The 128,365-nt window shown below is 38.8% G+C and overlaps 1 protein-coding gene, 1 long non-coding RNA gene and 1 other non-coding gene across 3 annotated transcripts; 2 read left to right on the top strand and 1 right to left on the bottom strand.

Moving 5' to 3' along the window:
• The first annotated feature begins 11,662 nt into the window (after positions 1-11,662).
• Positions 11,663-40,915, top strand: LOC104366365. Its single transcript, XR_006165393.1, has 2 exons — positions 11,663-11,864; positions 39,844-40,915. It is a non-coding gene; the product is annotated as an uncharacterized LOC104366365 (transcript).
• A 3,821-nt stretch (positions 40,916-44,736) lies between these two features.
• On the bottom strand, positions 44,737-93,022 carry DEUP1 (deuterosome assembly protein 1). Its single transcript, XM_042793341.1, has 14 exons — positions 92,802-93,022; positions 91,706-91,770; positions 83,302-83,473; positions 81,849-81,944; positions 76,383-76,517; positions 73,290-73,403; positions 70,650-70,862; positions 65,677-65,822; positions 64,951-65,056; positions 63,218-63,415; positions 62,123-62,209; positions 59,413-59,612; positions 53,307-53,607; positions 44,737-47,238 (listed from the first exon to the last, which is right to left on the bottom strand). Exons 2-14 carry the CDS (start codon positions 91,759-91,761, stop codon positions 47,068-47,070), a joined length of 1,995 nt encoding a protein of 664 aa, XP_042649275.1. The 5' UTR covers positions 91,762-91,770; positions 92,802-93,022; the 3' UTR covers positions 44,737-47,067.
• A 20,050-nt stretch (positions 93,023-113,072) lies between these two features.
• Positions 113,073-114,910, top strand: LOC116961140. Its single transcript, XR_004406825.2, has 2 exons — positions 113,073-113,213; positions 113,928-114,910. It is a non-coding gene; the product is annotated as an uncharacterized LOC116961140 (long non-coding RNA).
• Positions 114,911-128,365: the final 13,455 nt, after the last annotated feature.

The following is a 128,365-nucleotide window of genomic DNA, read 5'->3' as shown; positions in this document are numbered from 1 at the left end:
CTCCCCACCACCTGCAAATTTTTTTATGTTTAGCCATTTCTCTACTCAGGTGAAATTAATAAAATCCAGTGTTTGTTTCTGTGCTTCATTACCTTTAATTCAGATATTTAGGATGAGATGGATCACACAAAAAGCAATGTGGAGTAGTTATACCACTGGATTGAAAATCAGTTCTTAGGGTGACTTCATGTATTTCTGAAGTCTTTCTTAACAGCTCTGTGAGTAAGACTCCCAAATAAACTTTTGCTGCCTCTTCTTAAATCTTGCTACTCCTCCTATTTTTTCCAGTTAATAATTCTGGACATATCTCTACCTCCTCAAATCAAACACAGCAAAGAGGGAGAGAGTGCCTATGTAGGTATTTCCAAGCTGTTGTCAGACCTAGTAATTAAGCCTGGCTCTCACGTGATTTTAGGACAACAGTAATGCAGTCAGACTCCTTATACTCCAGAGATAATGCCTGGATCTAAAATTCAAGCTTGCACCTAAACAGCTCCCTCGCCTGGCAATAGCAGGCTATTCCCTCTCCACCTAAGGTACTTGTGGCTTTCCACACTCATCTGCCCAGCAACAGTTTGTCCCTTCTTATCTGCAGCAACAATCTAATGTAAGCATCTTGACCCGAGATTAGCAGCAGGAACTTACAGTATGATTTACAAGGAAAAAAAGCTTCTTCTTCAAAGATTAAAACTCCTTTAGATGTCTGACATTGGGCCCCCACACTGACAGCATCACACAGGCTGTAACTTTTAAGCCGTTTAAGCGAGACATGTTTTTGTTTTACAAAGACAGCACACAGTCTATTATTAATCTTTTGCATGAGAGACATGGCAGTTTCCCCACTGTTATGCCAGACAATATGGTTTGATTGCTTCTGCCTCCTGTCAAGTCTCCAACTGGAAATGTGTAATATGAAAGGAAGTGCGGCAAAACAGATAAGGATGTGCTGAGGCAGTTAAAACAATACTGGGGTAATTAAGGATCGGTATCTATACTAGAAACAAAATAAGCCCACTGTTTGTATGGTTTGATTAACACTGCAGGATTGTAAGGCTACCGATGACACATACTCTGTACAAGGTGGAAGGAGAAAAATAATCTTAAAATAGGGAAGTTTGACACTAAATGGTGCATACTGGGAATAATTTATTCATTTAAAGGTTTTCATGAAAGATTCTCCCCCAAGCAGAACCAGGAATAGAAAATGGTTCTTGCAGCAGCTACAGCAGCAAGTTACATAGTGAGAGGCCACTCTGATCGTCTTGCTAACATGTACTGCATTGTTATTACACACTTAGACCTGTGGCAAATGTAGCAATAACGAAGAAGACTGAATGCCAGTGGCAGAAAAAATAAGCAGCAACTGACTACATAAAACATGAGGAATTTCTCCTGTGCATGCCACATTTTTTTAAAAAAAAGCCAAGAGCTCCTTCCTTCCTTCCCTGCACCAAAAAATGAAGTACTGCCTAGAAAAGCAGTGCTGAACCATGAATTGCTCTTATTAATGCTATACCATGCAATTTCAAAACACAACCTGCTTTTCTCCAGAAGGCACCAGAATTCAAGCAATAGAGCAAAGCTTACTGCTAGGTATCTGATCCATAGCTCCTGTTTTTCTGAATCTCTTTTACAGATTCCATTTGCCCTTGGTACCCCATAACCTTACAAGGATCGGTCCCCTCCTGTGCCCAGCTGCACTTTTTTGGGTATCAGAGTCATTAATTCCTGAGTATATTTACGAATTAATGATCCCTCTTTGTTGAAGAAATACAGCCTGTGCACAACTGTTAAGTTACACTCATAGCTGTGCAGCGTATGCATCGTATGTAGAAAAAGGGGAAAGGGTGAAAGCATCCATTCACATTGGCTTCGAATGGGATATATAACCAATAAAGGAAACAAAATATCCTTCAGAAAGATCAAGGAAAAATGAATGAAACAGTTCCCTCCAAAAGATATACTGACTATTTCTTTTCCCTCCTGCTAATCATGCCTTGTCTTGTACACAGTCATCATCTCTCTTTTTGATGAGGAGGATATTACTGCAGTGTAGCCTCACTCAAACTGAGAATATTCTTATTTTATTTCCCAAAGTGAATGTATCAATTGAACCAACTCGTCAACTGGAAATTGCTGTGCGTGAGCCAGCCCCAGCTTTCTGTGTTGTCAACTGAATGATGCACATTGCTGACAAACTCGACAAAACAGGCCATTTCACAGTTGTGAGCTGCAGCGTGATTGAGCCGATGCAGATTTCCAGCAGTATGCTTTCCTAAAGAGCTACTGCTTCGCATTCCTCTCGTGACACAGCAAGCATTGGGGACACTCTACCCTCATTCCTTCTGTGTGAAAAAAAGATACTGCAGCAATTACTTCTAAATAACAATTAACACCAGAAGAAGCAGTGGTCTTGTTAGTAGTGTATTGCTAGGAGGCTGCTTAGATTAGGTTCAAGGCTAAGCTCTGCTGGGCCTGCTGGATGCTTCTGGTAAGTGTTTTACCTAACAGCTTGCTAATAAGGATCCGAGTTTGAATGAAGCCCAGGACACAAGGGCCCCAGTTACTTCTCTTGCCATAAAGGTTTGAGCTTGTTTTCCCATAGAAGTGCCATAATGTCCAAGTTATAAAACACTGAGTGTCTCTCTTGGACACCTTTGCTGAAGGTGTTCCACTCTGCATAGAGTAATTAATATTCACAGGGACATGAGAGAGTATGGCTTGTAACTTATTGATTAAGGTAGGCATCTGGAGAGGAGATGGGTTTTTTGTCTGTTCTCCAGGGAGTATATGAGTTTTAATTTACTAAGTATGTGACTGAAAATTTAAGATGAATGCTAGGCAGGCAATGCAAAATGACACAGACTTACATATGGTCACATGTGGTAAAGGAGCATCTTTACCACTCAATTCCCTGATGTGGATCAGAAATGGATTCTGGTGCTTTCTGAAATGACTTCAAACTGTGACCAGTACAAAACTCCAGGGTAATCCACATTTTTGTAGGATCAAATGCAACCGCACAGGTGTAGTGCAGTGGAGTAACTTTCTCTTAACTACAACTAAAGGAGAAGAACCAGGCAGCTACATGCTCCTTGCATGCACGGAGGGTTGTTCAATCATTTAAGTCACCTCTCGTTACATTGCTGGGCAACTAAGTCAGGATATGGCAAGCTTCAGTAGGTCTCTAAGATGAAGTGAAACCTAATTCCAGTTGTTGGGTTTTTTTTGCAATGACCTTGACCCATAACACTTAGAAAAAAATTATTGATTCAATCTTCAGAAAATAGTAGAAGATTCCCATTGATTTCAGACAGTCACAGAAATTACTCACCGCAGACCAGCAGTCCTCACCTTTAAGAATCAGTGATAAACTAGACCAGTCACACTTTTTAATCTAAATAGCTTTCTTTGGAAAGTGGCATGTCTACAGAAGTGGGGGTTTTATGTGAAATTATCAATGTCAAAACAATTTCTGTTAGGAAATAGTGAAAATCTTCCTCTATCAGTATTCTCCAACAGAGAAATGTTTAACTTCAGTGCTGTTGACCATTTAGTGATGAAGCTCATAAAAAAGAAATTTAAATTGAAACAAAATATTTGGTACAGATTAAACATAGGAGCTCATCTAAATTTAATTTATTTTTATTTAATAATTTAAGAGAGACAATTCTCATCCCACTCATCTTCCTGCCCCTCAAAAAAAGGAGAAGCAGCTTTTGCCCCAATTGGAATAAGAAAAACTTCTGTCCCATTGGGAATAAGAAGAGCTTATTTCAAGATTTTCACAGATTGAAAAAATTATTTCCCAGCCAAATCTACCAAATAGACTACTGTGTCTCAGAGCTGTAAATACAGTTTGCAGATCTTGCATCTGGTTTTTGTTTACAGTGATGGTAAGATATCTGTATAGGTAAGTCAGGTTTTCCATGACAACAGTGTGTACTTTTACATTTCTAGCTAGTGGTGGTTCTTGAAAACACAAGAATAAGAGAATACAGAAAAAGAACCTTACAGAAAAAACAGCAAGAATCTAAAGAGGCAGAATTAGGTAATGCATAGAGTTGCTGAGCTTGTTCAAGTAGGTAATTATATTAGTATTGACTCAGTGTAACCATCTCTCTTTCATAAACGAATGTTTTGCACGACTGCTTTTCTGTGAGTATAAATGCATTGGATTTTTTCTTGTTATTGAATTTTATAGAAAAAATCCCAACTACATAGATGGAGGTGAAGAGAACTAATCCCTAATATTTTATTTAAGAAGTATGAAACATACATAGCAGTGAATCCAGATGTAACTAGAGATTATTTGAACTGCTAGGGTACATGATCATGCTTACCTCCACTGGAAAAAGATCCAAAACCAGAACTCCAAATCTGAAGTCATCAGGAACGTACTATTTCAAGTACCCCCCACCACTGACTGTGAGCTTCCATGTGGGTCCAGTCTCAAAACAGAAGTTCATGCCCACCGCACCTTTGTCAGATTGGTCCTGTAGTCCCTTCTCATGCTGAGTAGCACCTACTCATGCAAGTTATTAGACTGAAGGAGAAGGGGTAAGAGTAACTCCCTCCTTCACTTCTCGCAACACTTCAAAAAAAGTGCAATATATATCTTTGCATTATAAATATAAAATCTTGGGAAAAAAAAAAGAAAAGAAAGGTTATGAAGCTGGCCTCTGGGATCCACAGGACTGAATCAATAAGAACATCCACAGATATAATATTAGATATTATATCCAGGGATATGATGTGGAGAAAGGCTTTGGAACTGAGCCCAGAAAGAACTGCTGATACAAGACAGAATTCCTTATGCTTCTCCTAAAATCTCAAAGCCTGATATTAATAAATAAAAAGGGTTTTAGGCTGGAATTACACTTGCCTTGTTTTATGAGGGCCAGTTCTTTACTACATAGATCAATCTGCGTGACCCTCAGACTCTGCCCAAGCTTTTGAGAAATGTGGTAGTTGGGAAGGTCTTTACAGTCAAGTTACAAACTTATTTTCAGTAGCAGGTAAGCAGGAACCAAACATTCTCTTTTTATGATGTTATATATGAAGTTGTCTTATAGTGAAATCATTAGTGATATTACTGGAACCAGACAACATACAGCCAGAATCTACTTCACTCCTCCACCCAACTCTTAAGTATAATCCTCCCTTCTGACATAAGAACATACGTCTACCTTACGGTCCAAGCCTGACAGATCTCTCTTCCTAGGCCCAAAGCTGGCTTGTGAACAAGACATTCCAGCCTGCCAGTCTGAAATCTTCATCCTCTCTGGCTTCCAGTCCACGCAATCAAGCATCTCACTTTTGATGGTTTTGGTGGAGGAAAAAATAACTAAAAGTCCATCTGTCCAGTTCTGCCCAGGCAAGTAAGGGGGCGAGGAAAAGAAAATTTCCTAATCACTTCAGGAAATCACCTGAAGTCCTGAGAGACAAAATTTAGTTACAGATATTGGCCCGATACAGAACTGCAAGTACTATGAGCAAAGCAAGGACTATGGGCACAATTCTGCTCCCTATGCCATGACCCACGAAGAAAGGAAATGCTTCACAGGTTCATAGTTACTGAGACCAAAAGGAACTGCAGTGTCTCCAGCCCTCAGCACACGGGCTGTAAATTTCTTCCAGATGATTAATGAATATTTTGTAAAAAAGATATTAACTCTTACTTTTAAAAAATACTAAGTTATAATGACCTACTGCTTCTTCGTTAAGGCACCCCACTGTTTAATTATTCTCACAGATTGCATTTTATTTCAAGGTTGAATCTATCCCACTCGGATTTAAAGCTTTTGGATTTTGCAATGCCAGCAAATGCCAACAAAGATTACAGTGACATCTATGTCAGAAAAGCACAGGACCCATCTCTCTGCTAAACATGCTAAGCACAAGGCTGGATAATACTCCTATGTGATTTTTCTAATGTTATCTGAAGATACCTACACTACCTTTAATTAGATTATTTTACTTCCCCAGTCACTATAAGTCATCAGGGAAGCAGGAGGAAGCAGAAGGCTCTGTCATGTGCCAGAAAGAATAAAGTACATGCTGTAAACAGTATATATGTGCAAAATGCTACTTGATCTTTCAACAGATCATTGAGCAGTTAACAGCTCTGGTCTGGAATTAGTCTGATTGTTCAGAGAACAGTCTAGCCATTTGGATATCTGGCTGCTATTATTTAGGAAAAATACAAAAGAACTCAGAGCATTACTATGTTTAGGTACGTAAGAGAGGCAAAATATCTGCTGAAAGTCATGGAACTGCGGAACTGCACATTAACTTTTAAAACTAAAAGCTTTTTACACTTGTTTCTCCAAAATATTTTGTCCTCTAACACTGAAGATAACTTCAACAGCAACAGAAGTTGATGGCTGGTGTGAGAATCTTAAAGGAAGTGACAGTAGGTGTTTGCCAGTTAAGTATATTTTTATGTCAAGAAGAAAAAATAGAAAATGTCAAACTGTACCTAAAAGTAACTACAAATGTGTAAGCTAATAGAATTAATTTGCACTTGATTCTTAAAAGTCTCAGCTCTTCCTGTAAATAGTCAACCTCCTTCAATTCCTAAAAGATCAATAGGAGTTGAAAGCATTTAGTAACTTGCAGGAAGTTGCTCAGCACTACACCATGGTGTTTATACTGCAGATTTTGAAAGTCTGGCTGGTATGACAGGTTCCTCAGAGAGAAAGACATCTTGAAGCAAAGAAAATCTTTTCTCAAGTGTATGTCTTCAGGGATTCATCATAAGTCACATAACTGTTAATATATTTATGATGATAGAATGTGAAAATGTTATAGGTAGACATCAACTTCCAAAATGGCTGTGATTTAGAGCTGCAGGTGTTGCTTTTGTAAATTTAATACAGTTCAGTGCCGAAAGAGGAGACAGTGTGAAAAATTATAAGCAGATCTACTAAAGCATTTATGTCAATAGTCTGTACTGAAGAAAGCTTTGTCAACGTCCGTGACTTATCTTTCCACTTCTGTAAAACATGGTACAGATGTAACTGTCTAATCTGACTTTTAGTCACAATATTTAGCTACCTGAAAGATAAAATATAATGTAATGGTATACATTTCCCCTTTTTCAGTCTTTCTCAGCTTTGGAACAGTGAGCCTTTGAAAGCAGATGACATACTCAATTATTATCAAGTAATTTTTTTATCTGTCATTTGATCACTTGTGACAGCAAATGAAATGTAAAATGACTAAACGTGCACTACAGAATTAGCCTGCAAAGTTTAATAGTTATTGTAGTGTATCCAACAAACAAAATGTAAATTATCTGTCAGAGGATTCTGAATAATGTTTTTATGCTTTTCAGATAAGATCAGCCAAAGTTCTGCTCATGTCACATTTCTATAATATCTTTCAGAATATTATACATCATGTCGTGCTGAAATAGGAATTCTGAACTCCAAGTCCTGCTGTAAATTGGAGTTCTAGGGGAAAAGGGTAATGTCTTAGTGTGTTTTAGTCATAGCTTCAAATGTTCGCAGATCAGAATTTCTCCTTTTGTAAATCAATATAATTTCACTAACTTCAATGGAGCTATGCCAAGTTAATAGCAGCAGATGAATCCAGTCTTTTTTTTCTATCACAATTCACATTTTCCTCTAAAGATTATTTTGGGCTCTACACTGAGCAAACTGTTGTGATTGTGAAACTGTTATCCAGAGTTCAGAAAAGAAGAGTTCTGCAGGATGGCGACAGCGAAAACCAGTTCTTTTACCTTGTCAATTTGTACTGGCTTTCTGTTTGAAGAACTTATCCCATAGTTTCCCAAGTCAGAAGAAAACAGTGATAATTTACTCTGACTTTCTATATACAGAGAGGTCATCACAATTTCTGGGCTCAATTCTTGTGTGAACTACAGCAATTTTTAAAGGAAATCATCCTGTCTCAATTAGACATTAAAAGTACTGACACTTCTCAAGTCATACTGGATGAATGTTACTCTCCCTTTTTATCTGCTTGCATGTTTTTAATCTCATTTTTAGTGTGAATATGTTGAGCTTTAATCTGGGACCCTGAAGAGTCTGTTCCTGAAATCTTGTTCCTCACATAGGTACTTCCAGTTAACAGCTGATTCACCCCTTAAAGCATCTCTTTGATACACTTGTTCTACCACAGTTAGATTGAGCTCCAAAAATCTCCTCTCCAGAAGAGTAATATAGTCACTGGGGCAGTCCAGTGAGTGACATCTATCATGAAGTCATCTCTGAGAATACAGATTAAGAGCCAGGTGGCTTCCATATTTTTCAGAGAATACCAAACTACTTTTAGACAGTAGTAACTAATGGTCACTTGTGTTCCGAGGTAGCTGCTGAGCTAGAAAAGAAGGCATTTGTTATCTGTCACCTCAGGTACCATCGTTACCAGGGCAAAAAATTTCTGGGCCTTCTTTCAGTAGTGAAATTATTATGAGTTTATCTTTGACATCACTGGCAACAGAGAAGTCTCATAAGATGGAATTCATCTCATCTTGCTTTAAATGTCTAAATCTGATCTAATACTTACGTACTTTTTATAGTCAGTAAAAGATAAATAGGCACTTCTATGGCACATCACTCCCATCCAAAACTTGACAGATAAATGTCACCTAGCTTGAGTGTTTCAGGTAACTGTAGGGGAGATTTCCATGTTAAATCTCCCTATTTAACATGAGACAAAGAAGACTGATGATGCAATTCAGTGGAGGTCCCACAGGAGTATGATATGAACAGAGAATGAGGAAAACAAGAGCCCAGAGTAAATCTGAAGAAAGTGCGAAACCATAAAGAAATCAAAGAAAGACAAAGAAGTTCTTGAGAGATAAAGACATCTGCAAAACCCAGAGGTGGAACTATACAGGGTTGGGAAGTATTTGCTGTAAGAGTGCCGTGGCTCCGGCACCCTTTGGAGAAAAGTAAGTCCAGAACTGCTGGAGTCTGTGAAAATCACAAACCCAAAAAGCCTTGGCAAGCAACATTTGTTTCTTATTATCGGGAAATATTTTGCAGTTGGGAAAGATATTGTCTGGATGGTTTTGCCACTTTAAGTTCTCAGAGGAGGAAAAAATACTTCAGGGAAAGGCCCTGCCCTTGCGCTGTATATGTATATTCACCCATATAACTACATTTTGTATTTGAACTTGTAACTACTACCACAGCTACTGCACTTCAATTACTCTTTATGTGGGATTTTTTTCTTTCACTCCATACACACACATATGTAAAAACATACGTATTTATTAAAAGACAAAGCTGCTATTGTCACAGAAGTAGGATACAACAAAAGGAAAAAATACTGAATTCAGTAATAGCATTTCCCATCCTTTTACAGTACTACATAAAAAAATCCATAAATTCTGAGCAGGTTTAAAGGGAGATTACTGCCCACTGATAGCTCAGTCTCAAAAGATATTTTTTCTAGATTAAAAATAAAACAATAAAGATTATAATATAATCCTGGTAGCAGATTTTTACATCTACATCCAAAGGACGTGCAGGTTTATTAAAGAACAGTGCAATGTCTTAAAATGTGAACCAAACCTTTTACTGAGCTGTACTGCCGACTCCACTGCTGCAATCAATACTCCAAACAGACCTATTTTTCTTGGACAAAAACCATACATATATCTGACATTTGTGGAAGCCAGGTGAATAAATCAATAGCTAAACAAAAATGCACTTAATCATATCTATTCTGGACAGATGCAGATTGGAAAATCCTATATGGTCCATGTATTGCCTTCTGCTTAATGCTGAGAAAAGAATCCATGCTTCCTAAATGGCAATGTCCTGTTGCTAGAGCACTGGAAGCTGGAGTGATTACAGGAGCAATTAACTCTGTGCCAGCCAGCATTAGACAGATCTATTGCTCAAACTTAAGTTCAGGTATAGTTTGTTGTTAGACTACTTTAGCTTAAATACATAACTTAATAACCAACAACTATGTACTTTTTAAGTGTAACAGCTTTACTGGAATATATAGCAAAGATTCACACATTCACTTTAACCTTAAATCTACTGGGCTGCATTTTCTTACCTTGAGTTATCCCAAGGAGGAATTTAATATATATACATACTTTATCTTTCCTTAACAGTTTTAAGCAGCAACCATTATTGGACATTTCTCATGGAGTTGCAGGTGATCATTAACCATACATAATAGCCCTCCTAAATGAGTATAGAGAGCTTTAATGCCAAAAATTTCTATGTTCGGAGGTACATTTGTGCACAGAACGGCTGCTATGCTTAAAGGTGCTCCTTTACTTGACATTACTTCATAAAGCCCTTTGAGATAACCACAGTGTGAAAGATGTTTTAGAAAAATAGTTTTATTTCTTCTCTGCTTTAGCCCTAAGCGGTTCAGTGTTATTTGAACATCAGCAACACCACTTCTTTACAACTTCAAAGTCCGACTCTAACCTCAAATTGGCAGTGCACCTCAAGATTAAAAATCTGCCTGGCACTGGAAGAAATGGATGTTTTCAGCAGAAAGAAGAGCAATAGGAGGTAACAACACGACAGTATAATATCACTCAATTAGAAGGTGTATTAAGGTTGCACTAAGGTGCCTGACATGAATGCTCTTACAGGAAACACTTTAAGAAAGGCGTGAGGAAAAGGATGACACTATTAAGCGTGGGAAGAGTTTTGTAGCTGTTATTAACCTGGAAGAAGGGTGAGATCCCTCCCAACTGACCTTTTCAGAGAAAAACCTCCATGTCAGGCGCTCTGCAACCATGAGGCCCATGCAATGTCTTTTATTTTCAAAACGTGTAATCCTGAAAAGAAGAAAATGCAAATAGATGTCTGAGGTATTTTATTTTACACCAGTTACAGCTGCTGTTAAGGAACACTTCTCCTCAGTAAGAAAGAAGAGTGTCTCTGCATTGGAGCCAGCCTAAGACACGGAAACTGGGAAGCAGCTACTGGTGTTTTGGGCTCCTGCTCGTATAACAGCAGTTGGGGCTGGGTGCGACAGGGCTGCTCAGCAAATTTAGTCCTCCTGCTGTCCCCCCACAGTCAGCCCCTGTTCCCGGAGGAAGTGGAGACTGCTCTCCATTTTTATTTTAGGCTCGTTATCGCAGAGTTCGATCAACTCAACAAGCGCCTCCATCCTGCTGACATGCAAGAAACTGCTGTTGTGATTTCACCTGTTTTGACGTTCTCCTTTTGAATTCTCCAATAAATGCAACACTGCGTGACTCGGCGCAGCGCATTCCGTGCGGCACCGTACGGGATGCGCACCTGGGCTGCTCGTCATCTCCACACTCGCCCCTCTCTGTGGCGACCTGCGCCACGCAGCCGGTGGGACGACATCCGAGGGGCCCGCAGGCGAGAAAGGGGAGGGTCGGGTGTAACTCACCCAACTTCACAGCCGGCCGGCGGTTCCCGTCAGGCGGGCACCGCTCGCCCGGCTGCGGGGTCGCCGACTCCCGCCCGCCGCCGCGGGGGCTGAAGGGCGGCGGCGATTCCTCGTGCCTCGCCCCTCAGCTTCCCGCCCTGGCCTCCGGACTCCCCTCAGCCGCGCGCCGCCAGGGGCGGGGCGGGGGGGGCCGCGTCCCCTCCCCGGCGGCAGCGCAGCCGCGGCCGCGGGGACCGGGGCGAGGCTCGGGGGCAGCGGGTCCCTCGGCGGGCGGCAGAGGGCGCCCCGCGTTCCGCCAGAGCGGGGCCGGGAGGAGCCTCCGGCGCGGCGCGGCGCGGCGCGGCCGGGAAAGGGAGGGAGGGACGGAGGGAGCTGCCACGTCCTCCACGCCGAGCGAAGCCAGCCCGCGCCTCAGCCCCACGTGTGGCGGAGCGGGGAAGTTGCCGGCGGCCAGTTCGGGCTCCGTCCCTCTCCCGCCGCTGCCCGTCCCTTCGGTAAGCGCAACTCCAAGTAAGGGTACGCGGCGGCCCGCTCCCGCCCGCTGTCCCGGGGGGGCGGGGGGAGAGTGAGGAAGGCCGGCGGGGCGGGCGGCGGCGTGCGGGGGGGCGTTGGGAAGGAGGCGGCGGGGAGCGCTGAGGGGGCGCGGGGCGATGCCGCGGGGCAGCGGGCTCGGCTCCCGGGCGGGCCAACTTCCTGCGGACTTTGGCTCCGAGCGCTCCTTCCCGGGGCAGCGGCCGCGGTTAAAACCGGAAAGTTTTAAAAGCCGGTGTGCGGGCCGGGCGCCGCGGCGGAGAGCCGGGAGGCGAGCGAGAGCCGCCGCCTCAGCGCCTGTGGCGAAAAGGGAGGGGGGGGGGGGCGGCTTGGGGCGCCCTCCCGGCGTCTCGGCGGGGCGGCCCCGCTGCCGGCTGGTCCCCGGCCCCGGAGCGGAACCGCGGCGGGCGGGGGGCGGCGGCGGCGGGTCCCGCCGCGGCGGGCGGGGAGCTCAGGTGTGCCGCCGGGGTGTCGGAGCGGGGAGCCCCGCCGGCGGTCTCGGGTCGCAGCCCCTGAGAAGCACTGCTGAGCGATTAATGAAGAAAATAACTCCTAAAAAGACTCGCAGAAGACTTTCAGGGTTTGTGGGTTTGCCTTCCCCCCCCCCCCCCCCCCCCCCCCAATTTCGGCTCCCCGGTCGCTCGCACAATTGTGCTGAGAAACGACCGAGACCTGTGTTTAATCACCCTTTTGAAAAAAAATCTCAAGAAAGCATTAAAAGGTGACCCAGGAAAAAAATTAAGATAATCCCTTCTGAATGTAAAATTGTGGCTTTTGTCTGTTTTTTTTTTTTTTTTTTTTTTTTTTAAGCACTGTGCCTTCATTTGTGTGTGTTTTGTCCATGCGATGTGCTGACGTGAGTTCGGTTCATAGCTTTTTGGTTCTCCTTATTGTTGGTTATCTAAAAAAAAAAAATTATTTTCTGTTATGTTTCTAAACTGGTTATGGTTCAAGCCTTCTTCTAAAGCAGTAGAGAAAATAAATGTTCTCATGTCACAGAGATTTCTGTTCCGAGGTCTTAATCCTGCCTGAAATTTCTATAAGCTTTTTAACCGGTCTGTGTGGTACCACCCTGGGCTGGGACCTCCTGGGGTATCCATGTTTCTCTCAATTTTGAAAGTGTGATTGTCAGTTATTTTTAGCTTTGTTAAAAATTTCCTCCTTTAAATGAACCAGGAGTCTTGTAGGAATTCCCTGATGCCCTGTTAAAAAAAAAAAAAAAAAAAGTGAAATGAGTTTCTCATTAGTACATTTTTAATAACTTTTTTGCTTTCCCTCTCTCTCTTAACTGCCTTTTAGTAGCCTATTTATAACATACAGATCTCCTAGACTGAATTTAAGAAAAAATCTGATTGTAGACCCTTCTCAACCTTTGTAGGTAGAAATTTCACTGATCTTTGTCAGATAAATGAACAGCTCCTTGTCACAGCAATTTTAGCTGCTGCTTTCCCTCGTGCTTTGTGGGAAACATAGAAGGGACATCTACCAACAGGAATTTTGGGTGCAGCTGTCAAATACCCCTTACTGCATGGGAGACTCTAGGAACTACGTTTTTCTTTAGTGCTTTTTCCATCATGGACTTGCATAGGTTTGCTTTTCTGCTGAAGAGGGTTTTGGCGGAGCTGTTAACTACAGATGCAGGGTGATACAGAAGAGGATGGACAGCACTGGCAGACATACAGAGATAAAGACAAGCTATTTACAGAGTAGGACATCTTCGGATGCTGCCAGGGTGGACATCAAAAAGCCCTCCTTCTAGGGAGTCCTTAACAGATATAACACCCTTTTGGGATGTGACTGGTGTTCACAGACTGATGGGACTGCTTTGTGTGAAACATAAGATATTTAGCAGTGGCCGCATGCCCTCATCTTCTGTCTGTGGAGCTTTGAGGCTACCGCAGAGCATCAGACCTGTGTGGAAGTTGCCTTGTGTGAGGGGACAACCCTCAGTCACACTCTTTAGCTGACCACTGTTTTTTTGCTGCTTATTTGGAGGTGTGGACAGTAAAAGTGGACTGTTTTCTCACTGGTTGCTGCTATATTGCTAGCAAAATAATCTCGATTTTTTTTTTTTTTTTTTTTTTTTAAATCTAATCATGTTTTTCCATGCATTAAATAGACAGTGAAATGCTTTTGAGTATATGTAAGTTATACATTCTGATTAGGCGATACCAACTGGCTTATGGGACAGTAGATAGACCATACACTAAATCTTTTGGCCATGGCACTTAATGTGTAATATAATGCAGTTTCCTTGTTCATTTTTGTTACAAATTTTCCTTCTCCATCATCATTCTCCCTTGCCTGTTACTTTGAAGTCCAACAAGGCTTGTCCTAATGGCACGTGCACTGCCAAGAAGCAGTGCTGTGGAGCAGCTGAAAGAATTTCTTTAGGAAGAGTCACCGGAGGCCTGCCCGGTTTCATCAGGTAGCACTGCTGCCAGGAGGGCTGCACTCAGAGGAAGATACATTGATCTTTTACAGTAGCATCAGGATTTGAGGGAATTGAGCACTAACTCTTTCCGCTGAATTGGGCTGTGTTTTGCTTTTACTGTCACAGCTGTGCCCCAGCTACTCCCAAAGCCATCTGAGCCCGCTGAGGATGGATCTGGCATCGCTTCATTCAACTACTTTGGTTCAGGTGCTCCAGAATGAAACGATCTCTGTCTCTGTACTAGTCTTTCCATCATTCACTGCAAGAAGCATCTATGGGTGGATTGATGTCCATGATGTCCAGTAGCAGTTTTGCCAATCTGGATTTCTCTTTTTTTTGACTGATGATGGAAATCCTATCATGCTTGGAGAAATGTCCTGGAGAGATTTTGGCTGCTGTCTTCTCTGGAGATCCCCTAAGGTTGATTGCTGTACAGGGCCACCAGACCACAAGTAAGACCACAAGTTCTGTAACCAGGTAGCATTTTTTTTCTCACAAGGTAGGAGATCCTGAGGGGTCTCCATGATTGTGCTGTTCTTTGTTGTGCCCTTTTTTTTTTTTTTTTTTTTTTTTTTTTCTTTTTAATTATTGCAGTATCAGCTTTCCAGTAAGTGCTCCGTAAAGCTGAGAAGTTACCTTCCTTTCTGCCCATTATGGGAAAGAGTTACGTTGACAGATGTGGGCTCTGTGAGGATTTGCTGAGCTCTTATTCCTGTTTGTGGCTAATAGGCCATGCTAATGTGGAAGGGCATCTCTTTCAGTATATAAAGGTCTTAACTGCTTGCTACCTTAGGGAAATGTGCTGTTAAAATGCAGTAATTGTCTTAACAGTAGTGGAAGGCCATGAAGTTGTCAACAGTGCAGGCTTCCTCCCTCAACTTTTTTTTTTTTTTTTTTTTTCTGGAGAGAGAGACTTTCACTTGTTAGGACAAACTCTAAAATAATTGCTGTAGGCAATAGAGGAAGCAGGCTTTGTATTTTGAATGTGGCAAACAGCCAGAGATCAGGTATTTGTGAGCCCTTTAGGCACACCTATATCTTGAAGGGATGAGAATGTGTGATATTCTCTTTGTTGTCTTTTGTCCTTCTGCTAGTTTAGTTTCTGGTTTGGTTGTTTTTTTTTTGTCTTCTCCATCCTGCTTCGTTTGATTTCTTGTACTGTTTTTAGTTGCAAGGAAGTTAGTAATTTTTTTCTCTCTTTAAAATGCAAGCTCTCTGCTTCTAGATGTCAGTGTGCCTAGGAGCTTCTGACCACTTTTGTCATTGGAAATCTCATAGTGTTTCTAGGAGCATAGGGCATCCCCCAATTCTGTATTAAAGTTCTGAAAGTATAAGCATAATTTTAAGTATATTAGCAGCTTGGCAGAGATTTCTCTGTCTAGTCCATCAGTATACTGGTATACTGGTCAAAACAATCTAAATAAACAGTGACAAGACTTTCCTGTGCAGTTTCATGCGAGTGTAGGAAAAGCCACTTTCCACCCTGTTGTAATTAATGTAAGTAGATAGTCTATGACACAACTTACCTAATTAAAGTTATTTAAGCAGCTGCTTTGTTGAAGATGGGGGCTACGTTTTTGGGATCAAAGGAGTTATGTTGTATAGTTTGCTGGTGAGATTCTTCAGGGCTAAAAAGCTTCTGAGCAAAGTAACTGCTTGCCTTCCTGTTTTCTAATATACAATATTAAGGGCATGTGCAAGACAAGAACCCTAGTTCCATGTTAACCAAACATTTGGTGGAGGATGTTGATAAAACCAGAAACTGGGGCTGGCTTTGTAGATGGAAGACGGAGGGTAAGTGATTTGTGACACTGACTTGCAGTATGCAAGGCACTTTATTTTTAGGTTTCTCTTGAGCAAAGGTCTCTAACAGTGTCAAAGTGCCTGTATTTGCCCCTTTATGGCCCATAGACTAAGGGAATGGTATCTGTGTGTATACATCAAGAAACAGGAAAAGGGTTGTTGATGAATTAGGATGTATTGGAAAACATGGAATCTGAGCATAATGTAAGTGGTATGGAATAAGAGGTGGATACTGTCCTGGTTTCAGCTGGGATAGAGCTAATTTTCCTTTTTAGTAGCTAGAGTAGTGCTGTGTTTTGATTCAGTATGGCATTTGATATGAGAAGAATGTTGATAATACACTGATGTTCTCAGTTGTTGCTAAGAAATCAAGGACTTTTCAACTTCCCATATCCTGCTAGTGTGCAGGTGCACAAGAAGCTGGGAGGGAGCAGAGCCAGAGCAACAGACCCCACTTGGCCAATGAGATATTCTATAGCATGTAACGTCATGCTCAGTATATAGAGGAGGGTTGGTGGGGAAGCTGGCTCTCTCGCTCTTCTGGGATCACGGTTTTGAGATTGTCTCTTTGGGATCGGTAGCCGGGAACAGGCTGGGCATGGGTTGTCGGGTGGTGAGCAATCGTGTTGTGCATCACTTGTTTGTATATTCTGTTATTACTATAATTATTATTTTAGTTTCAACTATTAAATTGTTTTTATCGCAGCCTGTGAATCTCCTTACCTTTACCCCTCCAATTCTTTCCCCCATCCCCTGGGCAGGGGATGGTGAGTGAGCGACCGTGTAGTGTTTGGCTGCCGGCTGGCTTTAAACCACAATATCGAGTACTATCTACAAGAGCTGCAAAGGAAGGCTGCTTCTGTGACCATAATGTATTCTCTCTTGAATTGGCCTATAAAAATCAGATGCAATAATAAGGAAATTCAGTGAAAATGTTGGTCATGAGGAATTATTTTTTTCCTTTAAACAGGTGGTAATAATAATGCTGGGCTTTTCAGTCCTTTGCAGGTGCCTGTGGACTTCCTGAGGTGAAGGGACATAGAAAAGGAGTCTGACTGCATGCAGAGTGGGTGGGTTCTGGCCCACTCAGGTGGGTATTGACTTTCTGCATTATGGCAGAAGGTCAGAAGAGATAAGTGTGCAAGGTTTTGTGAGATGGCCAGATGCGTGGTAGCAGGAATGCTGAAACTCATTATTGGACTTAGCAATGCCTGCAAACCAGTCTAGAATGTGAACTTCTGACTGGTGCCTTAAGCCATAGTGCCAGCTAACCTCTTATCTGCTCTCTTTCATGATTTTTATTTTATCTTGTTTGGATTGCACATGTTTTCCATTAGACTTTTTCTAATGATCCTTTTCTTTGTGCTATAGTTATCTCTATTTTTCTTTCCTTTTTACCTCCAGCTGTTCTTTGTCAGTTTGTCTGATTTTTTTTTTAATTGCATCATTAGATTTTTCTCCTTCTGTTCATCCCCCCCCATGTTGTTTACATTTGTTCTTCCTTTATTCATCTTCTTATATTTTTCCCCTTTTAACTCTTATCCTTAGAGGAGCGAGTTTTACTCTTGGAGACCAGCCCTTTCTTATTGATTGCCAGCTGCTTTTATTGAAACTAATTTGCATTCTCTGCTCTTATTGTGCTAGACAGAGGACTAGTGATTTTGAGTAAAGCTCTTTCCCCAAAGGCTTTGCTCAGAAATTGTCTCTGTATTTCACAAAAAGAGTGGAAAATAAAGAGCAGCATCAGTGCAAAAGCTGCTTCTGCCTAAACCAATGTGTTTGTGTCTTTGTCACATGAAGAGTAGAAATGTGGCCTGTCCTCCTGCAGGCACAAATGACTTCTCCAGGCTGAAATGAGCTGGTGGAGTGGGGGGAGAGCAGAATGATGTGGCTTTATATTTACTTATATGGGCACCCCTTAGACTCTGGCAGTAATAAATCCAATCCATTTTGATTGGGACTCTGTATTGCCTTGGTACTTTTGTTTACAAGCACTTGTGTAGCTGTGATTTTTTTTTTTTTTTTTTTTTTTAAGCCATAGGCAGCTCTAAAGAAATTTATTAACAGTAAGGATATATCACAGTTAAAGAGTTGAAGAGCTGTGGCTGCATGATGGTAAACTTGGAAAAAAAATAAATCCGAGTGGGTGGCTGGGGGGGGGGGCTTTAATGCTTGAAGTACTATCTGCCTTCAGATAGGCTCTTCAATAGGGGTCTTTAATAAGGCTCAAGGAGCCTTATTAATTGCTACATATAAAAATCTTGTGTTCAGGCCATGTTGATTTTGGGCTTTGTATCATGCTAGAGGTATGGATAATCATGATTTGGATGTACCAAACCTCAGGGTATATATCCATCTCCTTCTCAGACTGCTTTCTGTTTATAAATTGGTCTCACTGCTTTTTCACCGAATGTCAGTTTGGTTTTGTTTGACACCTTGGCTTTGCTCATATATTTGGAAAGGAGTTCTCTGACCATGGTACAGTGCTTAGTGTTAGGTCTGGAGGGGAAGTGTGCTGTATAAATCTGTTATTAAAACTCCACTGAAGTGCTTTGCCTCTAAAATGTTTGTTCCTAGCATAGCTGCTTACTGGTAGTGAGATGTCAGTAGCATCTTATATAGCGTCATTGCGTCATGAAAGATCTTGTGCTTGTCTTTGTCACCCAGCTAGAAAGATAACAAAAATAAGGAATTGTTCAGGTGAAGCTGCAGGATACAGCTTTTAGTTATAAAAGCGCACCCTCAGACATATCTTAAGTATATGGCTGTTGTGATATAAGTAAGATGCAAGATTTCAGAGCTTTTTATTAGACCTTACTGGTACCAGTATAAAATATAGTTCTAAGCCTGCAGCTGTGCCACAAAAAGACTCAGGGAATTCACCAGTAGTTGTTTGTTTGCAAATTTAGGTCTGCTTAGAAACCAACACACTGGTCTTGCCGTCAACCCACCAGACCCACCTTCACGGTGCAGCCCACTTTGGATGGGAGAGCATAAAGTTAAACTGTAGCATAGGTTAGGACAGACACTGAAGGATAAACGTGTCTTAAGTGGCTTGAGGGCTTTAGTTGGTGATGCTGCATAGCATCAGAAAAACTGAAGTTTACTGAATAGATAACTGTTTAAAGGACTGGCTTGTAGTTATGCTGTCATAATCCATGAAGTACGTTTGAAGGCTTGCAGACTTGGAGGAACTTGTGGTGAAGGATTTTAGCATGGAGGATAGGCGTGCTGTCAACTTCTTGTCAAAGTGTTTGACTTTGATACTGTTATTCAGAAGGTTTGATGCTGGTTCTTGCTGCTGAATTGCAGTTATTTCAGGCTGCAGAGCAAACCTTAGCCAGTTTCCTTCCATTGTTTAAGTCTTTCCCACAGTGGTAAGAGAAATATTTAGCAGGATAGAAAACAGTGTCTGTAAAAGTAAGATTTGCTCTGAAATCTGATTGCCTGAACTATTTCTAAGTCTTTTACATTTCTAAAAGTTGAAGCTGTCTTGCTTTTTTCTGTTGATAATTTATTTAGCATGTTAACTGATTGTACAATAATCTCCAATAAACACATTTTTGCTTTTTTTTTTTTTTAATGACATTATAAATTGTGGAAGAGAAATGGAAATATTTGTATACCAACATTTTATTAATTTTCCGTGTCTTCCAGCTAGAGCACTGCCTTCCTGAGTAGGAGAAAGTGAGACCTTTCTGTTCTGTGTCCAAACAGAACAAAATGCAGAAGCCAACAGTAGGAGTGAGAATCCAAATGGCTTTTTAAATTCTTGCTTTTATTAATAACAGGATGGATTGTTACTACTGAAATTACGATTTTTTAAAAAAGAAAGTTATTAAATTTAGCGTGTGCTTAAGGGGGAGGCAGGGGAGTTCCAGGCACCCAAACAAGCCTGTAGGAATAGATCTTTGGAGCAAATTCAGTAACAAGCAGAAATATTCACGTTGGTCTGTATGTCTTAATATTGATCTCCTACTGGACTAATTAAGCCCCTCCTAACACAGACAGGGTGTAGCAGGACAGCGCCTTGCAGACTGACCCACCCTTCTCTGCCCACACCCTCACGTAATTAGACAGGAGTTGGATCTTCTCGGTAAGCGTTCTAGCTTTGTTATTTCAGTGCTGTGCTCAATTTAAAATGCGGTGCTGAGAGACTGGCCTTTTTTAGCTTAGGCACAGCACCAGTCTAACCAATCACTGCAGCTTTTGAACTGGAGCTGGTTTGCATCTGATCTTCCTCACTCCTGTTCAGAGAAGATTGGGTCTGCCTGTGGTGTGTCACCCCATCATGCCCCGTGACTGGTTCTGGTAAATCAAAGCTGTTGACAGATGTCTTAGCTGTTTTTTCATGTTCCCTTTCTCATTCTCTGTACGTGTTCATGAGATGCCCAACTGCCAGTGGGAGGTTAGTTGCAGCTGTCCTTTGTGGCTTTGAAAAAGTTCTGGTTTTGTGTTTTGTTTTGTTTCTTTTTTTTTGTTGTTTTTTTGTTTGTTTGTTTGTTTGGGTTTTTTTGAGTGGTGGTGGTAGGGTTTTTTGGGTGTTTTTTTTGGGGTGTCGTTTTTTTTTTTTTTTTTTTTGTTGATTTGGTTTGGGATTTTTGGAAGAAGGTACCTGTGCACTTGGTGGTTAAATTTTTAATATCTGGATGTGTTTTCTTGGCAAAGATTAGTTTTCCAATGTCTCTTGCAACAGTGAAGAGAACCCACTGGCCCCTAAAGCTTTTCAGCCTAATGTACTACCTTGACCTTTTCAACCACATCCTGCTTTTGCAAGGATATAAACCTGGATATTTTACATATCCCATGTTGCTGAACTAAATGACAATTCTGGGATTTTGAGAGGTACGAGCTTTGATGATAAATGAATATTTTTTTCTTTGTATAAGTTTACGCTCAGTGCTAGGCACTCCTGAAGTTGGAATGCTGTGTGGAGAGAGGTCTTGTGACAGTTTTGGCCTTAACAGCCCTTAGAAGCACAGGAGAAGAAGAATTAAAGGAAGGAGCTGCAATATGCAGAGTCTGAAGAATTAACATCAGTCCATTTGTCATATAATGTAAGGAAAGAGGTGACTGGAGGAAGAAATCTTTCCCGTGGTACTAGCAGAGACAGTATTTGAGAGCCAGGTAAGGCCCCACAAGCAGCAGAAGCATATTACACTGCAGAAGCCTTCTGGGCTGTGATCGGTGTTCTAAAACACAGGTTAAGAAACTGTCAACAAAGTATGTTTTCCAGGGGTTGGAAAGACTTCCAGTTAGTAATTCTTCTTTTGCAAGCTTCAAATGTATTTGATAATCCCCATATAATGCAATTCAGAAATATTTGTAAGCTTAACCTTATTTCAATTAAAAAGAGGCATCATGGCAGGATATTCCACATTGCATGTTTGTTGAACAACATATATTATCTGGATAAATGACTGGAAACTTTGCTATATGGTGCTTATTTGTTGCTGTCTTTGTTCCAAATTTTAGTTGTTGCTAGGTTTTTTTTTTTTTGGTGAAACAAGTATCAACTTTCCTCTGAATATTTTCATTCTGTGAATGTTTTTATTCATTGTGTGAAAATAATATGATGCTGTGTCACTAAAACCAAAATTTAGGTTGTAGACATATATTGTAATGTCATTGGCTTTTTCTTTCCCCTGTAACAATTACTGTAGATGCTGAAGGTTTTTTAAGCTTGAGGAGGGATATAGTTGCTTTCCAAAATAAATACTATTTATGAAAGTTTATTTCAAGTTATCTACAGGAGAGTGAACATGCAAGGAGGGGGTATGTAATGTTTTCTTTGGAACATACCTTTGCTAAATATATTTTTAAAGGTTGCTAATCTGTTTCCTGCGTAGGAAACCAAGGAAGTCAAAGAGAGAAGGAGATTATGGACATATCTGTTACTTCAGTGCTGTGGCGTTTCTATGACTTCCATCTCCTACGCAGTTACAAGCTCTGCAGGAAAGGGATATGCGACTTGTGTTGAAAACTTTCAGGTTTCCTGTTTCTCTGGGCAAGCTGGTTGCTGGCAGAGCCAGTTAACTTTTGCTGCTGGGCCATGTTTCTGTATTTTGTGTTGCCCTGGAAAATCTGTGGTCTCCACTGTTCCTCACCACCCTGGACGGTTAGTGATCTCTTCCCTCCAGACTCACAGTACCAGCAGTGTACTGGCATCAGCTATTTGCAAGTCCCTCTGAATTCTGCTGTCAGTTTTATTTCTTGTGAATAAAGTGTTGCTGTTACAGAATTCCAGGGAGCCCTGAATATAAACGTATCAATTACATGTCAACACAACAGCATCTGTCGTTGAAATTGGGTATCATTTATTTGGCATCAGCATAGCAAAAATTTGGCTGACAGCCAGAGTAAAATATTCCAGCAGAAACTACTGCAACAGGAGCCATCTCTGAAGTAATTCTCTGAAATTCAGGTGCTCTAACATCATCTTTTAATAAATTCTTAAGACATTAGGGACCTTATGCAAAAAGCCTTTCAGGTTTCACGTTCTCATCTACTTTTATTTCTTGTCCAGTTTTTTTTTTTGTTGTTATTCCTGCTCATCAGAGAGATACATACAAGGTTCTGGGATGTATATATGCCATGATTTAATACCCTTTTCTGGCTTTCCATTTCATATTCCAACACTTGTTTACATAAAAATTCCAAATGAATGCAGTCAGTGATGGCTTCTTTGGGGAAACTTTGCTTAACCATGAAAGAGGCAAGGCTTTCGAAGTAGGAGAGTAAGAAATTCTATCCCTTTTCTTGTAAAAGATATGTAGTTGCTTGTTTGTTTGGTTTTGTGTTTGTGTTTTTGTTTTTTTTTTTTTTTTTTTCTTTCTGGTTAACTTAGTCTCTCTAATTTTCCTCGCTTTTTCTTAGATCTTATCTAAGGAAGTTTCATGTTCCCAGCGATGTGAGTGAGTCAAAACAGTCATTTCAGAAAGTTAGGAAACCCCGAGTCCATAAGACACTCCATTTGTCACAGACATAATTGCCATGGTTCAGTAAATATTTTGGAGTACCTGTGGGAAATTGGAAACTCAGATCACTTTGCTTTATGGATGATCCCTATCATGCTCGAAGGAGGTAAAGAAGTAACTACTGAGCTTAATGGTATAGCTTGTAGTAGTCAGCTGGTTGATTCTTTTTAAAAATTAAAAGAGGAATATCAGAGTTGGAGGAAAAAAAAAAAATGACAGAAAGACTTGGGGTCATGTACTGTATCCAAACGTTTACCTCATGTCTCTTGACTGACTAGGCTACAAAGAGTCCCTGTGCCTTCATCAAATTGACGTTTCTAATTTGGTTGCTAAAGAAACTCCTTTCTAGGGAAGGGTTAAGAACAATACAGAGATAAAAGTAGTCGGGAGAAAATATACATTGGATTTTCAGTACTGGAAGAAAAGCTTGTAGAAGATGAACGTTTTTTTAAGGGTTTTGGTTTTGTTTGTGTTTTGTTTTTTTGTTTTTTTTTTTTTTTTCCCTGAGGTTTGAAGTCCTGTGAAGTTCAGTTTCTCTTGGACAGGAGAGAACAATGAAAGGGAGGGAGGTCTATCATATTGTCTGCATTTTAAAGAGATTGGTTTCTGTTTGGGTAGAAAAGAAGTAGTGAATTTGGATTAACTCTTACATTCATACTCTCAAATGAAATAACAAATCTAGAGTTAAGTAATGAAACCACTTTAGGAAAATCAATGCTACCTTTATCCAAGCTCAATTTACTCAAGCAGTCAGCTTTGTTGCTGCCCTGCCATAGCTTTAATTTAATGATTAACCTCTTAGTGGCTGTTCATGTAACTTCTGGCCTTCCATCTGGTACTTTATATATGTGCTATTTGGGGAAAAATCTCTTTCCAACTCCTGTATGCAGTATGCATCAGCCCCAGTGAAACGGAGAGAAGCCCATTAAGAAATCTGATTAGCTGTCTACTCTCTAGATGAGTTAAAATCTCTGTCCAGTGTGGTAATCAGTGATGTCTAACTGGTAGCTTATCTGGTAATAGTGCTGTCGCCTTTTATAGAGGCGCCTCCTCTTGCAGTTCTGCCAGGCATGTGTATTCATTTCAGCCACGTATAACACTGAGCGTCGAAGTGATACCCTGTAATAAATTTTAAAATCCTCTTCAGTGCTGAACCTGGCACTGTCTTGTTCTGTTGTGTTGCCCTTCCATTCAGCAGATTTTCTTGTGAGATCTGAAAGTGTCATGTAAGCAGTAGCATACAAGAGGAGAGAGTATGCTTTGTGTGAAAACAGCACTGAAAAGTGCAGCATTAGGTTCAGGGTTCAAAGCAAAGTATTGTCAAGTACTAGACAGTGTGCTTGCTTCAGCGGTAATCATCTCTGCAATTTTCTGCAGGTTAAAAAAGAAAATCCATATAATTTCAGGAAGTAAATATGAAAAAGATTTCAAAAGTAGCTTTAGTTAATGTAATAGCCTGTAAGGTCTAAATTGTTTTCCTGTTAAAATGGAGAAGGTGAGGAAGAGCAATTCTAATGCCAGCAGTCTTCAATGTATTTATCTCCGTAAAATACAGATCTGTTCCATACCCACAGATGCTTGTGTCCATGGAGAGGCCTGACTGAAACCTGTGGAGCCCAGGTAGTAACAACTGAGACAAGTTGCCAGATGGGAACTGAACTTAGGTCTTCCCACGTGTACATAGTCCTGTATCTTTGGAAGGTGTCTTCTGTGGGTAGCTGTTGCTTCTCATCAGTGTTTGTTCATCTTTCCTTTCACTTGAAGGAGGTGAATTTTGACTGCAGCAGTCCTGATTGTTTTTTTTTTTAAGCACTGTACACTTTTTGCTCTTGGGTTCCATCAAGTTACTGTGATCTTAGCCAGCACTTTCTACCTTACTTTGTATTTAGTTCTAAACTTTCTATTCTGAAATATATTAATATTGTGTCATTTTTCTCTAGAGGTTTATGAACAATTTTGACCTGTTGCTAGTATCTCCAGTCGATTGAAACTTTAGCATGCCCTCAAGGAATGTGAGAGGATATGTATAATACAGTATAGTAGATAAAAGGCTATGCTTCTCCCTTCCCCTTCTCACAAATCTGCTTTGTGGTTGTAGTTCTAGTTTCAAGGCTCAGTCAATTCGTGAAGAAAAATCTCACTTCTCTGTTGGACAGAGGGATAAGCAATGGTTGATGGCCTGCATCATAGGAAGAATACATAGATCTAGATATTTTCTGATATCTCTAGCCCTTTGTAGGTTAAAGATGGTTTTCAGGGTCCGGCTGAAGGTTGGTTTTATTCTCCTCTCCTCCAAATGAATAGAATGTGCTTGTTGATTCTCTTGGATTTTGGAAAGCCTAGGCTCAAGAATATGGGTGCATCACACTCTGCTTTATTTAGAATATTCAGGTCTGGACTGGTTAGTAAGAGACTCTGTTAAAGCACTGTCTGGTCTTCTGTCCAGATACTTGGTTTATTTGACTCTCTCTGAACCTCCATCACTCTTCTTAGTGTTTCCTCTTCTTCCCAGTTAAAACTAGTGGCAGTTTCTGGGGAAAATAACATTTTCCTTTTCCTCTACACTTGCATCAGAAATTCAAAGGACAGAATGCCCTGCTTCACTCTGAGGAGGGTAGTGCTATTTTATAGTACCCTCAGATTAAATATTGGGGTCACTGAATCTACTTTTGGCACCACAGCTCTTGTATTGAGGAACAGTCTGTTTGAACAGTGTTTGCAAAACCATTTTAGTACATCTCACTATTACCAAGTGAGTCCTGCAACCTTACATAAGCCAGTCTCCATCCACTTAACTCCAGGACAACTTCGATTATTAGTATTTATATAAAAGCTTTCATGTTTCCACAGTGAAATTGTCTGTCAAAAGAAAAGGTGGCTTTTTCCCTGTTGACTCAGTGTGAAAAAGCTTGCAAAGGCTTTCAGCAGCACTGCATCTGAGACAGGAATCAGCAGAAAAAGTAGGGTCGTCTTTAATTCGCTATTTCATTTTGTGAAATTGCCTACTCTGAGAGAAATAAAACATTTACATGTATATTAACCAATGTTTGCCAGCTCTTGGAATAAAGCCAGTTCTCTCAGGGCCAAACAAATGCTCTGAGTGAATGAGTAATAATCTGCTATTGTCACTCCTAATTTATGGATGGGTAGATAGAGCAGTTTGCCATTTTAAGTTGTCCTATTCGCTTGAAAGACTAAAAATCACGATTAGCTATCAGCATGGAGTATCTATAGCATGTCTGTTTATAGCTGATTTACTCTATATAGCTGTTGCAAAAGTTCAAAACCTCCCCATGTGATAAGAAGTAATTGTGGAAGAGGATGGGAACGCATGAAGGTTACAGATGTTCTGGGACAGTAATTTGGAAGCTGCAGCTAGAGGCTGAAAAGATATATGGCATTTCCTCTTTTTAAATGACATGCAAGGTCCCTGTGCCTCATTTATTTTCTGAGGAAATCTGTATTGTCATCTCTCGTGTTAATAGAAAGTTAAAAATCTATGGATTCCCAAGATAATGGCTGTATTGCGCTTTTGTTGTTCATAGATGAATAAGAGGAGGACATAATACCGAGTGCCTTACAATGATGTTTTACGGTGTCTCTGAGCTTTTTCATTTGCTTAATTTTTCAGCAAATGCAGTTAAAAACAGTTTTGAAAACTGAGTTTTGTGCATTTATGGACATGCTTTTCTTATGAAGTTAACAGCAATCTCTTCGAGATTGGGGTAAATAAAAACAGCAACAAGACTTTTCTTTTGTTGAGAAAGATGCGTGTTTTTAATGTGAGCACTTAAAATCCTGCCCCTGTAAGGCCCTTATTAAATACTGCAGAGAGGCAAATAGCACAGCATCCCTCTGGAGTAGGAGTTTGAGGCATTGAGAGTCCCTCTTGAGATTAAATTGTTCTCAGAATGTCTTGTGAAGTCTTCCATGAGATCTCTTGGCTGGTTGTGGAGAAGTGTGCTATATCACACCTAAATACATACGTAGGAGATTGATGAGAAGTACAGACCTCACTTGTCAGCCACAAACAGTAAATAAACACAATGCAAAGGTGAGACTGGTAATTGATGTCTGTCTTCCCTGATGGATTGATTGACTCTTCCTTCCACTTCTTTCAGTCTTTATTTCACTTCGTTGCAGCTTTTCTTCCATGCTCAGGCTTCTCTTTCCCTTTGTTTTGCTTCTTTTCTTGCACACTGAGGGGTCTTTTGCTCTTTCTGTCTGGGCTTCATTATCTCACTCACCTACTTCTGCTGCATCACATTTTTTTTTTTCTCCTTTTCCCCCACTGCATTAAACTTGCTATCTGTGGTCTTAAGTGAAATAAGAGCACGAGCGGTTGGTGTTGATGTTGTAGATACCAGGATGTCCACAGCCCAGGGTGCAGCCATTAATATTCTGTCCATAAGCTGTAGCAGACGGACTGAAGAGATGCCCAAGGACATGATTCCTCAGCCTCTCTGAAAGGTCAGACGTAGGACTTAACTTCTGTACTGTGCAGCCTTAGCTGTCACTTGGTGTTCAGAGGTACTTTAATAAGATTAAAAACTAATATATCCCCATTTTGAGAAAAGGTCAAATAATACATGATCCAAATGCTACGTCTACTGGGTCATGGGCAGGCGCCTTTGAACACCCATTCCCTGCACACCCACAGCTCCCAAAACCGTCCGTGGGCCCCAGAGCTGACTTGACTTGTGCTCTTTTGGGTGCAGGGGTACAACTTGAAGGGGTTTGATTATTGAGTGCCTGCTGTTGCATTGATAAGAAGGATCTGCTGAATACGCCAGAAGACGTACTATTGAATGTGGCTGATGTGAACAATGAAGCAAAATGAGTTGTATTTTTACGAGCTGGTCAGCAGCATCTTAATAAAAATGGGTGGTGCAGAACCAACTGCACCACAAATCCAACAAAGAAAAACCCCTAAAGACAAAAAAACCCCCACAAAGACAAAAAAACCCCAGCCAACTCACTTAACAGCTTGCAGCAATGTTATTTGAAATTGCTCTAAAATATGAAAGTATTAAGATTAATCTGAATTAATCTATACAAAGTAAGAAAGATACCTGCTTAGATCTCAGCAACAGCAGGTTCTTACAGTATTATAAATAGAAAGCAATACAAATTGAGGTGCTTATTAAATTTGCTTTTATGATGCTTTGAAGAATTGCAGTGGAACAGAAAAGAAAAATTACCAGAGGCTCTGGATTAGAAGGGTGACTTAAATAGCTGTGCTGCCAAAGGAAATGGAACATAAACTAGAATAAGTGATAGACTTGTTCAAAAAAGGTTATCTCACAATGATTTGTCTCTAGCATGGAGAGGCTGGCCGAGAGCTTTGGAAGGATGTGATTGAACAGGGAAGGGCTTCATTTTCTTTGGTCAGTTTTAATATGGTATTGAATTTTAATATATTTTCCAGGAGATTGCACTGTAATCCTTTTTAGCACTTATGTTTCTCAAGTTTTTCCTTCTTATCATTTTCCCCTTCCCCCATCTGACAAATACTAATTCTGCAGGAAATGTTAGTGTTTGGGAAATGGACTTGTTCAGAATTTTTGCTGCCTTTTTGGATAAGGCTCTGGTGAAGATCCTATATGTCGTTCAGCATTTTCTAAAATTCTTGAAACACTGTAGGGCCTCTGCAGAGGGGCGGCTGAGCAGACCAGCTAACAAATCATCAAGTAAACCAGATCAGAGCAGCAGGCTCAACTGGCAGAGTGACGATTAAAAATGAATCAAAATCTGCGATGTTTTTTTATTTAATGAGATACTCAAATTGATTAAATTTGGCAGGGAGCATACCAGGAAATCATAGTGTGGAAAAAGCGGTGCTTTGGGGAGCAGTGAATTGCCCTGTGTGAGTTCTGAGACCCTACTTTTTAATGTAGTGAAGCACAAGGTGGCACAGTGTCACTCCAGCACCCTTCTCATCTCAATTGCTCTCCTGGAGAATGCCTGGAATACAAACAGTGAACGTGTCTAGGTTAGAAATGGTGATAATGTGCACATGCAGAACAGATATGAGTCATTATTACAGAGCAGAAGGGGAAAGGGAACGCTTGCGGACGACAGGACTCTTGGCATCCATCCCCGCATCTCCTGGCACTGCACACGGGGGCTTACACGAGCTGAAGTGGCTTGTGTGCCATACTGAGCATTAGATCCATTTCACCTGTGGTTAGGAATTCAGTTGCACCCATATGCTTACGAGCTGCACGAAAAAGTCGACTTAGGCAGTACACTAGCATGACTACCCTTAGAAAAGTTGGCATCTGTTCAGCAGGGGCTGAGGCTGGTATCTTGTGCTAAACTTGCTGGGGTTAATGCACAATTGTGTATCATCAGTGACTCTCTGAGAGCACTGCGAATGTACTAGATTACTTTAAAAACAACCCAAGTGGGAGTGGAGGCTGTACAGGAATAAATGAGAAGGGAGAATTTGAATAGTTACATGAGGGGATGTAATGTTTTGGTCTTGGTAAGTGCTTTAAACTTGTACTTTACAGTGGTTGAGCTCTGGTACTGATTGATAGCTGTTTGCTGAATGTTGTAGAGGAACTTCCGAGACATCCTTCTCTGACTGCCTGGGCTTGCTCGCAGTGGACTTCATTACACACATGGCTCCATAGCATTTGCTTTCTTTTCTGAGTGTTGGAGCTGGTGGAGAGTCCTGGCAGTAGGACTGTAAATAGGAGTACAGAAATAGGTGGTGCAAGAAGCAGCTATGCAGAACTGATTAGGCAAAACAGGCTTGTGTTTAGAGGGTGGCTCTGTTGGGAAACTCCCTTTGGTTAGACTGTTCAAAACTTTTTTCTTTCTGTCTGTGTAATTTTATTAAGTCTTAATTAAACTTTCTGCATTTAAATTAGTTTACATTAATGTCACACTGTCTTATTTTGTGTATATTGACAGACACTAACAGGGATTTGATCAACCTAATCCAGCTGTATGTAATTATGTGCCTTCTCCTTTAATTGCAAACAGAGTCTATCAATCATGGCAGGAAAACCTGCTGCTTTATTATAATGTGGGATTGTTTAGTGAAACATAATAAGACTTCAGGTTTAAGCTGGGGAGTAAACAGAATGAGATTTTAATGAGACCAGTGATAGGAAAAAAAACTCCCCACCCATCCTGTGTCTCAAGTCTCAGTTCTTATTTTCCCTTCCCCTCCAAAAAAGGTGTTCTGATTGCATTGTTGTCACACTGATGTTAAGAACTTTTCTGTAATTTGAAAAGAATTTAGGAAAGGTGCAGGTTTCTGGCTGCTGGATGAAGAGCTCTAGCCTAAACCTTTGGTGCTGTTCCAATGTAAGGTGGAGGTTTCTATTACATTCATTGATAACTTGATTACCCAGATCAAACGAGAGCGTGTAGATGGCAACAGAGGTGCGAATGAAATCTGCCAAGTGGCAGCATTGCATAAGTTCTAAAACACCTGTGCTGCTTGGAAAATGAGTAGCACAGGCACCCAGTGCAACAATTGTATTTGGATTTATTTCTGTGTGGTTTAGTTACTCTCCAGTGTCAGGCAGTCCTCCCCTGGCACGTGTACAAGCAGGGAGATACAGGCATGGTGCCAGCAGTCTTTCCTCAACCTCCTACTGGAAAACCATCCGTGCCAAGAAAAGCTTGAAAAACCAGAACTTCAGACAAGCCCTGAAGGGGGGCGAGTTTGAGATGTGAACCCCTCGTTCAGCATGCTCTGGCATTGCACTCAGCTTGCTTTAAATCTGTGAATACCTCCAAGTTACTTCATAAAATGGTAAGTGGTGCTGTCGGTGCAGAGCTGTCCATTTCCCCCTGCAGAACTGTCTTGGGAGGGTTTCAGGAGTCCAGGTACACATCCGTTTTGCTTTCTCCTATGTCAGATAGTTCTGTATCTTGATCTAGAAAAGCGAGATTTCCCTTTGTGCCTTCTGAAGAAACAAACTGTTTCACAGATAGCTTGAGTCCAGCATATGCAGATTGTCTTGTGGTCAGGAAGTACACGTGTTGTTTCTAGATGTTGTTCTGATACCTTGGGAGCTGTTCTTTCAGCTTTTCTCTTCTGTTTGTCACTCTCCGTCGTTCCCCTCTCTGCTGCAAACTCTACGCACGCACCCCTGCCGCCCCAGGCTCATCCCTTGCCTTGGCTTTTTTTGTGGGTTTAGATTTAACAATCTGTTCTTGCTGTGGGCATGGACTTCTTTGCCTGCCAAGCTTTAGCCTGGACTGAATTTTCAGTGCCAAAGTTTTAATGATAGTAGAATTATAATGAAAAGCAGTGGCAGTCCCTCAACTCTCCTGTTTGCATTACAAAACCGTAACATCAGGCTTCGGACTTGCTGGCGATCTGCCTGGAGCGTGTCTCGGGGATCTGTTTCAAACACGTCCATAGTGATGCTGTCTCACGAAGGAACTGTGTCAGGAACCTGGTAGTTTGAATGGGAGAAGTAACGCCCAGACGGCGTGCTGGATGGCAGGATAAGGGTGTTTTCCATCGAGGTCATGATCAGCTCCGAGGATGAGCGCTGCTACCCTCTGGTGACTGCGCAGCCTGTGCCGGGAGTTCGCAGCAACAGTCCAGGTCTCGGTGGGCTTGTGACCCTAACGCAGCTGCACTGGAAAATAGAAATGTTTTTTTCACACCAGATTGCCATTGCTGCACCTTCTTGCAGATGCTGAATGCTTGGGGTTGGTCTGGGAAAGCGGCACCTAAATTTTGAGGAGCTCTGACACTGGTGACTTGTTTATTTTTATTTATTTATTTAGCGCTGCTTTTTAGAAACTGACTGAATTTCTTTAAATACACCAGAAAGATAAATGTTTTGTATCCAAAGGATTCTTGTCAGGAACAGCTGAGAAAATTACTTTTTAAGAAAACAGCTGAGCAAACACCTAATACCAAGTCATATCCTAGGTGTTGTGGTTTACTGCATTTATGCGCAAGATCATCTGTAGCTGTATAGATGGAGAATGGCACGTTCTTCTTTTACAGCCTCCCCTAGGAATTGAATTCATGCAGTGACAGAAATGATGTGTTTGTTTTTCTTGTGTTTTCAGTAAACATTAGTTGTATTTCTTCATTGGACTGCCTATTGCAAAAGTTGTCTTGATGCTGGTTTGTTATCTACAAAGAAAAATTTGGGTTATGTATCCACCTGTTCATGGAGCAAAAGGACTTTTTATATATTTTTTTTAGTTGAATTGATGCATTCGGGGCAGAAAGGATTGCACAGCAATGCCGTATGCACCAAAAATACCATCACCTCGTCTCTGTTTAACACTGCCTTCCCAGATGCAGAGATCCATGGCTTTTTGTTTCTAATACAGATTACTGGCTATATACCCAAGTCCTTAGAATTGTGAAAGTCATATTGAAACAGCTTTCTGCTTTGATGGCCTTGCTTTCTCTGACTTTCTGCCATCATTTAGTGCTGGCTTTCATTTTCCAAATGCTGTGAGTAGTTTGGAGACTCTCAAAGCTACATTTACAGTAAATGTGATGTTGTAGTAATGATGGGTCAATTCAGATTTAGGTCTGTAATTTGGAAAAAAAAAAGCCACCACCCCTCATTAAAAAATAATGTTAAACTAACTTCAAACAGCATCTTAATAGTTTCGTATTGTTATGTGTGCAATTAAAAGCTTTCACCCTTGATAACAGGGTGGTTTTGATTTGCTAATCATAATTCCAGTCAAATAGACTGAGGTAAATTTTTATTATATTAAGAATTGGCCACATGCTGTAACGTGAAAATCCATTTTTCACAGAGCAAACAATTTTCTCTTAATGCTTTTCTTCATTTCTAGCACACTCTGGAGTCATTACAGATAGTGTCACTGAAACGCGAAGATCTCCAATTTAGCATTTCAAGCATTATCTTCAACTATGCATCAATTCTGCTGTGCAACTTGTGTTTAAAAGTAACGAGCTGGGTGACCCAGAGCATTTGACAGTGCAGAAGCCAGAGTTATTTGTGTAGCTGTTCATGGAGAGTCCTTGTGTGCTTAGGTTGCTTGTGTTTTGTTAGGGGGATGGCTCGTGCAAATTAAAAGTTTCTTTTTTAAACAGGTGATAATCATTTCCCCTTGTTAGTGGTCACACATGAGCTGTGTTTCAATACTGAAAGGAACTGTTTTGCAACTGGAATATCTGCTTTATCATAGTGCCGCTTTTGTGTTGCTGACAGTGGGTTGGTGAGGGAGGTTTGGGGGGAGAGAGAGGGGATGTGACTGGGATTAAAATGTTTTGCTAATCCTCTGGGCAGGCTTGCTCTTTAGGGTTCAGCTTTCTTAGTCAAATTGGCAAATCTCTGCTCTATCCATCTTTGTCACCCACACAAGTGATTACACAGAACATTTTGCTCCTGTAGAGCTTGTCAAATAATGAAGATTTTTTTTTAAAACTATCATTTTACATTTAGTGTATAAAATGGAGTGTAATAATTGTGCTTGAATGTGATGGAAATGATGCTGGACAATCACTACTGCAGTTGCATAAAAACTGTTACAATCAGTCTTATTTTTTTTTTTTTAAAAAGCTCCTTCCTCGGATCCAGGTTTGCAAGGCATTAGGTGCCTAATGTGTCTGGCACAAACCTGGGAGCGGGTTTAGCTTCTGTCTGGGTGGGGGAGTTGGGTGCGAACTCGTTTATGTGTTCCTGCAAAGCCTACCCAGATAGCAGCCACCCGAAGTGACGAAGAGGTTCTTTAGAGAAGGTCTAAGGATTGTGATTTTTCTCTCTGACACCTGCTAAAACTGAAACACAGGGAAAAAAAAACAAGGGATGGAGTTGAACCTGGGTGGATGGAAAGGCTGCCTGCAGAGCTGAGGTCTCTGGAGACCCCATCTGGAGCTCTGTACACAAGTGTTCCTGTTTGTTAATCTGTCCCAAGCTCCTACTGAAGCACTTTCAGAATTCCCTTTTAGCTGCATTTCTAAGCTGGCCAAATCACCTTAGAAATCAGTGACCTTGCTGATGCTATTCTAGCAATGGCCAGACCTTAGAGCTGCAGGAAAGAAAATTCCCTGTCCAAAGTGTGCTATTTCACCTTGAGGTAAAATCAGTTATGGGGTAATGGTAGAAAAAATAAATCTGTGTTTCACGGGCTAGCCTGAAACAAGTCTTGTCCTTTAAATAGTACCCAGAGTTTGTATATAACAGTATTACATGCAGTTCAATCATTTAAAAAAAAAAAAAAAAACAAAAAAAAACCCCAAAAAAAACCCCACCAAAAACAACAAAAAAAAAACCTAAAACGTTTGCACTGTTTCAAAGGCAGGAAATAACGTGTATCTGCTGATTAGACCGCGCTTTAAGGGTAGACGGAAGAATGACATTCCTTCAGCCAACTGAGTGCTGAGCTGCCGGCTGGGGCAGCACGTCAAGTTCCCTTCAGCTCTGCCAGGAGCTGCCATCTCCCCGCGGAGCCCAGCGGCCGGGCCGCGGGCGGGCTGACGCGGGGTGAGGGGAGGGAGGCGGGAGGCGGGAGGCCGCGCCGGGGGCTCCCGCCCGCCGGGGCCGCGCGAGCCGCGCGCTCTGGGCCCGGGGCCGGCGGCTGAGGCAGCGCCGCAAGGAGCTCTGTGCCCGGGACCGGGTGGTCTTGCTCCGGAGCCCAGGGTGCGCTCCTCTGCTGGTGCCGCTCGGGGCCGAGCAGCGGCTCCCCGCCGACAGGGCTTCCCCTTGCCCCCCCCCGGACCCCCCCACCGCCGCCTCTCCCCGTCTTTTGGACTCGACTCTGCCCGCCTCCGTACGGCAGCTCCGGCTGCAGTACCCTGAAGTAATCAGCCCAGTAGCAAAAATAAGTAACGAGCTGATAAGCTTGCTGGTTTTAGTTCTTCTTGACTGATGCTGGTGTGTCCTGGTGATTGGGAACTACTGGTTTTGGGGCTTTTTAACGGTCAGATAATATGAAGAGTATCGTCTGCTTGGGTGTCTGGTGTCCTCTTTCCCTACTGCTGGCAGGCAATTTAAATACAGTGTGTCCTGATTGTCTACTGGTTTGTTGTTTGGTTTTATTTTTAATGTCTCAGTAACATCCATGGCCCTAGGGGAAAATTTAAATTATAAGAATTAATTCTTGTCAGATTGTTTGTTTGAATTTCAAGATGTTTTGCTGTTCCAGAAATGTTACAGTGTTGGTAGCAGGATCATGAGGCCAGGTTAATCCAAATTGGCTTGCAAACACTTGTAATTTTGGATTTGGAGAAAAATTATTCAGCCTAACATAACTAATACATTCATGCTGTAAGGTTGGTGATAATAAGTTCTTTAGACGTCTAGACATGTGATTACACTAAGTGCAGATAAACAAAATCATTTGTGCATGTGTTGCATGTAGAAGATGATGCAGAACTGCAGTACTCCGCAAGCACTGGTGGAGCCGGAGTCAAGGGTGGTCATTCTTGGCTCACAAGAATAGCCATGTGTGGTGTGAGAAGCTTTTAATTGCAGATTACTAATGGTCAGGGTTAATTTTACAAAAAAAAAAATGAGACAGTAGATTGCCATAAATTCTGGTTGGAAGATTTTTGATACGTTTTGAAGGATACCATTCCTCACAAGTTCCACTACAGCCTTCTGGTACAACATTATCCCTGCTTAACCATAGTTGACTTGATTTAGGATGCTGAACAAATGCTTCAGCATTGGCATGAGTGACTTCAGCAAGTCCATGGATTTATGCTTTTAGGTTTTGAGGTTAGCTCTGCAAAAACAGTCGGAGTAACTTAACCCAGAAGGTATAATAAAAAGCACTTTTATATATAAAGAGCAATTTGAATGATGGGCAAGGAAGAATATAATTGCTTTAGATGTCAAGCCAGGGTACTAAATTTGTGAATTTTTATGATGTTGAAGAATGACGTCTTTAGGTTTGTCTTCAGTAGCTTGAACTTTTTAATGTTTTGTTCTGCTTGAAACCTTAGCTTTTCAGTGTCAAGTTGGAGCGCTGCCAGTGTCAGAGAGAAGAGGTAGGCGCTGTGAAATGGATGTTTCAAACCAATATATGAAGTCAACACTAATTTTCTTGACTTGGAAGTTAAGATAGTTTCTTTCTAGCCAGCAGGTTTCTGGTTTTGGGGGAGACTTGGCTATAGTGAATTTAAAAATAATCTCATCACCCCATGCAATTTTATTATCAAATTTTAAATTGCAAAATTCTTAAAGGGAAGGTGAGTTACAATCCGGCTACTGCCAGGCTCCTGTCACACTGTTGTGTACTATGGATATTCCCCTTTTGCTAGAGTCTGTTAATTCCTCCTGTTGCTATTCCTACACATGTCCCAGTTACATTACACCCATCCCAAGGCTATATTATTTCCTTCCTCTCTTTGCTTGAGTTCAGCCTTCCAGTGCACAAGCAGGGTGATACTGGCTGAAGGAGGACACAGCTCAGTAACATGAGATAATTTGTTCTCATGGGCTGTCTACGGCACCAGGAACAAGACCCTAGTGTTGCAATCCCAGCCCTGGCACTGACTTGCCGTACTTTCTGTATCTGTTTCTTCCTTTCCATAATTGCCAGTAGTCGCCTGCCTTCCACTGAGGGCCACGGGTGGCCAGCAAGAGGCTTGTCAGGGGAAGGAGATAGCTGTGGCGCTCTTACTCTGCACAACACGGGCCATAGAATTTCATCTTAAGCAGCTGAGCACTACTTTTTAAGCACTGTTTCATAGCAACATGAACACAGCAGCATGTACAGCATCCCGGACCCTTCCTGGGGGCAGTGCTGTCTCTTGCAGCAACTGGCTAATGCTGGCAGGCGCGTCCGGGCTCGGGGTGGCAGCAGGAGCCTGGCACTGACCTGCAGAGCTTCACTGCTTCCATTTTTATGGTTCAGTTAAGATGAACCCTAAGGCTTATCTCTGTGAAAACTGTGGGCCAGTTTCTGTGCAAGTCCATCTCTGCCAGTAGCAAAGCCAAATAACCCAATCTATTGGAAATGTGTTTGGAGATTGATGCCAGATTCCCAAACTGGAGAGCATCAGCTTGCAATTCAAGTGGTGCTGACATTTGCGAGAAGGCTTTCTGTACTAAGCCGTCAGATGTTAGCTAGTGTATGTAATTAACTTGGTATAATTTTGCTTCAGAATGAAATATTCATTCAAAAGAGACTTCAAAAAAAACATCCTGATGTTTTAATGTCTGGGTAGCAAGTGATGCTGCGTAGACTGAGGCATACATTTATTGTTGGAGAGGCTGGTTTCATGGCAACTCCTGTTTGTTACTATGGTACACAGAAAGTCCCGAAGGCTTTTACTGTCCGTCACTTCTTGGGTCTTGTGAGTAATCTGGATACAAAACCCACTGGTGTATGTTAACAGTGGAGATGGAAAACAATAGGAAAATACTGCAGCCTGAAGTGCTCTGGTTGTGTAATTATCCCAAAGGGCAAATGTAGAACTTTATCTTGCATAGTAGTTTTTCTAGAGTTTGGTAGTAAAGCTTGTGACCGGAGCAGCAGGAGAGGGAACAGAAATGGAAGGGGTAAAACAGATTTCTTTTGCCCCAGAGGCAACTCAGGAGTGAGTTAGGGAAGCGATAAACAACAAAACCAAACCAGAAACTCATAGCTTGCAGCAGGTGGAATACCAAAGAGACTGCCCTGAATCTGTAAGAGAGTCAAGGATTTGCTGAGAAGAAACAGTTATGAAAGTTTAGAAATTAAGTAGTGCCATTTGAGTAAAAGGCTGGCACAGGGTGTTGTGTGGAGTTGCTCCATCCAATTCCTATTTGCCTTTCCATTATGAAGTTCACTGGCCACTTCTGGTCTCTCTAAATGTGTTACATATTTAAGTTTTCATGCTGCAGCTTGCAGAAGGAATTGGTTCTTTCTTGGACTTAAACCTTATTGTTTCTGCTTTTGAAAATTATCCCAAGCACCAAAATTGCCCTTTTTTGCATAATCAAAACCAAAATGAAGTGTTTGTCTCAGAGCGCAGGTTGAATTTGCAAAGTTTATGATCAGAAGAAACAGCTGCTTGAAAAATGTGTGTGCATGGGATGCAGAATCAGTGAATTCAGGTGAACACAGAGATCCTGTCACACTTAATGGTTTGGGTTTTGTTTTCAGATTCTGTGCAGGAAGGACCATGTAAAGACTGAAATACCAACACATTGATTTGCTGTTGGTTTCCCATTACCACATGGTTGCTCTGACACTTCCATAAGTTCAAGTTCGTAGAGTTATTCTACATTTTACCCTAATTGATGCAGTATCTCACCAGTGTAATTGGCTGGATGAGAATCAGAGCAGGCGGGTTGCTGCTGTTACGAGAAGGGATGAATACTACTTTGCAGTTGCACATAACCTATAGGTGAGGATTCTCATTTTGTACCTGAGTATTTTAGTTTGGTTTTGCTTTTGTGCTTAGGCTGACAAATAAGGTTGAGTGCTAACTCCAACAGAAAGCATCCCACTTTCAGTGAAAACCTCTTCTTTTTTTAAAAAAGTAGTCATAAGACAACGTGTAGCATTGACCAGAGATGACACATCAAGAGGAAATTGTGTCTGTGGAGAACTGAGAGAGCTTTGCAGCTTTGCTTGTTGACACATGCTCCTCACCTACAGCAGCATGCTAAAATCATCTTTATATTTTGATACAAAGAGGGAAAGAAAAGAGGCAGTTATATTAACCCACCACTTTCTACATACGTTTTATTCTGAGGATGTTAGTGATGGAAAAACATCATAGTTTACTTTCAATTCAGTTCAATATTTGACACCAGTAATTGTTACCCTCCAAATCTCTGCTGACTTACATCTGGCCTGTATCCAGCTGTTGTGCTGCTGCAGAAATGGGGGCTGTGGCAAAGAGGAATACAGCGAAACACTTGGCATCCTCCCTCCCACGGCACACAGTCAGTGAATTACACAGCTGTAGGAGTTCAGGGGCAAAAAAACTTAGGGTGTGGCAATATTAAGCACCAACTAATTCTCCTTATTCAGAGAGGCTTTCATGTCTTGCAGTGCTTTTGTTAATCTCACTTTATAGATACTTCTGCTTTTACAAATTGGTCTAGTAGATGCTTCAGTGCAGCTACCTTATTAATGACTGCTTATCTACACCAGTGATTTGTAAGCAGGCTGGTTATCACTTGGGATCTTTTTCTTAGAAAAATGACAGCTGTAATAAGAGTGACAGCCCTGAGTCATGTTATGATTTAGACTTTGTTCTATGGCAGCAGAACTGGAAGTTTAAGCAGCTCTTTCCCCACATTCTTTCCTGTTAGAATGCCCTTTATTCTGATAAATACCTGGCGTGGACGATAAGTACCTAATGCTTTTCCTTACAGCAGGGTGTGTGCTTGCCCTTCCTCGTTGTGCAGGTTTGTGGGGAGCTGCTGGGAGCCTGGTGCTGTTACACACAGGGGCAGCTGGTACTCTGACGCAAGACTAATTCATGCGATTTTCATTAAGTCTTTAGCTGTGTTACCTTCTTCTTTGCCGTGGAGGATAAAATCTACGGTGCTGGGCTTCGTTTCTGGCACAGAGTGCAAGTTCAGTGCTCTTGGACAAATGCACACACTGTGATGAACTGCTGCAGTTTTTATGGGGAAAGAGTTATTGATGAGCTGAGCGAGCTCACTGTGATTCCGCCTCCTTGAAAGAAGCTGCATAGATATTGGCGCCAGTTGGATAAAACATTTACCAAGTGAAGCTGCAAATGGTTTTAATAACTAGAATATGTGTAGATTGCCCTCAAAAGAATTGCTTTTTTTCTTCTTTTAGTTTCTTGCACAGCCAACCACGTGAAGGAGGAGTTCTTCAACCCCTTGTTTCAAAAGACCTCGGGCTGCTTTCTGCTGTTCAGCTCCCTTCGCTCCCCCGTTTCCGCAGACGAGGAGGATGAGGCAGCTAAGAGGAAAACCCAAAAAAGAGACCTCCAAAGATAAAAAGGAGAGAAAACAGGCAATGCAAGAGGCCCGGCAACAAATCACCACCGTGGTGCTTCCCACCCTGGCTGTCGTAGTACTGTTGATTGTTGTATTTGTTTATGTAGCGACTCGTCCAAATACAACTGAATGATACAGCTTTTCAGACTTTCTAGCTTCGGGGTATTAATAATTCTATCAAGAGCCAAAAGGAACTCTCTGCCACCCTTTTACTACTTTACAAAGGAACTTCGTGGTATTTTCAGTCTTTCTATTGGTTAGGGTCCCACAGATTCTATTTAGGAATGTAACATAAAACGTATTAGTGAATGTGCCAGTACGTTTTATGGTCCAGTTCATGTGCCTTTCAGACTTTTAAAATGGTGTTTTTCTTAAATCTGTTTGAAGCTCTATATTGTAAAAGGAAATTGTGTTCTGCTATAAATTTGTAAAAAATCAGCTTTCAGCTTTTATCACTGTTATGGATAACGTTGCTCCCATGAGCTCTTGTATGTCTATTTCAGAACTTCCAAAGAGGTAAATTTCTTCTTTGTACTTAATGTCATATGAAGTGCTTTGATTCAGAAAGGATATATTTATTTTTTGCATAAAAGAGAGAAGTCTTACTTGGAATCTTCAAATTATTTTGCAAAAAATGTGACTTATTGTGAAAGCCTACATTATGTAATAATTTTTTCATTAAACACTATATAGTTCACTCAGAATTTCTTTTTGCTATGAGATACCAACTTGCAATGTGAATATTTCAGGATCTGCCAGAAGGAATCTTCCAGAAGTTGGAAAGGGAGATTCTACCAGTTTATGGTGAAGTAACTAATAACAAACTACGTAAACACAGATAATTGTTTATCTAAATGTTAAATATTTAGATCTGTATAAGTGGCAATTAAAAAGTGGGTTTGGATACAGCCCTTGAGATTTTTTTTTTTTTTTTTTTAAGGAAGGAAAAGTAACATTAGTGTAATTTAGGTCTCTAATCTCTTTGCTGAAGTGAGCTGCTGTCCTGTGACATGCCCCTCTCCCCCTCATTTAAAGGAGGCTGTGAGCACAGCTTGGCCAGTTTGATTCTAGGAAAGCAAGCTATAAATTCTGATCAAAATGCTTCAATAATCCTGTATTCTTCTACAGCTCTTTCTCATCCAAATATTTTAAGGCACTTGGTAAGCATTAACCTTCAGAAGACTTTGGGGGAGGGAATTGGAGAACTCTTGACTGCTGCTTAAATACAGGCCAAGCAAGAAAGAATGTGATGCTACAGTGCACTGAAGCGTAGCAGGAAATATTTCGGTGCTGAAAGTCAAAGACCCCTTGAATTTTTACTTCACATGCTGTCTTTGGCACAGCACAGTCCCAGTGAAGTCGCAGAACCATAGAATGGTTTGGGCTGGAAGGGACCTTAGAGACCACTTAGTCCCACCCCCTGCCCCGGGCAGGGCCCCCTTCCCCCAGCCCAGGGTGCTCCCAGCCCCGTCCAGCCTGGCCTTGAACCCTTCCAGGGAGGGGGCAGCCACAGCTGCTCTGGGCACCCTGGGCCAGCGCCTCAACACCCTCACAGGGAAGAATTTCTCCCTTGCATCTAATCTAAATCTACCCTCTTCCAGTTTAACACCGTTACCCCTTGTCCTATCTCTACCTGCCTTTGTTAAAAAGTCCCTCTCCAGCTTTCATTGTGTATTTCAATTCCCCAAAATGTGCAATTTTACTGAGTGCTAATTGAGAGAAAAATAGTGTTACACATTCTGAACTGTTCCTTGTGCAGAAGCTAGAATTGATTTCACAGTTTGACTCTTTAAAAAAAAATATATATATATTTTTGTCTAGTAAACAGTGAAGTTGGATTCTGACATTTTCTACCAAATTCCCTTTTGCTAGTATTGGATGTGAGAATGCGCATTTGGAAAAATGGTATGAAGCTGCTGTAGACAGAAACTGTCAAAAATCACTGGGAAATAATCAGGAGGTAAATTAGTGGCAGATGCCCAAATGTCAACTCCTGTGAACTTCTCAGCCAAAGAGGTGTGTCTGGTTTTTAGACTGTATGTATTACACCAACTGTCAGTTGCCTTCAAAAACGTTTTAGAAACAGGGTTTCAAACCTTTTCCCAGAATACAGTAGCTTCTGGACAAAACTGAATGATTTATTGCAAGCATTTTACCAGAAAACTCATGCTGAGATACTTCTTCAGCAGCGTCTTATGATATGGCTTCCAAGAGTGCTCATTATCAGGTGAAGTAATTAAAAACCTGCCATTTCCTTCTGATAAATCAGGTTGTGGAAGCAATTTTTTAAAACCAATTTTTCAAAGCATAAATCAAATCTGAGTCAAATACTTCAAATTGCTAAAAAAATAAAGGGATCTTGTCCATCTGTGTTATACGTGGCCCCGGCTTCCCAAACCCAATGAGGGAAGCCAACGACGGTGCCCATGGTCTGAAGGAAGAACTACGCGTATTTTCAGAACTCAGAGAAATTGTCTTCTGTTTCAGTCCATCTACAAGAAAATGATAACTTATTCATATCCTGATGTCCAGAAAACGGTGTTTTTAAAAAAATACAGCAGAGAAAATGCACTATTCTATTTTCAAGACTAGTGTTTGGTGCCCGGATGGTACCCGTACGGGTTTGAATGCTCCTGGAGCTCTGGAAGATGTCAGCGATAGCCTGCACTTTGATTCTCTGGTTTGGTCCCACATCACAGAGATGTTTCTTACCAGAAGTTTCTTGCCAGGGCAGGTAGTTCCAGTTCACAGTCCACGAAACATCAAAGCCACGTCCTGCCATCCACGTCCCAGCCAAGTGTCTTCGTCACCGCTACGGGTGAAGATGTGAACTGATGTTGTCTTCTGTGCACCACCTTTATTTGGTTGAAAAGTTTCAACCAAAAAAATTCTTCTTACAGCGGTTACATGGGATGCTGAGGAGCAGGACTTGTGTAGGATTTCTTGCTCCATCTGGGATTGTACAAGGGTTCACGGCCAGTAAAGTAAATCCTACATCTGTTCCAGGAAGTTCAGCGACAGGATAGTTTAAGACTGTTCTTTGCATGCAAACATGTTCCCGTAAGGTAACTGGGCACACACATTCTTGACAAATCTGTTCTGAAGCCCCTAGAGGTTTGGTTTAGGGGAACAAACCGACTGGTTTGTTGATTTAGGAGGGGACACTGGAGCGCAGTGTATCAGCATCTCGGGGGCGTTGCTCAACCTACTAGCGGAAATTTAGGTGCAGTACGTACCTTACAGCCTATTTATGGATGTGTGGGTGTCCGTCTGACTAAATAGTAACTTGGACACTGAACTTTGAGCTCTGAACCCTGCGGTGAGAAAGAAAACAACACACAGTTCCCACATTGGTTTGGCCAATTCAGACGAGCTCTGCTATGAACAGTCTTTAACCCAGCATTTTCTCAGCAGACAGCTGTGGCTGAGAAGAAAAAACTTCCCTAGCACAAGGCAGTTGGTGTAAAATCTAGCTATTTTGCACAGAGTTAAATGGGAAAAACTGATTGTGAATGATACAATTGGCTGTTGTAGGTTGTAAAGGCGGAGAGGAACATCATCCCATCCTCCCTATGATACTGGAGAAGGAGCTGCCCCCGCTCCCCCCCCCCCCCCCCCCCCCCCCCCCCCCCCCGCCCTCCAGCCGTTTGGTCTCTGGGAGACCCCCAGGCAAAATGCTGCAGGACTGTCTGGAGCTCAGCACATGCCTGAGCTGGCTGTGTACATAAAACTTTTGATGACTGGCATGACATACCATGGATGTAAAATCACCTGGGGCTCATCTCATTAGACAGCTCTGTTGATGACTTCTCGTTCCCACTGGTGGTGGTCAGTGTAGTTTTGAATTCCTAAGCAGTGATGGGCTTGGTTTGGTTCTGTGCAGTGTTGTACCACTGTTAACTCAGGAATTATAACCAGTTACACTACCGTAAGGCCAGAACAGTGAGACTGGGGGGTGAGGCGCCTTCTGTCACATCTCTGGTCGCAGCACAGATTTATTAGTCTTTGAACAAGTAAGCTAAAATCATTGTCTACTCATCGGAAAAGCAAGAAAGCTGTGCCTGTAATTTTTCATGTTTGTTCATTTTTGTGTTCCTTTGGCACTGAGTTTTGATGCTGTTACTTGCATTCCTCTCTGCATGGTTCATAATACCCACCGTCTGACACTCTCATACTCCTAAATTTCCCATACAGAAAAGAAGAGAGTAAGAAATCATAGGAAGAAAATGCACTGAATACCCAACTTCCACGTGAGCCACTTTGAAATGTTTCTGCTCAGTCACTGTCGTTTCACTGACAGCCCCATCAGAGTAAGTTTTGGGAAGTTTGTTGGACAGCAATGGTCTGGCAGCTCTTAAACCACCAACTATTTCAAAATTGTATCTTGATGAAATGTGTTGGCAACAGTCTGTACATGACCTCTGCTTTTCCTTCAACAAAAAAAGCTGGTGGCAGCCTGAACCATTGTTCTTTTTATTTAAAACAAGTCTTTCAACTGGGAGCCCAAAAAATGCTTTTCAGTAGAGCTTTGAAAAATCATAAAAGAAGTCCAGCAGCTTACAAGAATTTGCCATTGCCTGGCTATTCACAAAGTGGAAGAGAAATCTTCAGTGTATTTTGGGTAATCCACAGCTCCTGAACATTGCACCTTGTCCTGTCAAATGGATTTGTGACTGATAATTATTTTTTTTTTAATTTTTATTGTTGTTTTCAGACATTTATAGCCTTGTACCCTTCTGATTATTCCTTTATTGACAATATACATACAGCTCCAATCCCCGTTCATAAGCTGTATCATTTCTCAGGCTTTATTATTTCTGCTGTCGATAGTCTTTAAAAAGTTTTCCAAGTAAGTTGAAATGTGGTACATGTTGTGCTAACTACTTTTGGCATGATAACATCAGGAATATGTATCCTTCAGAAACCTCTCACCAGTTCAATTAAGTTTCTACCTTTTAATACAATTAAAGTATTCAGAACCAGCAGTCTGGCTCCATCTATACCCTGGCAGCAGTGAGCTCGTTTAAACTGGGGATTGTCAGATGAACGACTTTTGCTGATTTTGGCTAGCAAAGAGAAGGGTGACCTTTCAGGTAAGTATGTGTTAAGCAAATGGCACTCTGATCCATACTGTCTTGGCACATTTGTGGCATAATATGCTCGGAGCAGGAAATAACAGTAAACAAGTAGGCCGTTCCGATGCAGTTACTTTGCAGTTTTCAGTGCTTTTCATGGGGAGCTTATTATATGGTATTACATAAAAGCCAGGCTGAAACTAGCTCTGTTATTTCATTAGTCAAAGTTAGCTTGGCCAGATCTTCAAATGCTTTATCAAAAAACCTTGCTCGTTTTTTGGTAATTTCATTCATTCATTCTGTATCGTCACACACACCTGTATCACAGGAGGGATCCGCAGGCCTGGACTGGACTCGGACACGTACGTTTCTTTGAAGATCTGGAACATACTGCCTTGTATGTTTAAATCTTGGAGCAGCAAAAGAATCTGGATAACTGGCTAATATCCCTCCCTTTTTTTTCTCTTGCCCTGCTGAAAGACAGTATTTTGCTGTCTTACTGCTTCTACAGACCTTTCCCAGCTTAAAATTTAGCTTCATTTTCAGAAGTTCCTAATTTTCTTCATTAGTTCTTTTAAAACTCCCAGATGCATCTCCCTTTAAGTTGAGGACACATATATATTTAGTTTGTTCAGATGTCCTTCCATCATCTTTTTATTCAGTCCTCGTTTGTCCAGCTGAGTCTAGTAATTTTCCTGAATTTTCCTGTAAAAGGTTCTTTAATGTCCTCATTTTCATTACTCATTTTATTGCAAACTGAGACAAACTGGTATTTAAAATCTTGGTAGTTTGTGTGTGATGTAGTATATTTTGTCTTAATGGAAATATAGCTTCCAAAAACAATTTACATTTTTTCTGTGGTCTTGAATATTAATGAGACTTCTTTTACTCACAAACTGGAGCTGTTTGACAGTCTGGTATTATTTTTATCCAGATTTTTCCAGGAAGTTGGCAACATTATATGCTGGAAAGCAGTTCTTCAGTATCTCTTTCACTGAAATTGGTGGTTCATCAACACTGTCTGTAATTTCTGTTTCGCTTGCACAGCAATAGAATTCAGTATGAATTGCAAATAAAAGGAATCTCAACATTATGCAGTTTTTCGGCACATGGAGTTGAAATTAACTCTGCTCAGTTTTACATTGTTTTCCTATGTTGTAGAAAAATAGAAAGAATTTAGGCCTTTACCTAAGGCTGATCACAAGTTGTCTGAAGCTAAAGGTTTTTTCCCTGTTCCAATGTAGTTAAACAATGAGCCAACATAGTATCAAAATATCAATACCAAAACCTGTGCATTGGAAGACAGGATTTAAAAACTCTGAAGTGTTAATGTAAAGCACATAAAGCACTTGAGATGAGGCTCTGCCCCAGGTGAAGTCTATAGGTCTGGTGAAAGGGGCAATATGGGTGGCTTCAAAGTCTGTGCTTTGTCTATTCATGTTCCTCTCATGGACCTGCATGGCTTAGAGCGTAAGAAAGAGCAAGCTCAAACTTCTCTTTTCAAGACTCCCGAGGGCTATTTTTATAGCCAAGAATAACCAAAGCATAGATAAGCTCTTTATGCTAGGAGCTAGGACATGGCTAAAGGCCCCTATTATTCTTGTTCTGTGCAATCTAGAGAATTTCTCTTGGCTGATTATAGTTTCAAGGGAATAATTCCACTTATTATCCCTCTGTACATCACAGAATTGAAAGTATCTTACTTAATTTACAGTGCTGCAACAGAGTCGCCGCTGCACACAATTTAACTGTGCAAAACTAACCTGTCTATTTTAGAATATGTTTAGAGCACGGTATTTTGTAATATAATCAAGTTATAATATACCTAAATCCACAGGATAATGATTATCTTATCGAAACTTCAGTGTTAAAAATACATGCTATTGGCAATGCGCCTAAATACATTAAGCAGCTAGCTGCAGATTTTAGTTCTAAGAAACTCATGGGTAATTACTTGGTTTTATTTTCTTAATTGTGTCACTGCCTTAAGTATGCCTGCTTTGCTGTATCCTGGCATATTTTTTTAAAGTATTTTCAGAATGTCTTTGCAGTTCTTCAAGGTGTGAATTTAAACGTTCTTCAAACTCCCTTGTATGTTTCTCTTCCTCTTGAAGGAATTTTTCAGTTGTTGCAAGGAAGGACATCTCAGGGGGAGACTGAGCAATGAATAGAAAATCGTAGTTAGTAAAATCCAGCAAGTACTACAACAGGTTTGCATTATCAAATTTTAGATTTGAAAAACATCTTGACCTATAGCAGCTCATAACACTATAATGCCTTATAACTCTCCAAGAAAACACGGATTTGGGCATACATTTTTAAAGGCATTCGGCTGTCTAAACAACATCATGTGAACATGGTGTTTGAATACCTGTGATATTCACAGCATTAGGATGGAGATTTACCATTAAAAATTTAAATATCCCATTAGACAGAATTAAGCTGCTTCAGAATCTCTAAAATCTTTGGATCAGCTACAGGTTATGTTCATCTCTTGTATAATTTAGACCAGGACTGAGAGTAATAATCTGTTTTTTGGCATGACAAAATATAGCTAGTGCTGGGTACTGCTGACTGCCTCCTGTAATTTTAGATCTCTGCTTCTGTGATGTGATGCCTTCTGAGGAGAGGAAAAAAAACCTATGGTCATTTCAGTACTATCAACTTCAAGCCCTGGTATTTTGGGGAATGCACTGAATTTTATTTGCTGTGAGTAGTTCACTGAAAAATCTCCATTTAATGAGCATTTAGTAAACTGAGACATAAACCATAATAAAATTGGTCTTAAAATGGTTGTCATGGGATGCAGAATTGTATAAAGCAAAGGACATGAGTGAGTCTTTGCTGGAACAAGTCCTACATTTTTAAGCAGCAATTTTTGTTAATTATTTTTGGTAATATTTAAGATACATTCATTGGAATGTCTTAATCAAAAGAAACATGAAATAATTTTTCTTTGCCTAAAGATATTATGCTTGTTTAAATAAATTCAATGTTTATTTGTATAGATACATACAGTTTTATGATACGAATTTTTGACAGTTGACTGAGAAAAAACTTAGTATAGGAGCTGTAATACTGAGTCAGAGAAAGATAATCTTCTGTTTTTATATGATCATATATTGAAAAATATGATTGACATTTATTATCTTAATTAAACCATATGTTAAATAAATTTAATAACTGATGGAGTTGTTAATCTAGAATCTCTGTTTTTTCCTAAACTGTAAAAAGGAGAGTTTATCTGTCAGCACATCAAATAAGAATGGCTTCAAATGTTTTAAATAGTCAAATGTTTTGTAGAAAATGCTAATCCTATTACACCTGTAAATTTTTATTCTAAGCTTCATTGTATCAGAATGGGGTATTCCCTATTTCCACAGCAACTAGAGGCAGATTTGGTCTTTGCTTCCAGCCTGGCTTAAAACTGCCCTTTAGCGGCTTTTCAGTCCAAAAGATCCTAACTAGAGAAATGCTTTAAAGTGCTTTTCTATTCAAACTCTTTGTAGCACACCTTGAGATGAAATTTAGAGATTTCCTATAGGAAACCCCTTTTCTTTTCAAAGGACAGCAAGTAAGCGATAGTGGGAAATAAATTCTGACAAGAAAGAATGTTGGTTTTCCAATGTTTGAGAAACTTTGGAGGGACATCACCTGCCTTCTGGTTTTCCTCAGAAATGAACACATGCATGATTTCCCATCCACAAATCATAATTGTTTTCATATGAAGAGCTGTTCCTAAGATTTTGAATGCCATGGCTACATGCGCATTTATTCCTTTATGGGCTAGATCACAGATATATCTCCTTGTGACATTTGGATTGAGTGACAGAGTGGGCAGTACTATTTTGAAGTATTTGAAGATGGCTTTTCTATTATAAAAAAAAACATTGGATTTGGAGGCTTTACTTAAAGAATCACCATGTGTTTCGCTTACTGAATACCAGCTCTGAAATCACTGATTCAATACTGCGCAATTAAAATACTTCCAGTGAGAAGCACAAGAAACTGGGAAAATGTAAATCTGAAATAGGAATTTAATAGGTGTCATCACGTAGAGAAAAAAAGCCATGTCAGGCTTTTCCATATGGACAACAGATTTACACAAGTGCTAGTCTTCAGAAATGTTATATCAAGTTATGAGAGATTCTCAGAGATTCATTCTAACAATGTTTACAATTGCTGAGTTGTCATTGGAAACATCTTGGCCTTATGATCAAGCTATCTTCCTGAAATGCTAGTGTCCTTTGCTTCAACTGGTACTTACTTTGATGTGTTATTTTCTTGAAATACACTAAACTCCAAACGAGACACTTCTGAATTTCTGCAGAGTTGAGAGAAGAATGTTTATCACCTAGAATAAGCAGATCATGGTTCCCTACAGTTCCTTACCCAAGGGTCAGACATCACTAGCATTTCAGATAGGTCCCTAATGCACTGTTTTTTATGCACTTGAAGAGAAGGTTCTATCTAAACAGGTCTAAAAGGCAACATTTCTTGTTAGCAACTAAGCTTTGCTTTCCAAGCCTCTGGTCTGTTCTTTCACTATATTCTTTATTGTCTGTACTTTCAGTGCCTGAGGAAGAAAAACCATAAAGCAACTGCTTTAATCCTGTCTCAGATCAGATTCATAGTCCCTAGTTTTGAATTTCTTTTCCTCAGATAACACTTCCATGTCTTTCGGTTTTCTAACTGGAGCTGGATAGAAACGGGTTCATTGGTAAGCTTTCAACCTAACTTGTTTGGGTTGTTAGGCAACAAAGACTCTACTTTTTCATTTCCACAATTTCTTTGGTGTATACCAGTAATGGGAATCACCTTTTTGTCCCATCATTTGCTGGAAATGAAGGAGTGCACCTGATAGAGATGCATATTTCCACATATGAAATATGTGCTAAATATGTATTTTCCTTAAGCAAGAACAACCCAAAGTGCTTATGAATTAACTCTGGATTGCTGGGAAGAAGCACTTCAGGAAGCTAGGTCCATTCTCTCTGACAGACTGCCTAGTTAATTTGCCTAGCGTTAATCTCCTTCTTGCCCCACGAGTTGTCCCAGCGCTCCTGGATGCACATTCAGCAGGACAGCAAGAAAGCTTTAACACTTGGGATATTCTAACATTTAGTAGTCAGATCATGAGTGATTAAATCCCAGAGTGTTAAAGTCTTCTCATGTTTAGCCCTTTCTGCTTTCCAGGAAAGTTCTTGTAACACCAAGACCAGAAATCAGTCTGGCTGATTTTAGTCTCACTGTGACTAAATCTGAGGGCTTTTGGTAGTACTTTCCTCTAACCATACACTGCAATACATTGTAGATAGCAGGTATAGATGCTTGTCTTCAACATGCTTCTGCTCATGTATGAAAATCAAAACTGAGATGCCGAGGAAAATGCCAAGTGTCATAGGAAGGTTTTTAGAGGGCCTAAGTACCTCATCAGCTAGGTAATAGTAATACCTAAGCATGAGAGGCATGGACCACAGCATGCCTCAGGGCAGGATCAAGACTGTCAAAATCATTCTTCATAATGTCCAGTGGTAGCATTTCCACAGCTCTCCACTGCAATCTATTTATTAAGCAATTTTCCATCCTTAATGTTAGAAAATTTCCTAATGCCTAATCTAAATATTCCTTGCTGCCACTTAAGTCTTTTATTTCCAAGTCTTGAAAGCAAGAACAGACAACGTCTGTCCATCATCTAAAGAGAAACATCAGAAGGTATTTGTGACTAAAAGTTAAAGATCCAGATTGGGAAGCACAATGGACGTAACTGCTTGCTCCAGCTAAAAGGGAGAAATTGTGTAGAAACTGACTCTTCTGAAGCTGAAAATAATCTTATTGGCTATTTTATTTGTTTGTTTATTTATTTTCTGAAGCTGGACATTGAACTGCTCTATGGAACAGTCTTCCCAGAGACTGGGAAAGGATCAGGTAACCATTTTCTGAAGTTCTTCATTTCATAAAGAGAGCACAGCCCAAAGTAATGTTCAGAGAAAAAGTATTTCCCTAGATTTGGAAAGCCTTGAAACAAGAATTTTTGGGGTTATGGGAATTTCCACTGAATCCCAGCTCAGCTTTCTAGTTTACTCTAAGGCAAGAGTTACTTTCTCTATACATAAAACCTCTAAGTAAGAATGTGAAGGGTCAAGTCCTAGAGACTATTTTCTCTCTTCCCTAAACAGAGTAATTTTGGTAGGTGTCAGGACATCATCTGCAATTCTGATGTTTTCAATTGGTGCTACAAATATTCTTCAGGAAAATGGTCCCTTATAATATCTTCAGAAGTTTTGAAAATACTGGAGATTTCACTTACGTGAAATATCAGTCCTGAAAACTCTGTCCAAGAACTGTGGTTTACAATATATTGTATGTTTATTTCCTTCTCCTTGATGCAATGGTTTTCAATTTGTACACAGAACTCTAGAGTAACAAACTGTTGAATCATCTCTCCTCTAAAGCTGTGATATCCAATGCCAGTCTGAATGATGATCTAATTTTGGTGATCTTCTGAACTTGTACCTGCCTCAGTGCCACTGATTTGGACTTAGTCTATGTATGAGAAATATCCCTTGCTTAATAGTTTCATTATGTACTTTGCCCACACACCAGCTGGAAAGTGTTTTCCTTATAATCTAGTCAACTGCCTTGGCATCGACCCTGTCCTGAATGCCAGCTGGGAAATAGTTTCCCTGCAGCTTGAAAAAGTACCTCAGAATGGGAATTTTCCCTGGGCTGGCTGGAAACGGAATCTTTGTGGTCTGCTGTCTCTGTCGGATGCTTGTGACAGAAAAGAGGAGGAGAACTGGTGTTATCTGACTCTCCTGAAAAAGTCCAGACAGTTCTTTTCACGATTAGCAGTTTAAAGAGGAAACCTCCCAAGACATGAGAAGCCAAAAGCCATTTACTTAAAATTCCTGTGAAGCGTAAGAATATGAAAATGGAAGTGAGGTCAAACACCCAGGACTATGTGGTTCTCACTGTTGTCTGACTACTGGGACACAGCTGCCGGGACGACGGGCAGTGAAGGGCGGCACTGCAAGCCCAGCTTCCCAGGCAGGCCATCACTGCGGTGCTCCCTACCCACCCCGGGTTCTGGAACATGGAGACAGTCTTCCAGCAGCCACCTCTCCGATAGGAAAAGATGTGCATCCATTTCTGAAGAGGACAGCAGAACTGGGGTACAACAACCACAAACCGCTTGAAGATGACTGTTGGTGTCATGATGACTCTTCGCTCCTACTTAAGGTGATGAGTGGCAAGAAAATTGCCTATTGACTCCCCCCTCCAGTAAATGCTGAGGTCTTCCCTCTTCCCTCTCTGCCGGCTCAGCCGCACGCCTGCAGTTCAGGAGCTGCTGGGTACAAAGCTGCGTGCATCACAGCTGGGCAGAGATGGCTACAGTCCACTCCTTGCTAATCTGTTAGTTCCCTGATTTAATGGTGGTGTGGTTGCATGGTTTGAGGTCTGGAAAGTAAGTACTGTTTTCAAGTGGAAAAAATAGTGGCCTGTAGTGGAGGCCCAAGGAAGAATGAAAGATACTAAGGAAGAGGATAAAGCTCAAATTTAAAGAGAGATCTAAAGTCAAAGAATTATGGGAAGTTTTTCCTAAGAAGTTGCCCTAGGCAAAGTGGGATTTATCCCACTTGTCATGGAGGTTGGTAATCTCCAGCCTATGGAGATTGGAAGAAAGAATGCTGCACTATTACTCTCTCACTTCAAGAAAAATAAGGATTTCAGCAGTTATAATTTCTGTTCCTTTTCAAATACAATAGCTAAGACTGAAAATAGTTGCTGCAATTCCTCTAATTTCATCCATCAATTGAATGCTGTAGAAACTTGATTTGTCTAACAGCACTTAAGGCAGTAAGTTTGCAGGCATTATGGAAATACACTTAAAGCAGAGTGCCCTTACAGAAGGCAATATGAAGCAGAGTGCCCCAATATAGAAGGCAATGAGCTAAAATGTAGAAATCTCTCTCACAATCACATAATGGCAGGTAATTATCACCATCGTTATTAGAACCGAGGTATGGCCCAGTAGGGGATGTTTAATCTCCAGAAAAAAATGCATTTATGTTAGGATAAGGTATTTCCATTTTTGCTGGGCTGGCACTGTATAAATAATAATGACAACAGGGGTGATCTAATTTTTGGCTCCTCCAAGGCTGCATTTGGTCCACAGATGGATTTTTGAGAATATATGTGTTACAGGAAAATAGTTACTTACTGATAATTTGATTTCTTCTGCATTGTAAGCAGGGCTCAGAAAGCTGCCTGTTCTGCCCTTTTCAGGAAACAGTCCACCAAAGCCCAAAGGATACCCCATTGATGGTGATGGAGATTTATAAACTATTTTCTTTTCACGACCTCTTAGAAGTGTATGAGAGGGTAAAGCACTATCACTTTTTGAACCCATGATATTGCCTTGGCCGTATAAAGCAGGATCACAGTTTCTGTGGTATCCACTGGCGGTGCACATAGCAGTCTGTTGCTGTTCCATTTCCCATGCATCCTTCTTTTGGAAAGTTCTAAAAGAGAAAAAAAAATGAAGTATGAAAACCTGTTAAAATTCTAAGCTATCACAGCAAAGCCAAGGTTTTTTAGTTTTATTTGTTTGTGCAGTTTTGCTTACTTATCTGTTCAAACTGCTTCATGCATGACATTATGGGCATGAGATTAAGCATTACCGACTTGCAGCAATGTAGCAACTTTCCACCCAAGTTCCCATCAGTGTCTGAGCGTGCATTCTCTGTCTCCTTCAGCTGTGACTTAAATCACACTAATTTAAACCCTTTCACTGGATCTTGAGTAACCTCGCAATATAATAGTGGCAGGACAAGAGCTAAAATGCAAACTCCCTTCAGGAATTGAAGATACCAATACTCCTCGAGTGTTTGTTACCCACCCTTCACCAACGGTTATCATCCCTGAAGCTTTTCAGTGGAAGAAGCTACATAAGCACTCTTCAGCCACGTTGTGATAACTCAGCTTATCATATGATAGGAACTAGAGTGAATTTAGCCACACAAATAGAGGAAATGGAATATGAAAGTGTAAGTGAGATGGGAAACAAAACTTGTTATTAGTGGTTGGACAATGAATCAATTCTGATCTAATATCACCTTAAACAACTATGTTCAAATAGCTAGAATTTAGAATAAATAAGCTAAATAAAAAAATAGTACAGGAATCTTTGATCCTGCACTTTTACTGTAATAGTAGTTTCGCCACTGACGTAATGATAACACATTGAAGATTAATATGATAAAAAATTTTTTTAAATACACTTTTTAAAGAATTGTACAAGAACATGCTTTTGTAACAATAAGTGAAATCCTCAAGCTTACAAAAGAATTTTTAAGTATTTTATTATGATGTTCCATAACTCTTGTATCCCACTTACAGTGATCAGAATGGTTGTGAAAGCATGTATTTGTATTCATTTGTAGTTCCGTAAAGCAAAAACTATTATGGTTAACAGCAACTTTTTTTTTTTTTTTTTAAAAAAAAGACATTTTATTCCCATTCAAAATACCTTCTTTTCCTGACAGTTAACTGAACAATTCTGAAACCATACTGATAAGAGCAGAGAATTTAGAGACTAGCTTGCCCAGATGTCTGCTGAATCAGACTAATTTTCCATTGTACCTTTACTTGTATTATATACCAAAACATGAAAAAAAAATATTTCAGCTTTTATTACATTTCTATTGCAATATTTCTGACTGAGGTAAAAATTTCCATTGTACTGAGGTCTGTGCTTATGGTAAAATTGAAATTTTAGTCTCGGGAGGTAACTACTATACTTAAACATGATAGCTGTTTGCAAAGATCCTATCACTGCAAATATCCTAAAACACTTTACTAATTTGAAATGCAGCTATAAAAGCTTTTAAAGATCAAGTTCTCTGTCATGAAAATGTAATTATTATAAATATTCAAGAGTATGCAGTGATGCTCAGATCCAAGGAAAACAGCTTCTTTTTTTCTTCTTTTTTTTAAATAAAAAATAATTTGCCAAGCTAGAGGAAAGGACAGTGTTTTCTGCAGAATGATCATTCCATAATTTTCTAATCTTAGTTTAAATATTTGGTGGTGGGAGAGGGTGGCTGTGCAGTCTTAATGGACCCTCCTTGTACATAAGCCCTGAAACATGAAACTGAGTACTCCATAAATGGACTGTGCAGAACAACTCAGAGAACTAATGAAGAACATATTTTGTTTGCTTATAAAAGAAGTAGTGATTAAGATACTCTGAATGCTACGACAAAGGAAATTGTAAGTAAGATGCTATATTATTATTACTACATTATTATTATACATTCCAACATAAAACTCAGAATATTCACCAAACCTTCCAGTTTTCTAAATCACCTAAAATGTTTACCTTTATGGGGCAGAGTTTTCTCCTTTCTTTCATGCTTTTCTTTAAATAAGTACACTCTGCTCTTTGGGCACAGGTGAGTACCTTTTTTATTTTTTTTTCCCCCTATTTTAAAGTCCATTCCATCTATTGTTTGTATGAAGGGTACAGTGAAAAAAACCTGCCACAATTGAAGCTAGATGACATGAATAAGAAAATCACAGATTTTTTTTTTTTTTCTTATCTTGTGTTCTGACCTTTTTGGAAGTAATTTCCTCTGTAAACCCACAGTAAAGTCTATGTGATCTGTGTTCTTTTTTTTCCTTTAGCACTACTTCTCTATGTATCTAATAACAGTTATTACTGTTATGTTATAGCTTACTTCACTAAGACCAGAATTTTCAGACTTGGGTGCCTACATTTATGGTAGCTTTAGATAGTAAAACCAGATACCCTGCCCCCCTCCCCCCCCCCAAAAAAAAAACCCTGATTTTTTAAAGGAACCCCACTTCCTACTGTAGTCCACATGACTGCTGGGGCTGTTTGCTATCTTGGAAAAACATGACACCTACATTTAGGTACTTTGGTATGGATAGTATGCCTTCACTTCAGACAGATTTCACAGTTGAGTTTTAAATTTCTGCCAGTTCAGTGCAAAATAATATCTAAGAACAGAGTTCTCTTTTGAATACAAATGTAGAGGTAGGCAAATACCTGCAGATCTGTAAAAAACTGTCCATTTGTTAACACTGGCAATGCAAATACATTGTAACTGCAGTTGAGTAACTTCTGCTTTCACCAGGTTTACTGTCATAGAGTATTTAACATATACACATACTTCACAAAAATAATATCACTGTTGACATGGCGACATATGGGACAAGAAGTGAAAGAACAGTGTCCTCACAAAAGGAATTTATATAGACAGGATTGATTTTTCCAGACTCATATATAAAATCAGCCTGGTCCCTATGTGATCAATGACTTCAGTGGTGCAAAACAAATTCCTTAGCTTGTGCTGCTTGACATACCTAGTCTTGAGAAAGAAAACAACAGATCTTTAATGACCAGAATATCTTCAGAATTCGTGTTGTTCCTTTTATCTTACAAGTATAACTGCTAGCTTGATTTTTAAAATCTTTAACAGGTATTTTCCTGCAGAGATTGTTTTCACTGCTTCCAGTACAACCAAGAGTGTATGACCTCCAAAGGGCACTGACAGCCTCCATCAGACAGATACGCCACTGCCAACACAGATCCTTTAAGAGATCCCCAGCTACCTTAGTAGGCATTCAGTCCCAGCCTCTTTTGCCACATGATAAAAGTGCACTTTGGCTTGACCTATTTTTACCTCTTTTGTGTATATTTTTATGTTAGGTAAGTAGCCTTTCATTTGGGAACTCACATGTATGTTTTAATTTTGGAAGGAACAGGCTAAACACATCAGCTTCACCAGAGAAAGCCCTCTTCAACCACGCCAAAATTTAAATCAGCTGTATGTGGCCAAGGTCTAAATAGATTGAAATCTTGATGGTGGGGAAAGCTTACGTAAACAGCAATTAGAAATCAATTATCATATATGAGAACAGTAATTAATTAAAGTGGTTATTCTTAGGATGTGGCCACAGTCTTTTTTTAGCAAAAAGATGCCACTCCTGCATATTTTACTTTGCAATATTTAGAACTATACTGCATACTGCAAGAAAGAAGAAATCATGTGTCTTTCTAAATCTTCCTGCAATTTCCTGCTTTTTCTCTAGAGGTCTCCTATCTAACTAATGACTGTGCCCATGCCTAGTATTCTAGTACTTATCGTGAGACATGTCTGAAAAATAGAGAATATACTTGGTTGAAGACATTTTTTACTCATTGTGCAAGCCTTTCTGGGTTTCTGAATGGCTATAAGAAAAAGTACAGCCTCTGAAAATTACTATTTAAAACACAAACATCCCCCCTCTTGCACAAACACCATGTTTTCTATTTTTCTACTATGTAAAAGAAGTCTTTTTGCCCTTTCTCCAGTGCCATAATTACCATGGAAACAGAACTGCAAATTAAAACAGAAATAACATGGTTTATGCTCACAATAAAATAAAACATACTCCAGAGTTTAACTCAACCAACATCAATTGCCTGGTTTATCTACATACATTTGACGGTTGAAAATTTAGTTTTCTGAGAAAATCTTGAGGTAGTTTCCTGTTTGAGAATATAGAACTGTCAGTATAGAAAGGGCCCCAAATTAAAAAGACTGTCTAGTTGATGTGTATATGCAGTACACGTGGAATTTCCACATTTTTTGAAATCTGAGTAGGTATTTATTTAGCTAAATAACTTTTCACTTAGGAAATCAAGTGCATGTTTTAGATCCTGAAAACCAGGCTTGATAGATGTTTCATCTGATTAATTAGAATATTATTTTAAATTGTGTTCAGCAGTGTGGCTGAGATTTCTGTTGTGAGAAAGGTTAGCTTTCCCAAGATTCTCTCTCCCAGTTTTGGTTTAACATTGGTCCTCAATGGTTACGAAATCAAAATCCTGCAAATTACCTGCATAGTTCTATTGTCTCATACACTTAAATTCTCATAAATGAAATTTCACTGTTCCTCATGTTCAGCAACTGTAATTCCTGAGAAAATGGAAAAAAAAAAATCTTACTTTTTCCTCACTTAAGAGAGGAAGTGTGAGCAAAAACTGCACTGACCAATTTTTTGCAGAAATTTTGAGACAGGTGCAGAATAGTCTGTATCTTGGTTTGTAAATATTTGCTTCAACAAAATCTTCAACGTAATTTGAAACTTAATAAGAAAACAGCCATACCTGCCACTTTTATATATATATGTATGTGTGTGTATATTATGTGTATGCATACATATGTACATACATACATTTGTACATACATATAATATATATATCTCTACATACATATAAATACTATTTCCAGCACTAAACATCATACTTAAAAGGAAATTTTAGGTGAGAATGTAGCTACATACAACAGGATGCCTTTCTATTTTGCAGAAAGAAAATCACTTTAAATTTTGCCAAAGACTGAATGTATCAGTTTGAAATTGTAACATGTACAGTTTTGGTTCCAATTGTTTAAACTTTGCTTCACAGAACTGTTTTACATTAGTGCTATCATGTAAGTTCTTTATTACCAATTATCAAAATATTTAGCTTCCTATTAATTTTTACTCTCCCGTACTGTGAAATATTGTTTAGCAGGGAGTTTAATTTTCTTTTTATTACAGCAACGCCATGATTGTAACATGCTTGAAGGTAATTCAGTGCCTCACTGAATACAGGGAAATAAGAAGGAAGTCATCACTACAATGTGTAGTATGAGTTTGAGTGTTCTTAAGTTTCATTATTTTTCCCTAACAAGGAGTTTATTGTAGTAATGATTTATTCGGGGCATCTGAAATTATGTTTCTTTTAAAAATCAGGTCACCCAAGAACACCAGAACTAGACAAGTCATTAAAATACATTTAATGAAACTTGCACCAAATGAAACTGGTGGGACACAAAGCTTTTCAGCAGGGGTTGTAGTTCAAACTGCTTATTAAGATAACCTCCTGTGGAGCAGTTTACACCTCATGTTGGTTTTTATATCCTTTCCTTGTCTTGTTTTTATTTGGCAGTAAAAATACATTCTGTCCTGTTTTGCAAAACCTGGAACTAAGAATATCTTAAGCAGCACATAAAAAGCTTTTAAAGTTGTTTCATGTAACAAATATTAAAATAATGATCAAACATTTCTGGGACTTCATTTATTGCCAAATTCAGTTAGCCACCCAGAAAAATGTAGGAAATTCTTAGAAATATGCTAACTAGGTCTGATATTTATATTGGTGAGGGTTCTGAATGAACAGAAACAGAAAAAAAAAGCAGCTGAACAGTTTGGCCCAGTTAGATGCTTCCAAAAAAATTACAAAGTTTCATATATGTATACAGTCTAAATATTACCTCTCTTCCTCTTCTTGCATCTCTGAATGGGTTTGGTACCTGTGTTCTGTTTCTCCATATGTAACCATGCCACCCAGTGTTGACGTTTCTGTGTCATTTTGTAGTTTAACAAGACTATTTCGTAATCTTACGTTCTCATGTTCTAGTTTGTGAACGCTAGCTGTGAAATTTCCATGTTCTTTGTTAGATAAACCTATATTCTGTTAAAGGAGATAAAACCATCATTAAATAGTTATTTCTTCCATAATAAAAGGATGTTAGTATTTTTAACAAGAAAACACAAAACAATGTTCTATGCTAAAGAAAGACCTAGCTGCCATATGTAATCATGCAGCACTTATAGCAAACCAAGAGAATAGCCTCCAGAAAAAACAACAGTGTAGATAAATGGAAAAGAAGGGATAAAAGCCTCTATAACACAATAAAACAAATTAAAATTTCTCAACAAACATGCATTCAAAATATTATTGTTGTAAATTCATTGCTTGGTTTGTAAAACTTATGACATAAACCCAACCATTACAGCTCTAGCTGCAGACTGTATTGTTCCCTCCAGTAACAATTCCACCAAAAATAACACAAAAAATATAGTTCATTACTGTACTAGATACAGGGTATGTCTACAGGCACAATTTAATATCTGTGTCGAGATACAGTCACCTTCAGTTTCAGAAGCAGTAAAGCCACATTAGCACACTGTTCTCTGTCTGTGTAACTAAACCCTGCTTCTCAGCTGGGTTACCCCACATGGCATACAAGCCAAAATACTGGAAATGCAACCCACACACCCGCTGCGACCAGGGGCGCAAGAGGCCCATCCACTTGGATATCAAGAGGGGAAGATGGAGATTAGCCCTGGAAGTTGACTAGTCAAGATAGCCCATTCCTTTCTTTGTCCTATCACTTATTCCATAAAGCCTGTGCTACACACCTGAGGTAGCTAATTTAGAACCACCTCTCTGCAGAATACTGCACTGCACTGCGTAAATATATTTGCAATATATTGACAGTATACTGTCATCAACAGAAAATTCTCAAAAGATTTATCAGATTACACATAAAAGACTAAAAATACATAAATTTTATTAAGTTGTGCTTTCATATATTTCTAGATTTACCTTATTCTTTTGGAACCCAGTTACTTATGAGTATTAAAGATGTGGTTCTTAGTATACTGCTAGCACAACGGGGCTCCTGCACCTGAAAGCTTGTCTATTCCTTGCACTAACTGGTCTGATGTCACCTCTCCCTATAAGCTTTGCCTTGCTTAGCTAGTTGTGGAGGAAATTTATGAGCCAAGCTGGCATGAAAGTGCCAGAAAGTGTAAGAAACTTTAATATTTTGTGCAAGGATGGGGGGCAGGGGCTTAGCTATGTCTCCAAGTGGAGAGGAGTGGCAGAACAGAGGAAGAAGGAGAACAGTTCTAATGGCATGAACCCCAAAACTGAGCTGGCACAGCTACATTGCTTTTGAAATCTAAACACGTAACCCTGCCTGACGATGTGTTACACCATACTGACTTAGGCTGGCACTGGTTTGAGGGGTCTGTGTAGTGCTCTACTGTACTGCGCAAACACATCCATAAAAATTTCTCTAGTCTCTGCAATCTTAGTATCACATGTCTCAGAATCTTTAATGTTTAAATCCTCACAATACACTAGTAAAGTAGGAAAGAATTATTAAGTCCACAAACGCATTTATACGTGTAGTGACCTTGGTATATCTAGTAACTGGATTTTACTGTTAAAATTTAACAAACACATGGTATCTACAAGAATTCTTGTCAGATAGCTCTTCTCAATCTTCAAGAGGAATATCACTGTAGAGAAGAGCTAGACATGCATACACACATCCATCTATGTTTCCGCAATAATATATCATATATACACAATCATCCATAATAGTGTATATGTATGTATAGGTAATACATCACTGATAGACATATATGCTATTTTAAGGGTGTGGAAAAATGTGACATTCTTTCATGTATTTGTCAATCTACAATGAGACAATTAATAGGCTACAAATCCCCCAAAGATGCATTTACAGCAATATTTACAAGCAACATTCTGTGTTTTTTCTAGTGATGGATACAATAACTGCAGATGTTCTGTAAGCAGGGGATGTTTTGAAGCTTTTTGTGGAAGGCAGAACATATAATATTTATTATATCCATTTAAACTATAGTTCTACATGGTGTTACGGCATACATGGTATGAATTAATCTTTAAATATTCCCTGGCTGGAGAAAAATAAATACTAAACTCTGAAAATAAGCTGGGTGGAGGCAAAATATGTCAGTTTTTTACACTGTTATTGAAATATCATATGAACAAAGGTGTAAAATAGTAAAGGGACATATTTTGTATCTGTGACAATGATGACTTGATGACTATTTAAAAATGAGTATTTTCTGAAATAGGTGACGTCACTTACAGAAAACAGGCTCCCAGAAACTGTTTAGTGTCTAGACAGTTACTGAAAAATTTAGCTTACTTCTAGTTTACTTCAATTAAGGTCAAAATTATTCCTAGCTATGCTCAGCTTCAGGCTGTGTGTGAATACCACTCGGTTTGATTGTTACACACCTTATTTTTATTTATTTATTTTGACACAAGCCAGAAATCTCTATATCTGACATGATCTCAATCTACATTTACAATAAATATAAGTAATTGCTCTGCATATTGCATAGGTTAAAAAAAATTACCGTGCAACTTTTATACTCCTGGTTTTCCACCATCTCTTTTAGATGTGTGTTTTCAGATTTGATAACTTGGTATTGGAAATCCAACAACTAGGAAAAGATTCAATTCTTAGTCAAATACAAGAATATTACTGTTAACTTGAAATAAAAATAAGTATAGATATGTGTAAGTTTAAGTTTACAAAATATACATAAAGATTTATGAAACTAACTCTAAAAATTTTTTTAAATACAGCACTACTAAAGCAGAAAGAAGTCTTAAACCATCTATAAAAGATATACAAATGCAATACCTCTGATTGTATTTACTTTTTTGAAAGAAATAATCACTTGGGAAAATAAGGGAGTTCATTTGCAGTTACAAGATACAAAGAGGGACAGATTTTGTGGGCTACTGAAACTGCATGAAATCCTAGTCATGAAGCCTAGGAACAATATCTGCTCTTTTAGTGATACAGTAGGGAATATGGCCTGGTAAAGAGTGCTGCAGAGTAGAAATTGTCTCTCATTTTCCCAAACACTAACTTTTCTGAAGTCCAAAGTAAAGTATTACACTTTTCAGTATGCAGTGAGCCTCTCAGAAAACCCAAAGATACCCCAAAACCTCTAAATATTTCGGTTTACAAAACTAAGTAATGAAGATAACATATTTGTTTTTAAAAATTAGTAATCAAAACACTAGTATCTTACAGTTTTCAGCTTTAAAACTACCACAGTTTTCTAAACAGACTTGTAACATTTTTCAAAAAGCTTTTAAAAAAGCTGAAAAAATTAGGAAACATTCTAGATAATCTAATAAATGGTTCTAATGGCAAAGCACATATAATAATAACAAACCAGAAGTTTCTGAGACCTTTTGTATGTTGAAATGGTAACTACATTTGATGATCAGAATGAATTGCAATTTAGATGTACAGCTGACATTTACTGGTGCTTTCTTGTTCCAGTATCAATTTGGCTGCTTAAGTAATACTTCACAGATATTACGGCACTGCTGATGAAAACCACTGCAAGAAATGTCTTTTTTCACACATAATGTATGTCATTATCAATAGTGTGGAGTAAAATGATCCGGGCTGGTTTTGTCTACTTGCATACCTGTTGTTTTGCTAACAATTTGTCTTTTATCTCTAACTCCATTTTTAACTGTCTTTCCAGAAGACTAGCTTTCTCCATGATAGTTGCTATAGTGATCTCCTTCTGATGAAGCTCTTCTGTCAGGTCAGAGATTTCTGTCTTCATTCTTTCCTGCTCAGAGCAATGGGACTGCTCCTCTTGATAAACATGGTTTCTTATCTGTAGAAAATATGTTTCAAAAAGAAAAAATGTTGTGCAGTAAATATGACTGCATCACTTGCTACCTATCAGTGACTTTTTTCGCTGTTGCTTCCAAGACACCAACTTCTCTAACCGAATCAGAGATTTTTGAGATTGTATAATAAAATGTCTTCATGAGTCAGTGCACATAGCTTTATTTATTTTTATGTCTTTTTTCAACCCTTCTCTTGTGCTTTCTATTTAGTATTAGAAATGAACAAAGTACAAGGCATTTAAATTAACATTCAAAAAGAATGTGATAAAAATAATTTTAATTTCAAGAATTGGAATTTATGAATATCCAAGGAAATATCCATTCAATAAAGCTAAGTATGATTTATTTATATTGCTCCAAATTTAATTTAGGTTTAAAATAAGTTTAATGCAGCCTAAATTAACTTTGGAACCATATAAATAAATCAATCTTGAGACTCTTTAATAAGAAACTATGTTAGAAATAAAGAGTATATATGGTAAATCGCTTTATGAAAATTATTCCTGCCATCATATGTAACATTTAATGTCAAACTTTCTGCACTATCTCCTGTGCAGAGTTCTTCAAAGAATCAACACAAAGGTTGTTTTCATAATCTTTCTACTATAGCCAACAATTTAGTACTGATAGATTTTTTTATTATGTAAGAAACAAAACTACAAAAACCAGCATAAAAACCTTTGAACCCATTTTAATCATTCCTCACAATACTGTACACTATCAGTAACAGATGGCATTTCATTTTTATTTATGCAAACTACACAGAAATACTAGAATTGTAAACAAATAGATGTAGATGCAAAAAACCTAAGAGCTAGATCATGACTATCATGCCAAACTTGCTGCATCCAAGTCAGCTGCATCCAATTAGAGATATTCCTGCCTACACTGCTACTCAGCAAAACCACAACATGCCGGTAAGAGGAGTTCTGAGCATCCTCTACTCCCGAAGTGTTTTGGCCTGCCAAGCCATATGCCATTCCACAGTGCCATGCCACTACTGCCTGCACACAGCACTTCTGAAATGCACAACGCAAAGGGATGCACAGTTCAGACAAAAGAGCACTGCCCTAGGCTGCGCAGCAGGGGACTGATTAAGCTCATCCTGTGGGGGTACCTGCCACAGTGACCTGTAGCAGTTATCTGTTAGCCCATCTTACGTCTGCAACCACCTGCAACTACTTACCTCTTATAGCCTATTAATTACTTATAGCCTTGGAGGGTTTATTACTTGCAAGGCATGATCTGAATCACAGCGATGCTTAGGCATGGTCTCTTCCATTATTTCAATGAAGTAGCTAGCTCTTTTGTTAGTGCATAGAAACACAATGTCAATTCTACAGCTATGTAACTGCATCCAGAAATACAACCATATATGAAAACTTCATACTCTCTTAAAGCCACAATTTATCCTCCTGCTCTCTTCTGCATATGCACATTCCCAAGGTCAGTACTCTGCTCTCTTTTTAAAATCCCATATTGCAGTTAAAATCTGGAAATACTTAACAATATGAAATACCTTGTTTAGCTCTTCTCGTTGGTGTTCTTGACTTTGTGCCAATAGTAGCAACTCAGCATTTTTATTTTCTAGTTGCTCAGTATGTTGTGCACAATATGATGGATGCCTTTAAATAAGAAATAAACAAAACCTGAAACAGGCAGAACATTCAATAACTGTTACTTTACAGTATCTGCTCCTCAGTGTAAAACTGTGAAAGATCTGATCACCAATGAAAAAAAAACAAACACTCAAAAGATTTGGCCTACACCAGGTTTGAAATTGAAAGATATCTAGATATTAAGGGCAATGTAAGTGCGTGCAGAAATAATCCTGAAATGTCTTGTATATTAGTATTTCACATAATCTCAAATAGCTATGGTAAATTAGATAAACCATAAAAAGATGAACATTTTACTCGAAGTTAGGGAGAATCTTAACTGCATTACTTTCGAAGTGTTCTAATGCTGAGAAAAGGAAAGGCGCAAACATATAAATAGAAATAAATGAAATGCATTGATTTGTAAAAATCTATGCAGCATTAAAGCCTTTTTACAGAGCCTGCATCTACTGCCTACAATCTTGTCATATATAATTGCTAATGAAAATGTTTATACAAAAATTGTTTAGAATTTGATATTTGAATCCAGAGTAACTTTTTAATCAGACTTAATTTAAATCAAATGTGAGAAAAGTTATTAGCTCAGAAATACTTGTTAATTTAAATATTGTCTTCAACATACATACTTTATTTTAATTTCCTGCGTATCTTTATACTCTCTGAGTTTCAATAATTCTACATGCAACTGTTGGCATTCCAGTTGTATCCTTCTCCAGAGAGTATCCTGTGATTGCAGCTCATTTCTCATTTCTGAAAAGCCTGCCTCCATGTTCTAAAGAAATAAGCAAATACATAGTTAAACAAAATAAGACAGTAGTAACCCAAAATGGTGTATTAAATAATTTTTGATACTTGTGTAATTTGTATGAAAGAGTATACAAGCTTTTGAGTTTCATTTCTGAAAAAGGCATTGCTTTCATCTCAGTTCCTTTCTCCAGAAATGTCATCTCAAAAATCAGATGCTGAATATTCTTTAGCTCTGCAATATTCCAATGCATCTGTCTAAAACTATCACATGAAACATCATTCAGAAGTTCTTTATTGTAGTAAATGAATCTAAAATACATAGTCTGCTTATTTCAGCAGGTTGCACACCCTAGAACGTGTTCACATGCAAGGAATTAGTGTCATAAGTAACTTGCATTTTCTGTTTTCCTAACAGCACTTCCAAATTTATAAGTTTGAAAAGTACAAGGCTATAAAAAGGCAGGATTAGGTGTATATCTTCATAGAATACTGCCTGGAAGCTTGGAGATACATCTAGACTTATGTACTTAGATAAGGTGTGTGCTCAGTCATCTCCAAATCCAGTTCCATCTGAATGGAGCTAATTGCTTATTTAAATGAACATCGCAAAATTTTAAACAGTCACAAAAAGATTTTTCTTAGGGACTCCACAAATCTTGTCTCTATTTTAATTTCTGACTGATAATGTGATAGACAACCTGAAGATTCAGGTTCTATTTGGCATCATAAAATCTGAATTCCCCAAAAAATCGGGATTCACCAAAAATATACTGAAAACATACTAAAGATAAGAACTTGGAAACATAACCCAGAAATGAAAAAAAAAAGTAGCAACAATAATCAGATTCTTGCAGTAATACCCAGAGAATATTTATTTCTTCTCACCCAAGATCCAAAAGCATGTTCCAAAAAAAAAAAAAAAATTTCCAAGGATGTTAATCCTTTGCCTTTAAAACTATTACACTAAAAACACTAATATTTTTCATAATTTCTTAATTTTATTTTAATATAGTTTCCATATTTAAAAGCAAAAATAAAGCCTTTAAACTTTCAAAAGACAACTGGAAACCAGAAATGCCACTGCAAGCAAGGAGCTTCAAAGGTTTATTTCCCTTAGAGCCTCATATGAGAATGACCTTCCTTCCAAGAAGCCTGTGGTTTTCCTCTGGCTGAAAGGGCTGCTGAAGACAGATATGAAGCACTTTTGCGTTTTTATAGGGGCTGCATATATAGATTCATTCATCTTATCCTTTGTTAAATTAAGGCTGAGAGAGATTTTTTTAAACTCTGAAATGCAAGTCTGGGCATATTCAAGTAAAATAAAGCTTAATGAACTGTTAAAATTGCCTGCAAGACTTGCTTATGATCATCTTCATGACTTCAACATTCAAGAAATAGCCACAATTATTTTATAATATATGAATTTGGAGGAGGGTTACACCTCTGATTTCATTCTGGGATGGATAAGGGGAATGAATGATGCACAATTGTGCGGTAGAAGTTACATCATCTGTGGCAGACTGCAGTCATCCTACATATTTACATAAATTGTATTTTCTTCTCTGAATTACAATAATAGCAGGAACAACAGCAGTCACAGCAGCTGCCGCAGTAATAATTGAAACAGAACTTCAGGTCAAGACTTTCACACATCACTTCGAAAAAATCATTTAGATATGTACCACTTATTATTTTAGGAAGTACTTATTGCATCTAGTTACAACACCAAAATGAAAATTAGTTTTGAACCAGAAAACTTTGAGTTTTGTTTAGAAAATAGCTAATGAAATACAACTTTTTTAACAATCTCTTTCAAGTTGAAAAATTTACCAAATGTTCTTTTATTCTGTGAAAAGATTTGCTTCAGCTAGCTTGCCATGTCTGGTCTCAAAAGGAAGTCTCAAACATTTCCTGAGCAGTGCCTGTTCTAATTCTACTCAAAGCTGTTTGTGGTGGGTTGACCCTGGCTATGTGCCAGGCACCCACCAAAGCCCCTCAATTGCTCACCTCCTCAGCTGGACAGGGGAGACAAAAATGTGAACGGCTTATGGGTCAGATAAGGACAGGGAAAGATCACTCACCAACTTCCATCACAGGCAAAACAGACTTGAGTCTGGGTAATTTTAATTTATTACCAATCAAATCAGAGTGGGAAAATGAGAAATAAAAACTAAATCTTAAAACACCTTCCCCCTACACTCAACTTCACTCCCAATTTATCTACTCTGCCCGAGCAGTGCAAGGCGATGGGGAATGGGAGTTCAGGTTAGTTTATCACGTGTTGTTTCTGCCACTCCCTTCTCCCCACACCTTTCCCCTGCTCCAGCGTGGGGTTTCTCCCACAGGAGACACTCCTCCATAAAGTTCTCCAACGTGAGCCCTTCCCACAGGCTGCAGTTCTTCACAAACTGCTCCAGCGTGGGTCCCTCCCACGGGGTGCAGTCCTTCAGGAACAGGCTGCTCCAGCGTGGGCTCCCCACAGGGTCACAGCCTCCTCTGGGCACCCACCTGCTCTGCCGTGGGGTCCTCCCCAGGCTGCAGGTGGGGATCTGCTCCGCCACGGCCCTCCCTGGGCTGCAGGGCACAGCCTGCCTCGCCATGGGCTGCCCCACGGGCTGCCGGGGAATCTCTGCTCCGGTGCCTGCAGCACCACCTGCCCCTCCTTCTTCACTGACCCTGGGGGATGCAGCATCATTGCTCTCATATTCTCACTCCTCTCTCCAGCTGTAATTGCTCTCCCACAGTTTTTTTTTTTCCCCCTTCTTAAATACATTATCCCAGAGGCGCTACCACCGTCACTGATGGGCTCGGCCTTGGCCGGTGGCAGGCCTGTCCTGCAGCCAGCTGGCATTGGCTCTGTTGGACATGGGGGAAGCTTCTGGCAGCTTCTCACAGAAGCCACCCCTGTAGCCCCCCTACTACCAAAACCTTGCCACACATACCCAGTACGTTGTTCAACCTTTTAAATACAAATATATGTTATGTTTCTATGTAAATTAGCATCCAGCAGCTGACTTCATTAAGAGTTTCTAAGAACCAATCCTCCTGTGTGATGTTTTCAGGCTGCCTCTCACGTATGACTGCAATTAAGTTTGTCAGACAAATCAGAAAGTAGAGAAATAGACTGCTGTCTCCATTTGGATCTTCTAAAGTTCCTATTTTCTGTACAGTCAACAAACTGGTCTTCCATACATTTTACTTTATCACTGTTTCCTTGCTAATTAATAGTATGAGAGAAATATTTAGAAGTAGACATGAAGTGGTCATAGGCATAGAAGATGTATGAGGCACAATGCTAGGCTTGCTGACATTTCCATCAGCCTTCTCCTCACAAAGATTCCTATCTATTCTTTCCTCCTTTACCCACATCAGATCCAACTATTCCCATCCTCCACACAGAACTCCTTCAAGCAAACCTGCTTACTTCTTCTGGCTGACGACAGGTCTTTTACCTCCTTCTTTCTCATACAGACATTCTTAAAAAAAATATTTTTTCCGAGTGATATGTTTTCACCATACATTTTTACCTCGGTGTTTCCCTTCTGCAGCTATTTGCAAATGTGGTTTTCTAACTAAAACAGCAACGTTCTACACCACTAGCACAGTTATTGTGCAACTTTCTGTACTTTAGCTGATAATGTTATATACATCTAGCTCCACTTCTACTTAAAATGTCTTCAGTGCTTCCTACAGCTCCTATATTCTATTCACACAATTCCAAAAATCCTCTTGCTTGAAGATTTTCTTAAAGGCTACAGCACAATAACATCTACTCTCTCCATCATACAGCATCTATGCACCTGCTCCAATCGCTGTGATTTGTTCCACTCCGTATTCTAGTCATACTACTCTTGATGACAGCCTTTTTAACAGGCTCCAAAAATGAGGTTTTTGCTTGCATACTGATAACTGTATACAGGCAAACAACTCAGTGGACTAACGTGCAAATTAAGTGTATAAACATCACACATGCTAAACTTGCCTGTTCTGACAACACCTGAAATTAACCTCCACCACATATATGCTAATTCCTATAAAGCATATTGCCTATGAAGTTATAACTCTGCAAGGTTGTTTATAAACAGAAATATATTATCCTTCTCCAGAGTTGAAGTTACTATAGGCCACTCAATATATCACCAAACCTTGAAGTGCTTAAATAAATAAACAAAAGCATAATTTATGTATGTTACCAGAAAAAAAATAGCTATGAGAATCTCATTCCTTATCTGTTTCAAACATAGCTAATAAAAAAGGCTGTAAAGATCTTGTATTATCTCAATCGTGTCATAAATCATATATCACAACCAAAAGAAGGGACCTGAATGACTGTCTTCATAGATCAGTGCTATGTTGAAAAAAGGTAAACTAGGGATAAGATAAAAACTGACGGTTCTTCACATGCCTGGCAACTTAATAAAGCATTGACTGCAAAATCTTCTCTCAACAATAATAAAGTATACCATACACTTTTCTATATACTTATTTACTAGCTATATTGCACAGTGTACAACAAGATGTAAATCAGATAAAGATTCCATAGAAGTCATTTATATACAACTGACCTAGGCGAAGTTCCTGTAGATGCTATGGATATAGGAAAACTAAAAAACCCTAGATAAACTGACAAGAATAAAATATACTACTACATATCAAATATATTTCTGTTTTCTAAGTGTTACTCAAACAATTGCATGGTTCACAGCTCATTCTGTGTTTCTGCAAATAATATACCAAAAGTACAGGTCTTTTATACAAGCATCTCAGTACAGCTTTTTAAAGTGTACTCCTAAGTGATTAATTCCCCAACATTAATTCCACAGTCATCATGAAAAACAAAAACTATTACTACCTGGCACTGGTTTTGGTACATTTTTAGATCCTCCCGGAGTTTCAGATTTTCCTCTTCTAGTTTATTCTTGTTTATTACTATTTCATTCACAGTTGCCTTCAGCTTTTCAATAATCAGATCATCCTTTTCACCTGCAGGCCGGCCATAGGTAATTACCTCTTCTTGGTTTTGTTTCTTATTGCATATTTCTAATTGATAATTCTGGGTCTGCTTCTATAAAACAAGAAAACCTTTTAAATGAAATTCAGTAATTATATGTAAATTGTTAGGACCAAACCATTACTACTAAAATCATAAAGCTATTTCTATCTTCACCAGGATTTGCTTAGAAAAGATGGCACAATTGCAACAGTTTGCATTACTTCTCTAAAGGATACTTCCTTTATTTTAGTCTTCTGTTCCTTGTCCTTAATAAAAAAAAAGTTTCAGAAACTGTCAAAGGCACGGAATTTTTTCAGGGATTTTTCTCCTCTGCTATGTATTTCCCTAGCACTTAATGTTAATTAGCCTCAAATGTGAAAAAGGTGATTATGATGACCTACTCAAAGCAGTTACCTATAAAAAATAATTTGAGAGAAATGTTCTTCTTTGATTCACTGAACTCAGTAGGAGTTGTGTGTGTGTGTGCCTCGGTATAGATATTACCCTTTGACTAGAGGGCTAGCATTACATAGTTCATGTAAAAACAGCTCAGTTACTACAGGAACTGTATTTCTTTGATATCATTATCCTCAAACTCGAGGAAGAATCATTTGCACATGCTGCAGAGCCCCACACTCCATTCAGTGTCTTGTACTAATTAAAATCCTAAACCCAAAACTTCAGAAAATTGGTATTGCCAGTAGTTGTGAATTCACAGGCATCATGAAGAAGCATAATTACTATGGTAACTGGTTTTGCTGTTTAAAATACTATCCACATGGATCCCTCTACTGGGAGATTAACAAGCAGCAGTAATCTTTCAGAAGACTAAGAATTAGCTGAAAAATTACAACATAATGTAACCTGGAAGCCATATATCATGTGCAGAGATCAAGTTGAGCAAGAAAATATTAAAAATAGGTTGGGTTACAAATACCATATTTCATTAACAAGGACTGCAAAAAAGGCATGCTTTAGACAGCTTTTGATGCCATTGACTGTGTTACCATAATTTGTGTTGGCTGAATACCTAAGCAGAATTGACCACTGGCTGCATATCAAATAAAAAGCCCAAAGAAATTTGCAAGTAAGTTTCATTTCTATAGATAACAAATTAAGGTCCTCATGACATCTATGTTATGGAGTCTGGCATACCAAAACATCGAAGCATCCTGTGAAAAATATAGTGCACGACTCCATCTGGAAGTCAAAGACCTCATAAAAGAGGAATCTGAGACAAAAACAGAAGACCAATTAACGCTTTTGAAACAGTTAAGGGGTAACAGTCCATCAGAATTTTATTTAATAAAATTGTCAGTGTTATGTTACATTTGTGAAGAAAATTGTCTTCAAAGAAAGTTCTCTGATGGCAGTGAAAGCCTCAAGAGAAAAATGTGGATGATCACCCTGAGTATTTGGACTTGTCTAACTAAGTGATCAACAGCTATTAGTAGTTTTGTCTAGTCAAAGCCTTCCTTTTTAACACATTTCTATGGAAGTTCAATTGTTGTAATAGAATGCTTTCAACATCTAAACCCAAAATTTAACTGTCATCCTTGGAAACTCTGCATATGGAAAAGAGTCTCACAGGAATTGTTAAAAAAGTGTTTCACTGGGTTAAGATCCAATGAGCCTAGTAACAATGGAAAAGGGGATTATCCGTCAGTAACATAATTGGCTTCCCCTTAATTTTCAAGCTGTTTTGTGGCCCAGTTAATTTCTAAGTTATTTTTCTCATTTTTTTTAGAGCAGCATAGGTCATCAAGACATCATTAAATATTTTGTTCTGGATTGGAAGGAAATAAAAAAATAAAAATATGCTAGATCAATAGGCTATATGAAAAAGTAGTAAGCAAATTGGCAAGTAAAAAGAATCACAAAGTCAACCAAGGACTGAATGGTAACTTGAAAGCTGAAAAATATGATAAAAAAGGGATAAGTGATCCAACAAACAACTCCACGTGTGATTCTGGAGTAGCATATAGAAACTGATTTTTCTGCGTAAATTATATTAATGCATATTTATGATCTTCAAAAAAATTAGGGCTATCTTAGATTTGAGGGAACTTTATATTTGAGTCAACACAGTAATGGCGTGTACTACTTACTTGCTAAGGTACTTTTCAATAACTTGTCATCAAAATTAATTGCATATTAGTAAATAGCATAGAAGATAAAAGTATCTCCACACTATACTTAAAAAGAGGAACATGCACTGCTTTTTGCAGTTTTTCTAAATCAGAAATACTGTAATTTTCATCATGATACTTGTTTTCTCATTTTAATGAGAAATATAAAATTAAAATACCTGTATATATCATTAGATCTTTCAGTATGGGTCTGCCTTGCTGAAAGCAATGTATTCACTACCAATATATCCATGTATTGTCAGTTTCAGTATGAGCTTAGTGGTGTTCAGATTTTTAAAATTAAATTAAAATAACTCTAGCTGAGCTAACAGCTAATTTTCTTCATAAAGCAGGAAGGTAGGAATTTTACCTGAAATAAATTAAATTTCTCAGACAATAACTTCTGTTGAGTATCTAAATAAACAAGATAGTTTTGGCAGATTGTCCCCATCTTATCCAAATCTCTTGATTTTGCCTTAAATTCCTGAAAGACAGCAAAGCAAGGCTAGTAAACACAGGGAAATTAACTTTTTTCCTTAATCTAAATAACTTTGTAATTTGTATAGTTCTAAGAAAAATCTGGTTTTTTAGTTAACACATAATCTTTCCATAATTTTGGAAATAAAAAAAAAAAGAACAGCGATGTAAACCAGACATCCAGTCGCTCCCACAGAAAAACTCCAGTCTTAAGGGCTGCTAATCTGAAAAAAATGGGTGATAAACATAATCATTGAATAAAAATTATAAAATATTTTAAATCACTTCCATTGCTGAAGGTCTTAAGAGTTATGACTGTAATACACCTATTTTATTGGAGCATAGTTCCTATGACTTTAAAGCTGCATCAGTGTCAAGTAGAGTAATCAGCAGGGAATCAAACCCTTAATATTCAGACAAATGTTTTGAGTGCTTTTTTCTTTTTTTTTTTCCTTTCTTTTTCACAAATGAGACAGCAGCTACTGTTAATAAATTTTACTTCTTGCTCTCTTTACAATTGCTGCTTCTAGTTCTGAGTTCAACTAATTTAAACAAAAACTTCTTTATCAAATTCTATTGTATCAGATTTGTCTGGTTTTGTATTTGTACTTGTATTTCCATTTATAGTGTGAGTTTGCTCTTAAATCATACCAGATCTTGTATGTTCACAACTAGACTTTAAAGGCAGTATCCCACAAAATAAGTAGGAGAATTTGTTACTACAACTGTTGCTCTTTTAGTTTGAGGAATTAATAAAATAACAGTATATGTATTATATATAAATAATAGTGTATATTCTACACAGTGAAAAATGTAACACTTATAAGCTGTTATGAGAATTTCCTTTTTCACAATGGAAATGTTGGTTCCAAAAAGATAAATGCTTTTTCTAATTATCCTAAGCTGGCGTATAACCCAAATTCTAAAAAAAATCAGATTTTATTTGCTACTGAAACAAAATCGAATACTTTCCAACATAGATTTAATACAAATCTTCTCTTATAGCTTTCCTAATATCTGCTTTGGCATTTTAAACCAATAAACATCTTCTCATTTTACAAAATGCAGTACAAATGGAGTTTCAGACTACTTAATGAGGACTGCAGGTTCAAGGCCTTACTAAAGCATTGCTGAGCTTAGTAGATTTTCAACACAGTAATTATTTCCTGAATACTCGGATTTGTTGAATATATTCCAAGCACTCATTTTTCATGCTGCATAATTAATCAAATTATAGCATTGTGTTACATTATTTTCACATTTTAATCTTGAATAAGGTCATTCTCATATTAGCTGGATCAGACGGTTTCACAGTAGTGATATATTTAGTCAAAGATAGATGTATAACCCATTTATTATTCTCACAGTAGCAGATGTTGGTAGCTATGCTGCAGTTCAAAGCATAGTAGCTTTACTGATAGCAAGGACTCTTTCACGTGGAAGAGACAGCGACATTATGTAGAGCTAGGATGTGTCCTGTTATGTAGGTATAGTCACCTGAAGGTCGCAGAAGTTAGTCCTATATGTTATAGGATAACATAGAAGATAGGCAAGACCAAAATAAAGATCCTAAAACCCTGTTTAATTGCAGCTTAAGTATGAAACTACTGAAAATCTACTAGATCTTAATTTTTTGTTTGTAAAGTTCTCAAAGTGTCTAAATCGTCTATATCATAAAGCTACATAAATCGAGATCATAAGCCTGTAAATCTTCACAATGCTTAGCAGCTAGGTAACTACCTCACACTTTCCACTGGTATTCCTCTGCTTATTTTCCCTACAGGACCCAGTTTAGTAAATGCTTGAAGCACACACTACTTTATTATACTCTTTACAAAGAATGGCCACAGAAAATGTAAATTTTTTTTTGTCATTCTGCTATGCTTCATCAGACTATTAGTTAGACTATTCTCCCCATATGTGGAAGGCTCAGTTTAATAATCTTCCTTCTGGACAGAATCTGAACCAGAATCTTCCCATGTTAATTTCCTACCTAACAAACAAATGTTATTTTTCAACAGGCTCTGGAATTCTTCCTTTTGAAGTTGTGTCACTTTGCACAGGATACCAGCAAATTTATTGAATAAGTAAAAAAGCAGCAGCTAAAATTAGCACAGCTAGAGATTATATTGCTCAGTTATAAGAAGTGAGACTGGGTATCAGTTTCTGCACCAGAGAATGTAGCCAGGAGAGTATTTGGGGAGAAGCCACCGCTTGCTGGCATGCTTTCTATGTACCAGTTCTGTTGGCCCAACAAATATTTGATTATTCCACAGATCATAAAGTAACTTCTAACTCTGAGAAATCAAGGCCATGAATTATGATCAGAAATCAGCATCTTCCTGTATCCAAGCATAAGTCAGCTAAAAAGAATTCTGTGTCCAGATGGATAGGGAATATGACCAAATCCTGTCCTCAGCATCTTGTATGGTAGATTCTGTAGAATGTATTTTTAAGTGCCTAATGCTTCCTCATGAGTTACCAATCGAAGCTAGGCACTGAGGTCAAGGTTGTGGATTGCCTCAGGCACATGGGTGCTCACAAGATATGTGTGTAACAAGCAGTTTTCCAGTCCCAAACCCTTTTTTTTATCTAGTCCTACATGGTCAAAATTGTCCTGAGGTCTATAAAACTTGAATTAATGGTAGGTATCATGTGACAGTATCCTACATATGTAAAAGGTTTCATGCCTCAAGATATCATATTATCCAGTACAAATATATTAATCAGGAAAAAAGTAAAATTTATGTATAGTTACACTTATGAAGAAAATTATCTACATTAACTCATAAAACTACTAAAAACATTAATAAAACTTGGATAAAAGAACAAAACCTGAATATTAAACTATGTACCTTTTCTTCCCAGATCAAGGAAATTATATAATTTTTGTAGTATTATCAAGAAATTAAAGTTCACAACTGTAAACCACCAATTAGTTCTAAAGGCACATTAAAATTAGAATATAATAACAAAGTATTGTTACCTTCAGTTTCTTGTATAAATTGCTCAGTTCAGATGGTATCTCTAGGCTTTCCCCACATTCTTGTCTGCTTTCAACCTTCCTTTGTTTTAACTGACGCGACTGTAGCTTTTCATAAATACGTGTCAACTTTGAAAACTAAAAATGAAAGCAGAGCTGAAAATGCAGAATCTATCAAAGATGACCATATGACCAAAGTTTCTTCAGAACTAAAATCGCCAACTGTAGCTTCAGCATTCTAAATGTTTAATCAATGTAACAAAGAATCAATGAATAAAGTTAATTTATTAGAGATGAACAAAACTAAGCTCACAGATAAATATTAACTAGCTATTCAGATGGGTTCATTTGACAGCCACTTAATTCTGCTGAAGTTCTTTATGGCACCCTTACCCATAGTGTCATTTCCTGTAAAATGTTTATGTGAAATATTCTATACTTGTTTACTGCCATCTTGTGTTGACATTTTTAAAGGGTGCTTCACTGGCCAGAATGAAGGATTATCATTAATGTATTTTAAACTTGCATGCTTCTTTTTTATCGTGAAAACTATGGAAATGATATGTGTGTAATGGTTGTGTTCTTCTAGAATCATTAAGTACCAAAGAGTGTCTATGACAACGGGACACTAAATACAGTTCTGCCAATTGATCTTACCATGAAAACATGGCTTAGGAGTCAGAGGCAGAGAAGGGAAGGTATCAGTGGAAGTACTAGCCTCTTCAGAAGGTAGCAGCTTCTTCAGAAAGAAGGCCACTCTGATCAACAATTAGCTATACTACACAAGAAAAGGGACTAGTGGCCATTAACAGGTTTGACACAGCAAACTGACATTGTCTGGTAGAGATATGTACATCTGGTTTTGAAAAAAATGGAAAACCAAGGATATTGACAAAGGTAACACTAAAAATATGGTATTGGGGGAAGCTGAGTGAAAGAACTTTGTGAAGAATGTTGAGTAGAAAAGGAGCTTACAACTGTGAATACTGATCATGTCTCTTGTTTTGTTCCTTTAAAGTCAGGTATATATGACTTTAAAAATTCTGACTCAAACATAAAGTCCTTTGTCTAACTAAACAAAATCCATAAAATTTCCTATTTTTGCTAACTGCTCAAGCGAACTAATGTGTAGAAAAGAAATTACTTCCACAGAAATAATTAGAAATAAAGTGGAATCCTATTGAACCTATTGAATTGCTGGAATGAGCAACTGAGGTCTGTGCAGATAACAACGATGGCCAAAGAATCCAGAAAGATACAGAACAGGTACCAGAGTTAAAAAAATCATCTGGAAACTTCCTAGGGACATCTGAGATGATTATGGAAACTCATAATATGGAACACCAAAACATAATTGAAAATATAGGTTGTTCTAGACTAGAAAATTTCATGAAATGGGGAGGTCCACGGATAGACTGGAATTTCTGAATAGAAATCCTGTAACATGGACTTACAGAGCTGAGATACCACCTTCAAAACCAAACCAAACCAAACCAGAGAAGCTGCCTGTATTAGAAACTGATCTTGCCAGTGAGCACAGTTAAGATATTTAAATGGATCAGAGTATCCAGGCTCAAACAACATGGAACTCATTGCCTTTGAAAGAAAGACATTCCTTTTCAACTAACAGGAGTTTTGCTCTTGAATATCTTATGGCATATGTGAACTGCCTGGGAAGGGCAAACTTAGATGAAGAGAGGTATTAGACTGTTCATGCTAAACCGGCTAGGAAATATGGGATCCAACACTTCAACAAATCAGTCTAAAATGGAACAAAATGGCCAAAATGAGAAAATTTAGTTTGAATATTGTATTTATTTAATGAAACTAGGATATTTCAGACTGATCATAGTCTGGATGTTATCACAACTAGAAGCTAGATAAAAAGCCCCAAATCCTTCCATTTAATTGTAGATATTTCCTTTAAAAATAAGGTTCAAGTTATGCTATTTGCATGTTGTACAAGTAAAAAAAATAAATAAAAAAATGATGAGGCATTATTAATAAGTTCTGGGGTAGAATTCATCTAAATTTATCTTTTAAAAGTTAGACATCCAAGCCTGAGCTAGTCTGCATTAGAAAAAGCTGCCTCCAAATGCTTAGTCATTTCAGCTATCTTAAATTGTCGTCATAGACTGACATGAATTATATTCTAGGGGTGTCCATTTCCCTCCATTGATTCTAAAGGGAGCCTGAGGTAGCTCAGATGTAGTCATCTAGCTTTTAAATGTCTAAGTGAAGCAATTAGTTGCTAAAGTGCTTAGAGCAAGAATGGATACTTGTTCTTTTGCTGAGGAATTTCTGTCATTTTCAAAATCAAAATAACTACTAACATTAATATAGGAAAAATGAAGGAAAAAAGTAATGAAGATCAACCTCTAAAGTTTTTGCTATTTAATTATGACAAAATGTTGTACATTTGAATGAATGCAGCAGTGTGGCCTAAGAGTTTCAAGTTACATATCATGAATTATTTCCCTAATACAAGAAAAACACAGGTTTTACAGCATTCAACAGGCACACAATCAATTCAGTGGGAATGTTGCTCATTAGACAGCTGCTTTTATCAGTAGCAAGGGTAAAAAGCATGGAGGACCACAGAAGCGGTATATCAGAGAGAAATTTGCTCTGAATAGCCCAGCACTGAGAGCTAGAAAAATCGTTCCTTTCTATTTCTACCAAGATTAGGAAGGAAAAAAAAATTGGGAGGGATTTTAAGAATATATCTGCAGACAAAGATACAATGCTATGGGTAAATACTAACACTCGCACCATTTGTGCAAAACTCAATTGTAGTTCTTAAGATTATACACTGTAGAAGGAGGCATAACTCGCAAGTCAGGGTAAGAACCAAAAGAAGGGAGACAAAGGAGAGAAGGCAACGATTAACATTGTCAAGGAAGCTCTGTATTTTAGATATGAGTTTGTGCAGCTAAGAATTGGGGACATTAAAGTCATGCTGTTGCAGACACTGCAGCACAGTAATTTCAGAAAGAAACTCAGTAAGGAGATGTGGTAAAAGGAGCAGAGTAGAATAGTCTTACTGTCTAGTATAGGTGCTTGGAATTGTTCTGACAGGCAAATTTTCTGTTTATCACACAGAGAATCTAAGCAGGCCTCCTAACTTAGGCATTCATCAGTTTACTTCATTGGTCACTGTGTACTGGATGGATATTTCATTAAGAAATATGGTTTGGTGAAAGGAGAGGAATAGGAATCGTAAAATAAAATGCAAATGGCAACAGTGCTGGAACCTTTGGTAAAATAAATAGGATGACTGAGAGAGAAGGAAATGCTCGGAGGCATAGATTGGGAAAGTGATATATATTCTTAAGAGCTAGAAATTCAATCTTCTTGAATAAAGATGCAAGAAAGAAGCAATCAGGAAGCTCAAAAAAAGGTTAGGTGGTCTGAGTGGTAACTAAAATGAAGAATCCTGACAAGAAGTATAACCTGGTTTACAGAGAGAAGATTGTAGGTTAGGAAGTGTCAGATTCTTTAAAAAAACACAAAGAGAAAACACATTGTATTTGCCCATGGAAAGGAGTTGTAGGGCAATTAACAATTTAAAAATCAAAATCTTTACGAAAAATGACCTGGAGTTTCAATTTCAGAAAGTTCAGTTTCAGTGAAGATCTTAGCAACAACATGTAACATCAACCCAGTCATTTTTAGCATGTGATAAAAAAAAAATTAAGACGAGAAAAATATTGCAGCAATTGTGAAAAAGGATGAGAAAAGAGATCTGCTATATTTTGGGGGATAGTGGTGCATTGCTAAAGGCACCTTCCAACTTATACATAAAAAGTCACACCATTTTTCATTATATGACATTTATCTTCTCAGTAATTATGCTAAGATATTGTTCCTTTTTCTGTAATTTGTGTAAATTATAAGATAGCTTGTTTCTAGTTATTTTCCCAAATGATTAAAAGTGTTAATTACATAACAACTAAAACATTCTCTACTTACTCACAGAACTGTTTGCCAGATCAATTTCCATATATAAAAGAAAAAATAAAGACAACATAACCTTAAAAATAAGTTATACATTTATTTGTTCAATGGATGTGGGTGGTGTTATTACCTCTAAATGAAAATAATGATATCCAATTTATGCAATCCAATACGATTCTATGATATGTGATGATTGGAAATTCTTAATTGTAACACTAAATCTCTGGTAGGAGAATCCAGTGAAGGAAACAGTAGAATAGCAGGAAAAACAATGCAGAATTGTGTACGTTAAAATCTGAGAAACAGAATAGACTGAAGTTTGCTAAGAAATTAGATGAATGACTGAAGTGGAAAATAATGAAGAAACAAAAACACAGTCACAGAGCAAACACAGCAAAACAGAACAAAGAATCACAGAACCACAGAATGGTTTGGATTGGAAGGGGCCTTTAAAGATCATCTATTCCAACCCCTCTGCCATGGGCAGGGACATCTTACTAGACCAGGTTGCTCAGAGCCCCGACCTACCTGAACGCTTCCAGGGAGGGGGCAGCCACAGCTTCTCTGGGAAACCTGTGCCAGTGCCTTACCACCCTCACAGAAAAAAACCTTACTTATGTCCAATATAAATCTACTCTCAGCTTAAAACCCTTGCCACTTCTCCCATTATTACAGGCCCTGGTAAAAAGTCCCTCCCCATCTTTATTATGAGTCTGCTTTATGGACTGAAAGGCTGCAATAAGGTCTCTCAGAAGCTTCTTCTCCAAGAACAACCCCAACTCTCTCAGTCCTTCTTTATAGGACAGGTGTTCCAATCCTCTGACCATTTCTGTTGCCCTCCTCTGGTCCTGCTCCAACAGGTCCATGTTTTTCTTGTACTGGGGACCCCAGAGCTGGACACAGTACTCCTGATGGGGTCTCACCAGAGCAGAGCAGAAGAGGTGAGTCACCTCTCTTGACCTGCTGGCCATGTTTCTTTTTATGCAGTCTGGGATATGACTGGCTTTCTGGGCTGTAAGTGCATTCTGAAATAAAGCCAAAACAAATTCCCAGTGTCAATAACCCAGGTTACTCTAGTTTTGATACTATGTTCCCTTATGGAAAGCTATCAGACCACTTTAATAATCCCTGTAAATCAGGCAAACTAAACCCAGAAAAAATCATAGCAAAGACATGATAAGAACAGTTTAAGGCTTAAAATTCCTCATGTGCATTGGAGTCTTATTAGCATGAATCTAATTGTCTATTTTATTAATTCACCAAAGTTTTAGTTTAATTGGGAAATTGATTATCTGTCTTCATAACAGATGTCACGGTCACATCAAAATCCATCCAAAAAGTTTGGACATGTCAGTAAAGAAATGATAATGGAGCCTAGTAGGAAGCTGTAGTCATCATCATTTGTATGGCACAATTCATCTTTCCCAAATCCATAAAGGTACATCTATACCATTAGGCATGTGTAAGCTCTTTATACAGCAATCATAATAATGAAACTGACATTTTTCTTACTTGAGATTGCAGTTCTTGAAGCTGAGTTTCATAACTCTGAGCCATTTCATATTTATTTTTCTGTAAGTCTTCCAGTTTCTGTTGAAGTAGTCCCACCTACAGTTAGAATAAGCATTCAAGTTTACCTTATCTGAAGTGTTGCAAAATAGGCCATTTTTGGAACAGTCATTTGAAGCTTTGAAAGAAGACTGTTGCTTAAAAGATATATATTAAAAACATATATTAATTCAGTAACTTAATAATAAAACTAGATACCACCAACCTAGATTGCATCAATATTAAGTTAGGGATTTTATAGTAAAAATTCTTATTGTATGCTTATGTTATGATTTAATGATAATACTGTATGTGTCTGTCATGAAAGACCATTTAATGAAAGCTTTTCTGACCCAACTATACTAATGGACTGCTGTGCCCAGTTGTGAAAATTTTGCTTGAATGGTTTATGTAATCATATAAATGACTTTCAACTACCTATGTACAAATTATCAGGAGACACTGTGGACCCATTTCACCTCCTTAAGTACAGTGCCTTTTGAGGTATATGAAGTTATCTGAGTTTCACAGAGAAATGAGAAATATGACAAAGAGCATACACGATGCCTATGTTTTTCTGGAGGGGCAGATGAAGCTAGGTAGAATATGGTAAAATATTTCAGGTAACATCTCTGTACAGGCAAATAAATTGATGCTTTAAGGACAGGCCAGCTGAATTATTCTCTTGGCTCCTTGAACTGCAGTGACTAAGAGCAAGTTCCTAATTGCTAATTAGGGAGAGTTATTTAATTTTCAAAACTCCCACTGGCAGTTTATACACCTAGCTCACACAGGGATGCCCGTGTGTAAACACCTAACTCTGGATGTCTTGAACTAGAACTGAATGCTGTGCTAGGATTTACTGATGCTTCTGAATGAATATTCAGCAGACAAGACTGTGAAGTACAGACATCAGGTACAATGGGGCTTTCAGTTTGATAAGCAAGTCTAAGTGGTAATAGAATTTGAATCTTCGCTAATAATAATAAAATTATCATACAAAGACAATATAACATGTAAAATAATAAAAATCAGGTATAAACAGGAATTACAAAGACATAATTTTGTGAAACTTTTTGAACTGTCCGTTTCCATTTAAAATTTCTGACGAAACTAGAAGTATTGACATTTAGAAAAAACATCAAATTATCTTTTTACAGCTAAACTGCGAATATTTGATTTAGACTTTAGGGAAATAGAAGAAATATGAGACTTTCAATGACATTTTTACAATCACTTTTCAGAACAGAAGCACACTTTAAAACAAAACACTAAGGACAATTAGTGACCTTTAAAGAGTGTTTGGTATTTTTACATGATAGAACAAACATGTCTCCTTATAGAGCATTTAGAGCATACAATTAACTCACTACCAGAATAAATACTTTTTTTTACAGAACATGATTTTCTTAAATACCTCTTGACCTTTTTGATCCAGTTTGCTTTGGGCACTTGCTAATTCTTGATCCTGGAGATCCATCTTTGCTTCTAAAGCTTTCATCTTCCTTTCCCATTCCACTTTCTTGCTGTTTACCATGATGTCAATTTGATGCACTAATTCCTGAAGTTCAGCTTCACATGGAGAAGCTCTAACAGTATAAAAAAAAAAGAGATTTATTTTTTCAAATAAAGAATAAAGGAGAAAATAATTTTTTATTTACATTGCTAAGATTTTATTTTAATTCTTATGGAAATAACCACTTTTCAACACCAGAAAGAAATGGGAAAACTAAATGATGCCTTCAAATGTAGGTGGAATCTCACTTCATCTATCTTAGGTTTGCCTGAAATCAGAATATTTAGCTTATTCTGGACTATATGTCTAGTTTAAATGCTGTTTGATATCCTCTCACACTTTTAGGGTTGAACTGTCAAATGAGTTTAAGTTGAATTGGAAGTAGCCAGGCCCAAGCCTCAGTGGACAAGAATAGGAGAAGCTGAGTATTAAGTTGCTTATGAGCAGAGGACTTCCCACTAAAGGGACATAAAGATGAAGGCAGAGTTTGTTGGATGAATTTATTAAACAGCTGTCATGAAAGCAAGGCACAATTCTTAATTGCTAGTTCAACTTTTACACCCCATTTTCCCATTCACTTTGTGGAAAATGGACTTAAATAACAAGGCGACTTGCATAATAATAAGTCCTGGGTTTAGCTGGGATAGAGTTAATTTTCCTCCTAGTAGCTGGTACAGTGCTGTGCTTTGGATTTAGTGGGAGAACAATGCTGATAACACTGATGTTTCAGTTGTTGCTAAGTAGCGCTTATCCTAAGTTAAGGATTTTTCAGTTTCCTGTGCTCTGCCAGTGAGGAGGTGCACAAGAAGCTGGGAGGGAGCATGGCCAGGACAGCTGACCTGAACTAGCCAAAGGGATATTCCATACCGCAGAACATCATGCTTAGTGTATAAACTGGGGAGAGCTGGCTGGAGAATGGATCGCTGCTTGGGCATCAGTCAGCAGGTGGTGAGCAACTGCACTGTGCATTACTTGTCTTTCTTTGGGTTTTATTTTTGTCTCTTTTATTATATTCATTTTCCACAATTATTATTATTATTTTATTATTATGCTTGTTGTTATTATTATATTTTATTTTATTTTATTTATTAAACTGTTTTTATCTCAACCCACAAGTTTTACTTTTTTTTTTCTCATTCTCCTCCCCCATCCCACTGGGAGAGGGGTGACCAAGCAGCTGTGTGGTGCTTAGTTGCCAGCTGGGGTCAAACCACGACATAATAGTAAGTTTTAATTCTACTAGGAAGCACAGAAGTGAGCAAGTTCTGAAAAATAACTTGTCTCTGAGGGACCATGTGCTGGATTTCATAGAGATTTGTACAATATCTGCACATAAACATTAGAATTTTTCCCAAACTTCTGAGATTAAATTTAGAATACATCCCTTACACGGCAACTTCACAGTCAGTAATAGACAATGTTTTACACTGTTCCTTTAGAGACATGATGTGTCCTATGTAAAAAAATAACAATATATGATTAACGTATGGTATATTAGAAGGTCCATCAGAAACTGAAAGCAGTCAAAGTTGTCCTCTTAGCTGCACTCTTATACTGCCCTTATATAGGAGCAGTATGTTTATTTTAAAAAATGAAACTGTCTGGACAGTGTCAAACAGTGTTTAAATCAACTGGTGTACACCATTTAGTAGATATGTGCAAAGAATCTGAATTTTAGTATGGAGTTTTCTTTATTCCATATCCATTGTATTTGATGATGAATATAAGAAAGATATAAATTATAGAAAATTTGGCTCTGGATAGTTTTTTATGCACAAAATTGTATAATTCTTTTTACAGTGTAAAAGTTTGTATTTGTAGAAATGACAATTTCACATCAAAATTATACCAACCTTCTAGGTTATATGAGATTTTTTTCCTGAAGTATTTTGGACAGTTTATTGCCCAGTTAACCTGCATTGTTTTATGAACTGATATCTCCTCTCAATCTGAAAATTTACAGCTGGCATTTCAGATTTGCAATAATTTATTTAATGACCTATTCAATATTCAGTGAAACATTCCAGTTAGAAAAAAAAATCATAAATAAATAAAACTGTTTATTGAAATGTTCCTGAACATTTTATTTTCCTGACTTACTGCTTCTTATCCATATAACCTAGGATCTTAGGCTTTGGAACAAAAGATAAAGGAGACAATGTACACTCATGATAACTCCTCCCCATAAAATAAAGTGAATTTTATTCCATTAACACTCAGATCTGCTTTAGACTGTTAGAAAGAAGAATTAGCTATTGAACAAATTGCTTAACTATGTATATGAGCCCATAAATTTTTTATAAAAACTTTTCATTGAGTCAGACAGAAAAAAAATTAGACTGTTTTCTATCCCTGTGATTCATTATACAGCATCAAAAAAAAATGTGTTGTTTATCAATCATTACAGACTTCAATTTGATGTTTACTTGACATACAAGATCAGAATTAGTTAAGACAGTAGTTTTTGATAAAAGTCTTTAGCAGACTTGCTCACCACTGTAATGCTTCCTTCATGTCATTTACTGAAATAAAATTAATTTTATCAATTTCATTTTTTTTAAAATACCACAACTTCTAAGCATTTTCGGTCTGTTCAGAGCTCATAGAATGTTGGATATAGATATTTTTATACTAAGTACCAAAAGGGGCATATATTTCTCACTGAATTGAAGGAAAACTGTTCACTGACTGTTTTTAGCCAGTGGAATAATGTGCTGAATTTTTTAAATTTTGAGGAGTAGAATCTCTTTCATTTCACTTTCTGTAAATATTTACTTTCTACACATTTTTTAGTGGCATCTGTTATCTGCATATCCTGTTCTCATACGAGTTAACTGCTGATAAACTTTTCTACTTCTTTTCCACTTCTTTTTAGAGCTTTTTTAATACCTTCCTTGTTTGCTTTCCTATTTTTAATTACTTGTTTTTTCCTAAATAAGAGATTCTATCTATACATTACTCTAATATACAGCTTTCTTACTTTATTTAGAATACATACTTTCATCTTCGCTTTATAACATATTGGAATGTATCAAAATGTGTCATCTTTAGTCATTGCAACCTTATATTGGCATGAAAAAAATATCTGCATTTAAAAGCTTCAGATTACTCTTTTCAATGGTATGATCTGATCATCGTGAAAATTTCTGCATTTTTCTCTCTGCAAGGATTTAGAGATCAGTGTATCCAGTTACTGTCATATCTAAATGAAGGTACAAATAAAACTAATATTGTTTCTCCAGTCAACTCTCTCTCCCCTATCTCAGCCAGTTATACTATTAGTAAACGGTTAGTGGTTCACCTGCTTTCTCTTTGCTTTTTTCATCTCTCATAGTGACTATTCCTCGTACAACTGAAGTTTAATCTGCATTTAATTTCCATTTCCTCATACTGTTGCATAATTTTCAACTCTCTTCTTTCTTTTTTTTTGGTTTTGATTAGAACTCTATATTGAATTTCCTGTTGATAAAACCAGAAATTGTATTCTTTCATATATTTGTTAACTATCCCTTCTGATAGCTAAACTGATGTAAAAAATGTATTGTAACCTATTATTTTTATGATAATAAATTTATCCTTATGATAAACAAGTTTCTTCACTTAAAATAATCTAAGAATGCTGGGACATTGTTTTGAGTTATGACATGTTCCATTTTCCTTTTAATAATATTATTTATCTCACTGACATTTTCCCCAAAAGTAGAAGTGAAAGCCACTGGTTATAATTTATTTGGTTCTTTAATTTATAAAAATCTAAAAGCTACGTATTCTCTTGACTGCTGCTGGTATACACCTCTGTGTGCAACTCTGTATTGAACATAAAGTGCCTTTATGATCGCTAATAATTTTGCAGCCATTCTAATATCTCTACGGCATGATGGTTTGTTAAAATGAGTATAGCTGTTTCATCAAAATGAGCATAGCTATTATTTTATGAAATAATTGCCATAGAGACAGTCACACTGAGACAAAGGATGGTGCAGCATCTGAATACTGTAGCTGCAACCTACAAAAGGGTTAATGATAAAATGGACAGCAGCATGCCCATAACTGCACCATCCTAGGAAGTGTTGGAGAGAATTTCAGTACCCCAAATTAGCACAGAAAGCCATTTTGTGTCACCAACCTTACAATCTGGTGTATGTTTTTGGGGGACATTGCAACCGAGAATGTGTCAAGCAATTAGGAACTCTACTCTAGCAGAGCCGCACTTAACCAAACGCAAATTGAGCCATGAACTCAGAGGTAATATCCCTATTGCCAGCGAGCCTTCAGCAGCTGAGCGTGCTGCCAGCACATCGCTGAAGAACTGGAAGCTAACAAACATGCTTCTCTACTGCAAATGACTCTGAAAACTAAGCCTTAATATAAGCAGATGCTTTTTCTCCTGGTAGTTGTTACCACCATTGTGTGTGAATGCTCGCATGAAAAGGCTTCCTTTCTTTCCTGGGAATCCTTCCCATCCCGGCCGTTCAGCCGACTCTCCAAACGCCTGCCCTCCCCGTGTCCATGCGGACCCACTGAAGTCCGCTGCCTGTAGGTTGTGCTCTAGGTCAACTGCTGGTCCAACACGCTCGGCGTTTCATATCCTGCGTGCTCAACTTCTGATTGAACTACACTAAAAATATAGTTCCTGAACATAGCATCACAGAACAGTTTAGGTTGCAAGGGACCTTTAAAGGCCATCTATTGGATGGATGGATTTGAGTTTATTGAGTATCTTCTTTTTGGTGCTTAAATGGTGCATACCCCTTGTTTGGTAATTATTACAGGAAACTGGAGCAAATTTGTTAGATTTACAATCATAATTAAAATTCAACATTATTTTTTTAAAGTGAAATTCTTTAAAATTTTTTTATATCAAGTGTTTGAAACTTTAACATTATCAATGTTAAGCTTGGAAAGGCTTTTAAATACACACATAAATCTTAATGCCTTTTTAATGTTAAAACTGTTAGCAATGCCATTTTAAAATTTAATATGAGTCACAGAATGATAATAACCGAAGTGCAAGCAAGTAGTACATTGCAATGTTCATATCACAAAATAAAAATAGCCCCCTCCCAAGTGCCTGAAACTCATCTCAAAATAGCATTAATGATGCAGTAAACTTTGATTCCCTCTGGGTGGAATATAAAATGGAATTTTAAAAACAGAAGATGAAGCAATACTGCATCAGAACTACCTTTTCTTCAGTACTGCTATAAGGACCTGTCTCTCCAGCCTCATGTAATGTCAGGTGACAACACTTGGGTGAACCACCAGCAACGACTCAGCTATCTGATTTTAGCTTTCAAAAATAGGTACTTTATTTCTTGTGTGTCACATGGATCACCTAAATATTGTTACGTAAGTGCAAATGCCATCTCTATCCTGGATCATCAGGTTATCCTTTCAGATGTACCATGGCTGACATTCTTCCCTCTTAAGTTTCACCTTTCTCTTTCAGGTCATCCGGCACAAAGCAAGTTCTGCAGCTGTTGCTAGAAAATCTTCTCTCAACAGTTCTTGCATGCTTCTTGAACCCAGAACCACCTATATATAAAAGGGAGCTGTTGAAGGAAAAATCCCTTCTGAAACAGCTTCTCAGTCTATCTTCACCTTCTCTGCCTAACTCCTTACCTACATCCTCTAGGTACACCTGCAGCTGAAAAAGGAAAGCTGTACCTGAAGCTGTAGACTACTGCCGCTGTGCTACCAGAACTACCCTGTATCATGGCTGTGGTATTACAAACAGATCTGCATAAAGGTGTATTTGGCAGTTATCTCCACCTACTAGCATAGAGGTACTACTAGCTGCTGTAACTATTATTTTAGTCTGTTCGGTGTTCTGAAAAGTGTGCTAACGATCCCCCTCAAAATATGGCCAGTCACGATCATGAGAATTTATTTTGATCACTGGATGTGAAATGCAGAAAACTCTGGTATCTTTTGTTTAATACTCCATTAGGTAAACAAATACATGAAGAACAAGTTTTACCATAGTGAGAAAGTATGCACATGGGTAAAAACCATTCCCACTTCACTGAATGCATACATCAAATGGATTCTTCATACATGGAAGTAACAACTTGCACTTAAGCAAGTGGCAGCTGGGTTTTTTCACTATATTTACTTTGAAACAGCTCAAAACACTCAAAGGTATCTCATTTTTAAAGTGATGTAGACAAGCTCTTATTTTCTTATTTTTCTTATATTCTATCTCCATATTGGTGAAAATAGAGATGATTCATATTCTGCTGTCTTTAATAACTATTTTTCTTCATTCAAAATCTAGATGTTTCCAAATTTAGACAATTCAAAATCCAGATAATAGGTTTTAATAACTTCAGGCCTTTATCACAAAATATATTTGCACTAGTTAGACCTTTCTAGCTCTATTTACCTGTCTTTTTCTTTGGAGTTCTGCACAGATCTGTATTTTTCTGATTGTTTTCTGAGACATAGAATATTATTGTCCATACACTTTAAAATAAAGTTGCAATTTAGAAACTGACATTTTAAGAAATGTTTGGTTCATACTGCCAGTCTCTACTTCATGCCTTCTTCCCTTGTTACTCAGGTTTGTTGACAAATAGGAAAATACGTATGACCATATTCACACAAACACAAGCAAAACCTATGCAGAACGATGTTAACAAAGATTTCCATCTTACATAGTACATTCATTAGTTTTTGACCCTTAACCTAGTTTCTAGAGCCAATATTAATTAATTTTATCTTCTTAAAACTTTCTTTAAAAATAGCAAATATATAAACCATTGTGATACACTGTGATACAACAGTCCCTTAGATTCTTCTATCCCAAAGCTCCATTGCATGAACTACTACTAATTTATTTAACAATTTTCAGCCATACAGAATCATACACATCTGTGGATGGATAATTTGTGATTTATGAGTTCTTGCAGCTGGGATGTAACTGTCATGATTTCCACCACCATTACTCAGCCATCTTCCCAAATTTTAAAGGTATCTATATTATCTCTGGAATACTGTCAGCATAGGCTGGAATGAATGTCTCTTGTCATTGGATGTGTATTCTAAACTACTCTTCCAGATTCTTTGTATAGTTAATGGAAATAAATAGCTACCAAAAATACCTGGTTCATGATGGGACAAATCGCTCTCTAGATTCATCTGCAGTGGCCTTAAATTTCACATAGGTCAATTACAACAAAGGCCACGCAGTATGTGAACTCTTGAAATAGGCTTCTGATTTGTTAAAATAGTATCCAAAGAATAGCAATATTTTGATTTTTTTTTTTAAATTCAAGTTTTCTATGACTATATTTACCAATCATATCACTAACAAAAAGCCAAAAAAGGGCCACATTTTTCAAAATATAGTATTTTACCGCAGCATTTTTTTTCTATCATGAAAAGTGCACATATTATTCTTCAGTACAACAGAGCACACTTTCAAATCCTATTAAAACTTTCTTGGGCCAGAATAAGTTGTGATAGAACATGAGTGTTTCTGTTATTTTAAGAAATACTTTTAAACTTAATAAGCTCCTATTACCTTGCACTGTTTCTTGCTAATGATAGAAAAAACTGTTCTATGAAAAATAGGTAATGTTTTTTATATTATGATAAATAAACATTCTGTTTAGCTCATTATATGTGGAAGTATTTTTCATATTGCTGTGTTCCTTGAACAGGATGGATGGGATGAGGTCCTACATCAAATCTCACCTATGTTTACACTTATTTAGAAAGCTTTTGTGCTGTACTTCTATTTTTTTTTTTTTTTAGATTAACACTAAAAGAACTAAACTTGCATTATGTCAAAAAAAGATGATTATGTTGTGATGAAAAGTGCACTTAATACTTGGGAAGAACAATTGTGGTTATTACCTGTGCAAAATAAGACTAGGGCTTTGGCAATTAATTGCCTTTTTTTAAAGATTTGTGAATGTTTTAAGAGCTGAGATATGCAAGTTTATACTGCTGTAGCCTAGCAACCTCAACTATTTTTTAAAACAGTTTAAGATAACATCTCTTAACATCTTAATAAAACCCCACATAGCTTTCTTTTTTTCCCTTTTTGTTCAGATATGAAGATTTTAAAAATGTAAATAATTAACAGAAACAGTCGCTAGGTTATTAGATAGAGCAGTAAGATGTGATGTTGTGATGTCTTAATTATCAGTAACCTTTCCAGTTTGCATAGAAGCAGCAGCAGACATTAAGAATCACGTTTGCTTCTAAAATCATTAATATTTTGTTTCACATTTTTAATAAACCCACATAATTAAATTCCATTATATATTCAACACCTAGACAATAAGTCATTACTTACTTAGTGACAGCTTGTTCCTGAAATACTTCTAAGTCCTGCTCCATATTACTGGTCATTGTTTTAACCTGTTGAAACAACAAAAAATTCGGATTCTTAAATGCGTGCATTTACACAGCCAAGTAGTGCATACTGGGTAGTTTTCTGTGTTCCTTTCAATTTCTGTCATTCTCCCATTGCAAACAACAGGGGCAGGGGAATGTAGCTCTAATTACAGGCTGAAATGGGCAAGACGAAAACATCTGAGGTAAACTCAGCTCAGTGTCAGCAGGTCCTGGCCTTGGCGCAGAACTGAGATACTACAGGTGGTGCTAGCTTGAGGACAGCCCAGGATTTCCAAGAAGTGTGTTTTGGATCGTGCCCCATTGTGTGATGTCAATGATTTGCCAAGACACTTTAAAACACATAAATTTGTCATGGATCCATGGCTGCATTCATCAACCATTTCTCTTACTTTCATACACCCTAATTAACTTATACCCAGGCAATAATTACTCTCAAACACAATTTTGGACTCCTATTCACTCCCTTGCTGAGCAGATGCGGCACTGTGACACACAGCCCTCAAGCACCTTGGCAGAACAGAACAAGAACAAGACCACCGCTGGGATCAGTCTGGTTGTGTGGGTCCAGCAGGACACAAGGATGTGAGGCAAGCCTGGCTGCATGCAAGAACGGGAACCAGCCACATGACGGGGGACAGGGTGGCACGAACAGCACCAATTCCTCATGGGGAGTGAGCAGGGGGGCCCCTCACGGGCACGGGTACCCGCACACAATGTGCAGACACTGCAACGTGGCACTGCAGCCCCGGCTCCACAGGGATCTGGCACCTGAGGTGACACTGCCACAAGACCATCTCCCTCGGCTCCACGAGTGACCAGCACCTGAGGTGACATTGCCACAAGACCATCTCCCTCGGCTCCACGAGTGACCGGAACCTGAAGTGACAGTGCCACAGGGGCACCGGCTCCACGGGAGACCGGCACCTGCGGTGACACTGGCTCCGGGGCACCACGCCTGTGCCGGGCACCCGAGGAGACCGGGGCACCCACGGCGCCCCCCGGGTCCCCGCGGCCGCCGCCTCCCCGACCGTTACCTGCCGCGCTCCCCGAGTCTCTCCTTTCGCACCCGATGTCGCCACGGCCGCGCCGCGAGCTCTGCAGCCCGCTTCCCCCCCGCTCCCCCGGCCCGTCCCGCCCCAGCTCCCGCCTGTCCCGCCGCTCCCAGCCGCCGGTGCGGACACAGCCCCGGGCGGCTTCTCCCGTCGCCGCGGTAACGCGTAGGGCGGCTGGGCGAGGCGGGAGGGCGGGCGGCCGGCTGGGCGAGGCAAGGCCCCGGGGCCGGGGGAGAGGGCGGCCGGCGGCTCTGGCTGGGGGCTGGGGCGGGCAGCGGGGAGCAGCCGGCGAGCTGAGGGGGAGGGCGGCGGGGCAGGGCCCGGGCCCGGCGGGCTCGGGCGTGGCAGGGCTCTGGGTGCTTTCGGCGGAGGGAAGGAGGGCGCGAAGGGCCCCCGCGGGGAGGTGGCGTGGCGTGGCGTGGCGTGGCGTGGGGGCAGCGGCGCTCGCGTCGTTGGCAGGGCCCTGCGTCCTTCCAGTAGCCGCCCAGCGATTTGAAGGGAGCTGGAGTGAATGTCACCTCAGGAAGTATCACCCGTAGTAAATAACATGTACTTTTGCTTTAACATAATTTAAGGAATCAGTAGGCAGGGTGGTGGTGTGGGTTTTGTTGTTGTTGTTTGCTTTGTTTTGTTTTTCTGTATTTATTTTTTTTTTCCCTTTAAAGCGCTGTTATTACTAGATAATGAAAAGGCTGAACATCACCCTTTTCTTTCTGACTAGCTATGCTTTTGTAAAACATTTTCAAATGATTTTCAGATTATTGTGCAAACGACTTAGGTTTGGATGCCACTTTTTGTGGACTTCAGACTGTCTTAACAAAACACTTTTAAGAATCATAGCTATTTCAACTTTTTACAGTAATAATATGTGCTTCCAAACTTAGGGTTTCTAGAGCTCTTCAATTACCAGGGAATTTTTCTGCCAGGACAGTACAATTCACGTTGTACTTACTGTCTTGAAATTGCATGGAGCATTTTCGGGAGCTGCTAGTCTGTTTGTGTACACTAAATTTCGAGCTTTTGGTTTGTTTTGCATGGACTGTTTACGTAAATCAGCCAAGTGAACTGCATTTTTAATATCGGTTCTAAGGAATAATCTATTTGGTTCCTACCTGCTGTGCTAAGGCACGTGGTTTACGTGTCAGCAGAAATACTGTTTCAAGCTATGAATTATGGAAAATATTTTTTAAAGTGAAAGATTGAAGTTATATGCAGAGTTTCAGGAAAGTTCTCATAAAGTTTGCTTACTCACTCTAGAAAATAACAAAGTTTTCCTTTGTGGTTTCCTTAAAGATTACTAAAAATGTTTTTATTTTTGCTTTATACTTTTTTTTTTTTTTTATGGCTGTATTTCATCTCAGGAATACTTTAGATCTTTATTTGTCAGGCAGCAGCAGGAGCAGCTGCTGGGCAAGGGCAGGCAAGCCCAGAGCTGAGGGTAATAGTGTGGGGTGGGGTGATGGTGAGGTGTAGGATAACGGTGAAGTAGTGGCGCAGTGTAGGGTGATGGTGAGATAATGGCGAGGTGTAGGGCAGCGCTCTCCCCAGGACAGCGCAGTCCCACAGCACCCAGCCAGAAGTGCAGAGCGGGGACGAGGACGGTGACCACAGGCAAGGGATGGCCAGACCAGCCCGTGGCGATGGGCAGATCTGAGGTGATGCGAGAAGGCAAGTCAGCAAAATTAGGAGCGGCAAGGTGCGGTGCTGAGCTACAGCTATGGCTTTGCTCAGACAGGGCCCAGGGGCACAGCCCTGAGCTGAAATGCTGCTCCTGAGCTGAGGGCCTAGGGCCCCCGCACCACATCTCATGGCTCTGTTTTCAGCAGCCTTGACCCTGGGTATGGCTGCCCCATGTCAGAGCTGGCCTTGAGGACAGGCGGCCAAACCCGTAGGGATGAGGTGAGAACGTTGAGGGACCTGTTGCTGCACTGGGTGCCCTGAAAATATTTTTGTCATTACACTTTTCTTCATTATTTACTTACTGTAATAGAATTACTGTGAAGAAATCAGAAACATTTTATTTTTGATACCTGAAATGTTTCAAATACAATTTTTTCTAACTGAAGTACTGGTTTAGGATTTTATTTTTTTGCAATAGCAAAATTTAAGATGATTTATTTTAAATACTTTAATTAAGGATGATTTAAAGTATTATGTACTAGAAATAGTTTTTAATGTAACTGACAGCAAATTTCCATTTGTTCATCTGCAGCATCTGAAGTGAACTTTTCAGCCATATTCCCGGTGCATATATTTTAATTTTCTCCCCATCTCATCCTCTCTCAGTGGTAATCAGTTATTCAGAAATTTAACTTCCATCTGTCATAGGGGGGCAGCTTAAAAAAATACAGAAAAATAATTTCAAAATTACATATCAACATTTTAAAAGCTTTTTAGGAGGACAATTCCACTGCCATCAGCCCGAGTTCTGTTTCTAACTCCCTGATGCACATTTAAATATCTCATTCACTATATTAAAAAAATCGCATATCAAACTGTTGACATTTTCTATTTGCTTTTGCTCATCTGCATTGTCTCTTGACTGAGCTTGTCTTATGAAATGCAGAACTTGTTGACTTTAAAGAACATGCTTACACATGCTTTACAAATTAGTACAGCCAGCAAAGAAAAAAAAAAAAAAAAAAAAAGGAAACTACTTTCAAATCGGTTTATAGATTAAAATTAATGGAAAGCTATAAGCATATTTCTGCAGAAAAAAAGGAGGTAGTTGGGGTCAGGAAACAGCAGATTGTGACCAGTGTCAAACAGGACAAGATAGAACCTTGATATTTGTACAAAAACAAGGAGAATTAGTTAGGAAAATACCTTGCAAAGGGATCTCGATAGATTGGAGCACTGGACAATGATTAATGGGATGAAATTTAACAAGACAGAATGCTGGATCCTGCACCTAGGATGGAGTAACACCAGACACAAGTATAAATTGGGAGAGGAGTGGCTGGAGAGCAGCCCTGCAGAAAGGGATCAGGGGGTGCTGCTGGCAGCAGGTTCAATACGGGTCAGCAGTGTGCCTGGGGAGAGGGCAAACCACATCCTGGGGTGCATCAAACACGGCATAACCAGCCGGGCAAAAGATGTGATTATCCTGCTGTACTCAGCATTGGTGAGGCCTCACCTTGAATACTCTGTGCAGTTCTGGGCCCCACAATTTAAGAAGGATGTGAAGGTCCTTGAGTGTGTCCAGAGGAGGGCAACAAAGGTGGTGAAAAGGCTGGAAGGCATGTCCTGTGAGGAGCGGCTGAAGGCTTTGTGCTTGTCTAGTCTGGAGAAAAGGAGGCTGAGGGGTGACCTTGTTGCTCTCTACAGCTTCTTGGGGAGGAGAAGGGGAGAGGGAGGTGCTGAGCTCTTCTCCCTGGTATCCAGTGATAGGACATGTGGGAATGGTTCAAAGCTACTACAGGGGAGATTTATACTGAACATTAGGAATCATTTCTGTACTGAGAGGATGATAAAACACTGGAACAGGCTTCCTAGAGAGGTGGTTGATGCCCCAAACCTGTCAGTGTTTAAAAGGCACTTGGACAATGTCCTTAATAACATACTTTAACTCTTGGTCAGCCCTGAATTGGTCAGGCAGTTGGACTAGATGATCATTGTAGGTTCCTTCCAACTGAAATTTCTCCTTTCTCTCCTCTCCCTCTCCCCCTCTCCTCCCCTTCTCTTCCCTCCCCTATTCAGTGTCACAACTAGCTGGTAACAAGAGAGTATAGGGAAATCCAGGTAATGATCCAGGGGGTATAATGTTCTGTACCTTCAAAAGCATGCCCCTTGCTCAGCCTGGTCCTGGGATGCACGCACCAAGGTGAGATTAACAGCTCCAGTAGAAAAACTGGAAGAAGCAGTGTAAATGTTGGTCTTTCAATATCTTCAACTCTGAATTTATTTTCCGCTTCTTTATGTTGCATTGCAACATACTATTGACAAGTACCCTGTCACCAACAGAGTATATACCACAGACATTCCAGTTTTGGCGAGAACAATGGGAAGTGAGTCTTGTTGTACAAAGTATCTTTTGTCGCTGGTGTGGGCATTACATGAAGTTGTCAAGCTCTTGTTGATCATACTTGCGAAGCACATAGTTATTTTAGCAGACTGCTTGAGAGGAAACATTAATTCTGTTAACAAATCTATGCCACCACCAAATTATAATATGAGATTTTAAAGAAGTCCTAAGTAAAGCAAAATTCTTTTAGTCTAATAATAATTCTGAGAGTTGGGAACATGTCTAATAATAAATCAATAATATACAATTCAATATAGCATATTTCCAGAGCAGAATAAAAGAAGTGGTATTAAGGGAGTAGCATAATTGAGATGTAATTTAAGTGATAAGTTATTATATACCTACTGGTTATCCTTCCTGGATATTTGTCACGTGAATTCTTCAAGATGTGTTATTTTTGTAGGGTAATATGTAATGGTAGTTGAAAGCTAAGTGCATTTGTGTATTTAACTTTAAATACAGTTTTTATTTACAGGATGTATTCACACTTTGCCTTGCAATCTCAGATGACAAATTTGATTGAACGTTTTGTTGTAGTAGACTCAGTGTAGTTCTCATGAGAAACACTAATTTCTTTAGCATAGAAATGACATGGGTTTAGTGATATTTATGTGATGGATTCATAGCAGCTCTATAATAGTTTAATAATTACATTCTGTATGTTAGTTTGGATGTTTATGAACATACCAACTTAATTTACATAAGCTCTGTTAGAAGTGACAGATAGAAAGGAAAGGGAACAGCGCCGTATAAGCTATCCATCAACAAATATGCAGAAGTCACTGAGAGACAATAAAGCCTACAAAAAAATCCCTAAGACATAAGCAATAAGAGAAGAATGACATTTTAAAAAGAACCTTTGCAAGAGGGATTTCTGTTTGTGAAAATTAGACAGGCATAAAATCTGCCTGAGGATTCTGAAGGTGCCTAACTAATTCACTGGCAGAAGGTGTTAAATCCTGACATAATACAGACATAGAGGCAGAGTGCTGTTTCTAAATATTTTGTTTCTAGTTTAAACTGAAAACTACTCTTTTCTTAAGCAGCATATGAGATCACTGAGGGGAAGAACAGAAGGAACTTGGATTTAGTTGGATTTTCTAGGTAAACCTGTTGATAAATCACACTGTAGGCTGGGACCTGGTCTAAAAGTAGAGAACTGGAAGAATTTATCCTGTTACAGGAAATGTGAAAATTAAGGGTAGTGCTCTGAGAGAATATAGAAGGGGGATAAAGGTGCTATTAGGTGTGATGTTGTGATGACTACAAGTTAATCATTCTGTGTCAATATTTCATGATGACAAAAAAATAATCATGGAATCATTTAGGTTGGAAAAGACCCTTAAGATAATCATATCAAATCATTAGCCTGTCACTGCCAAGTCCACCACTAAACCTCGTTCCTAAGCATCATATCCACATCTTTTCAATATCTCCAGGGATGGTGACTCAACCACTTCCCTGGGCAACCTGTTCCAATGCTTGACAACCGTTTCAGTGAAGACATTTTTCCTAATATCCAGTCTAAACCTCCCCTGGCACAACTGGAGGCCATTTCCTCTTGTCCTACTGTTTGTTACTTGGGAGAAGAGACTTTTAGGTGGTTGTAGAGAGTGATACGGTCTGCCCTGAGCCTCCTTTTCTCCAGGCTAAACACCCCCAGTTCCCTCAGCCGCTCCTCACGAGGCTTGTGCTCTGGACCCTTCACCAGCTCCATTGTTCTTCTCTGGACATGCTCCAACACCTCAGTGTCTTTCTTGTAGTGAGGGGCCCAAAACTGAACACAGGATTTGAGGTGTGGCCTCACCAGTGCTGAGTACAGGGGGACGATCACTTCCTTAGTCCTGCTGGTCACACTATCTCTGGTACAAGCCAGGATGCTCTTGGCCACCTTGGCCACCTGGGCACACTGCTGGCTCATATTCAGTTGGCCATTGACCAACAACCCCAGGTCCTTTTCTGCCAGGCAGCTTTCCAGCCACTCTTCCCCAAGCTAGTAGTCTTGCATGGGATTGTTGTGTCCCAGGTGCAGGATCTAGTACTGTGCCTTGTTGAACCTCATCTATCTAATGATAGATAATGTAAGCACAAAAGAAAAATCTCCTTTTAAAAGCTTTCTGCTTATATTTTTTTGGAAACTCCTAATAATGTTTAGCATTACTGCAACATCTTTTAGCATGGCGTAGTCTCCTTTGTAGCTATTGCTGCTGCAGCATAAAAATAATACTTCATGGGTTAGCAGCATGGGAATGGTTTCTAATGCTCTGTAGACAAGAATATTTCTTGGTTGTTTTTACTTATAAAATAGTCTCTTGTCTGTGATCTTGTCTGTAATTAAAAAAAAGAGAAGACTGTCTTAAATTTCATACCGTGTATTTCATCTGTTGCTATATATCATGCCACAGGTGCTTCAGTTGCTATATTGTGCCACACTGACATAAAGGTTTATTAAACATTCTAGTTAAAATAGGGAAGTTACAGAAAAATACAAGCTCTCTAAAGCATCAATTTGAGTTTGTACTGTCTGAAGGGACTACAGGAAGCAAATCATGCATTTTGTTGAATCTTAAATTATTTTATGATATCTCTACAATTTAATTTTCAGTGGCATGAAATGTGATAAGGATTGTAGAAGCTGCTTTTGGTCACATTTAAGTTTGAAAACTGAAGGGTGGATAATTGGAACTTTCGTAATCTTGCATAGATTTAAGATTTACTTTTTTGACTCAAGCACATTAAGTGAATATTCTCTTGAAATAACTTGTAGAGGAATAATTAACAGTGCTGACATTTAAGTTGTCATTCAGGGTTTCAGAGTTAGCAATTGAGGAGATGACATGGGAGTTCACATTACTCACTTGCATAAGAATGTATTCATATAGAATGCAGCACTATATTGTCTATATTAAGATGATATTTTCAGGTTATGCTTGGATGATCATGCAGTCTGCCCTAACTAACTTTATTTCTTTTATCTTTAGGTTCACAGTTTAGTTTTCTAATGATCTGAATGTTGTTATTTTTAGAATTATTATTGGGGTACAGTGGTAGAACAATTAAAATGTATCACTATGCTGCCTTCTACAGAAGTTCGTTATGAGGCCTGAGCAATTTGGCTTGTCTGGCAAAATTAAGCCCCCATTTGACTTGACTGTAGAGGGGTATTTGATCAGTCAGGTTAGGGACTTAGAGGTAGGCAGATAAGACACTGGCTATGCCACTCTCGCTTTTGTCTAGAAACAGAAAACTGCTTTTTAACAATCTAACTTCTAAACTCAACCTTCTGACCTTGAGAGTTACCCTTCTGTTTAGAGTGCAAATAACAGTAACACAAAATTTGCTTATTTTCTTTGCCTTCTGCAGGCTCATGATAGTTGACATGCTCAAGGCAGAGTTTGATCTGAACAAATACTGCACCTGCTTTAACATCAAGTTCTGCTTAACAGTTGTCAGTTCACAGTGAAACTTCAGTTAGTATGAGTGCTCCTTGTAGGGTCAACTGCATTCAGATATATAACAGCAACAGCAGCAGTGGAAACTGCTTCAGCTTGCTGGAAAAAGCAAAAGCAAGCAAGGCTTTCTATAGAATTTGAGGTAACAGAAATACTCCACATTTTCTAAAAGCTGAAAATAGGGGTTGGAGTGCTCTCTCACTCTTCAGCAGAAGAACCACGTGACTTCTAAGGGTGGAGCCTTAATCCTTGACTTTCCCTCCCAACCCGGTCACCATCACCTTGTAAGACCACATTCCAACTTTATTGCAGGAATCACTAATTATTATACTGTAAGCATTATGCCGTTATCAAAAAGAATAACTGATCAGATATAAGCCATAGTCAATTTAGTTTTTAGCGAGAGTAGCTGATCAAATTAGTGGGGAAAAATCTGCAGGACCCATGAGGAAACACGCAAACACACGTATGCAAACACAGACAAACACAAATGTGCACTCTGTATCTTACACCTGCTCTGAGTGATTGACTGGCCAGGGCAAAAGATTCTTGGAGAAGCGTGGCTCTTGAAGCATCCGATCTCCCAACTTAGTAGGTGTGACAAGAAGAATACTACTGCTGACTCTGACCTCTGCCCTTTCATTGCTTTGGTGTTGCTTGGCAAAGTTGCTGCTGGTCATTTCTGGGACATTAGGCAGAGTTCTCCTCAAAGCAGCTGCTCTTGCTGACCTCCCTGGCCAAACTTGGATGAACCCTCTTAGGTTGGGGTCTGTGTTTTTCCTCACTGATACCTTCAAACCTGCTGCCTTCTGCTACTTACTGGTTGCAACCTGACCTTGACCAGGTCTCAAGGCAAAGCAGCGGAGATACCAACAGCAAAGATGGTATATATCCAAGGAATGGTTTTCTGATGCTACTGATATCAAAGGATGTTTTTACCTGGACATTATCCAATTTTATGTTTTTCTCATGAATAACTGGCCAGGGTTTGAGTCAGTTTTTCAGTAGCATGAGAAGGAGTATCACTGTTGAGTTTCAAGAACTTCAACCTCTGATTAGTCACCTTTCCCACTGCCCTTCCTAGAAAGCAGCAGTTAGATCTGTTTTTTTGTGTGCATACTTTAGAAGCTGATACCATTATTGTAAAGTGGCGACAAGAAAGTAGGAAAGTCAGCCCTAGTTGTATTTCTGTATCTGGCCTTTGAGCAAAGGGATTTATTTTCTGCTTCCTTCTTTCTATCTGAAACACAAGACTTGAGAAAGAAGATGGTCCTGTAGCAGCCCTCACAGACATTAGCATGGTGTGTGAAAAACACCAGGATTAAGGGAAGAGCTGAGAAAGACCGAGGAAGGACTAGGTTGATGAAGGAACAATGGGAATGGGAACAGCGCTGGTGCAGACAGAGGTAGCTACAGAGCACCTGTGTGAAGGGAGTTGGGAGAACAGTGATTTGCTGTAAAGTAAGAGGAATGAGATTCTGCCGTACGGACCATAAGCACCTTTGTATATCTGGGGCTGTTTGGGATGCTAGTTCCTAGCTATACACCCTGGTGCTGGGCAAAGAAGCTTTCAAAAGACAAATTGTATCCATAAGGCAGCGTATATGCTTTTTGGTCCAATTTTATGATGCACCTCTGTTATGTAATTGTCTGGTCTCTCATGTATGCAAGCACACCGCCTTTCATGGCTCCATTGCTGCTGGAGCAGGAAAGGATTACAAGTCAGCTGAAACAGAGGACTGGACAAATACGAAATGGAGAATCAATCCTCCTTTCAAACTTTTGAAACAGGTACAAAGGAGCAAGTTTGATGAATATAGCTTTATTTCCAGAATTTCATTAGCTACTCTCATAACATTCTCTTAAAACTAGAGATACTGTGGACATAGGTCTTCAGAGAAGATCTTGATTCAGTAAGAACTTAATTGTTTTCTAAATAACTAAATAACACGCTTACTTAATAGCATGAGAGCTACTCTGGAATTGTTCTGTAGCAATCCTTTCACAATCTTGATTATTCCTCTTCCTTAAAACAATTCCATTTCCATCTCCTTAAAATCTTCCTTATCAATCCTTCAGAGCTGTTTTGTACATTCTTGTTGTTTAACATTCAGATAAAAAATTACCTTTGATTAGAAATGCTATATTCTGCATCCTCTACCATCTCAGAAAGGGTTCCACTTTTGTTCCCTTTCTGCTGTCACTTACTTTTCAAATCCAAATGTAGAATAATTATGTTATTGACTTTAAGGGTTGCCTAATCATATGCGGTAAGCACAGGGGTTTGTATATGGGTTCAGTGCCCAAAATGTCCTTGTTTAGTCTCTTGTTCTTACTGGTTTTGTATTCCTGACTAATATCTGATTGCTGCAATCTATGATTGAGTGAATATACTTTTCTTTATGAATAGCTTGTCGGTGTCTTAGAATCCTCAGGGACAAAGGCAGCTGCATACGTATAAGGTGTTATTAGTATTTTCCATCTTATCAGAAAAAGTCCACAGCTGGGGAGATATTAAAGCAATATTTTCAGCTCTCCACATTCCCAGTAGTTTAAATTGAAAAACCAAATATAAAATTGCTGTCTGAAAATAGCTTTCCCCCCCCCCCCAATTCATAGTATTATAAAGAACCTCCTGCATTACCTAGTCTCTCTAGGCCTTAATGATCTTTAAAGGCCAATTCTAATGATCTTTATATCCAGGCTAGATTTTATTGAATGAAGCAGTGGCACTCTTCTGTAGATTTTCTTCAACAGGCAGATAAAGCTCACTGGTATTTTTGGAGTCTTTCTCCAAGATTTTCTTTTATTAATTTCACTTTTCCCACCCCAAAAATTCCTCTTCCCACGTAATGTATAGACCAGTGAGATGGGGTCAGCTACACCTACATATCAGCAATTTTCCTGAGGCATTTCATGCTTCATTCTGAAACCATGTACTTATGTCAGTGGAACTATTCAGTAGGATAACTGATCACCTGAAGTATCAGAAGATGCTTGAAAGCAGTCAGTCAGTGTGGATTTTCAGATTTCTTATATCTGGTTACTGCAAAAAAAGAAACTATGAAGGCCAAATTGATACATTCATAACCTTTAGCAAATAGAGGAGAAGGGTGGTTCTGTGAACTCATGAGTTCTGGACTCAATTCTGAACTTTGTCATAGGCTTCATAAGCTTTACAGCAAATCATTTGAATTCATTTACAGAAATGGAAAATTGATATAATATTAATTATATTCTCACTTTTCCATCTGTCCTTTATCTTTGGCTGTTGCAGCAATGACCATTTCCTAATTTCTGTACATGCAGTATTTAGGAAACAGAGTCCTGGCTTGGTTAGCAGGTCCTCCCATTGCATCCAATAATTCTCTTGGTTGGGATTCAGTAACTCAGTGGCCATGATATTAATTATTCATATACATTCTTCATTCACAGATTGTTCCGCTTACTCACTTCAGCAAAAGTAGTTTAATGAAATTTCCTCTTGCCTGATAGATATATCTAAGCCAAACTAACGTTTCTGTTAATATGCTGGAATGAAAGGCATTCTGCATTCTCATCCTGTTTTCCAGTGTGGTTCAACACATTTCATTGATCATTTTACCAAATGACTGTTAGAGGTGTATTGAAATCAGAGGGATTGCATTCAGATTATCAGAATCAGTGGGATATTGAAAATTTTTATATGGCCTTTAAGCATTACCACATCTGGAAATTAGGTTTTTAATATGCTTTCCAATTGATTTGTTTAAATAATAGTTTATTTGTGTAGAAACATTGCAAATGTCTTTGTTGTGGTTTAGCATCTTTGTGCTAAAAAGCAGACAGTTTCGACCATTTAAGATTAATCTGCTTTGATGGTTCTTGTTATAGTGTAAAGGGTTTTTCCCACAGAGTTTTCTGCTGGAAAAATTCCACAAATCAAAGCATCAACAGACACGCTGATAAAGATTTTTTTGTGTTCTTCTTGCATCTTTTCAACCCTTGGGAAAAAAAGCTTGCATTCTTTTGAGGTATTGAATTCTTTATCGGTGCATAGAGAGTAACCATATTTGCGAATTTACAGAGTGCTTTCCAGAAAGATTCACAACATTGCTCTTCTCTCCTTAAGGTTTGGGAAGTGAATGTTACTCTTTTTTTAAGAGCACTCCAAAGCCACATGGCTAGTCATCTGTTACTGCCACATGGAGCCAAATCTGCGAATATTTCTGTTTCTGCCTCCTGCATCTTTTCAGGGTCTAGTAGGTTATTTTTCATAGTTATAAAACTTGACATGTGTTGTTGTGCAAATGGTGGATTTGGAGATATCTTCTATCACTTTTATTGTGTACTCAGGTTTATAATTCTGCATCCTTCTCACTGTCTGGAAAGATAGTTATTGTTGGTGTATGTTTGGTATGTGCATAGTTTGTGTAAAGTATAGTGTGCATAGTTGGTGTAATGCAGAGTGAAGCGGCCTAAGGTGAAATCTTTGAATCAAGAAGAGGATTTTACTCAACTATATTTGAAAAAATGCCTAAAGGAATCACTGGTAAATTGACAATATGTTATTTCCTTATTAAGCGATTCCCTGTTACAACACCCTTTTATTTTGCACAGGTAACCCCTGTACTATTAGCTTCAGTAAAGACAGATTGTCCATTGCTACTAAGGATTTTTCCCAGGCCTTATCATCCTTTGTACCTCAATAATCCTTTTCAATGATATACATGAAAAAATAATTTTGTAGCTGTTTAACTTACACAAGGCCAAACATAGATTTAAAAACTATTTTATAGTTCTTTTGAGACAACTGTGAGAATTTTTATTTTAGTCAGGTCAGGTTCAATTGCATTATTTATATTTCATTAAATATTATCATGGTTTGAGCCTGGTTGGAAGCCAAACACCCCGCAGCTGCCCACCCATCCTCAACCTGGAAATGGGGGAGGGAATTGGAGGGGTAAAGGGAGACTCGCAGGTTGAGATAGAAACAGTTTAATAATGGTAATAAAATGGAAACAATGACAGCAATAGAAAATATAACCAGGCAATGCACAATGGAATTGCTCACCACCTGCTGACCAATACCCAGCCCATTCCTAGCTAGCGATCCCAAAGGACCAAGTTCCTGCAATCGCAATCCCAGAAGTGAGAAAGAGACCCTCTTCCCTATCACCCCTTTTCTGTATAGTGAGCATGACATTACATGATATGGAATATTTCACTGGCCAGTTTGGGTCTGGTGCTCTGGCCGTGCTCCCTCCCTGCTTCTTCTGCACTTGTGCACAGGCAGGACATGGGGAGTTGGAGAGTCCTTGAAATCTCAGCAGCAGCCAAAAACATCAGTGTGTTGTCAGCATTCTTCTCATACCAAACCCAGTCCTGAATCCAAAACACAGCACTAGTCTAGTTACCAAAAAGAAACCTTAACTCTATTCCAGCCCAAACCAGGACAAATATCTTTCTATAGCAGTAGGTTCTGGGTGCCAAGTTGTGTTCTAGGCATTTTAAAAAGTTACTGTCTAGCAGCTGGTTCATAGTATAGCAGCCGTTTCACAGTGATTTCACATTTTTGTGTTCTTGATACACAACAAGTGGGAAATAATTTAAGCTGGTTTAGCTCTCAGGGAAGCTTCTGGTAAGAGATTCCTCCCATAGAAATTTTGTAATTTAGGAAGACAAACCATAGAGTCATAGAATAGTTTGCTTTGGAAGGGACCTTTAATGATCATCTAGTCCAACACCCCTGCAGTGAGCAGGGACATCTTCGACTGGATGAAGATGAAGAACAAAGGAGGAAAAAAAGAGTTTGCAGTGATAATAAGCTTGCTGGTATATTCCATGATTTTTCCACTGTCTTTGAACACAAGATGAAGGATATGTAGCAAATAAAGAAGAATACAGACAAACTATGTACAATTTTTTTCACTTAGGTTATATCAGTTTGTGGTGAGTTGACTGGCTGGATGCCAGGTGCCCACCAAAGCTGCTTTGTCACTCCTCAACTGGACAGGGGAGAGAAAATACAATGAAAGGCTCATGGGTTGAGATAAGAACAGGGAGAGATCACTCACCAATTACCATCACAGGCAAAAGAGACAACTTGAGGAAATTAGTTTAATTTATTACCAATCAAATCAGAGTAGGATAATGAGAAATAACACCAAATCTTAAAATACACCCTCCCCCCAGCTCTCCCTTCTTCCCAGGCTTAATTTCACTGCCAATTTCTCTATCTCCTCTCTCCCAGCAGTGAAGGGGAATGGGGAGTGTGGGTTGTGGTCAGTTCATCACACTTTGTCTCTGCTGCTCCTTCCTCCTCGGGGGGAAGACTCCCCACACTTTTCCCCTGCTCCAGCGTGGGGTTCCTCCCACAGGAGACACTCCTCCATAAAATTCTCCAATATGAGCCCTTCCCACAGGCTGCAGTCCTTCACAAACTGCTCCAGCGTGGGTCCCTCCCACGGGGTGCAGTCCTTCAGGAACAGGCTGCTCCAGCGTGGGTCCCCCACGGGGTCACAAGTCCTGCCAGCAAACCTGCTCCAGCGTGGGCTCCTCTCTCCACGGGTCCACAAGTCCTGCCAGCAGCCTGCTCCAGTGTGGGCTCCCCACAGGGTCACAGCCTCCTTTGGGCACCCACCTGCTCTGCCGTGGGGTCCTCCCCGGGCTGCAGGTGGGGATCTGCTCCCCCACGGCCCTCCCTGGGCTGCAGGGCACAGCCTGCCTCGCCATGGGCTGCCCCACAGGCTGCTCGGGAATCTCTGCTCCGGTGCCTGCAGCACCGCCTGCCCTTCCTTCTTCACTGACCCTGGGGGCTGCAGAGGTGTTGCTCTCACATATTCTCACTCTCTTCCACTGCAATTGCTGTCATGCAGCAACTTTTCCCCCTTCTTAAATACGTTATTCCAGAGACACTACTGCTATTGCTGATGGGCTCGGCCTTGGCCGGTGGCAGGTCCAACTCGGAGCTTCTCACAGAAGCCATGCCTGTAGCCACCCTGCTACCAAAACCTTGCCATGCAAACCCAATACACGATTTTACAATACATGTATCACATAAAAAATATATTTGGTACATATGTTTAAGGTATCTCTACCTTTAAATCTCCAATTAACATAAATACTTAGATGTCACTTAGATATACAGCAGATTCTTCAAAATTTGGTTAAAAATAATACTTTTTTTTCTGTTATTCTAGGTCAAATGAACTTAATCAAAGTCTCAGGACCATAAAGGTTTAAATAGTAGTAATCTACAGCTGAAATTTCTGACTTTCTGTCCCTTGACAGTCCATGAGAAGACACAAGCATTTCTGGGCCCAATTTATCTCATCCTAATGTATATATCTAAAATGAGGTGGACGAAACTTGCCTTCAGAGTCCATATTTTTATCCAGTAATTATAAAGGGAAGTTAGGATGACTAGTTCACATATAAAACTGTTTATTCTTTGTCTAAAGTTAAATGAACTGAATTTTAAACTCAGGAAACACTTTTCCCATCAATGTGATACTTTCCAGCATGTAAAGTTATTAGAATAGCAGCAAATACTGCACAGGCAGTTTGAATATATAGTTATATTACTTAGTGTGACATTTCTTTCATTACAGATGCTGCTGCTAATGAAATGATATAAGGAAGCTTGTCAGAACAATGTCTCAGAAAGTGAAAAATGTGATTTAATATAAGTTTGATTCCTTGACTTGCTGTTTGTTTGTGGCTTTTTTTTTTTTTTTTTTTTTTTTTAAGACTGCATTTTTAATACAGTTCTGAAGGCAGGGGAATAGGAAGCGATAAGTACTTAACCCTGGCTTGGAAGGTAACCTTGTAACATTTCTAAGAGTAAGTTATTCAAATATTGTTTATTTGCTTTAGCTGTAGAGTGCTGTAACCTCTCAGAGGACCCCAAAGCCAGATGATTATTGACATTTTATTTCTACACATTTCATTTTGAGATCTAAGACTTTATATTGGGGTGTTTCTAAACAGCAGATAATGAAGAAAGTTTTCCCACTTAGAAGTTTTTTTCTAGATACATTACATATAAATCTGATGAAGAAGATAGTACTGCAGTTAGGGTTGTGTGACATTTTTGGGTATTTTTACATTATATCATTTCCACACTCTTTTCTGATGCTTTCAGAAGTTATTGCTACTTAGATGTGGAGTGTTTGGCAAACTCGGTATTGGTTGCTTGGGATGGTATAGATCATATTCAGACATGGTTGTTTCTAGAACACCGTTTATTCTCAGAGAACAGTGGCTTGTGAGTGGGACAGTGAGCTCTATCTGTTGAAGTTTTTTGTTCACTCTAAGGCATGCATTCTCTTTAAGTAAAAATAACTTTCAGGCTTTTTTATCCATTATACTTCACTTTGGAAGCTGAAGTTTTTATTCTTATTTTATAATTTTGGAATACATTTAATGAAAGGAAATATTGAAACAAACCCATCAGAGTACTACAGTTCATTGCTCTGTGTATGTCTTTACTTGTGAATTGTCAGTAATAACTTTGCCGGTAGGGTCAATAAGTCACTCTCTTTCTGTTGTATTATTGGCAGATCTTTTGCCAAGGTTGCAGCCATACCAATAATCAGTGGCTTAGATAATTCCTTCCTAATGTGTAGGATTCTTTTTCAAGAATCCATATACTACATTTGAGTATTTTTCTAACATCTTGAACAATCATTATCTTCTACAGTATTATGGATTAGCTTTTACTTTTGGCACGTTAATGTAAGTATATGCTGCTTTCTCTGATAATTATTCCTCTGTGACTGCCCTGCTTAATGAAATCTAAGGAGCTTTGTGTTATTTTTTGAAGCTCTGTAACTACCAGTAATGCAATGGTGTGTGCCACTAAATGATTTTTTTCTCATCTGGACATGTTCCTCTGCCCTTAATTATTTTCCTCTATGTTTCATATATGCTAGCAGATATCTCAGTTACCTTATGGTGTCTACTATGGTACCAGACATCAGTGTTTACGCACCCAAACCCTACCTTCTTTTTTCTGCTTATCCTCAGCAAACAGAACCAGCTGATTTTTCCTCCTTTGGAAATGGGATGAAAAGATCTCTTTGGCCTTCTGATTTACGGGCTCTGCTGCTCCATGGTTTATCCACATGTTCCATCATGCTATAGCTCTCTTGAAGCTCGTGCACCAGCCTTCCATTCCTTTTTCTTTTCCATCCAGAAAAACTGACTATGCGACCGACTATGCTTTGTAACACCCTTTCCTCGAGGCAAGGGTGTTAGAAGAGAAAGCTGTGTATCTTCTGTACAGTAAGTCATGAATTGTCTTAGGTATGTAATATTTTTAGAGATTTTTTCCTGAAATTTATTTTCACCTAGAAAGTCTGTGATTAACTTACATCAATTTTATTTCTATTATTTCTTTTTTCTATCTCTTTTCCACCTTGTCCCCTCCGTGCTATACTTACTTATTTGCACTGTAGTGACTCCTACATGATGCACACAGGATCTGAAGCCTCCTTTACCAGACATTATACAGAGATCCCTGCTCTAAAACTTTATATCAAGAAACAGAGAAAACAGAAATGGACTTTATTCCTAGTTCAAAATTCAGAAATTTTTTTCCTTTCCTTATCTATGACATCATGGGAGCTATGATATATTAAAAATGTATGCTTTTTTAGCAGACCGTTCAACCTGACCATCTTCATTTGGCAGTTACTGTTAGGTATCTTTTGCTTCAATAATAATACTTTCCGTAAGCTTTGAATTTTCTTAAGGCTTTCTTAAATGAGAAAGCAAGGCTTTTAAAAGAGAGCAGAATTTGTATTTCCTTTGATTTAATAGTCTGTTATCTTTTCTCAGAATAATATGTTCTAATGTGATTCAAGATGATTGATACTCATAATTCTACAGAAGATTTTGGTTTCCAGAGCTACATACTGTTTCTGTAGAAACATTGTGCTTTTATTTCAGTCTTTTGCGATACTAGATTTTATATAAGACCAAATTGCTGTTTTATTTCCTGAGAACGAGCCATTCAGCATGTTTTACTATGTCTTAACTCATGAATGCAGTCACTTTGTGAGAAATTAGTTGATTTTTCATTAGTGTTTTGTCATAGAATCACAGAAACATTTAAGTAGGAAAGGACCTCTTTAGATCATCAAGTCCAATCCCTCTGCTCAAGCAGGGTGAGAGAGAGCAGATGGAGTTTCATGTTTTTTAATTTGTGCCCATTACCTCTTGTCCTCTCAATGGGCACTACTGTGGAGGGTCTGACTGCTTCTTCTTTGTTCCCTCCAACCAGGTATTTATACACATTGATGTGACCTCCCTGAGCCATTTCTTCTTCAGGCTGAGCAGTCCCATCTTTCTCAGCCTCTTCTGATATAAAACAAGTTCCAGTCCCTTAGGCGTCTTTGTGGCCCTGCTCTGCACTCACTCCAGTACGTGAAAGCTGAAAAAGCTGTTGTAGTTCAGCACTGGGAGGATTGCAGCATGTGGGGGTGTCCCATGCCAGAGCAGCTTGGGAAGGGCTGCAGCCCATGGGAAGGACTCCAGTTGGAGAAAGTTGGTGACCCATGACAGAGCAGTGTAAGGAAATGCTGCGGCCTGTGGGAGGGACTCATGTCTGAGAAAGTTTGTGGAGGACTGTCTCCTGTGAGAGGGGGACCACGATGGAGCAGGGGGAAGAAGTTCCAGAAGCTCCCCCTGCTGAAGATGGAAGAAGTGGCAGCACTAACTTCATCCCTCTCCGCCCACCCCCCCCCCCATTCCCTGCCCCTGCGCCACTGGGGGAGGAGGTAGAGATATCAGGAGCAGAGCTGAGCCCGGGCAGAAGGGAGGGGTGGGGGGAAGGTGTTCTCAAGATGTGGCAATGCTTCTCACTGTCCTACTCTGTTAAGTGTTGTTGGTATCTGTAATTATGTTCTTTTTTTCTCTTCCCCTAACTAGTCTGCCTTTTGCTCATGACCTTAATGGGTGATTTGCCCCTCCTGGTCCTATCTCAAAGCCCAAGCCTGGCTCATCTGTCCCTTCTCATTGCCAGAAGAGAAGGGAGTGTGAGTGGCTGCGTGGTGTTTGGCTGCTGACCAGGCTCAAACCACAACAGCTGCCACATTTTTACTACATTTTGAAGCTTCTGGTTATAGTTTATTGTCTCCTATTTCTGATGAAGAAATTCTATGTACAGAAAGACTGACTGATACAATGATTAGAGGATTTTAGTAGTATTTTTAAATTATCACAGTTTATTTAATATTGCTATTATTTTCCTGTCTTTACTGCCAGAAGTATTAACATGAAAATTCTCTAATACTGCTCCTTTACATTACACTGACAGTCTTCTGACTTTATATACCACCTTGAAGGACCCAACTGGAGAAGACAATAGGAAACACATGATTCATAGCTGTATTTCCGCTGGAACCCAACTTTACCGGAGTATGTGTCTGGTTTATGTCTGATTCCTCTGTCTTTCAGGAATCAGAGCCAAGTGTTGGACTTGGACAGTAATGGTGTGAGATATTTCTTACAACATAACCTTGTGGCTAGAAAGTTTTAGAAAGAAACAAATTTGCAAAATAACCCTGCCATCTTACATCTTACCCTGACAAAGCCTAGAGGATCTCTGGTAGGGTGTACTTTCTATCACTTTTATTAGAGCTTGATCAAGCTACTATGTGTAGAAGAATTCAAGATTAATGAGACCAGAGGGAAAAAATAGAGCTGGATTCTGCAGAGTGGTAAGAAGACATGCTCTGATGAGAAGAAAGGAGTCTTGCATCCTGATCCTTGTTGCCTGTCTTCATATATTTTATATGACTTAAAGACTAAATGTCTTCCAAAAACCTTCTTATCATAGGATTACAGAGCCTGAAATATAAGTATACCCATAGAAAGAAGAGACAGTCTAATGGTACAGTGCAATCAAAATAGGTGGGTTAGACAAAGGCTTGAAAGAAAATCACAGCTAATTAGTATCATGGTTACCTGGTCCTGCTGGCTTTAACTCCTGTTTCATCCACTTTTGTATAATGTTTTTTTTCTAAAAAGTCTGTCTGGATATCTTCTTATTACTTGGGGAAGGTGGAAAAATTACAGGTAAATGTGTTTGAATGTGTGGGGAATATTTCTTCATTACAAGTCATTAGTCTTTCTAGTCTATATTGCCACCCAGCTGTGATTAAAGAAACTAAGATATTAAAGGGCTTGAATATTTTGCTTTTGCTTCTGTTCAAGAAACAGATTACAGGGTGTTCTTTATTTGTAGTAGGAGAGGGTATGAACAGACTATAAAACGAAGGATGGAAACAGGGCATTTGTAGCATTTGTGGTCACAGTCTGAACTTGTAGAGAAAGAGAATTACCTCAAAGGACCAGCGGCTGTGGGGATCCTTATCCTGTAGGACTTTGTACTTGAACATGACACTTGTCTTTTGCTGCCTATGATAGCTCCTCTTTTATCCCCTTTCCTTTGAAACATCTAAGCTCAAGATAACTTTAGTATGCATTTACATTTTAGTTTCACTAAGTCCTAAAAGCATTGAAATATTGAAGTGCTTTGTTCACTGTGGTTTATAGTGGACCAAATTGTGTATCAGTACGTCAGATTCTGTGTTTAGCACTGAACTAGGACTGGAAGGAAAGAATGAACGTATGTATATGGTGAAATGCATACTAATCTCTATACAAAGAAGAATATTGTAAAACCTGCATCCAGTTTCCAGGTTTATAAACATACAGGCTTAGAGGATATAGAGGAAAAAAATCATTACCCATATTTGATGAGTAGATAAAGTGAGGAATACAAAATGAAGACAATTATGCATCCATGTTTTACTTACATTCTTCCCTTTCAGGTTTTTAGTTTTGTTGAAGCTACAAACAAACAAAAAACCCCCGAACTTGCTGTAGATTTTACCACAGCTGCAGAGTAGAAAATGTCTTGCCACACAGGTATGTAAGATGTAGTATCTCTAGAGGGGTAGCCAAATTACAGAAGTGTATTTGCTACCTTGCAAGCTGCATTATTTTGTCAAGTGTTGAACCAGCTATCTTGTATTATGATAAACTTAAAAAATAATTATGTCCTTATGACATGAAATTCCATGAAAACAAACTCCAGTGATAGTGGCATATTTTTGCACAGCTTCTTTCAGATCACCTGCACTCTTCAATCAAGTGCTTTTTTCTATTCTTTCAGGCTCTCTTCAGAATTTATCCACATCTCATGTTAAGTTTGTTGTATGGGAAGCTGATTTCCTTTTCCAAATTAACTGTATATTGACTCTGAGATTAGTAGCTCTTGTGTTGTGATATGCCAGGTTCTCCATCACAGGAAAATGAGTCACACTGGCTCAGAATGTGACCAATGCAATATAAAGAGAAATTCATCAAGGAGCTGCAAAATTTTAAAGTGGGTGCAAATGGTAACCATAAGATGAGTTATTCCAGAGGAACATTCACTCATTTATTTACATTTATGAAAATTTCACCCGAAAAACCACTTAAATATTGCAGGAAATATGTGCAGGTAGATTTCTAGATCACATAATTTTCAGTCTTGCTTGAGTTTAATTTCTTAAAAGCAGATTATAAATTCATAATTAACAAAGGACTGAAACTAATCTTTCTATTTTCTGGTGATCTACTTTTCAATGTGACCATTAGAGCCTTGTGTCCTCGGTGGGCTGAACGCATCTCTGTCAAGGACTACTCTGAAAGTACAGTGAAAGTCAGAAAAGTGGACAAAATAGAATGGTTATAGTTGTGTGAATTCAGAAGTACAACATATAGGAACCACGCTGAGTGTTTCATAGCACTTTCTGGACACGTAACATTGATAAAGTTCTTTCACTGCTACTTCTGCGAGCGCTGCACAGCAAGAGGCATTCCATTCCTTTACCGCCGCTGATAAATGAGTTGAATTATTAGGACTGAAGACATCAGAAATAGAAAGAACTTGGCATGATTATCAAATCAATCTGCAGCAAGTTTTAGGACAAATAACAGTGTGGTCTTTCAAATGCCAAAGTAAACAGCTTGCATTAGAGGCACCAAGGAGACAATAAAAGGTGCATCCATACTGTGCCATTTGAAGTTTCTTTTCAGAATATTAGCTTTCAGAATATTACTGCCCTTCAAACATTATGACCATACTCACAATTCAGAGATGAATTGTTAATGCACCAGAGGGCAGATGATATTGGATATGAAAAGAAATGTGAATTCCTGAAAACAGCAAAGCCTGTGAAGTTCTATTACAACAGGGGCTTTTAGGGATTCATGGGTCTGTTCATGCCCTTGAGGAGATCACAGTGTCCAAATACCATGCTGGTTACGAAGAACTTGGAGTGCATGGACATCTGGTAATTAAAATCACAATATATAATAGAAGGAGTTTACAAATGTGCTGAAGGCTCTGTGTCTGCTTGCTGTAAGCCTTCTTGCCTGAAGAAGAGAAAGAGGATTCACTCTCCCTTTGCTCCAGGATGTGCTGCCTTTTCCAGACCTGGCCTGTTGATATTTTGTAGAAGAGAGCATCTTGTTTGTAATTACAGATACAGACTAGGTCACCTACCTGTCACTGGAATTACATTCATTGTCTCTGTTTTCCCTCTCTAATAAATTTGGCATAAAATATTTCCTATGATTATTTTGTACTTCCTCTCATTTATTTGTCATATCGTTTCCTCTTTTTTTTCCTTGAGAACAGGTTTAATTATTTGCTATGTGTTGGTGGAGTGCCTAACAGGATGAAGCTGAGGCACTGCGGTGTTTCTGCAGTACAACTAATCAGTAATAATAGTCACAGTAGTAACAGAAGGACTGGTTTGTTTAATAAATTTAGAAGGGAACTGGTATAGCTGACTTAGAGTGGAGTGAATGCTACTTGACATTTTCCAGGGAAACACTAATAATATTGTCTTCCTAGAAAAAGTAAGCAAACTAAGAGGGAAAACCAGAACTACAGACTAGTTAGTGCTCTCGGGGCAGAGAGAATATATAGCTCCTACTGTGAAAAGGTTCAGGAGACCAGAATGCACAGATATTAGAGGCTGTCACAACAATGCACTGTTTTGGGCACCTCAATATCAAAAAGAGGTTGTGAATTCAGAAATGAAATAACAAATACCATTATGTGCTTAAAGATAGACCTTTTTTTTTTTAAAAAAAAATAACTCAGAGTTAACTCATTTCTTCTGATTGGTTTGTTACATTTTCTTTTGCAAGGAAATATATGGATCCAATTTAATAGTAATTGTTTTCAGCTGAAAACTTTTCACTGAAGCAAATTTAAGACACTTCAGATCCATTTGCTTAACTACCTTAAGTGGGCCTCTGAGAAGGAGCAGAGAGATGCCGAGGTGAGTACTCAGTGAAAGCCACTGATACAATGTAACTTTATACAACTACTTTGCGCATTAATTAATGTCAACAGAGGTAAAGCAGAGGTGAACAAAACCTACTGCATATACTGTGCTAGGTGGACAAAAAGCTTTTGATTTCCACTGAGATACCAGGGTCTGTTCTCATCTACATTTATCTGAAGGGCTTATTACGTAGGATGGAGCATCATGGTTTAGTGTCGTCAAGACAGGGGACAGGATATGATCAGCTGAACAGATATAGCTTATAAGATGTATCTTAAACCAGCAGCAAAAATGTTAACAATAATACACCCTACAGTGAAATTTTGGCCGTGGAGTACCTTCATTGTTAGGGTAATTTGGAATTGGAGTTGTCCAAGTATTCAGAAACATTCCCTAAGAATGACTCCTCAATGACAAAGGAAAATTAGACTTGCTGAATTACAAATAGAAGCATTACGCCTGTTTTTTTTTTTTTTTTTAATCTTTAATTTCTGTGCTGTAATAGGTATGGATGATGCTTAGCAATAGTAATTCAAGAACCTAATATAGTTTCAAAACTGTTCAAGGGACAAAAAGATATTGAAGTCAGCTAAATGTAAATTTAGTAAAGATTGACTCACTAGGATTCACCAAAATGAAACTGTGGCTGATATGGTTTCATTTCTATAAACCTATTTGAGAGCAACCTTGGAGACTGTTTTGAGAAAACTGCTTTCTACTCTGTCATTCAGAAAACTTTGTATGTCTAGACTGATGGTGTAACATATCATGTAGTAACTGAGCACATTAATAAAAACATTCAATATGTCTTATCTTCTGTGTGGAATCTAATGAGACAGCCAGAGAAGTCAAACTTGCAAATCACTGTCTCTGAAAAGATTCTGCTGTAATGAGTTTTCTACTCAACCTGTAGATAATCCACTGTTATTGTTCTAAATATGTGCAGGTGGACAGCAATTGAATAATTTTAAAATCCATTCTATTCTTTAATTTTAACTAAAGATTCAGGTACCTCAGTTAATGAAGTAATTACATTATTGAAAGATGATATTAACACAGTGAGGTTTCTGTATTGTTACCTTGTTAAATGGACATCCATCCTATTATGATACTGCACAAATAATATTTCCACATGCAGTTTAGAAAGCAAACTATCTTGCAATTTACCTTTTACTGCTTCCATTGAGCCTGGCTCTTCCTAGTGAAGAATTCCACTTTCAGCTTCAGTGAATTGGATGCTCTGGAAGCTCCATCTGATCAGACACTATTATGAAACACCAAATTTGTGTGTTAAAATTGAGACAAAGGGCAAATGACAACAGAAGGAGGAATGCCACACTTGGTGGACCAGATTCTTATTTTATTTCCATCAGTTATTGCACTGTACTTGAATGAGTTCAGCACAATTCTGCCATAAATAAATAATCACGATGTTATCATGGTTAGAGAGAAAGCACTATCTAGTGAATAGAAAAGAAGAATTATTTTATCTGCTCTAATGATAGCCACTTATTTTCTGCATGATCTCGAGAAAGTGATTTAGTCTTTGTCGTTCTATTTTCTGTGGTTTAAATGGGCCACTCTAACATTTTTCTACCTTGTTGGATTGTTGTGAGGATAATTAAAGTTACTCGAGCACTTTGATACCTCTAGGTAAGAGGAGTAAATCAATGTAACTACATATTTTTTCTAGGTTGGATTGAATAGAGAAGTTGCAATTGGCTGTAGTTTATAATTTTGGTGGTTGACATAATGAGCCCTTTACATCAAAGTCTTGTAGTGCAACTGGTTATGCAAAACTTACAATGGAGTGTATAAATTAGATCTTAATGTCTTAAAAGGGACTGAATTAGTGTGGTTCAAGAAGAGTCTGATGAAATTTTTTTTAGTTGAATGGGAATGATGGGATGATTCTAGGATACGGGAAATCCTGCATTATTGATTAATTATGATAAAATATACACTTGAAAGGTATAGAAAAAGCAGATCTAAGTTACCACTTACTTTCCACTTCTCTGCCTTCTTGATCTTTTCACTTTCCACAAATCAAAGTATCTAGATAATTATTCAGATTTACGCTTGAATGCCTTATTCATTTTCTATTACCAAGAGTATAAAGACTATACTCTGTGCAAATCCCCTTTTTCCCTAATACACATTCAGTGGTGGGGATTGTGAGGGACAGGTCAAAGGGCTACTATAAAACCATATCAAATTACATTTACTAATACCTAACCTAAATGATCCTTCCTGCAGCTTAATCCTGTGACTTCTCATCCTGTCCATCACAGGAATGCAGAATGAGTTTGTCCCTTCCACTTTTTGGCATCATTTGATATAAAATCATTCATATGTGCTCTCTTTTCTTTCATTTAAGCTAAACAATTCCGGTTCTTTCAACTTTTCAAGGCTGGCCATGTTTTATGAATTTCTTACCGCTGCGGCTCTCTTTTTGAGTGATTCTGCTAAACTGACTCCTTAGGGGGTGCTGCCTGGGGTTCCAGTCTTTTCTGAGACCAGCGTGTGTCTCAGGAGGGGGATAAAGGGACTGCCAATAACATAAGAAAAATTGCCTCACAAACCAAATTCTACTTCCAACCCCAAAATTACACTGATTAACATAACATAAATGAGAATATAATCATATAGCAATATAATGAGAATATAATAAGACCCCAAGTGATACAAGCATAGCCTTTTTGTAACTTTAACAGTGGTTCAGCACTGATAAATCCTAATAGTTCCAATAACTATGATTTGGGATAAAAAACCCTACAGATTTAATTGATCCTTTTGTTAGCTGTTTGGTTTTTGTCCCTTGGCATGCTGCTTTTTCTTTAGCTCTGGAGATTAAAAACTTAATTTAGCTTCTGATGAAGCCTGGAATTACTACATTATTACTGTATTCAGAGAATCTGCAACTACAAGAAAAGCACTAAGTATCACAAAATTTATGATTAAATTTATAAAACTGGTAACATTAGTTATTTCCTAAAGAATATCAGTCTGACAGCCACTGATTTGTTAAATAAGTCTATCTGTAAATAATTGTTGGTAATCTACAGAAATATTTTGAACTCTAAAAATCGGTTCTCTCATACAGTTTCAGACAGCAATGATTTCTTTGTCTTTTCTATTTATTTCAGAATGTTGAAACAATAAGGTACATTTTTTTTACCAACTTTCCTACTTGCTTTCAGGCTGCTGTGTTTCAAGTTGAAATAGCCTATATATAAAATGCAGAAAACAAAAGATAAAACATGAAGAATGTTTATTTCTGTATGCAGATTTGCCTGCATATGCAGTTTCACACATCAGACATATGTTTATAACTTTCATAGGGTAGTTTTCCAACTGTAGGAGATACAAACCAATGAAGGATGATTGAGATTGCTTTTTGTTTTTTTCTATTTACTATTATCTGTTTATGATTCTGAAAGACTTGTTCCAAAGTCTATTAAAATAAGTGGCAGACTTCCACACTCTTCACATCCATCCTTAAATAACTAATAACATTGATGATGCATTTTCACTTGAAAGCATAGTGTTGGCATAGTATTTTTTATCTCATAATGGCAAAGCAGTTGACTGAGAATTGCAGTTTGTCTAAGCCAGATCAATTTTAATAGAAAAATTAAATTTGTGACTTATAGCTCTTCCAAGGCTGGTATGTTTCTGTTGCTCAGCACTGGCCAAAATCTGTCTTGATTCACAATCTACAAATTCTCAGTAGAATACCGAGATTTTACTATGTTTATATCAAGGCAGAATTTGGCCCAATATCCTTAAGTTTATTTGTATGTGTTCTCAAAGAGCAGTTTCTGCTCATGTATGGAAATCCCCACATGCATTTTTTTAGAAAACAGTGATTTGCTAACAATTTGACAATAATTTTGCATTTTAAATACCTCCTAGGCTCTAAAGCACAACCACAGAACATGAGTAATTCTCATAATACATAGACTAGAAAAAACTCTGATCTAGGGTATGTTGTCCTGTGTTGCAGAGTATTTGCCACAGAGGCAATAATAATAACTTCATAAATGTTTGTCTTCAGTATACAGATTGCAAAAGCACATTTGAAATCACTGGAATCACTGGAATTAGATGTCTATAGGCCTTTTCAAAAATCCTTTTAAGTACCCTAGCTGCAGTTTTGCGCATCTGAAAAACCTGAAAACCTTGTAGCATGGCATCAAACAAATATAAAAACTCTAGTGAGCTGTGAGATGTCTACTGAGATGTATAGCAACATCTGTTAGTGCAGGGTGTCTAGTTCACAGCTTGCTGAAAAAGCAAATTCTACATCCATGAAAAATAGTTTTGAGAACTGGGACAAGAAGTTAATACCCCAGAAATTTTAATGGAGCTGAAATTCCTCAGTATTTAGCTGCAGATACAGTCCGAGGACCTAGAGGGCTCCTGTTGCACAATATCCTGCTTGGTGGCCTGTGAAAGAGTCAGAGAGCTTTGGAGTTGGAGGTCTAACGGTCCTGTTTGGGACAGGATAAAGCTCTTAAGAACCTGAATGTAGAGGTAACTACTCAAGTGCATACTCCTTCGTTAGTCACCCAGCAATCTTCTGAAGAAACAGTGAATTTAGCTGTCATGTTTAATCCTCTGTAGTCTCAGAGCTAAAAAGCTGAGGAATCTGAAGTTTTTTCAGGTCTCCTGATGGCTGCTGAGGAAGCAGGCAAGCTGGCCTGAAACCAGGCAAGTAACCATCAAAAAAGTGATGTGAATGAAAGACTCCAGTGCAACAATTTGTTACAGAAAATTTCTGACCAGATTAGGTGTCATTTACAGATTCTTGGTATTAATGAAAAGCACATTCAAATATAGTCTGTCTATACTGATGTATACAATTTTTAGGCACTAGAAATTCAGTTGCTCCAATTTGGTTATGAAAGAGAAGACTACACACAAATGCATTTCTGGACCATGTCATCTTGCTGTCTAAGGTGTTCTGCTTATGTGATAATGAAGAAAACGATGTTCTGCTGTTCTCCAAGCATACAGTCTGGTAATTCTGAAAGCTGAAATGGAAGAATAGGAAAAACAAAGACTCTCCCAAGAAATTTCTTCAATGTGTGTGGTAATATCTCAAGATACTTGAATTATTTTCATTGTGTTCAGACAGTCTATAATTGAAATTATTTGCAGTTATGTTTAAACATTTTGAAAAGACTGGACATCAGTAAGAGTTTCTTGGTAATATATAATAAAATCAACTGGTAGATGGAAGCTAGGAGGGCAAGGAGCTTGTGAAAAAAATTAGGGCAAACAGATGAATTAATAATTTGAGCAAGACATGCTAATTCTTAACTTTAATGTTTAGAAAAGTCTTGGTTTGATCTTCTATTATGTGATTAAATTTTGGCACATACTACAAAAAATGTTTTCTGCACTTACTTAAGAGGTAGTTATCTTTGACATCTATTTTTAAGATGGGAGGAATTGCCCTTCATTGTCCATAGGGCCAGAAGAGACATACATGTATATATTAGATTGGTAAGGCTAGGTGAAATTCATCCTATAGTTAAGAAAGAGCACTTTGAAAACAAGATTGCAGTCATTTTTTATTCACCAAGTTATGAATATATTTCATTACTGGTTCTTGAACAAGTAGCAGGTCTATTTAAGCAGCGTATATATATATGTATATACAATCCATTTAAAATCACCTTTAAATTGAGTTGCAAACAACAAATAATTTGAGAAGTTCTTTTCTTGTTTGTACTCTAAAGCTATGTACTGATCTTCATTTTTCCTGTGTGGACAAATGTTTTAAATGAACCTCATGTCATGCATGACAGGTTAAACCAGCAGATGGTAAGCATTGCTCCAGTTACCAAAGAAACACACAGAGGTTGGTGAGTGACCAGTTTCTAGGTGTGTTCCTCAAAAGAACTGTCCATCAGAGAGCTTTGATATTATCCGGAAATAATGTCTGAATGTTGTGACACTGCTGCATTTCCATCTATCCCCAAAATGGATGGTGGCACATGTGTCTATGCATGTGCCATTTTGTAACAAGCTGAAGTTTAGAACCATAAATCATTTTGTTGCCGCAGTAGTGACAGGTGCAGGATAACAGATGCAGCTTCCAATATATTACAGAATGCCACGATTTATTTGCATTAAGGAGGTCTGGGGTTAGCAATCTGCTTGAAACTAGATAACCATATGGTGCATGGCTGCTAGATGAGAATATTTGCCTGTAATAATGTACTGTATTAAAATGCAAGCTCCAATATTTAGCCTTGGAAAGTGTCTCTTGACACCTGTGTCAGCTCCTTGAGATGCCTGAAGACTACATTATGTGAGCTGAAGTGCAGGATGTCACTAATCTTGTGACAGTGACTTTGGCAACTGGGTGCAGGTGTCTGATAGAGTGAAGTGTTTAAACATGCAGATTTTCCCACTGGCCTCTAAGTTAGTCATGTACCTAACAGCCTAACTGAATGAGGATCTGCAGGAAGAAGTTTTCTGATGAAGCATTAATTGTCATTGAACCTTCCTGTTGTTAGTAAAGACGATGATACTGAACATATGGGCAAAGGCAGGACAGCTCTGTGATTAGAAATATAGAAATAAAAATTACCAGAACTGAGGTGCACACAAAAATGTCAGGGAGATTGATGAGTTCAGGTCAGGGAGAGAGTGTCATCTTCATTACAGATTTCTCTGTAAAGAGACCTGAGAATACACAAAGCTATTGGTCTAATAGCAGTACTTGCAACACAGATCTCAAGTCAGGGAAAGCATGAAAATGCAGTGATGTTATTTAAGGATGGTCAAAAGTGTTATTTGTGTAACTACAGGCCAATTATTCTCATCTCAAAGGTATGAGAAGTTTAAGAACAAATTGTCAGGGAACAGTCAGGGCTGGCGGTTCTCAGAGGGGCTGGAAAGGGTGGATGGAGGCCTCAGGCAAGGCTGGTCAGGGCAATTAAGGCTTATTAGTGCTCTCAGGGCTGTGACACATATTTTGATGGAAAAAGAAACTGGAGACAATGAAAAAATGAAGAATGAGATAAATTGCAGCTTGGGTTTACTGAATGTGAATCGCATTTGAATAGCGTGACATCCTTCTTTGCTAACTCATTTTCTAGACAAAAGAAATGCCATCGATGTCATCTGTCTGGCCTACCATGCCATATGGGAAATTGGAGGAGATGCAAATTAGCAGAGGAAATTTCAGGTGAATAAGGAATTAGTTAGAAGAGAGACAGGGTAGGTGCTTTTGAAAGGGAATGTACTGTGCGGAGGAAAGTCAGGAGTGGAGTTCCTTGAGGAGTAACCTAGTGACTGATTTCTTAAATATTTTCACATTATTTTAGGATTAAATGTGGAAACATGCTGACAAAACTTGCTTATGACATTGCATTATGGAAAGTCATTAATATAGAAGAGGTTTAGGCTATCACACAAGAAATAAATAGATGATCTTTAGATTCAGAGTACTGAAAATGGGAAAAAAAAATCCACATAAAATGTCAAATCATGAATTTAAGGAATAGTAGAAATAATTTCCGCAGTCACCCCAGAGGATGTCTCTTTAAAGCAACTACTTTAGTTACAGCAGACTACTTTTTTACAAAAAGATTATGATCAACCAAAGAAGTGCAACTACAAAACTCTACATATAGTGCTGGGACACTGCAGTTACAGTATGCTTAGTAGATAAGCAGATACCAGATAAAGATGCCATTGTGCAGGGTAGTATCCTAACAGTTGGATGGACTGCTCTTCAAGGAATCTGTCTCTCACACACTACTGTAGCAGGAAATTAGATATCTGAATTAGACTCCTGCCTTCTAGGTGGGTAAAACAGGTGAAATAAGTCACACTTCTAATAATTAGCTGGAAATCAGGCATGTATTATTTGCACTGATTGTATAAAAGAACAGTGGCAGACCATGCATCTTCAAGCAGCTTCTCTCTGCTGTCACCAAGCTTCTAGATTTGGTGAAGTGAAATAAGATGACCTCACAATGGTCTAATTTTAGGACCTAGTTGCTCATAAAGATTTAATTGTCAACAAGCTGGATCTAACAAAAAACGCCCATAGTTACCTAAATCCCTTCTCATCTCTAGAGTCAAAGTACTTTGCAGACAACAGTAAGAGCCTGGTATCAATGCTCCCTTTACCACAAATAAAGAAACTAAAGCACAGAGGTGGAAAAACGTGCCCAAAACCCCACAGAAATGGGAGTCATGCAGATAGGAATGCACCCCAGCAGTCTTCACTCTCAGTCCACTGCCTTGTCTACTGGTTCATGCTGACTCCCACAAATGGATAATAAAACAGTTTGCAGAGATGACTGGTAGCACTCCTGACACAGTAACTATCCAGTAGGTATTCTTCCAGGCTGTTAGATGAAAGCAAGAGAGGCAGACAGGACAGTTTTTTGAAAGAAAAAAATGTTTGGCCCAGATAGAAAGATACAGCATTTTGTGGACGAGAGTTTTTAAATGCAAAAAGAACAGACAGGAAGCAAGATCTTTTAGGCTCATTAAGTATTAATTCAGAGGAAATCATTATAAACCTAAAAGTGGAAACCTTAGGCACCCTAGGCACCAGCAATAAATCACCGAAGTGACTGATTACCCAGCTGTTTTATCCAACAACTTCCACATGGATGTTTTACAGAGAGTGTGCCTGGATGTGACTGATGATATAAAGAACTGAGGGACATAAGCTCTGATGGGAATGGCCATTTTCAAGGAAAGACTGAAAAACCGACAAATTTAAGAATGGGAAAAGGAAAAAGGGAAAGGGAAAATGAAATGGGGAAGGAAAAAGGGAAAGAAAAAAGGGAATTTTCCATGGTAGCTCTCTGGGAGGTGAAGCAGTGGCAGTGGCAGTGCTGGTGGTGGGCATTCCCAGACAGTCTTCCTCTCCCGTGCAGCTGATGATCCCTCCCATATATTGTTCCTACAGTAACTATATGGTTTCACCCTGATGTGCCCCACCTCTTTATTAGGCACCCTTTCTCATTACAGTAATCATGCTTAGAGCATGTTTTGATCATGCATGCATGGCCCAAGCTAACTGGCTCCTAAGCTTTTTGCAAATGTATTACTGGGCAATCCTTGTTGGCTATCTAAAACACTGCTATCTCCTACATGTTCCCTAACATAATATTATACACTAAAAGCCACAAAACAAAGGGTGAAGAGGGAGAGAAAGCCAAAAAGTGTCATTCACACAGTGGCAGCAATTGCTTCTCATGAGAAATCGATGCAACAGCCATGACTGTGGTCCAAAACTGGGAGTGCAAAGCTATTTTGGATAGAGGGGTACAAAACTCTGCCCCAGCACCCATAGTGTATGAAGGTGCACAGATGCCCAGAAAAGTGACCAGCAGACCACAGTGTTGAGAGGGAAAAGCAGCAGAGCTGCAAATGGAAAGTCCTTGTCATTGCACAAATTGCAGACTCCTCTGATCGGGGCCGCAGCAGGGCAATAAACCCCCTCTGACCCTCCAGGAAAGCAGCTATTTCAGAAGTCTGGGAGAGATCCGGGGTGCTTTCCCTAATGCCAATGCCTGAACACCGAGAGAGCACTTCCCAACAACCTCCCCGCTCTCCGCCTGTCACCCTTCCCATCTGTCTTGGCTTTTGGAAAACCATTCCTTCTCCTGCATCCTCCCTAAGAGGCACTTACATTTTGTTCCCTACCTTGTGGAAGATCTTTTTGTGTTAGTATGTGCTTAAAACTTTGTGACTAAGGAACTGTTTAATTCGAAGATGCCTTCTGTGTCTTGTGAGGGCAGTAAAACCAGGGCTCACATTCTGCAGTCACTGTTGCTGTTTATGTCCTGATGGAGATGTCAGAGCTACAGGATTTATGTGAAATCCATAGTTTGGAAAGGATTTGGTAAAAATAAAAGAACCAGGGCCTAGTCGCATTCCCACTTTTATCATGTGCTGGAAGCAGCATAGCTGCAATTCTGCGCACGTATCCCAAATTCACAGCCTCCAAGTAGGTCATCCAGAGGGTAGCAACAACTCGTGAAGTCTTTGGCATATGATTACAAACTCCTTTAAGATGTGCAAGTGGGCAGATAGAGAAGAAGAACATCATCCTTTTAATACTTCAGGAAACATGAAGAAGATCATGGTATGAATGACAAGCAGTTGGCTTTGCACAGGTGTCGTCTGGTATTCATAGATTCACAAAGTTTAAGGCCAGAAAGAAGTCTTAAGTCATTTTTATTGACTCACTGCCTGTTAGAGGTTAATACGTTTCACCCAGAGAAGTGAGCAATTTCTTCTTTGAGAGTACAATGAATGCCATTGAAATACCTTTGCCCACTATAGTTTCAGGTGCTGCTAAAGCTATTTTTCTTGCACCAACTTTCTCAGAGATCCTTCTGTTTATAATTCCTACAGGAAACTAAAAGCAATAGTGAAATATGTTTGACCTTTTGATCCTTTGGCCAGTTGGGCTTTTTCTCAGCTCTCACAAATATTCCATCTTCCCTTGTTAGGACAATTTTTTAAGTACAAATTTCTCCCATTGCACTAACACAGTGTTCATTAAATTTCTGTTATTGTTTTTAATTAGAATGCAGAAATGTGTTACTGGCTCTGACTTCACATACCATGGGATTCTACATAATGTTTGAATCTCAGTGGCATCCCATTAGCCATCATCATTTTGGCTTGCTTAATTGTGGTCACCTTCAGGGACAGAATATAAAAGTGATCATCAAATATTCTTCTGTCTCCCGTCAAGCTGAGTAATGAGGGACTCCTTTGCTGTCCATTTATTTTACAGTTACTACTGACCCCAAATGGCTCTTTCATTGCTGCATAGCAATACACAAAGTGCCTGGCTTTGGAAAGAGTCCAGTTTCCCTGAAATAATGATGGGCAGCAGTGAATTAGCATTCACTGTCTTTTTTTCTAAGTCATGTTCTTTTCTTGCAACGTCTCTGCTAATGACTGTCATCCTCTTGTGTTCCTGTGCCATGTGAACCTGGATTTTTTTCTGTCTCACAGCATTCTCACAATCATCGTATTAATAAGACCACTTACTGTTATTGTAAGGACATTTTTTAGGCTGCAGCTTACTCTGTCTCCTAGGAGAACACAAATTCCTATATACACCTATATGCATCTTTGTTACACAAGAATTTTGATATTTGCTACATAGGACCATGTACAAGAAAATGAATAAAACAGGCATGATTCAACTTAGGGCACTATGATCTGGATGGGGTAAGACTAAATGGGTAAAAACTGGTTGCATGATTGGGCTTGAAGGGTCACATTTAATGGGTCCTACTCTACCTTGAAGGCCATTAACAAGTGGGATGCTGCATGGGTCTGTCCCGGGACCTGCCCTGTGTAGCATCTTTACCAACAATCTGGAGGATGTGACAGAGTGTGCCCTCTTGTCAGATTTTCAGAGGCCACTTAACTGAGGGGGGAAATGGCAAAAGAAGACATTTTTAAAGAGAAATGTGGTGCAGGAGAACATAACTGAGGTTCTTTTGAAACTAAAAATACCCTCACTGAGAGAGACTTGGGCAAAGAGAAAGTTACAATGAGAGAGGTAAAGGTGTGTGTATGTGTGTATAAGTGCATGCACATGTGTGTGTTCATATATGTACATATACATATGAGAAAAACTTAGATGGATTCATCAACCCTACCACTGTACTTGTGAGCTACCTGGTACACAAAGATACAATGAAGCAACCAGTAATTTCAATGCCTGACATGCTTACTGAGATTCAGATCTCCAAAGTATTTGATAGTACCTTAAAAATAAGATACTTTCAAAAAAGTGCATCTTACCATATGCAAAGACATGCTGCATATTTTAGATCAATTAAGGAGAGAATGCTCTATCATTTAGTGATCTGAGATCTCGCTGATGTGTATTAACCAGTCAGAAGTAAATGAATATTAAAATTGCAAGACTAGCACTAAAAAATGAAACACTGCACAATCCTATGTCAGACTTCTTGTCCAGCTGCATTATTACATAGTTTTTAATTATCATGTGCATTATCATATACTTTTTCTTTCTCTGCAAGACCTCTTTCATCATTCAGTGAACGATCTCCATTCCTTGTTTCTGTAAAACTTTAAAAACCTGCTCTGAAACCAAAAATTACAAATTTCCTTTTGAGATTTTCTATGTGGTTTTTAATACCACTTCATTTCATCCAGTCATTTCAGAATATTCTAAGTATTTACTGTCACAAAATCCTTTAGGATGGAGGGGAGCTATTCTCATTTTACAGAATGAGAATTGTGGAACACAGATGAAACAAGAGACCTTCACCTGGTGAAACAAGGGACGCAGGTGGGACTCTGACACCCACCTAGAAGCCACTGCTGTGTCGGTATGACTCCCCACTTCAGAGTAAACCACCAGGATCGACTTCCCAGTTGCGGACCAACACGTGACTTATTTTAGACCTCTTCTTTAGGATGAAAGTGAATCTCAGCCTTGCTGGGGGATGTCCAGTCTAAGTGGCTGACACTGCATGGGAGCACTAAGGTAGAGGCAAGGGTAGACTACTGCAGTGCAGGGGAGTGGTGGGCTTCCTTCATCTTGAGCCCACCCTTTCACTTGGCTGCCCCCTTGCCTACTAACAGTGGCCATCTCTCTTTCCCCACACCTACCTGCCTCTCACTATAACTCTAACAGTAGCATCTTTCTGTGGCAAAAATGTTTATGGCTGCATGTTATTCTCCACCGTTTTTCTT

Source organism: Tyto alba, unplaced genomic scaffold (genome assembly GCF_018691265.1).
Source record: "Tyto alba isolate M040663 unplaced genomic scaffold, T.alba_DEE_v4.0 Super-Scaffold_2, whole genome shotgun sequence".
In the NCBI taxonomy this organism is placed as follows: domain Eukaryota; kingdom Metazoa; phylum Chordata; class Aves; order Strigiformes; family Tytonidae; genus Tyto; species Tyto alba.
Note: the sequence above shows the minus strand (reverse complement) of the source record. Positions and strands in the feature narration are given on the sequence as shown.

Excerpts from the sequence above, each read along its gene's own strand:
- DEUP1 (XM_042793341.1), bottom strand. The coding sequence starts at position 91,761 with ATGACCAGTAATATGGAGCAGGACTTAGAAGTATTTCAGGAACAAGCT. Across the intron at positions 81,945-83,301 it reads TGGATCAAAAAGGTCAAGAG|GTGGGACTACTTCAACAGAA; the intron begins GTATTTAAGAAA and ends TTCTAACTGTAG. Across the intron at positions 70,863-73,289 it reads AGAAATTTAATTTATTTCAG|AAGCAGACCCAGAATTATCA; the intron begins GTAAAATTCCTA and ends CTTGTTTTATAG.